The 144,179-nt window shown below is 36.6% G+C and overlaps 1 pseudogene; it reads left to right on the plus strand.

The window, feature by feature from the left end:
- Positions 1-103,188: 103,188 nt before the first annotated feature.
- LOC132283434 (small nucleolar RNA R71) lies at positions 103,189-103,287 on the plus strand (annotated as a pseudogene).
- The last annotated feature ends 40,892 nt before the right edge of the window (positions 103,288-144,179 follow it).

Below are 144,179 nucleotides of genomic sequence, written 5' to 3' on the forward strand. Positions count from 1 at the left end.
AGCTTCTACAAAAGCCTCCTCATCAAATATGGACTTATGAGAAACTGAGAGTTGCTCAAACTTCTCAGTGACCTCCTCCTGGTCAATAGCAAGCTCGGCCGGTGGTGGCACGAGTACAGGTGCTGGAGGTGGCTCCGGCTGAGAAGGAGCTGGCTCCTGAGTCCAGGGCCTCACCTGACAGTCATAAGTCCGCTTCGCCGTGGTCTTGAACCTAGTCATGGCCTACAAAAAGAAACACACTTGCAATTGTAATCAGTAAAAAGGAATGATATATAAGATGCAGAATCAAAACCACAAAAGATAGAAGTATGCTTGTCATATTAAGATAGACAACATAGAATAGAACACATGAACCTATCTATGCAAGTGGTAATGCAGCTAAGTATATACAGTGACTAAGCAAAAAGTGTGAAAAATACTAGGCATGACAAGTACAGAATACAACCAATGTGGGAAACACATGCATTGGGTATAAATATAAAAACATGAAACACAAGAGAGGGTACAAGAAAATCAATATGCAAAATAGTGAAGTTTGAACAATCATAGAAAAATGTGATCGATCCTTAGTTGGATCGATTATGACATGTATTGAATCGATCGTGCCCTTGATCGATCAAGGCCCTAGTGTGATCGATTGAACCTGCTAAGAAATGAAAAGTCACCCGTTCGTGACATGGAAGGTATGGGGCGAATCTTAATGGTCACTTCAAGGCTCGTGACCCCCTATACACCTCAACAATGCATATTTGGTCACTTAAGACGGCATGTGAACTCCGATTCAAATTCAGAAATAAAATATAAATATACGAATATATACACATATATACACATGCTTGCAAACCCAAAAATGGAAACAAAATCATCGTGGAACATTCGAATCAAAACATGGTAAGCTATATCCACATGAAAACAACATAAAAATGAAAAAGAAAACTGAAAAACATACCAAGGATGAAGAGAAGAGAACCGAGAGCAAGAAAAAGAGATGAGATCGAGGTCTGGAAGATTGGAGATTACCGAAAGCTCACCAGAGGTGGGGAAGATGGCCGGAACAGTGAGGAGGAGAGAGGGGGCTTGGAATGTTCGATGTGAACCATCTAAATGTCCCTTTGGGTCTATTTTTTTAAAAAAAACCCGTGTTCGACATGTACGATCGATCACGAGGTCCAATGGATCGATCTAAGTTCGATCGTTTATGAAGCGTCTCGAATCGATCGAACCCATAAAACAACAAAATATTTTTGAAAATTTAAAATTGAAAAATAATTTTGAATTTATGATTTTTTTTATTTTTTTTATTTTTTTGTATAAACAAAGTCAACAGAATGAAAACAAGGAACCTTGAACCTTCAGATCATGATCGATCGGATCCTCGATCGTTCCAATGTTCGAATGATACACAAAGAGTTACAAACCTGTAGAAAACTTTGCACGATGGACAAAGAGTTCGAAATATGCAGAGGTCCAAAATTTTTCTAAGTGTGGGAGTACGATCGTTCACAGGAACATTGGATCGATCAGAGGTTGCTGTGAACGATTGAACAAAAGGTTCGCACAATGGATAGAGAGATGAAAATATGCAGAAAATCCTAAACAATGGGACAAAGACCTGAAATTATGTAGAGAAGTGGATGTAGTGAGGTTCGATCGATCGATCGAATATGCTCTTGTGATCGATCAAACAAGCACTAAATGCCTAATTTGAAGATGAAAGTGCATGCGCGCATTCCCTATCAAAGCCTTAGACAACATGTATGATCACAGATTGTATCTAGACGATGCAAGAAATGAAAAAAATAAAAAGAAATGGGGGAGGAATAGGGTTGGAAAACCCTATGAAGCACTAGTGTTTAACATCTCTAGCAAGTCGTTGGGCTCTTTTAGCCCGGATCAAAGATCTTGGTAGGCATCCCCTCCTTGACGGGGTGAATAGAACTTTGAACCCCACCCAACAAACTATTCCCTAAGGAACTTGTTGGATTTGGTTCAAGTGAAATTAACATCCTTTGGTCAACAAAACTTTTGGGCTTCCATGCCCGTTCAACACTTTATTTGAAAACACTTTCCTTTAAAATCTTGTTGGAATGCAAACCATTTGATTGTTCAACACCAAGCAAAGACTCATTTTTTTTTTTTAAATTCATTTGTAAAATATTTTTCAATAACACATATATCCTTATGCTTGTCCATAAAATTTGGAGTTGGATAAAAAATGTTCAACTTCACTTTCATGTGACCAAATGAAATCCTCATTATCCTAGTCCTACAATTGATGTTGGCATTAGTGGTAGCCAAGAAAGGACGGCCAAGGATAACAGGAATTTGGCTTTTAGGATTTGGGACTGGTTCTATGTCAATGACAACAAAACCGACCGGGAAGAAGAACTTATCAATTTTAATCAAAACACCTTTAATGATACCCCAAGGCTTTTTAATTGATCGGTTGGCTAGTTGCAAAACTACCAACGTCAGTTTTCAATCACCTAAGCTCAATTGAACATAAACCGAGTAAGGGAGAAGATTTGCACTCGCTCTTAAATCAAGAAGAGTCTGATTGATAACATCATCACCAATAGTGCACGAAGTAGTCGGTGAACCGGGTCTTTAAATTTTGGGAGGGTGTTGTGTTGCAAAATGGAGCTTATTTGTTCAGTTAAAACAACTTTTCTCGGTGCTTGGCTTTTGTTCTTCCTCTTAAGGGTGCAAAGTTCTTTAAAAAATTTGGCATAAGCCGGAATTTGTCGAATTGCATCCAAGTGAGGAAGATTGATTTTTACTTACCTAAACACATCAATGATTTCATGTGCTTTGCTTTGTTGCTTTTCAAGAGAGGTGGATGCTTTTAAGGCATCCAGAAATGGAGCCTTAGACTCAAAATCTTTTTTGAAATCATTCTTTGAAACTTTTTTGAAATTTTTTCAACAATGTGGTCTTTCACAATCAATGAAGGAGAAATGGGATGTGAGCCAGGACGGGTGTCAACTTTGGGTTGCACCGGTTTACTCTCTTCATTGGATTTACCAACTTGATTATCAACAACTCTTCCACTTCTCAAAGTGGTCACCTCATTCACATGTTCAAGTGTATGACCTTCTAAGGAGGAATTGGTCTCCACTACAAATTGTTGCTTCTGTGGGGGATTCAAAGGCTTTTTCCTTTTTTCCCTTACATTCAATGTACTAGCTATTTGCCTGACTTGGGTTTCTAGCTTTGCAATCAATTGGGAATGAGAATGAAGCAATTGGGTATTTGCCTCCAAAGTACCCAAAGCGGATAAGACTTTTTCTTTAAATGCGGGACTTCTTGAATTTCCTTGAGAATATGAAGATTGATTTCGACAAATGGGAGTTTGAAAATTGGTTACCATGTGAAGCTCGGTAAGATGAACGATAACCTTGGGAACCTTGGCCTTGCATTGGGGGTGGAACATACTTGTTTTGGAAACCACTTTAGGGAGGGTTTGAGCCTTCCGCTTGGCTTTTCCAAGAGAAGTTTGGATGGTTCCTTCACCTGGGATTATAGTGAGTGCCATAGGGATTATTCCCTTGGTTAACAAAAGTGGATTCACTTGTTCATGGTGTTTACTTTGCACATGTCCATGGGGACAATTGGAAGTAGAATGTAAAACACTAAAATAAGTCATGCAAGATTCATTAGAATAATGATGAGCATGATTAAGGAAGATTTACTTAATGAGCCGAGTTTTGGTTGATCAAAAATTGATCAACCCTTTGAGATAGAGACTTAACTTCGGCGACTATATCATTGGAATTATCAACTTGATACAAGCCAACATTCTTCCTTCCATCTAGATTTCTACCATTTTTAGATGATAAAGATCGATGCATTGAGTTTGCACTCATGCTCTCATATAAGCGCCATACATCATCTTCATGCTTATCAAGATAAGAACCACCCATAGAAGTATCAACCATACCTTTATGATTATCTGAAAAACTCTCAAAGAAATATTGAACTAATTGCCATTTAGGTATGTCATGATGTGCACACTTCCTAAGCAAGCCATTTAACCGTTCCCATGCCTCATGAAACATTTCCCTATCCCCTAATGAGAATTCATGAATTGAAGTCCTCATTGCATTGGTCTTAGACACCGGATAGTACTTTCTCAAAAACTCTTGTTGCATCTCTGCCCAAGTAGTTATAGAAAAAGGCCTCAAATTGTTAAACCAGTATTTTGCTTTGTTCTTTATGGTGAAAAGGAAGAGTTTTAACCTCAAAACCTCTTCTGGCATGTTCGTGTATTTCACGGTGGAACACACTTCAAGAAACTCATCCAAATGCTTGTAAGGTTTTTTATTAGGTAGCCCATGATAATTAGGAAGCATTTGAATTGTTTGTGGTTTAATCTCATAATGGTGTGCTCTAAATAGAGAAAGTTGAATGCATGTTGGTACATTATACTCATTTGGCACATAATGATCTCTCAAAGTAAGGGGATGATTCACAACTGGTGGCTCTATATAAGCCCCATGATTTGTTTGGACAACGGGAGGTGGAGGTGGTGCAAAGAATGGCCTTGGCATTCCCATTAGAACTTGGCCTTATTGTTGTTATGGAATAAACGGTCTAGGCATGCTTAATGGTACTTGAATGTTATCATGTTGATGATGTACATTAGGGTCAAGAATGCCTTGTTGTTCGATGTGACCAATGTCTTCAACATGGTCCTCATTTTGGACATCCATTGATGAAATGGAGTCGTGTGAATTACCCATTCCCCTAGGATTACGAATAACCGATTCAAGATGAAAATTTAATGGGACAAGAGTAGGATTCAGTAACCTACGAGCATGCATGCACAATCAAAACAAGCAACAATACTCAACAACAAGCAAGTAGCAAACTCTTCTCCTTCGCAACAAGTCAATCAACAACAATCCTCCACATACATTGATCCCATACTCCCATGTTTTCAACAAATGTAAGAAATAAATTGCCTCCACGCGGGCCGACGATCTATCTAAATAAATAAAAAATTACCTCCATGCGGGCTGACAATTTAACTAAGTAAAGAGAGTTAGGAAGGCTCACAAAGGGTCTTTAAGCAACTTCAAATTATTTTTAACTTTATCCTTTGCTTTGCTTTGCAAAATTTTTATTTATTTATTTATGCCTTTTGTTTTGCTTTGCTTAGCTTGCTTGCTTCTTTGCTTTGAATTTCCTTTGCTTCATTTCCTTGGCTCTAAGTACCTAGTTAATTAAGAACAAACACAATAAGTAACCAAAATATAAAATAAAGACAAGATCAAAAGAGTACTAATTCCTAATTAATTACAAAATATGGCGTTGCTTAATTCCCGGCAACGGCACCAAAACTTGTTGTCGTCCTCCAAAGGGTGTGATAAAATATGGCCAAGTTTAAATTTATAGAATGCCACTACCACTACTAACTACTAATGTAGCAAGAGTGAGTAGGGATCGTTCTAAGGGAAAGGCAAGGTATTCTTGGAATCAATGTTGGATTAGTAGGTCGAATGATCAAAAGATGGGTTTGATTTGATTAATTAAACTCTTGGTTCAATTAAAATAATACAATTAAGAGACAATCTAGAAAGTAGAGAAAGTAATATGAGAGAAAGGTCTTGGGGCTTAGAGTTCACCACTAAGCTTCACTTCACCAAACACTAGCAAATGTAAATTAATGGGGAAATTCATGTTATATATTGTGTGTGTGTGTGTCACCAATTTAAAACTAAGCATGGATGACAAATAAGTATAGATTGTCTAATCAATCTAGTGAGTAGAACAACTATCAAATGAGACCATTAACCATTCAATTAAACCACCATTAGTGCACATACAAAAATCTAGAGAAATGTACTTCTTGCATTCACAAGTATGGAACATCAAACAACAATAATGGATTATCCAACTATCTAAGAAATTAAAGCAATTACACTACAACTAAGCTAATGACATGAAAATTAAGCTAATTAAACTAAGGATGTGGCACAATCCATCAAATAAATCACAAGAGTAATCAATTAAGCACCATGTCTTGACCATCACTAGATTAATAACATCAACACATATAGACATGCATTAATTTCATTAAATTTAGAGAAAAACACATAAACATTCATTCTAGCATACAAAGACATATGGATAGAATTAAATGATCAATTGAAAGTATTAATCCATATAAATCATGTAAAAACCACAAGATCTATATTTATTCATGGTCAAAACATCAATTACAACTAAAATCCCCAAAAATGTACAAAAGCTTGGTTTAGGAAGCAAGCCTAGGGGCTATCTCTAGCCCCAAGAGAAGGATTTAGCCACTCATTGTAGTGGCCATGGAACCCTCAAGGGTTAGATTGGAGGTTGGCATCATCATCATGATCCTTGCTTTCTTCCCAAAACCCTAGTTCTAGAGAGAAAACTATTTCTACAATTGGTAAAATATCTAATTATGTAACCTCTCTATAAAAGTTGGTTCAATTAATCTATTACAAGCCTCTTTAAGTAGGCAACAAGTTAGAAATATCACCTCTGATTGGTGGAAATTCGCAGCTACAAAAAGTAGGTAGAGTCTGGGTACTCTCGGGAATTAGATAGCTCACTGCCAGCAGTCATTTTGATTGATCGAATACTTACTTCGATTGATTGAAGCTAACATGTCATGAAAATATCTTCTGGGCCTTATCCGAATTGCTGAGCAGCTGGCACCGCCTTGATTTCGATCGATTGAAGCCTTTCTCGATCGATCGGGACTTCCTTCGATCGATCGATGATGGCCTGATGCAATTTTCTTGACTTTTTTCCAGATTTGCTCCTTAGCTCCAAAATTGAGCTAAACGGCTCTGCTTAGCCTGCTTGAACTTTATTGACCTGAAATAGGCAAAAACACAAATAAGTACTAAAACATGAAAGTAAGATAGATGAATGGACTAAAACACCTTAGCTTAGGTGCTAAAATGTGTCACATTTGAGCACTTATCAGGTTCCATGACCACATCCACCTCTTCCATGATTGGCTATTCTCCTTGGGGCTTGGATGAGTCACATGTTTGTAATCTAACCCTTCTCTTTAACTTTTGGGGATTTATTTCTCGTGATTAGTGTTATAACCTTGTGTATAAAATGAATCTTGGGTTCTCCTTTGATTTCTATTGATTAATTCTTCCTATTGATTCTCTACGTGATTACATGTTATCTTATGTGTGATTATTTTGGAATTGATCTCTACACTAGATACTATATGTTGGTTTCATGTCTATGTGTGATTAATTGAGGGGATTTGTGATGGCTATGCATGGTTTTCATTGGATGGGTTTGTCAATTAATTTGATAGATTATGCTTAGGCTTGATGGGTTGTGCTACACCCTAGTTTACTTGTTGTTAGGTAAACAATTCATACTTGAATTTGATAGTCCATGGCTTATTATTGCAAATTCCATGATTCTCTTAATTGATGTGTGCTACAATTGTTACTAATTTGATAGGTCATGTTTAAACATGTGGGTTATGCTACACTTAGTTTACTTGTTGGTTAGGTAGACAATTGATGATTGAATTTGATGGTTCAATCTTAATATTACAATTAGTAGTCTCATTTTGTTCACAAGAATGTCTTCCCTAGTTAGTTAAGCCTTGAAATTTTCTGGGAAATGGTTTAGAAAAGCCAAAAATTTGATTTTTCTGAAATGATCTTCAGTTGCGTTCCGCAATTTTAGACTGGCCTCTTAGACCTTCTCAGCTCTAATTTTCATTCCCGGAAATTTCCATCGCTTTCGAGCAAGTTCATAGGATCTTTGGCATGCAACTCATGTGCACAACCTCTCATTTTCAACGCATTGTTGGATCATGGTTCCCCAAAATTTTCCATGCTTTAGAGATAAAGTGCTAAGTTTCAAAAATTTTCCATCCATGCATTGGATTGGAATTCTCTTGCAAGGCTTCAAAAATTTTCCCTACATTAAAATTCATTGCATGCATTCTTTCATTGCATGCATTCATTGCATGCATTCTTTCATCTCCAAGCCACTGAATTTCCATGCATGGACTCCATTTTGAACAACTTCCATTTCCATGTTGCTCACATTCCATATTCCATTGCAACAAATTCAACTTCTATGGTGCTCACTGTCTTGCATGTTTTCCCTTTCACTCATTGCTTTAGTCCTCACAGCCGAGCTCACCCCCTAGCCTACTGAGCCAATTTCGTGCCCTCCAAATCCCATTCAGATTGCTCCAAATTACCACACCAATTTTGCATGCTCACTGCCCAAGTTTGGAGTGCTCTAGCTTCCATTTGGATTGCTCCAAACTTCTCCACCATCATTCTGAGGCTGCTGCTTGTATTTAGAGCACTCTAATTCCATTTTAGAGTGCTCTAAATGTGAACCAATCTCATCCCAAGCTACTGCCTTCATTTAGAGCACTCTAGCTCCCATTTGGAGTGCTCTAAATGTGAACCACCATCCCTCTCGGCCTCACACCATTCAACCACCACCAACTTCACAACCCAACCACCCTCAACCTCACCACCCCATGCAAACCCACCTTCACCTCCTCCACCTTTTTCCCCACTCTCCTCTAACCCAAGCACCATCATCAACCTCTCATCCACATCTTCCATTAACCACAAATAATGGGCCTTGTGTTCTCCATTGTTGGGTAAGTGTCTACCCTCTTTTTCTTTCAATTTTTGATCAATGGAGGATGGGATTGCTTGTGTGAAGGATTTGTGATTGTTTGGGAGTTGTGTATTGCAATTGCAGGGCCAAATTTTTGGATTTTCTCATCTCTAATCAACCTTTGGCCCTCTTCCTTTCTGTCTTGCACACCACGTGTTTGACGAATTGCCTAAGCCAACTTTATCTCTCTAAATGCACGGCTTTTGGCATTATTTTTTTTTCCATTTTACACTTATGACTCATGTGTGCCAATTTGTATTTTGTATGGATTTTTACCTTGCAATCACATTCAGGTTAGTATTTTTCTTTCTGTTTTGATTTTTCTTACGAGACCTATGCTTTCACCTGTGTACATTAGTTCTGTTTTGATAGGTCTTCATGCCAAAGTTTGGGGGACGCCGTTGCGCACTCACATGGCTGAACATCTACGTCGTCGTCACTCCACTTGGTATTATTGTTCTTTTACCCTCTTTGCGCTTATTTTGATTTACTTGTCTTCTCACATTGAGGACAATGTGACATTCAAGTTTGGGGGTGCATTTATGTATTTTTGGTTTTACATTTTTGCTAAGCAATGATAATGGAATTTGAAACCTGTTGGAGATGAAAGCATATGTTTAAAACTTTGTGTATAGAAGCAGCTGATATTTTTGAAAATAAAGAAAATTTGAGTTGAAATGATCATGTAGATTCAAATTAGTCTGTATAAATGTCTCAATTAAATTCTCGCTGGATTTGACACTCTTTTAAGCTTCACAATGCACAGATGCACATTGGAAACTTAACTGTGAGGCATGCAACTTGATTGACCTTGACCTTGCCCTAGTTAATCTGATTTGATGAACCTAATGGATGAATATCTTTGGCATGATTTAAGTTGTCTAAAAAAAAAAAAAAAAAAACTGAAAAGGAAAGAAAATAATGACCAGTTGACGTTCGTAGCCTTTCCAACTCGAGCTATTAAGCCCTAGGAGTGTCTCTACACTTAACACCCTAAAGCCATCTGGTTTGGGAGTTGTTGGCCTAACGCTTGCTACAAGGGTTGGTTAGAAAGCTTAAGGGACTTAAACATTGCACGGTCATTCAAAAAATAAACTGGTAATAAACATGGTTCGTTGGAGTTCGTAGCCTTTCCAACTTGAGCTATTAAGCCCTAGGAGTGTCTCTACACTTAACACCCTAAAGCCATCTGGTTTGGGAGTTGTTGGCCTAACGCTTGCTACATAGGTTGGTTAGAAAGCTTAAGGGACTTCAGCATTGCACAACCATTCTATGTTTCACTTATGAGTTACAATAAATTGTCAATAAGCAACAAAAGTTGTCTTGTAAATAAAATCATGCCTTAGGGACCTCATTTAAAGGGGAATTTAATGATTTGAAAACTTGTGCTTTGGAATTGGAAAAGAAAGTAAAAGCCGCATGTTGAGAATCTAATTCACTTTCACTGAAGCTAGAGTTGATTTCCATTCAAGAGATGATAATTGAGTTATTTATATAGACTTTGATGTTGATGCATGTATGTGGAAATGTATTTAGCCAATTTTTGTATCAATGCTTCATATATGCAAGGTAGTCTTCCCAATGACCCCATCTCCCGCTCTTTTTCTATTTCAAGTTATTTTTGAGCAATGTATATATCTTATTTTACCATGGATGATATTTTTGCAGTAGCAAGCCCATGGTTGTCTTTTCATTAAATTTTTCATTGTAGTTTTGCTAAGGGACTAGCAAAATGTAAGTTTGGGGGTGTGATAAGCGCCGAATATTATATATTCAAGCGCCCTAAATTGCATTAGTAAAGTCCGTTGTATGTTAATTTATGTAGATTATCTTCATTTCTATGTTTTTATGCATTTTCAGGTTCATTGGCCAAAATGGAACAAGAATAAGGCCTTGTGGAATCTTGAGCAACAAAAGGTGCCAATGCTGAATTCTGGCAGCAGTAGAACCTGGGCTTTGCTCGCCATTTTGATCTTCCAAACTCAAGAACTGGACTTTCCTCATAACATGAAAGATTTAGAGCTCTGAATCAGCTTTCCAAATCTTCAAACGGTTTGTCATTCGGAGCTCGGAGCAGAGAGTTATGGCCTTGTTACCAGAGGCGCGCAGAACTGCCTGGCAGCAATGAAATTCTGCCTTGATCTTCATTTTCGACCAACCATCCTTGAGAATTGGATCTCCACCAAAACATGAAATATTTAGAGCTCTGAATTAGCTTTCTAAATCTTCAAACAGTTCATCATTCGGAGTTCGGAGTGCAAAGTTATGGCTATTTAACCAAAGTAGGTCTGGGCGGAGCAAGTGAAGCATGGGCATTTTTACACTAAATTCGAGTGCTCGAGGCCTTGCTTAGAGTGCTCGAAATTTGGGCAGAATGCCCTTCGGAAATGGCTCATTTCAGCCCACTTGCACCTTGGTTTCTTCACTTTTCTTTCCTCTTTAATGAAGTGGTTGGAGATGTTGGTTGGTGACCTTTTGGTGGTAGATAAGGCAAGGAAGGCCACACATATCATTATCCCATATTCTACAAGATTAGAAGAGAGAGAAGAGAGCAAGGAGATAGAGTTCTTCAAGCTTGAAGAAGGGAGCACGAAAATGGAGGAGGTCTTCAAGCTTCTTCCTTCTTCCATTGCTCCTATGGGTAACTAAATCTTCTCTAGGGAGGTGATGAAGCCCCTCCCTTGTAAGCATGTTCTAGTGTAGATTTTACTTTTGGGATTTCAATGTATTATTGTTGGTGATTTTATGATCTAGAGCATCATATGTGTTGTAATGAATTCTAATGTCTATACATGATTATTTTGAGCTATTCATCTTGTCTTAGATGGTTTCTCTTCCTAATCATATTGCTTGCATTTCCATAGTGACAATGGAAGTTAGATCATAGAATGGTTTTAATGGCATGGAGTTTGAGAACTTTGATAAATCATTGCTTAGGATGCCCTTTGATGGTTTATACTTGATTCTTAACTTTGTGTGCTCTCATCATTTAATTAAGGGCTTGATAATCTTTGGCTTAGGGAGCATGTTGAAGACTACACCCTAGTTTAGGTAGTTCAAGCATGTGAATCTTTGATGGATTATTCTTGTTTTTGATTTAATGAACCTCTTGAGGATAGTATAGCAACCAAGGGTTGTTATGTGTCATGACCATCATTTATGTTGATTTTTCCAATTTAATCTCAATCTAGAATTTGTATAGGGTTGGAGCGGATTCATTTCCCTAGTTTTTCTCTACTTGTATTTCATTTCTTTTTAATTCTTGCAAGTTTCTAATTTATGCAATTTCAATATTCTTAGCTTAAGTGACAAACAACAAAACCTTTATAAACCCTTCATCATTCTAGAAAGATTCTAGACACTAAGGTTACCGTAAGACTAGCGCAGTCCCTGTGGTTCGACTTACCCGACCAATAGCCCTATTTTACAATGATTCGTGCTATTGCGAAGGTTGATGTATAGTTGATCAACCGATCATAAGACATGATAACAAGTAAACATAAATATATATTCAATTGATAATCATATACATCAATTTAATGTAAATACTTCTAATTAATGAAACTGAATATATACAATAAAAACCCCAAATTGAAACACAAATTAATACATGTTTACTTGGTCTAGGTTACATCAACTCCCTAGAAAGGAAGTTAGCCTCTCATGGATATGGCAGCAACCTCCAGGATTGAACAAGAGAAAAAAATCCCTATTCTCACCATTGTTGCAAAAATTAGCCAAGAACCCTAAGAAAATCCTCTCCCTCACAATATCTTTTCAAAAACCAAAAACTAACTGACTTGATACAAGCCTTTTCCCCTCCTTTATCCTTACATGAGTTTCCAAATAAAAGAATTTGTTTAAAATTTGAATTTCTACTCAAGATAGAATAAAATCGGACTTAATTAAAATGGGGGCTCGTAGGCTTGCGTCCGGATGCAAAGAATGGCGTCCAGATGCGAGGTCCTAATGGTTTGGCATCTGAACACCAATTCTTGCGTCCGGACGCGAGGCATTGAAAGTTGGCATCCGGACGCCAGTTCTTGGGTCTAGACGCAAGGCATGCTTCTTTGGCTTCTTCTTCTTTCTTCAGCTCTAGTTGCATCCATCACCTATTCAGGTCATTTATCCTTGAAAACCACTTGATATGTAGGCCCAATATGACTTGTGCTCCAAAAAAACCTTAAAACCTTATTCTTATTCCTTTTTAGCAATAAGACCTGCAAAGACACAAAAACATAAAAATGCAGTTAATCTATATACACAGTTAAAATAATGGACTTAACTAATGTAATTAAGGGCGCTTAAATATGCAATATTTGACGCTTATCAGACCCCCAAATTTACATTTTGCTAGTCCCTTAGCAAACAAAATAGAAACACAAATTTTTCCTCTTTCGTGCTAGTGACAATTGCATTTAGCATATGCAACAAGCCTTTTAAACCCCTAGGTATCCCTATAGGACAAGTGAAGTCTCGTGAGGGTTTACAGAAATGATACCCACAAACACTAAGCAACAAGGCTCATTCTAGTGTATATTGAAACATATGACTTTGGGGAAAGACTCTATCATAAAGACTACAACAAGTATACATACAATGACATCTCAAAACAATATTCAAGTCCCAGCCTTTATGCATCAACAAACTAGTCCACATACATGATCTTCAACATCTCATTTATAATAGAATTTCATCTCAAGTTCCTTAGAAGTGAACCGAAATTTCATTTTCTTTTAAAATGCACTTTTAAGCCTTTTATGACTCATTCAACATTTTCCCATCCTTAATCTATCTTTTGAAATCATAATCCAAGGCATGTATTTATTTGAACACATTTTATGTTTTTATTTATTTATTTATTTTATGTATGACCACGTGCAATGTCCAAGTTCCTTAAGCTCTCTAATCACCCCATGTAACAAGCGTTGAGCCAATGACTCCCAAACCAAATGGTCTTAGGGCGTTAAGTGTAAAGACACTCCTAAGGGCATAATAACTCAGAATGGCTAGGCAACGAACTCAAACTAATCATACATCTTACATTCTATCCTTGTCTTCCTTTTTAATCAGTTGACATGTTGAAAGAATGCAGTTTTATTCAATTTTTTTTTTATTTATTTATTTTTTTTTTTTTTTTTTTTTTTCAATGCCAAGGATTATTTCATTCATCCGACTTACTAATTCGGGGAAACAATTAAGTAAAACCACAAGGAAGGGAATGTAATTTTCGGTGTGCTTAATGTGCATTGTGAAGTCACTTAGAGATGAAAGACACCAAAATAAAACATTTAAATCATGCAATGGACCTTTTCCATTTAAACAATCATGCTAGCAACTTTCAATCATTCCTTGATATTCTATATAAGCATACAAGTTGTATTAATCACATAAATTCCCCCCAAACTTAGTTCCAATAACACAAAGAATCATTTGCCCAACCATACAATTTTTTTATTTTACTTTATTTTATTTTATTTTATTTTTATTTATGTTGAAACCAATTCAACTATAAATAAACAATTCAACCATACTCAACAATGAAAATATGCCTGTGAATAGCTAATTGTTGGTCCTAAGTTGCCTTAAGGAATGTTTGCCTATTAATGTCAAAAACATATTGCTTCAGCCTCAGCCTCGAATAGTACTGTAAGAGCACCTTGCAATGTTTCAGCTTCGAACAGTGAAGGTTTAGCAGCTACAAGTGTTCAGCCTCGGATAGTGAAGGTTCAGAGGTTCAGCCTCAGACAGTGAAGGTTCAGCAGCTACAAGTGTTCAGCTTCGGACAGTGAAGGTTCAGCAGCTGCAAGTGCTCAGCCTCGAATAGTGAAGGTTCAGCAGCTACAAGTGCTCAGCCTCGGATAGTGAAGGTTTAGCAGCTACAGGTGCTCAGCCCCGAACAGTGAAGGTTCAGCACTTCAGTCTCAGCTACAGCCTCGGCTCTGTCACAATGATGAGTTGAGTTAAATCTATTCTGAGGGTTGTATGGTCTTTTCCAACTATGCTCAAGATTGTGACACATCTCAGTGGTCCTAGAGAAGAATGGGACACGTCTCAGTGGTCCTAGAGGGCTGGTATATGCTTTTCTTGGAGGCTAAGTTTGGACAGAAATGGAATTAAGTGCTCAAACCTATAACCTACTGTAACTGGTAGATCAGTGACAAAATTAGCTGAGGTGGCAAGCCTGCATTGGTACATTGCTCTGAAAATATCTTAAATATACTCTCTCAATCATTGGCTAGAGGTGACAGGTGTATATCCGTGGTGTATGAGGCCGTGTGTAATTTAGTGTCTCTATATCTATGCTACTATAAGGCTCCTTAGGGTTTAAGCTTTTTGAATTTACATTGCATATTAAGCTGTTACTGAGAACCCTCGAGTATTCTATGTCAAGCAAGTTTTTCTCTACGATTTGATGATAATCCATGTAATACCCCTAGTTTTCAAAAGGATATAATTGGCATTTAAATTTTTTCTTTCTTGTGCATTTTTAGTTGTTTATGTGGCTTCATGTTATTTGTTTAATTGTAAATTGTTTAATTGTTTAAATTGATTTCTTTGTGTTAATTAAATTATATGCTTATGTAGATGTTCATTAATGGTTTCAATAAATTTATTTGTTTAATTGGCATTGTCTATTTAATTGAAATTATAAGATATGTGACTTGAATTAAATGGTTAATTTAATTGGTTCAATTAAAGTATTTAATTTATTAAGGATGGGATTGGATGGTATGGAGTAAATGGGTACGGTTAATACCCATGGATGTTGATAAGTGCTTAAATATTGCACATTTCAGCACCTAAGCTAGGGTATTTAAGTCCTTTCATCTATCTTACTTGAATATTTTAGTTCTATTTATGTTTTTGTCATTTTCAGGTCAATAAGGTTCAAACGGACTAATTTTGGTTCATTAAAGCCTTTTTGGAGTCAAGCAAAGACAATCAGAAAAAGTTTAGAAAATGGCAAAAAAGAGGCTGCAGCCCATTGTTCATATAGTGTGCTTATTCTTCAAAAGCGGTCAATTTTACCTTTTTTCGGGCCTTTGAGGATGTTCCCAACAATCAAGAAGCAAACCGATTAGCCCGAAGCCAAAATGGAGTTAAACAGGGCTTAAAAGAGATTTCTAGCACTGGGGGATCGATCCCCCCCTATTGGTAGAAAGGTGCAAAAAAATACCCCCTAGGGATCGATCCCCCAGCCCCTGGCAGAATTGCGGGATTTAGCTTTTACTTAGCTATGGGATTTTCTTGTGAGGGCTTATTTTGTGAACTATGGGCTTCCAATAATGTGGGTATTAAAGGAAAAACAAAGACCCATTGTAGGGAGAGTTTTTATGATTATTTTTTATTTAGTTTTTAGTTTTTCGGTAAGATATATCATTCTCTCTGGGGGAAAAGGAGAAAGGGAGGGTTTCAAGAAGTTTTACAGACTCTCTATCTACAATGGAAAGAAGAAGAAGAAGGAGTCAAAAGATGGAGATGGAGCTTGTTGACATCATGATCATCTCCTCCATGAGCTAGTTCTTCACTTAGGGCTTGGATGAGCCCTAAGTTCATGTAACCTAAACTTTTGTATTTCTTTTCTTGGGGAATTAATATGTTGTAATTAATTATATGGCTTTGTGATTTCTTTATATATACATGCTTGATTTGACAAATTAAGGATTGTATTGATGAATTCTTTCATTGAAATCTTCAGTTGATTATATGACTATGTATGATTAATTAGGGATTTTATTCTTCATTAGATGATTTAAACTTAATTCTTCCATTACTTCTATATGTAAATTACATGTCTATGTGTGATTACTTTAGAATTATATTCTACACTAGATACTCCTTGTAGTTGTGTTTAGTGATGGCCATAGCATGATACTTATTTGATACAATTGTCAATTAATTTGATGGATAAAGGCTTAATCTTGATGGGTTGTTCTACAAATTAGCTTACTTGTCATTAGTTAATTGTATTAAAGTAGCAATTTGTGCTTGATTATGTTAATCCATACTTCTAATTACAATTAGTATTATCTTCTTGATTGATGTGTGCTCTTATCGGATACATTTGTGAATGTGTATGGTAGGTTATGACGTAGTCTTGAATGGGTTCTACACTTTAGTTTAGTTGTCATTAAGTAGATAATTCGTTCTTGATGTTGATAATCTATGCTTACAATTGTGATTTGTGATGATAAAGTAGCCATATCTTTGATTACACTAATTATTTCCCCATTAATTGAAAGCAAATGGTTAATTGCATGGGCTTACTGGTGAATCCTAACCCTAAGACTCTCTTCATATCTCTTTAATCCCTTAGTTTAATTTAGTTTAATTTACTGCCATTGCAATTTATTTTATCACTTCACCAAACTCTTTTTCTCTCAACTCTCTCTTTCTCTCTCTCTCTCTCTTGTGCAATCTCATTAGCACTAAAATCAAGTTTAATCTCAACACGTGTTCAATCCCTTAGGAACGATCCCTTCTCACTTCATACTTGACAGTATAAGTGCTAAGCGACTTTTATATAAATTTAAAGTATGATGCCCATTTGATACGATTTCCAAAACCAAAGTGTTGTGCATTATTTTGTGCACACGCTCGGGTCGCATCATAATTTTGGCGCCGTTGCCAGGGATTGACGGTTTAGTTGGAATTGAATTAGGCATTAGGGCTAATTTGATTGTTTTCTTTAAATTACTATTTTCTTACTAATCACTCTTGTTCAATTAGGTACTTAAAAAAAAGAGGAGCAAACATTGGATCTTGGCACCATTGTGACATTGTTGCTAGGGACCTTCGTGAGCTTCTTTGAATTTCTTTTACTATAATTGTTCAATTCTCTACATGCTTGCAAGATAGCCCTTGTCGAGGATATCACATTTTTTTTTTTATATTCTTGTCCAAGCATAAGCCCAAAAGGCGGCTATTACTTTCTTGATAGAAAGCATCGGCCCGTGTGGAGGCAATTTAATTTTGTGCATTGATATAACATGAGAGTATGGGAACATCGTATGTACAGGTGGTGAATTGTTGTTGATTGTTGTTGTGGTTTGTTGTGAAGTTGTTGTGATCTAATCTTGAATCATCCATTTAGCGTTAGGAGGTAGTTCTAGGAGAATTATTCCCATTCTTGATTATCCCACACTTAATGAAAAACCAATTCTAAGATGTAGGGCATATGGATAATCTAGGTGAGTATCACCCTCTTAATAGGCATCCACCTCAAGGTGTGCATCCACCCTTGAGAATTCCCCATCCTAATGTGTTTCCATAACCCAATCAAATGCAACAACCTCCAATAATACCAATCCATCCTTAAGATCATGTAGTGTATCTCCCAAATCCTCAATTATCTCTTCGGGATCACTACACTCCAAATGAATACAATGCACAAACATACATCCGGTTGCCAAACTTTCGGGCAACCCATTATGAAATCAAGCCCGCAACCATCCAAATGTGCCCCATTTTCTATGGGGTGAGCAATGAAGAACCACATATACATGTGGATGAGTTTTTAAAAGTTTGTTCAACTGTGAAAATCATGGATCTTCTAGAAGAAGTCTTAAAAATGAAGTTTTTCCCTTTCACTCTTTGGGAAAAGGCTAACTATTGGTTCAATAACTTGAGGGCAAATTCAATCACATCTTGGGCTCAACTACAATATGAATTCCTAAAAAAATTTTACCCCGCAAGTAGAACCGATGCTATAAGAGCTTCTAACCGTGAATTCTCTCAAAGAGAGGGAGAACCTTTGCATGAAGCATGGGAGCGTTTGAACGATTTGCTACGGAAGTGTCCACATCATGACATTCCTAAGTGGAAATTAGTTCGCTGCTTCTATGAAAGCTTATCCGATACCCAAAAAAGTATGGTTGATGCTTCATGTGGAGGAGCCTATTTAGACAAAAATGAAGACGATGTGTGGCATCTTTTTTATCGCATGAGCGAAAATTCAATGCATCGTTCTTCATCGTCCTGATTTGGCCAAAATTTGAATGAAGGGGGGAAGAAAACCTCCAGTCTTTCTCAAGTGGAGAGTACCATGGAAATTGCCGCCGAAGTCAAAAATCTTACTCAAAGGTTTGATAAATTTCTTTCGAGGCAAAACCCGGCAATTCAATCATCTAACTCTTTCCATTCTCAAAGTGTGATGTGCATGACTTGCTCTAGTTATACTCACAATACTTTCAATTATCCCCTTAGACAAGTTTTTCCGAGTAAGTATTAAGAACAAGTCAATGCGGTTTTCATTCATCCGGGAAGTAATCCAAATTCTAACTCCTACAATTCCGGATGGTGTGATCCTCACTTATCTTGGAGAAATCAAGGAGGAGGTGTCATTCCTCCTCTGCATAAAAATTCTTAAGAAAAGTATGTACCTCCCCATCTCCGAATTGCAAAGTCTCAAGCATACCACTCTCCATCTTATCCTCCTCCAAATGTGAATCAACTCTCCAATTCTCAATCTTCAAATCATCAAGCTTATTCTCATCCACCTTAAGGGCCTCCTAGGAATCCCACTTTTGAGGACAAGGTTTTTAGAAGCTTTGGATGATCTTCGAAAGGAAAATCAAGTGTTTCATTTGCATTCTCAATCAATTGTAAAACTTGAAGCCCAAATTGGGCAAATGGTTCAAACAATGAAAGGGAAAGGGCCTATTCAACCCAAACTTAATCAAAAGGCATACTCCATTTCCACCTTAAGGAGTGGGAGAAAAATTGATAAAAAAGTTGAGAGACCTAGTGACGTTAGTGTTCCGGTGCAACTAAGTGTTAGCCCATTTACCATTCCCAATTCCATTCCTACTTCACTAGGGATAAGTGGTCGCATTAAGGAGCTAATTCCATCATCATCATCTTCCTTTCATGCAAAGAAGCCTGATAAGCCAAAAGCTCCATTTCCTCCAGCCTTAAACTCTACTCCATTTTTTAGGCAAGAAGGAAAAATCCATGACATGATGGAAGTTTTTAAACAAATTAAAATCAACCTTCCTCTTCTTGATGCTATTAGACAAATTCCACTATATGCCAAGTTCTTGAAGGACTTGTGCACTCAAAAGAGGAAGAACAAGAGACCAAGCCCAAAGAAAGTGCTTTTCACGGAGCAAGTGAGCTCTATCATTAAGCTTAACACCCCACCTAAGTTCAAAGACCCCGGCGCCAACCATCTCTTGTACCATAGGGAACCATGAGGTCAAAAAGGCTCTTCTTGACTTAAGGGCTAGTGTTAACGTTATTCCTTACTCCGTGTATCTTCAATTAGGTTTGGGAAACCTTAAGCCAACTTCGGTAATTATTCAACTCGCTGATAGGTCTACAAAATAACCAAGGGGAATTGTTTAGGACATCCTCATCAAAGTTGAAAAATTTTATTTCCCAGTTGATTTTGTTATGCTTGACACTGAGCTGGTTCCCAATCCTACCACTTACATTCCAATAATCTTAGGAAGACCATTCCTTGCCACTGCTAATGCGACAATCAATTGTAGGTTCGGCATTATGGACATATCTTTTGGCAATATAATGGTTAAGCTTAATGTGTTCAACACGAGCTAACATTCCATCAATGAAGGCGAGTGTTTCCTTGTGAATGTTGTGGATGAAATTGTTGAAAAAGCCATTCCTTCCGAAGATCCTCTTGAAGCATACCTCTCTTATTTCAATATAGATGCATTTGACATTGAAAGCTCCATATATGAAGTGAATTTTCTAATGGACTTCGTGGCCATCTTAGACTTCTCGCCATGGAAAAACTCAAAAGAACCTCTTCCTCCAATCGCAAGTACTTTTTCTTATCAAGAAGTGGAAGAAGTGGCAAGTACGCCAATGGGCAATCCAATTTATGAGGACATTCCTTGTAATATTGAGCATGAAGTCATTGAGGCAACCTTAGTGAATGAGGAGAAAGTGATCAATGTGGAAGTTGACAAAAAGGATGAAGAGATTGAGTTTCCTAATAATCCAACCGAGTCGTCGAAATACATTACCTTGCCAAGTGCAAGGCCACTCATTATGGACTTCATTTTCAAGACCGTGGATGAAAGGAAACAAATTGCATCTTCCATCATTTCTTTCCAAATCATTCTTTTGGGAGATGTATTCATTGTTGTCGGAGAAGATCCATTGGGAAAAATAGATAAACGGATCAATGAGGATGTCTTATATCCGGTTTTTAATTCTTTTGACTAGTGAGTCGCCCCAACGTCTTGCTAGAGACATTAAATACTAGTTTTTCCGTAGAGTTTTTTTTTTTTTTTTAAAAAATTTAAATTAAATAAAATTAATAAAATAATAAATAATTGTTTGTATTTTATTATTATTCTATTTTCTTCTTTTATTTTCTTTTCCTTTTGTACATTTTGCATTTTTAAATTCAAAAAGAAAATAAATAAATAAATAACAAAAAAATAATAATAATAAAATTTGTTAGTAATGTGTAATGTAAATTAGTGTTTGATTTTATTTCAATTTATTATTATTATTATTATTATATATTTCATTTTAGTGTATATATATTTCTTTGTAGTTTTGCTTTATTAAAATATATATATATATATATATATATATATATATATATATATATATTAACAAATAAATAAACAATCAAAAAAAAAAATTTTAATTGGTAGTGTAGGTTAGTATTTGATTTTATTTTAATTTTTTTATTATTATTTATATATATATATATATTTTATTTTAGTATATATTTTTCTTTCTAGTTTTGTGTAAAAATAAAAAAAAAATAAAAATAAAAACAATTGATCTCCCATTGTATATATTTAATTTAATTTTAGTATATATTTTTCTTTTTAGTTTAGTATATATATTTTTTTCTAGTTTAATATATTTCTCTTTGTGTTAAAAAAATAATAATAAGTAAATATCAATCCCATTGCTTGGCAAGAGCACTAAAAAAAAGGTCCCACGTGGATCAATCCCCCTCCCACGTGGATCAATCCCCTTCACTTTCTCACATTACAGAGTAAAGGAGGAGATCGAGCCCCTTAGCCTTGCCCTAATTTTTTTTTTTTTGCTTCCCTTCTCCCTTCGAATTTCTCCAGCGATTTCACTGTTCTCTTCTCATCTTCTGCGGCGCCATGGTTCACAGATTGAGACTCGGCCGCCGGTTTGAGACTGGTTCTTCGCTTCGCTTTGGGTTGTTCGCTTCGCTTCTCCAGCGATTCCCGCTGTTTCTCTCCGGCGAGTTCATGGGTCGCGGGTAATTTCTCTCACTTCTCTCCATCGCGGAATCTCACTCTTCCCTCATCACCAGCTCCGGCCGAATCCAATCCACCCCAACCTCAGGCCGCCGTTTCTGAAATTTCAGGCGCAACTTACAGTCACCGAGTTCTCTATTTCCGGCTAGCTCTTGGCCAAAAGGCCGAGCTATTCTTTCTCAGTCTCGGCTCTCTCTCATTTAGTGTCGCGGCTGGGTTCTTCTCTGATCGCGGCTGGGTCGTTCTCCGGCGTTTTAGGCTGGGTTCTTCGCCGGCGATTTTAGCCGGGTGGTTCTTCTCCGGCGGTCACGGCTGTTTCTTCTCCGGCGATTTTGGCTTCGCCGTTCTCCTTTGCTTGTATATATATATATGTATATATATATGTATATAAAAAAAATAATAATAAAAAAAGGGTAGAAGATAAAAATTAAATAATAATAAAAAAAAAACAAAACAAAAAAAAAATAATAAAATAAATAATAAAAAAATAACAAATTTAAATAACAAAAATATAATAATAATAATAATTAAATAAAAAATATATATATATAACAAAAAATAAATAAATAAAAAAATACATAAAAAAATTAAATAATAAATTAAAAAAATTAAATTAAATACTAATAAAAAAAATACATAACAAAATAATAATAATAATAATAATAAAAAACAAAAAAACAAAATTAAATACTAATAAAAAAATACATAACAAAAAAAAAAATAATAAATAATAATAAAAAAATTCCAGTAGCATTCCGTCTTGCTAGAGATGTTAAACTTAGCCCATTTATTTATTTATTTATTTTGTAGGTTGTATATACATGTTCTTTTTCTTCCGTTTAAAAAAATAAATAAAAAAAAAACAAAAAACATAAAAACATAAAAAAAAAATTTAAAAAAATCAACAAATTATGTGTTACCGGTATGCCCTTATGCTTGGATATGCATGTTTTAATCTTTTATAAAGGGTTTTATCTCATATCTCTTTGCATCGTGTTATATATTGTTTTGAACTGTATGCATTACTTATCCCATGTGATATTTGATGAGTTTGCTAGTATGGTTATACAAATAGGTTTTTGCATCCAAGTTTGGGGGAGACATCTTTCTTACTGGATCATTGCCGGACTTCATAGTCCTTGCCATTACGGTATACTCTTTCCATCATTTTTCATTATTCTCATTGCACATTGAGGACAATGTACACTTTAAGTTTGGGGGTAAGGTCATCATGATTCATTCTATTTTAAGTTGAGTTTTAAATGCATGATGAGATTTGAGATGTATTTGGCAATGATTTCGAATTTTTGAAGCATAGTACCTTTGAAAAACAAGTTGTTAGAATCTAATACTTCTTGTATACTCTAGGATGCCATTTAGGGGTAAATTTTTAATTTTTGATATCATGTTTGACCTTGTGGTACACATCATCAATTGGTTGAAAATACTTTGAGTGTTGATTCTAGAATTCTACACTTGTACTTGCGCACATTAGCATTCAATTTGTGGGGTAGATGCTTAGTTGATTATTGTCTTGGTTTATCCCAATTGAGCTAGTATGCTTTGAAAGCTTTCATTCTTGATAAAATGACCTTGCAAAGAAAAGAAATAAAAGCACTCACCAAAGGTGAGGAGAAAAAATAGAAAAAATAAAAATAAAAAACTGCATTATTTCAACATGTCAACTGATTAAAAAGGAAGACAAGGAAAGAATATAAGATGTATGAATAGTTTGAGTTCGTAGCCTAACCATTCTGAGTCATTACGCCCTTAGGAGTGTCTTTACACTTAACGCCCTAAGACCATCTGGTTTGGGAGTCGTTAGCTCAACGCTTGTTACATGGGGTGATTAGAGAGCTTAAGGAACATAAACATTGCACATAGTCATACATAAAATAAAAAATAAATCAATAAAAAAAGAATGTTTGATTAAATAATAAGGTTCATTCAATGTCTTGATATCTGGTACTATATCTATATGCTAATTTGAGGGTAAGGCTATGCCATTACTTTGATTTGTTAGGATATCAACACATTTTGATGCCGGTTCACTCAAAAAGGATGATAGAATTGTTTCAATTTGCATGATTAACTTGCTTGATGTGTGGATGACCATTTTTGCTTACATGATGTTGAAATGTTGAGAATAGCTTAGAAATGGCAGAAATTTGCATACTTGAAGTAGTCTACTTTCAACACTTGTTTGATATGTGTCATTGCTTCTCAAGTAAGAAAGAGCTGTTGATGTTTGTGGGTACCATTTCTGGAAACCCTCACGAGACTTCACTCATCCACTAGGGGTAACCTAGGGGTTTAAAAGGCTTGTTGCATATGTTAAATGTAACCGTGATCCTTACGAAAGTGGTGTTATCTTTATTTGCTTTATTAGTTCATAGTTGTATTTATGTTTATTTCATTTTCATACTGTAGTTTATTGTTAGGGACTAGCAATATCTAAGTTTGGGGGTGTGATAAGTGCTTAAATGTTGCACATTTCAGCACCTAAGTTAGGGTATTTAAGTCCTTGCATCTATCTTACTTGCATATTTTAGTTCTAATTTATATTTTTGTCATTTTCAGGTCAATAAGGTTCAAACGGACTAATTTCGGTTCATTAAAGCCTTTTTGGAGTCAAGCAAAGATAATAATAAAAAGTTTAGAAAATGGCAAAAAGAGGCTGTAGCCCATTGTTCATATAGTGTGCTTATCCTTCAAAAGCGGTCAATTCTACATTTTTTCGGGCCTTTGATGATGTTCCCAACAATGAAGAAGCAACCTGATTAGCCGGGGACCAAAATGGAGTTAAACAGGGCTTAAAAGAGATTTCTAGCACTGGGGGATCGATCCCCCACTATTGGCAGAAAGGTACAAAAAAATACCCCTTGGGGGATCGATCCCCCAGCCCCTGGCAACATTGCGGGATTTAGCTTTTACTTAGCTATGGAATTTTCTTGTGAGGGCTTATTTTGTGAACTATGGGCCTCCAATAATATGGGTATTAAAGGAAAAACAAAGACCCATTGTAGGGAGAGTTTTTATGATTATTTTTTATTTAGTTTTTAGTTTTTCTGTAAGATATATTGTTCTCTTTGGGGGAAAAGGAGAAAGGAAGGGTTTCAAGAAGTTTTACAGACTCTCTGTCTACAATGGAAAGAAGAAGAAGAAGGAGTCAAAAGATGGAGATGGAGCTTGTTGACACCATGATCATCTCCTCCATGAGCTAGTTCTTCATTTAGGGCTTGGATGAGCCCTAAGTTCATGTAACCTAAACTTTTGTATTTCTTTTCTTAGGGAATTAATATGTTGTAATTAATTGTATGGCCTTGTGATTTCTTTATATATACATGCTTGATTTGACAAATTAAGGACTGTATTGATGAATTCTTTCATTGAAATCTCCAGTTGATTATATGTCTATGTATGATTAATTAGGGATTTTATTCTTCATTGGATGATTTAAACTTAATTCTTCCATTAATTCTATATGTAAATTGCATGTCTATGTGTGATTACTTTAGAATTATATTCTACACAAGATACTCCTTGTAGTTGTGTTTAGTGATGGCCATAGCATGATACTTATTTGATACAATTGTCAATTAATTTGATGGATAAATGCTTAATCTTGATGGGTTATTCTACAAATTAGCTTACTTGTCATTAGTTAATTGTAGTAAAGTAGGCAATTTGTGCTTGATTATGTTATTCCATACTTCTAACTACAATTAGTATTATCTTCTTGATTGATGTGTGCTCTTATCGGATATATTTGTGAATGTGTATGGTGTGTTATGACGTAGTCTTGAATGGGTTCTACCCTTTAGTTTAGTTGTCATTAGGTAGACAATTCGTTCTTGATGTTGATAATCTATGCTTATAATTGTGATTTTTGATAATAAAGTAACCATATCTATGATTACACTAATGATTTCCCCATTAATTGAAAGCAAATGGTTAATTGCATGGGCTTACTGGTGAATCCTAACTCTAAGACTCTCTTCATATCTCTTTAATCCCTTAGTTTAATTTAGTTTAATTTATTGGCATTGCAATTTATTTAATCACTTCACCAAACTCTTTTTCTCTCAACTCTCTCTCTCTTGTGCAATCTCATTAGCACTAAAATCAAGTTTAATCTCAACACGTGTTCAATCTCTTAGGAACGATCCCTTTTCACTTCATACTTAAAGGTATAAGTGTTAAGTGGCTTTTATATAAATTTAAAGTATGATGCCTGTTTGATACCATTTCCAAAACCAAGGTGTTGTGCATTATTTTGTGCACACGCTCGGGTCGCATCAGATGTTTATACATGTATATATGGGTATATATGTATATGTGAATTAGTTTAATTATTAGTAATTATTAATAATTGAATTATATTTTTATTCATTATATAATGTCTAAGATAATTTTAGGGTTTCGTTTATTCTCACGGGTTAGCCGACTTAGTGTAGTTTTATTTTATTTTCTTTTCCGTCTCCTCTTAGGATTAAAATTAGGTTTTCCTTAAGCCTATATAAATATAACATTAGACGTCGGCTTAGGGTTTAGAAATCAACAAAACCTTATTCACAAACAGAGAGCAACTTGAGAGAAAAATAGAAAGAACCAGTTTGGATTTCGGCTGTGGATTAAAGGTCGAACCAAGGAGGAAGGAAGGGATTTCTTGTGGGATGAAACCAGAGCAATAAGAGGTTTGACGGTAGTCAGCAGTCATTGGAGAATTCAGAGACAACATTGAAAGGTTTCAAACCGAAACCTAAAGGCAAGTTTTATTCTTACTCTCTCCCCTTGACTTGTGTTCTGTGCATGCCTAGGTAGTCTCTAGGATTTAAACCAACATTAAAATTGATCTTTTAATCACGTTTGAAGTGAATGGAATTAAACTGAATTGAATTGAATTGAATTAAAAACTGTGTTACGGTTAATTTATGTTCTTGATTCAATCTCGTTTTTCTTAAATATAAACTTGTTTTAATTCATGTTGGTGATGCATAATAAAGTTATATAATCAATGGGACATATATTGAACCCTAGGAGTCGTAATAAAATAGTTACAAAGGGTTTTAACACCACCGGAGGTGAAGAAGAGGACCAGAAATAGGATGCAGCTCTCTGTGAGTGAGAGAGCCAGCTCCATGGAATTAGGGAGCTGGCTCCCTAAGCACAGAGCCAGCTCCCAAGGTTAGGGAGCCGGTTCCCTTGTGTAGGGAGCTTGCTCTCTCATTTTGAGAGCAAGCTCCCTTGCATAGTAACTTGCGGGATTTTTTTTTAAAGTATGGTTTTAGTATTTTTTTGAGTTCTTGGACTGCTCTGGATTGTTAATAAGGATTCTAAACTGTGTTTTATGATATATTAAAAATCAAATAGCATAATTAACATCTGTATGCTAGTGTATTTAACTGTATGGAAGTTTAAACAATTTTTGCTTGTTGTTAATGGATGTAAATGATTTAATCGTCTAGTCTTCTTTTAGCAGTTTAAATGACTATAATATGATTTTTAAATCTGTATTGGATGTATAATAGGGTTATATACTTATTAGATTTTATTATGCTTATTCTGGACTTTAATTGATGAACTATTAAATATTGTTCTATCAATTACATGGATGCTATTATAGACTTTAATTGATGAACAATTAAATACTGTTTTATCAATTACGGGGATGTTATTTTGGATTTTGGTTGATGAACCATTAAATTCTGTTTCTATCAACTATATGGATTATGTGAATTTTATTTGATATACTGTTTTAACTGTTGCATCATTTATGGATCATATGCATTATATGCATCGGTATGGGACGATGGCATATTAGGGATGGATTAGATCAAAACGCTAATTCCTACCTATTCATACATACGGAATGGATTGACTAAAATAGTTAAATCCTACATGGATTCATGTCTTGTCAACTACAATGGTTGAACGACATACTGGATGTTTGTTTTATGTTTCTGTATTAAGATAAAGTATATTCTAAATCCTAATTATATGTCGTGTCTTGGCGACGAACAGTTGATCGGCACAACATTGGTTTTGGATGGAATTTATATATATAATTATGGTACCGCGATATGAGCTTGAGTCTCAGAGTCGACGGTTAAGGAGCGTATATGCAGTGGATGCGTAGCTGGCTATGATAGGTTGAGGTATACCCTATTAGGCTTAGGTACTCATGCCCACTCAAGTGCGTTTTGCATGTTGCCTTCTATTTAGGTTGAGACCCCCTTTGTAGTCTAGTGAATGTCCCTTAGTGTGGATATATATACTGTAACACCCCCACATTTTCCACGCATAAGTTGATCAAGCTTATACACGAAAAACGAGGGATATCAAAAACATTTGGCAATATACAAGCATGGAATACAAAATGATGGAAATAAAAGAATTTAGACAGGAAAGAAACATTAAATAATACAACATCCATCCATCCTTTATTTAATACAGTACTTCATTACAACTTGGAAATCCTACGTCAGGGATCCCTAAATATAACCCTGAGAGTTCAACGTCAAAAGTAAATAAAAACTGAAACTGAAATACTACATAAAACTTCTACCCTGCACTGGATCGTAGGAGTAGATGAGTTCGGATGATGGTCCCACACTGCTAACCTCAGCCTTGAAACGGATACTGACCGTATCCTGAAATAACAACAATGGTGGGTCAACCCCACGAGCAAGTCCTCTCTACTATGACCCAAATCAGAGAATCAAATAAATTAATCATTATGAATCGGATGAGTGCTATATCTGTATACATCCTACGGGAACTATCCGATGTATAACATGACCTCAACCAGAATAGACGGTGATCACTTAGACTCACACTAGGTGGTTAAGTGTCGCCTTTCCCTACCCGGGAAATCAGCTGTTAACATGGTGCACGGTACTGACAACACAGACTATAACGAACTACACAGTGATAACACCTCGCAAAGTACTGATGAATATACTGAGCATATAAATTAGGCAACACATGCCAACAATATTAAGAAATATACCGAGTATGTCAATTAGGCAACACATGCCAATAATATTAAACCACATACCCCGACAGCCACACATCTGTCTATCGCAACGAATGCATAAGGTATAAATGAGTCTAAACTTATTAGTCAGCTCACATGGTTCTATATGGCAACACATCCATATAATATAAATGCGACATAATAAACAGTCCATTTATTCCCTGAAATGCACACAGCATAATAATCATGGTTTATATATCAATTAACAGTATAAACATCCTATAAGATATCATGGATAATTTATCTGACTAAAACCATGGCCTTATTTCATTTAACAGTAATGTTTGATACCATTAAATACGATAATAACACTATTTATATTTAACAATGTCGTTAAATAAATCACATTAGTATCCGTACTGCGAACGAGCCAATAAATGCTTAGAAAAGATTAATCGGCCATAAGAATAAGTAACGGGTATTAAAATAATAATTTCGTGGCCCGTTAAACCCGTAATTACCAACACAGTACCTAAAAATCCATGTTTAAGGTTCTGGAATTTACAAAACAGGCCCTAAGGGTATTCTGGTAATTTCCAGCAGCTGTAGGGACCCCACACGCGCCCTCACGCGCCTCCCAGAGCCTCCCCACGCGCAGCCAAGCTTTCCCCACTCTCCCACGCGCCTCCACGCGCGTCTGGCATCAGCCACGCGCTCCCACGCGCGCGCACGCGCTGCCACGCGCGCACTAAGGGTGCCTTGCTGACGTGTCACTTCCTGGTTGGTTGGCTGCATCCGGATTCCGTACTCGCGTCACACCGGATCATCTCACCCTATCTTCCCTCCATCCAACGCCCACAGATCCGGGTGTACCGCGGTATCATGGACCGCGATGCACCGGATCAATCAGACTCCACTAATGGCCAGGATGCGCGCGTACACCCTCCTATGGTGTGCCGCGTCGCACCGGATCACTCCGGTCGTCTCCCCCACTGCCGGCGACCGGAAAACTCGCCGGAAGGTCGCCGGAAATTGCAGAAAATGCCCGGAAAAATCTAGAAAATTCTAGAAAAATCCCTAAAGTCTTATTTAATTATTTTTAGCCATTATTAATTTCATAGGACATTAAATAAATATATACCATCCTATATAATTAAAATTCCATTAATTTAATAAAATAAAATTAATAATTTATTAACCTCCAAACCTTGGCTCTATGCATAAAAATAAGCTAAACAATTAATTTATTAATTCAAAGGGGAAAAGTAGATAATAACTTGCCTTTTTGGATTTAAAATAAATCCGCCGGTCTGCGCGTAGTCGGGTAAAATTGCCTACACCGGTCCAAGCTTCTTTCTCTTTCTCTTTTCCTTTCACTCTTATAAAATAGCTCTCTAGAATTTATACTTTGCTTCTAACTCCCTTTTATTTTTTTTCTAAGGCAAGCTAGTTAATTTATACACAAAATATATAATATAAATATTACAAATATCTAATTTATAATAACTTCTCACCCATTTCTCATATTCCTACCTATATGGCTTTAAGACAATGCTATCTTTAATCAAGATATTTGATCCACCATTCTACCATAGTAAATGAAATTCTATCCTAGTATTTAATTTTCCATCATTACATTGATTTATTATAACTATTATTATTATTATTACTAATATTATTATTAATAAACTTTTATTATTATTATTATTATATTCTTATTATTATTATTATTAAACTAATATAATAATTATTATTGTTATTACAAAATAATATATTATATTATCATAATACTTTATAACACAAATATAATACTCTAATTAACTAATATTGCTTAATTAAACATAATCAACAAATAAAAGTAATTAAAATAATACATGCACAATTAAATGAATAAATTTACTATTTTAACATACACAATTAATTTACATGCACAATTAAATGAATTTAATAAAATAATGTAGTATGCACAAATAAATAAAATTAATTAACCTAACACAAAATTAATTTAAATACATTCTTTAAAATTACGGGGTATTACATTCTCCCCCCCTAATAAAGGAATTTCGTCCCCGAAATTCACTACATACCTGTCTTAAAAAGTTCTGGATACTTGGCACGGATAATATCTTCCCGTTCCCAAGTAGACTCTGTAGCACTATGATGACTCCACTGTACACGTACTAATGGAATAGTCTTCGTGCGCAGTATCTGATTCCTACGATCGAGAATACAGTAAGGTTGTTCCAAATAGGTTGCATCGGGTTGCAACTCAATCTCACCCACATCAATGTGTTGGTATCGATCTTCATCCCGTAGAAATTTTCGCAGCATAGATACATGAAAAACATTATGTACCCTATGAAGATTATCTGGTAGAGCCAGACGATAAGCTACTGCCCCAATCCGATCTGTAATCATAAAAGGACCCACAAAACGAGGCGATAACTTACCCTTTGACCCAAACCGCATTACTCCCTTCATGGGAGAAACCTTAAGCAAAACCTGATCACCAACCTTAAACTCCAAAGCACGAGTTCGACGGTCAGCATAACTTTTCTGTCTGCTTTGAGCTGTACGCATCCGATCCCTAATGATAGCGATCTTTTCTGACGTGTCCTTAATAAATTCAGGACCCAAAAAGCTGTTCTCACCAACTCCAAGCCAACAGACAGGAGACCTACACGGTCTGCCGTACAAAGCCTCAAATGGTGCCATACCAATAGTTTTCTGATAACTATTGTTATAAGCAAACTCTGAAAGCGGCAAATATTCCTCCCAATTGCCCTTAAAATCAAGAACACATGCCCGCAACATGTCTTCTAAAATCTGATTAACTCGCTCAGTCTGTCCATCTGTTTGAGGATGATAAGCAGTGCTAAGATATAGTTCTGTACCCAAAGCCTGCTGAAAGCTCCTCCAAAATCCTGATACAAACTTCGGATCTCTATCTGATACGATGGACAATGGTACTCCATGAAGTTTCACCATTTCTGCAATATACAGCTTAGCATACTGTTCTGACGTAAAGTTTGACCGAACAGGCAGAAAGTGAGCGGACTTGGTCAATCTATCAACAATGACCCAAATAGAGTTGTGATTATGCTGTGAAGTAGGTAATCCCTCTATGAAGTCCATGGAAATACTCTCCCATTTCCACTCTGGTATGGGAAGTGGCTGTAACGATCCTGGCGGTCTCTGATGATCAATTTTAATCATCTGACAGGTGCTACATTTAGAGACAAAGATAGCTATATCTCTTTTCATGCCGGCCCACCAAAACTGGCGTTTCATGTCCTGATACATCTTGTCTCCCCCTGGATGTACAGAGAACTGAGAAGTGTGTGTCTCTCTCATCACAACATTTCTCAAATTATCAGCTGAAGGCACAATTAAACGTCCCTTGTACCTCAATCCTCCATCAGTCCCTATAGAATAAAAAGGAACATCTCCGGAGGCTAACTCCGAAACCCGATCAATACACTGTTGATCTGAGAGTTGCGCTTGAATGACCTGATGAATGATAGAAGGAGTTACTACCACACATGCCATAAAAGCGTCTGCTAACTCATCAACCGTCTTCAAAGCATCCCACTCTGTTGTAAACAAAGCTGAAAGGCTGACATAGGGTCGGCGGCTGAGTGCGTCTGCTACAACATTCGCTTTCCCTGGATGATACTGAATAGAGAAGTGATAGTCTTTCACGAATTCCAACCATCTGCGCTGTCTCATATTCAGTTCCCTCTGTGTGAACAAATACTGTAGACTCTTATGATCGCTAAACAATCGAAAAGTCTCCCCCAAAAGATAATGTCTCCAAATACGCAAGGCAAAAACCACTGCGGCGAGCTCTAGGTCGTGAGTCGGGTAATTAAGCTCATGAGGCTTAAGCTTCCTAGACCCATAAGAAACTGGTCGCTCTTCTTGCATCAACACACAACCCAAACCCTTCAGAGAAGCGTCGGTAAATACTAAATACTCGATTCCACTCTGAGGTGTGGCTAAGACAGGTGCAGAAGTTAACTTACTCTTCAATTCAGCAAAAGCAGTCTGACAAGAATCATCCCATACAAATGGTACATTCTTCTTAGTTAGATGAGTAAGTGGACCCGCAATTTTGGAAAATCCCTGGATGAACCGGCGATAATACCCCGCTAATCCCAGAAAACTGCGAATCTCTGTCGGTGAGGTAGGCTGTCCCCACTCCATAACGGCCGCAACCTTGGCTGGATCTACTGCTAACCCTTCTTCTGACACTACATGACCTAGAAATTTGACCTCTTTCTGCCAAAATTCACACTTCTCAAACTTCGCAAACAACTGATGTTCTCGAAGTGTCTGCAATACTGTGCGTAAATGTCTGGCATGGTCCTTCTCCGACTTGGAGTAAACCAGAATATCATCAATGAAAACAATGACAAACTGATCTAAGTATTCTCTGAATACTCTATTCATCAAGTCCATAAAGACAGCTGGAGCGTTCGTCAAACCGAAAGGCATAACACGAAACTCATAAGATCCGTACCTCGTGAGAAATGCTGTCTTTGGAACATCTTGTTCTCTGACTCGTAGCTGATGATAACCAGACCTCAAATCGATCTTTGAAAAGTAAGTAGCTCCCTTCAACTGATCAAACAGGTCATCAATTCTGGGCAACGGGTACTTGTTGCGAATAGTGACCTTGTTCAGTTCTCTGTAATCAATACAAAGACGAAGAGATCCATCCTTCTTCTTTACAAACAGTACTGGTGCTCCCCATGGTGAAGTACTCCTGCGAATAAATCCCTGGCTGAGCAACTGTTGAATTTGATCTTTCAACTCTCGCATCTCCACTGGTGCCATTCTGTACGGCGCCTTAGCAATAGGCGTAGTGCCTGGAGCTAAATCAATAACGAAGTCTATCTCTCGACTCGGTGGCAAGCCTGGAATTTCCTGGAATACATCCTGGAATTCCTGTACTACCGGAATGCTGTCAAGAGATACCGCAGTCGCTTCCTGTGAGTCCTCCTCAAGAACGAATAAATAAGTGCTAGGCCCTCTATCAGGTTGTGGTACAACAAGAAGATACATCTCCTGTCCTGGTATGGAAAATACAATAGACTTTTCGTAACAGTTAACCTGAGCATGGTACTGAGATAACCAGTCCATCCCAAGTATAACATCATACGAATGCATATCTAACACTAACAAATTTGCAAGAAATCGAAGCCGGCCCATATCTATAAGGATATCACCGCTATACTCTCGTAAAATTGCGCCAACTCCCAATGGTGTATAAATATTAAGAGGTTGGTCACATAACTGAGTCGTCATACCAGATAAGATAACAAAAGATCTAGACACAAAAGAATGTGATGCACCAGTGTCAAACAGTATACGAGCAGTTCTACCATGTATAGAAAACATACCCTCAATAGCCTGAGGAGCCTGCGTATTATGTGGCATGAAGTTATAAACTCTGCCATGGTGCAACTGCTGTGGAGGTTGTCCCGGAGGAAATGGTGGTGCTGGAAGTGCCGGAAAATTCTGAACTTGCCCACGTGGCATCGGTGGGGCCGGTAGAGGTAACGGCTGATTAGGTCTCGGCTGCCCATACTGTCCCTGCTTAGCTTTGGGACACATCTTGGCCGGATGCCCAATCTCTCTACAGTGATAACAACGTCCCGTAAAAGGACCTGCCTGCCTTCTCTGTTGATTTCCCGACCACTGTTCCTGTCCGGTCTGAGGTATCCCACCTTGTCTACCCTGATTAGGGACTCCATCCCTCTGCACATCTAGGTTTCCTTTGTTTTTCTTCCAAGGTTGATGTCCTTGAAATCTGCCCCGATCATTGGACCTGGTACCACTGCTGCTTCCTTTCTCCACTGTCTGGTAGTCTCGGTTAGTCCGCTTATCTCCCTTGGACTTCCGGTAATCACTCCTCATCTGGCAGTGCTGTAAGGCGGCATTAACCACCTGGATATAAGTAGTATATGCCGGACTACCTAAGATCACCACTTTAATCGGCCATATTAACCCCTTCACAAAGCGGTCTCTCTTCTTTTCTTCCGTATTGACCTCCTCTGGTGCAAATAATGACAAATTTATGAACTTCTGTTCATACTCAGCCACAGTCATATCTTCCTGTTGCAGATCCAGAAATTCGGTCTTCATCGCTGATCTTACTGACATAGGAAAATACTTGCCGTCAAAGCGAGTCTGAAATTCAGCATACGTCAATCTGGTCCTCTCATCGACAGTAGTAATAGACTCCCACCACTGCAATGCATTGCCTATCAGCATAAACGTAGCCAGCATCTGTTTCTGCACTTCGGTACAGATTACCATCCGAAGATGACGCTCGCTCTCCTGTTTCCACTGATATGCTAACAGGACATCTGTGGACCCCGCAAATGTCGGTGGATTTCCCCGGATGAACGAGTGACGAACTTTGTCCCATGACATTGGCTGTGCCACTGGTTCAGGAACAGGTACTATCGGAGGAGGTTGCTGGTTTCGTAGAGCAGATGCTACTCCTGCTGCCACCGCTCGTGCAATGATATCAGCAACTTGAGGAGAAAATTCCTGATTCTCATTTTGAGTTGGGGAAATACTGCGATGACGGTTCGCATTCCTTGTCCCACGCCGAGACATCCTTCTATTAAATTCAGAAAGAATCTAACGTCAGTACATTATCATGGACCGACTAAAAGAATACAAAGAACCCTAATACTTAGGCTCTAATTATCAGAATACACAACGCGGAAGTATAGTAATCACAGATCCCTAAGACACTCGAACCTGGAATGCTCTGATACCAACTGTAACACCCCCACATTTTCCACGCATAAGTTGATCAAGCTTATACACGAAAAACGAGGGATATCAAAAACATTTGGCAATATACAAGCATGGAATACAAAATGATGGAAATAAAAGAATTTAGACAGGAAAGAAACATTAAATAATACAACATCCATCCATCCTTTATTTAATACAGTACTTCATTACAACTTGGAAATCCTACGTCAGGGATCCCTAAATATAACCCTGAGAGTTCAACGTCAAAAGTAAATAAAAACTGAAACTGAAATACTACATAAAACTTCTACCCTGCACTGGATCGTAGGAGTAGATGAGTTCGGATGATGGTCCCACACTGCTAACCTCAGCCTTGAAACGGATACTGACCGTATCCTGAAATAACAACAATGGTGGGTCAACCCCACGAGCAAGTCCTCTCTACTATGACCCAAATCAGAGAATCAAATAAATTAATCATTATGAATCGGATGAGTGCTATATCTGTATACATCCTACGGGAACTATCCGATGTATAACATGACCTCAACCAGAATAGACGGTGATCACTTAGACTCACACTAGGTGGTTAAGTGTCGCCTTTCCCTACCCGGGAAATCAGCTGTTAACATGGTGCACGGTACTGACAACACAGACTATAACGAACTACACAGTGATAACACCTCGCAAAGTACTGATGAATATACTGAGCATATAAATTAGGCAACACATGCCAACAATATTAAGAAATATACCGAGTATGTCAATTAGGCAACACATGCCAATAATATTAAACCACATACCCCGACAGCCACACATCTGTCTATCGCAACGAATGCATAAGGTATAAATGAGTCTAAACTTATTAGTCAGCTCACATGGTTCTATATGGCAACACATCCATATAATATAAATGCGACATAATAAACAGTCCATTTATTCCCTGAAATGCACACAGCATAATAATCATGGTTTATATATCAATTAACAGTATAAACATCCTATAAGATATCATGGATAATTTATCTGACTAAAACCATGGCCTTATTTCATTTAACAGTAATGTTTGATACCATTAAATACGATAATAACACTATTTATATTTAACAATGTCGTTAAATAAATCACATTAGTATCCGTACTGCGAACGAGCCAATAAATGCTTAGAAAAGATTAATCGGCCATAAGAATAAGTAACGGGTATTAAAATAATAATTTCGTGGCCCGTTAAACCCGTAATTACCAACACAGTACCTAAAAATCCATGTTTAAGGTTCTGGAATTTACAAAACAGGCCCTAAGGGTATTCTGGTAATTTCCAGCAGCTGTAGGGACCCCACACGCGCCCTCACGCGCCTCCCAGAGCCTCCCCACGCGCAGCCAAGCTTTCCCCACTCTCCCACGCGCCTCCACGCGCGTCTGGCATCAGCCACGCGCTCCCACGCGCGCGCACGCGCTGCCACGCGCGCACTAAGGGTGCCTTGCTGACGTGTCACTTCCTGGTTGGTTGGCTGCATCCGGATTCCGTACTCGCGTCACACCGGATCATCTCACCCTATCTTCCCTCCATCCAACGCCCACAGATCCGGGTGTACCGCGGTATCATGGACCGCGATGCACCGGATCAATCAGACTCCACTAATGGCCAGGATGCGCGCGTACACCCTCCTATGGTGTGCCGCGTCGCACCGGATCACTCCGGTCGTCTCCCCCACTGCCGGCGACCGGAAAACTCGCCGGAAGGTCGCCGGAAATTGCAGAAAATGCCCGGAAAAATCTAGAAAATTCTAGAAAAATCCCTAAAGTCTTATTTAATTATTTTTAGCCATTATTAATTTCATAGGACATTAAATAAATATATACCATCCTATATAATTAAAATTCCATTAATTTAATAAAATAAAATTAATAATTTATTAACCTCCAAACCTTGGCTCTATGCATAAAAATAAGCTAAACAATTAATTTATTAATTCAAAGGGGAAAAGTAGATAATAACTTGCCTTTTTGGATTTAAAATAAATCCGCCGGTCTGCGCGTAGTCGGGTAAAATTGCCTACACCGGTCCAAGCTTCTTTCTCTTTCTCTTTTCCTTTCACTCTTATAAAATAGCTCTCTAGAATTTATACTTTGCTTCTAACTCCCTTTTATTTTTTTTCTAAGGCAAGCTAGTTAATTTATACACAAAATATATAATATAAATATTACAAATATCTAATTTATAATAACTTCTCACCCATTTCTCATATTCCTACCTATATGGCTTTAAGACAATGCTATCTTTAATCAAGATATTTGATCCACCATTCTACCATAGTAAATGAAATTCTATCCTAGTATTTAATTTTCCATCATTACATTGATTTATTATAACTATTATTATTATTATTACTAATATTATTATTAATAAACTTTTATTATTATTATTATTATATTCTTATTATTATTATTATTAAACTAATATAATAATTATTATTGTTATTACAAAATAATATATTATATTATCATAATACTTTATAACACAAATATAATACTCTAATTAACTAATATTGCTTAATTAAACATAATCAACAAATAAAAGTAATTAAAATAATACATGCACAATTAAATGAATAAATTTACTATTTTAACATACACAATTAATTTACATGCACAATTAAATGAATTTAATAAAATAATGTAGTATGCACAAATAAATAAAATTAATTAACCTAACACAAAATTAATTTAAATACATTCTTTAAAATTACGGGGTATTACATATATTTATAGTTATGGACTATATAGCTATTGCTGAGTTATCTAGGATGTATCTGCGTATTGGGCCTCTATTTGGACTGTAGTTAGAATAGAACTTGTTTGTGGGCCTGACCCACCATTATTTTTTAGGTTTTCGTCAAGAGTAGGGATTGTTCGTGCTGAGCTGGGATCGTCTACCTCACTCTTCTGGATTTGTTTTTATATTCAAGATTTCTTTATGTTTCAGTGTTCTGATGTAGTTACTTGTTCAGTTGGGATTTTTCTAGGGGTCCACATAGTATGGATTCCCGAGTTGTATATTTGGAGGATCACTTGTATCAGAGAAATTCATTAGTGGAAATTTATTTACGAAGTTTTATTTATCATTTAGTTTCTGATCAGCATTTTGGTTATTTTCATTTATCCTATTTGTATCTTGTGTTCAATTATTGCCATTTGTTTTTGATATCCTCGGGTATTCGGGCGTGGGCCTAGCCAACCCGCACCTGGAAATCCGGGGGTATCACAATCCATGCAAGAAAAACTTATTAAATAAACTCTAAGGCATGCTTTGTTTGCTGAGATGAGGCTGCTGTCAAATTTACTGATGCAAGGGCTGTATTGAAGAGTGACTTGGTGTTTCAAGCTTCTGTGGTCGATTTTGAAGATTAACACAGGTATAATTCATCTTCTCACACTTGTTCAGACTGTGTTTATGCTGAGATTATGCTGAAAAATGAATTCGGACAGTGTGGTCAGTAGTTAAGCTTGGTTCTTCTGATGAAATCTTGGATTCAAGTGCTATTTGATTATACTTAGCTATTTCATGATGATCTATGCTGTTAGCTAGTATATTTTGATGAATTGAGATTGTCAAAGTTGAGTTAGTAGAAAAAATTTGGTATGCTTTGCTTTTGAGATTTTTGGGCTGAATATATTCTGTGCCAAGGCTATTTTGTGCTGTGGATATTTTGTGCCGAGGCTATCTATGCAGGAGATTTTTGTACCAAAGTTGTTATATGCTGAACCAAGGATTTTGACTGAACTTGTGATATACTCATGTTGTGTTTGATTATACAAAGCTATGAACATGAGTACAGCAGTGAAAGAATACTGTATGAGGCGCTGGTGAATTGATTTCAAAAGGAATTTCCTATTGTACCCCTTGGACTGTGGATGCAGTGGATTGCAGGTTTGAGGTAGTAACTTGGAATTCTATGTTGCCCAGCTTATTTGAATTGTATTTAGTGTGTTGACACTTATTGTCTATGGAAATGAGGCTTCGTACCTCACCCCATTGTTAAGTGTGACATTTATTATATATGGTAGTAAGGCTTCATACCTCACCCCATTGTTGAGTGGTAGTGAGGCTTTACATCCTTACCCCATTCGTGGTTGAGCTGTGAGAGCTTATTGGGTCCAAGCGTGGTTGCTTTGGACAGGGGGAGTGCGTAGATGCACTGAAGTGTCTTAGTTTGTGTGTATTGGTTGTGAAAACTAGTGTCTATTCTAGTGCATGGGTGTGTGCAAAGAGTGAGACAACTGAGTGTATAGCAAGATACATATAACTAGTGGATTGATTATTGGCCGAGGCCAAGAACCAAGGTTTCTCCATATTTAAGAGGGTTTCCTTGTAAATCTTGTGTTATCTTTTCTTTGAATGCTTGTATAGTTGTGTGAGAAAATTTTTGAAAGCAAAGATTTAACCAATTCACCCCCCCTCTTGGTTCAACACTAAATGTCAACACCCCTAAACTTAAATGATACATTATCCTCAATGTATGAAAACAAGTATAGAAATTAAGCATGCAAAGAAGTGTAAAAGGAGAGAAACTACCTAGTGCGAGATAATAACTTCAGTGCAACCAGTCGTAGTGACAAAGCTAAACTTCTCTCCCCCAAACTTGGACCGTATAATCTGTTCAAAAAAACTGGGTACCAAGCATAAAAGCATAGACATATAGAAAGATATAAATATTAAGTAATATGTTATACTTTATTCAAAACCGGGAAAGAAAACCAAAATATGTGTACATCAAAAAGTGTACCCACAATTGTCATGCCAAACACAGCCCAAATCCTAACATTATTCAAAACACACAAAACAGGAATAAATAGCATGAACTATAAAAAGTAAAGATAAAATCAGTTCACCTTACAAACTAGATGGTGAAGTGTCAGCTCCTCCAAGAGTATGATCATTCAGTGATTGCACCAGTGCGAGCAAGAAGTTACTCTTTCTAATCTTTTAAATTGTAAACCTTCTTTGAAGTCGCCCGTTGCTTATTACATGGAATCACAAACCCTTGGTCCTTAATCATCTTTGTAATTAAATAGGGAAATGGGAAGGACCAACTCAAAGAGCTTTCTTTTCTGTGGACAATCAATTTGTTATAGACCTTTAAAATTTAATTCATAATCAAAGTTGGAACAGAAATCCAAAAGTCATTTTTCGCTAAAAAGAGAGAATCCAAGAGGACATTATTATTTGTTGTAGGTTTGACAATTAGAAGAACATTTGTAGCCAATAGAACCTCAATGAACCAAATCCTGGGTGGCATAAAAGACCTTTTAGGTACGATGCTATCTAAGCTTTTGAGATTGCTATGTGCTACTTCTTTCAAAACATCTGTTAGGTCATCCAATAAATCAAGAATATTCGACAGGGGACCATATAGAGGTTGACCGTCCACATCAATTGGGGAGTTGATTGGATATCCACATGCAACTGCAATATCATCTAATGTAAATGAAATCATGGTGCCATCAATTGTAGTTGAAAGCTTGGTTGGTTCCTGATGTTTGTATGAAAGATTTTTGTGGAACTGATGAACTAAGCGAAGATGAACCACATTATGACAGGGCTGAAATATGGATGCTAGTCCACATTTCCTGAGATTTTTGATTGCCCAGTCTGTGTCAGCATGCCTATGAAAGACATTCCTAACATCAAATGTAGTTTCAAATTGAATGTGCCATTTAAACCAATCCGGATCAGTAGTTTCCTCAGAAGACCCCTTGGATTTGTGAGTAATCTTAGAAGCAGAAGTAGAGGCCATTTGAGTGAAGGAATTTGGTTCTAGACTTTTGTCGAACATGAGGTGTGCAAGACTGAAAAATAAAGAACACTTGTGAAGATTAGATTATTTGAATCCAACAAGCATGAATCTAGAATTAAAGCACAACAATTCCTTACTTAAGAAATCAATTGCCCACAAGATCAAGTTCTCATCGCTATGAAATAATTAATAGTTGAGATATAGAAGAGAAAAGAACTTACCTCAATTTGGAGTTTGAAACTTTGCCCTCCTTGATTAAAAGATGATGATGGAAGAGGATGATTAAAGATGATGAATTGATGAAAAATAGAGATGGAGAGAGTGAAATATGATTTTGAGATGGTGTGGGAAAGTAGGGTTAGAAGTTAGGAGATGTAGGTTGTGAATAAGGAATGAAGGAATAAAGTTTATAAAATCCCGAGCTGGGCTCGGGTTAGTTTCATGGGCTTTCACGTCCGGATGCGAAATATGGCATCCTGATGCAGACTGTAGCGAGGCTCTTGATGAGTGATTTTTGCGCGCTGGGGGCTGATGGTGATGGAATGGTGTCTGAACGCCGGTTGAGGCGTCTGGATGCGAGTAGTAGTAGGAGTTGGCGTCTGGACGCCGATTGTGGCGTTCGGACACGAGTGCTTCCAGGTGTTGGCGTCCGAACACGCTATTTGGCATCCGGACAAGAGGTCTTCAGTAATTAGAGTCCGGAAGCAAGAAATAGCGTCTGGACGCAAGATCTTTCAGTTGCTTTAATGAATTGTTGATCAAAGATGCCCAAAAATGTTACCAAACCTTTATATGACTATAGAAACCCACTATGGCCACTTGAATGATTCTTAAAGAATGTGCAGTGGAAATTCTATTCAGCCATTTGGATAGAAATTTGGTTCATGGTAACAAGTATATAAGGAAGCTTAGAATGGAAAGAATTTACTTCCTTGAAGTGCTAAATTTAATGTCGATAGCTAGACGAAATCGAAATCTTTTTAGTCCTCATAAATTGGATCCGTCAAGATGATGGAATCCACATATCCGACTGGGACTAGGTTGTCAATGTAAGGCTTAAGCCGCTGGTGGTTCGGTATGCCGCACTACCATCAAGCTTAAAGAGTGTGATATTTAAGGCGAGGGTCAAGAGTTTTACCTTTATAGAAGCACTACTACCTTTCACTATAAATATACCTAGGGCGAGTAGGGATTGTCCTAAGGGATTGTGAGGGTCGGATAAGGTTGTGGAATCGCTATTAGGGCTAGTAGGTCGAGTGATCAAACAATTGGTTGGTTGGTTGATTAGAGAGTAACTAAATTGAATTAAGTAACAACAAAAGAATGCAACTAAGAGTAAGTAAGAGAGAGAAGAGTCTTGGGATTTAGAGATCACCACCAAGCAATGCATTTCTATACCATTGACAAATGACTAATGAGGGAAAGTGGTGTATTGCAATAGTGGTGTGTGTGTGTTTGGTTGATTCAACAAGTAAGGATGACTAGTTAAGCATGTATTGTCTAAACATCATGTGAAAGGCACAATATATCTAAGCAATGAAGCATATATTGTCTAAACAACATGTGAAAGGCATAATAGATTAAAACAAGTCATTAATCCTTTCATTAAGCTCACAATCCAAATACAACACAAGGTTAGAGACATATGCTACTTGCATTCAAAAGCTTGGATCATCAAACAACAAGCATGGATTGTCCTCCCATTTAACACTACACTACAACTACACTATATCTACACTACTAGCATGAAAATAAACTAAGGGAGAGGCACAATCCATCAAGGAATAAGTATGAACCATTAAGAAAATCATAAGAGCATTATTTTAAGCACTATGTTTTGACAATCTCTAAATCTATAGCATCAATACACATAGACATGCATCAATAACACAAAATCTAGAGACAAGCACATAAACATTTATTCTAGCATACATAGACATATGGATAGAATGAAATGATCAATTGGAAGTATTAAACCACATAAATCATTAAATAAACAAGATATATATATATAAAAGTGTCAAAACATTAATTACAACACTAATCCCCCAATAATACACAAGATTAAGATATAGAAAGCATACTTGGGGCTAACTCTAGCCCCAAGAGGATGTCTAGCCACTCTTGGTGATGTTGCTCCTACCCTCAAGGGCTAACTCCATGGAAGAAATCTGCTCCTTGTTGATGAAGAACTCCAATGGTGTCTCCAGCCTCCTCATTCTCTAAGCTTGCCTCCTTTGAGAATAATCCCTAGAATTGTATATTGTCTCCCCCTCAAAAAGTGCATCATATACCTTTTATAGGTAGGTTAAGTGACACACCAAATGAGCTAGGGTCGTGCAAGGAATATTCTCTAATGATTGGATAGAGGACGGATTGAACAAGCTGGCTTTTTAACTTTTTCGCACTGGAGGAAGTTCGATCGATCGAACCTTGGACTTGGATCGATTGAACTTGCTGAGATCCATCAAACTGAGGCTGGATTGATCCAACTGGTTGAGCTTTTTGGGAAAAAGACAAATCCGAGATATTTTGAGAGATATTCTTGGGAAAAGGACAAAAGTGGTTAGTGGATGGTACAGCTATGGATAAGATTAATCATTTGAATAAGGACAAAAGTGTTCGATCGATCGAAGGGTGGTGTTGGATTGATCGAACTTTGGATTTTTTGCTTTGGGTCAAGGTTTGGATCTATCTTGAAGTACTAAGATCGATCAGTGTTCGATCGATCGAACCTTGAAGTTGGATCGATCGAACTTTGTTGCTTCCCACCTTTGGCTTCATTTGCTTCTTTCTTTCTCCACTTTGCTCCTTTCATTGTTTAATCCCAGAATTGCTTCAATTAGGCTCTTATTTGGCTGAGTTAGCTTATTTTCGGGATAAGTGCCTGAAAATGGAAATATTACAAAATCAATCTAAAATGGTAAAGTAAGATAGATAAAGGTACTAGAATGCTTAAGCTTAAGGGGTTTAAATACGCACTTTTCAGCGCTCATCAGCCGCTGACCATTGACTTTAAAAAGATTCCCATTCTTCGGGTCTTGCAGCTTAACTGCACTATAAGAGAATACAGAAGTGATTAGAAAATGGCCTTCCCAGTGTGAACAAAGCTTCCCTGGGAAGAGTTACAATCGGGAGTTGAAAAGCCAAACTTTTTGACCTGAAACAAAAGACTTATTAATGATATGTCTATCATGGAATGCTTTAGTCTTTGCTTTATAAATTTTGGCATTTTCATAAGCCTCATTCCGGATTTCTTCTAGCTCATTGAGCTGCAATTTTCTATTAAAGCTAGCCTGATCAAGATTAAAATTAAACCGCTAGATAGCCCTTCTATTCCCCATACATCAAAGATTTTGACAATTAGAATTGAGTTCAATGGCATCATGTCTCTTTTAGACATGGCCCCAAGCTTTTGGCATTGCTCACAAGACTTACAAAAATTATAAGCATCTCTGAATAATGAAGGCCAATAAAATCCATTTTGAAGGACTTTTGATGAAGTCTTTTTAGCACTAAAGTGTCCTCCACATTCAAGAGTGTGGTAGAATTTTAAAATATTTTGGACATCATATTCAGGAATGCATCGCTGGATTATTTGATCCGGGTAATACTTGAACAGTTCCGGGTCTTCCCAAAAGAAAATATTGATTTGAGCGAAGAACCGGTCTTTCTCTTGCTTAGACCATTGGGATGGAATTTTTTTTCAACTGCAAGATAGTTGACAATGTTAGCAAATCAAGGAGGCAACACATGAGAAATCTGAAACAGTTGCTCATTCGGAAAGGAATCATGAACTGGAGAAAAATTAGAAGTGTTCTCAATAAGAAGCGGAGAGAGATGGTCTGCGACAACATTGCCAGTGCCTTTCTTGTACTTAATCTCAATGTTGAACTCTTGGAGTAAGAGTATCCAACGAATGAGTCAAGGTTTGGTCTATTTCTTTACAAGTAGATGCATTAACGCGGCATGATCCGTAAAGACAATGACCTTGGATCTAAGAAGATATGAACGAAATTTGTCCAAGGCATAGACAACTGCGAGCAACTCTTTCTCAGTTGTTATATAATTCAATTGAGCATCTGAGAGGGTCTCGCTAGCATTGTAAATAGTGGTGTGGTGCTGTCGTAACACCCCAAATTGCATATAAAGCGTAACCAAGTTTAAATTTATGAAATGGCACTACTACCTCTAACTACTAATATAGCTTGGGTGAGTAGGGATTTTCCTAAGGGATCAGATGCTTATTTAAAATGGAAACAAGGTTGGATTAGTAGGTCGAGTGATCAAAAGGTGGTTTGATTGGTTAATTAAACTATAATGTAAACAAATTCAATACAAAGCAACTAAAGTAAATAAAGGGTAGAGAATAAGAGAGAGAGATCTTAGGAATTAGAGGTCACCACTAAACATCACCTTTCAAGATATTCAATGTGTAATGAATGAGGGAAACTATATGTTGCAATACAAAGAGGTGTGATTGATTAAATCAACAAGCATAGATGACTAAGTCAACCTAGTGAATAGCACAATATATCAAACTAAGTCATTATTCCTTCCTTTAAGCTCATAATCAAAACACATTAACAAGCTAGAGAATTATACTATTTGCATTCATAAGCATAGAACATCAAACAATAAGCATGGATTGTCCTCACATCTAAGAAAGTAAAGCAACTGTACTACATCTAAGCTAAGGACATGAAAATTAAACTAAGGTAGAGGCACAATCCACCAAGAAATGAGTATGAACCATCAAACAAACAACAAGAGTATTCTATTAAAGCACCATGCTTTGACAATCTTTAGATTCATAGCATTAATACACATAGACATGCATCAATAACACAAAACCTAGAGAAGAACACAGGAACATCAATTATAGCATACATAGACATATGAGTAGAATAAAATGATCAATTGGAAGTATTAAACAACACAAATCATTGTAGAAACAAGATTTACATATAAATCAAATCTCAAGACAATATTACAACACAAATCCCCTCAAAATATAAAACATCAAGATCTAGAAGGCATGCTTAGGGTTAACTCTAGCCCCAAGAAGATATTTAGCCACTCATTGATGTAGTCATCCAACCTTCAAGGGCCATCTCCATGGTAGGAATGAACTTTTTCTTGATGGAAACCCTAGATGAATGGAAGAACTCCCAAATGGTGTATATCTCTTTAATCTCTGGCCTCCTCTCCAAGATTGTGTAAATGTCTAAGATTGTATATATGTAAATGGCTCAAAATCCTTATATAGGTAGCTCAAGTGTCACATCCAATGGTCAGGTCTTGTGCACTAGGGCCTTTTCAATGATTGCACCATAAGCTATCTTTTAATGAGCTGGACTCGGTTTTTTTTCAAGCTTGAGGAGGTTCGATCGATTGAATTCTAATGAGATTGATTGAACTATAGCCAGATCAATCAGAGTGTAGCCAGATCGATCAATCCTTGGTGGCACCTTTTTGGAATAAGACAAATCTGAGATATTTTTGGGATATTTTGGGAAAAAGACAAAAGTGGTAACTGGGGATAAGATCAAAGAAGTTCGGTCGATCTGAAGGAAAGTTGGATCGATCGAAGCTGGAAATTCTTGAAGATAAGGACAAGGGGTTTGATCCATCTTGGTGAGGCTGGATTGATCTCTATGAGATCGATCTGGGCTTGCTCTGATCGATCGAAACTTGCTGTTTTCCACCACTTTGCATCCACTTTGCCCTTTTCTTCTATTTAGCTTGAGATTGTTTCTTTTATGTTTTAATTTGGCTAAATTGACTTATTTTAGGGATAAGCACATGAAAAGGGCAATAACATGAAATTAGTCTAAAATGGGAAAATAAGATAGATAAAGGTTCTAGAATGCTCAAGCTTAAGGGGTTTAAATGCGCACTTTTTAGTGCTTATCACACCCCCAAACTTAAATATTGCTAGTCCCTAGCAATGAACTATAAAGTAAAGGAATAAAATAAACAACTATACAACTATGAACTAGAAAGCAATAAAAGGATAACACAACTTTCGTAGGAAACACGATTGCATTTAGCACATGCAACAAGCCTTTTAAACCCCTAGGTTACCCCTAGTGGGCGTGTAAAGTCTCGTGAGCGTTTCCAGAAATGATACCCATAAACATTAAGTTCATTCTCACAAAAGAGGCACCAATATTGCAAACAAGCATTGGAAGAAAACTACCTCAAGTATGCAATTTTTCAACCATTTTCAAGCAATCTTCCAAAATCTCAACATCAAGCAAGCAAATATAGTCCTCCACACATCAAGAAAATGATCATGCAATTCAAAACAACTCTATAATCCTTTTTGAGTGGACCAGCATCAAGTATGTTGCTATCTTAGCAAACTAAAAAAATGATCACATCCTTACCCTTAAACTTACCGATCATCAAGACAAAGAGTTGACCTTTTATTAAAGCTTTATTGATCTAGGTGCGCTTATTCTTTTCACTCGATTTTTCTTTTTTAATTTTTTTTTAATCCTAGAGGATCAAAGATGGAAGCATGGTGCAATGTGTTGATCTATTAAGCTTTTTAGTGATCTATGAGGTCGAGTGTTAGTTCAATGACTCCCAAACCAGACGGCTTTATGGCATTAGGTGTTGAAACACCCCTAAGGACTTATAAGCTCAAATCAACTAGGCTACAAATCAAAACAACCTCCATCTAATAATGTCCCACTTCTCACATTTTGGGAGAAGTCCTCACTTTTTTTATTACTTTTGTAACACCCTTCCTTTTTTTTTTTTTTTTTTTTTTTTTTTTTTTTTTTTTTTAGCATTCAATTATTAACCTATAGTTTGGGCCCTCCACCTTTCGGCATGAGAAATTCAGTACTTGATGAGGCTAGAATCCCGGCTACTTAATGAAAAGGGTTTGTTATCCACTTTTATCAAGAATGAAAGCTTTCAATGCACTACTAGCCCAATTGGGATATAACTAATTCAATAATCAGTAAAGCATGTACCCTATAAATGTATGCTAGTGTGAGCCTGTGCTAGTGTAGAATACTAGAGTGAATCTCAAAACAATCACAAAATCAGGATGATGTGGACCATAAGTGCAAGCATGATATCAATTTTTCAAACTATTTACTCTTAAATGGCATCCACAAGGCATACAAGGAGTATTGGACTCTCAAGTCAAGCAATTTTTAAATTTTAAGCAATATAGTCCTCAAAAGATCAAAATTATAGCTAGTCATAGACCAATCATAGAAAATCCCTCAAATACACAAGTCATACTCAAAATTTTGAATTGAAATTAAACATTGCAAATAACACCCATTACCCCCAAACTTAAATAGCTCAGTGTCCTCAACGTGCAAAGAGAACAAAAGGAAAGAGTATACCAGTGCAGCTAAGGCAAAGGGTGACCGGGACACAAGTATCCGAAGGGGGTGATATAACCCTCTTAAACTTGGGGTTGACTGTGATCCTGAAAAGATGGCACTGAGAGAAAGGTTCATCAGACAACAAAGGGGATAATAACAGTGCATAGTGGACATGTAAGTGTAAATGGGATGATAAATGAATGAAGGAGAGAGGAATAAGGATGGTCTTGAAAAATTTTGGGCAGCACTTTCTCACTAAAGTCACTGGGATGCACCTGATAATGGAGTCACAGATAAATATATCAATATAATATCTTGACATCCAAATATATCATGCATAAGATAAAGAAAATAAAAGCAGTGTAAGGTACAACACAGTGTCTGGGCCAACAGATTGGTCACAAAAATATAGTAACAGTATCAAAAGATCAGTCAAGTGTCACATATATATAAAATGATAAAAGAGAGATATGGAGATCAAGCAGATGAGGTCGGTCTGGCGGGCATGAACCCTGGATATCTCTAGAAATGCCCTGCAGCGCAGTTGGTATGTCTGAGCGGAGAGTAGTCACGTCTGCTCGGAAAGAGACAACCACATCCTCTATGGTCTGGATACGCTCTCCTAGACTGGGTGTAATACCCCGATAATTTTAAAAGATTTATTAATTAGGATTAATTATTTTATTTTATTTTTCAATGATTTATTTTATTTTATTGAGTGCTAGATTAATTATCTTATTTTAATTAAGTTATATTTCGTGATTATGTATGATGATTGATTGTTTGTATGGTTGATTATTGATTGAATTATTGGTGTGTTGATTTTATTGGTATTATATGACTTAGTTGTAAATTCTTGTTTGTTTATGTGCTTCATTTAATTAGTTATTTTAATTTCTGTATTTAATTAATTATCTTATTTATTTAAATTAATTGGATTGGGTTTAAGGAAAGTTGGACCAAAAGATGTGGTCTTGGGTTTGTATGAAACCTTATTGGATTACTTAATGAAGGCCGGTGGTTATTTAATTATTTAAATGATCACTTTTGTATTAATTATAAATATATATATATATATATATATATTTATAATTATATATAAATATAATTAATTCATAATTGTTATGGAAAGATATATGTATAGATATATATATTTATTGATATATATATGTATATATGATTTAATTAACTAATGGGTTAATTATGGAAGGAATATATATTTATATATATATATATGTAATATAATATATGTTTATAGATATAAATTATTTAAAGGTTATTATTTTAATTCATAATACTAGTTGGAATAGGATTTGGAATTTAAGGTGTATAAAAATACACATAAGGATTTAGGGTTAAAGGTTTTACACGTTAGAAAAATAAAACAGACAGAGAGAGAGGAAGAAGAAGGGCTGACAAGGAGGAGGTCGGATCTGAAAAGGAGGACGTCGGAATTGGAAGAGATAATTAAAGTTTAAAGCGTCGGTTTCGTTTCGAAACCTTCAGGCGAGTTTTCTCTAACTTTCCTCTTAGAACTCATAAGGATTTTACCTTGAGTATCAAGGCTTTAATTACATTTATTTGTTTAAAAATTATGGTTAGATCGGAATAATTAAAAAGTATAAACTATTATATTTGATTTTTAGATTATTGGATTTTAATTGATATATATAGGTGTTATGTATATTTTAAAATCAATCTATAGGTGGATTTGTGACCCAAGAGAGTTAATTATGGTTTCTTTATTTTCTAGAATTGTTCTGTAATTTTCTGGAATTTTTCTGATATTTTTAGGAATTTATTAGGATTTATTTTCCTATTATTTGTTAGGAAAATAATTATATATATATATATATATATACTAGGTAACTGGCGCATGTGGAGCGGCGGCACAATAAAGAATTGATCCAGTGCAGCGCGGTGTAGGATAATAGGGTGTATACGCCAATTAGGGCCATTTGATTAATTAAACTTATGTGAATTGATATGGTGCATCGCGGCGCATAAAAGTTTGGTGCGCAGGTGTATCTGGACCATAGAAGTGGTTTGGTCAACTATGGGATTATTTGGTGTATTGCAGACCATGAGAAGATGGTGCACTCGCTGATCTGGACCTTAGATCTATTATAGTTAATAGAAAATAATCTAGTGTGAGCGTGTTCATTTGCGCACTCATTTATGACCATTGTATGCGGCATAAAGGAAGTGATGGATTTAGTGTGGTGAGCTCACGGTAGCTGAAAGAGCTTAGCCAATACCAGCACACAAGGAGGCTTGAATCCAGCGCTTGCAAGTGCATAGTAAGCACGTGGGCGCGCGTGGGAAACTATGTTGGCCTAATTCGACACTAGAAATTAAAACGGTCATAACTTAGTCATTTTAAATCGAAATTGGGTCATTCTTGAGCTCAAATTCAAGGATTTTTCGTCTTCTTTCCAATGGTACCAATTTCATTATCAGATTCCCATCCTACTAGGAGATATTTATATTTTAGTGAGAAAGTGTCGGAAAACTATTTAAAGGAAACTATTTCTGACATATTTAGTTGCACTAATTTGTGTAAATATAATAAATTAATAATTTGTTATGGAAGGAAGTGTATATATATATATATATATATATATATATATATATATATATATATATATAAAATTATTTATATATGTGTATATATAGTTTAATTTGTCTATGAGTTGTATGGAAGGATGAATATATATATATATATATATATATATATATATATATATATATATATGTATGTATGTATGTATGTATGTATATTGATTTTAAATAATCAAGGATTATTAAAAAAGGTGTTAAACACATATATACATTAAATAACATATGTGTAGGTATATATATATATATATAAATCATTTAAGATGATTAATATTATCATTCTTATTTGGCATATCTTAATAGGCTGGTTGTTAAATTAATGATATGCGTATAATATGCATGTGATGGCTATGTATGATTTAGCGTATTGTTAATTTTAAAGTTAATTCATGGTTAAAGTGTGGGCATGGATGAATTGTCAAATGATTAAATATATTACCTAAATATTTGTATGAATAGAATACATATATGGAAAGCATGGATGAATTGCTAATTAAATGTATGAATAAATATACCTGTGGGGGCATGGTTGAATTGCCAATGTATAAATATACATACACGGAGGCATGGTTGAATTGCCAATGTATAAATAAATATACTTATGGAGGCATGGTTGAATTGCCAATATATAAATAAAAATATTTACAATGGCATGGTTGATTTGCCAAAGCATAATTACGTTGTTATGTGTTAGATGATTAAAATATCATCTATGGTTGTTGTATGTATGGATTGGATTAGGGTTAGATATTCTTAAATGAGAATAGTTTAGTACTTACTGGTTAGTGTATTATTTTACATTAATAAAATAATATTGGGGAAGACGTGGATGATTTGTCAAAACTTGGATTTTGGATATGTGATTTAAACAATTAAAATCATTATCGGGTTGGGATTAAATAGAGTATTTCTTTTATTATAATTTGTTGTTTAAATGATTAAACAACTGACTAGGATGGGATTAAGGTCAAAGTAGTTTTTATAAAATGAAATGGTAGATTGGTCTAGGTATGAATATTATTTTAATAATTATTTAATAGGTATGGAAATTTAATAAACCTATTAATGGATGTGATTAGTATAGTATATATAATTATATATAGACATGTATATCGTGCTTTATTAAAGTTAAAACTTTATTAGGTTTGGTTTTGATCAGAGATGATCTGCTTATTGGTTTTCAGAGGCCTGGTAGAGTGAACTTGCTCGTAGGGTTTAACCCACGATTTATTTTTCAGGTTATTAGAGGTTCCAGTCTCGAGGTTGAGGATCCGCAGCTGGGAGACTGTCATTCGTCTATTCATCTTGTGTACTTTTAAATAGTATTGGATTATTGGATAATGTTTTAAGGGGTCCTTGAGTTATGGGATTTCCGAATTGTAATTGTTGGAGAATCATTAAGTAATATTTATTTATTAGTTTTCTTCAGCGGTTTATTTATTCTTTATTATTCATCTTTGTATTCTGTGCTTGTTAAATACTTAAATTGTTTTGATATCCCTTGATTTTGTGCGCGGACTTGATCAATCCGTGTTCCAAAATTAGGGGGTATCACAGTTGGTATCAGAGCACTCCAGGTTCAAGTGTCCCTAGGGCTTCTGCGTTGTGTACTCTTTTACTTAGAGCTTAAGTTTAGGATTCATTGTATTCTATATTCGGTCCGTTAGTGTGTCCTAATGGTAAATCATTGAGTCTTATCAGAAAAATGGTAAGACATCGATTTAGAAGGTATTGGTAAATCGTTGAGTCTTCCCCTAATTTTGAAGTATGGGTTTTATGGATTTATGCACCAATAAAATAATATGGAGGTATTTTAGGGACGGATTAACAGAATAGTTAAGTCCTACCTATTTATTTATGAATGGTATGGTTTAATACACCGGTATGGGACGGTGGCATTTCAGGGACGGATTAACCAAAGAAGTTAAGTACTACCTATATATTTATAAGGGAACGGATTAACCATAGCATTAAGTCCTACTTATTCGTGTCAGGTCAACGGAATAGTTGGATGGTATGCCATTGAAATAATATGGTTGGATAGTTTACTTTTATGTGGATATAATGGATTATATATATATATATATATATATATACATACACACACACACATATGGGCCATGATATAAGCTTGAGTCTCAGGATCAGTGGTTAGGATGGAGGCGTATATTGCCGATTGAGATGGGTAGCTGGGTTTAAGGATGTGTGGGCTCTGGTAGAAGGAGGACTCGTAACCACCTTTGTGTGCGTTTTACATGAGATACCCACTATCCGGTTGAAACTGCTTTAGTCCAGTGAGAGTCTCTAGTGTGTACTTATATTTATCAATTATATAAATATGGAATTAGCTAATTACGTGATGTGTCCGCTAATAATGAATATGTGTGGATGGGTTAATTTCCACACGGATAAAAGGAATAATGAAATTTGAAATTAAATAATCAAAGTTTTTATTTCATGGATTTGTGAATTCCGAGGACGGAATTCCGTTTGTTAGGGGGGAAGAATGTAATACCCCGATAATTTTAAAAGATTTATTAATTAGGATTAATTATTTTATTTTATTTTTCAATGATTTATTTTATTTTATTGAGTGCTAGATTAATTATCTTATTTTAATTAAGTTATATTTCGTGATTATGTATGATGATTGATTGTTTGTGTGGTTGATTATTGATTGAATTATTGGTGTGTTGATTTTATTGGTATTATATGACTTAGTTGTAAATTCTTGTTTGTTTATGTGCTTCATGTAATTAGTTATTTTAATTTCTGTATTTAATTAATTATCTTATTTATTTAAATTAATTGGATTGGGTTTAAGGAAAGTTGGACCAAAAGATGTGGTCTTGGGTTTGTATGAAACCTTATTGGATTACTTAATGAAGGCCGGTGGTTATTTAATTATTTAAATGATCACTTTTGTATTAATTATAAATATATATATATATATATATATATTTATAATTATATATAAATATAATTAATTCATAATTGTTATGGAAAGATATATGTATAGATATATATATTTATTGATATATATATGTATATATGATTTAATTAACTAATGGGTTAATTATGGAAGGAATATATATTTATATATATATATATGTAATATAATATATGTTTATAGATATAAATTATTTAAAGGTTATTATTTTAATTCATAATACTAGTTGGAATAGGATTTGGAATTTAAGATGTATAAAAATACACATAAGGCTTTAGGGTTAAAGGTTTTACACGTTAGAAAAATAAAACAGACAGAGAGAGAGGAAGAAGAAGGGCTGACAAGGAGGAGGTCGGATTTGAAAAGGAGGACGTCGGAATTGGAAGAGATAATTAAAGTTTAAAGCGTCGGTTTCGTTTCGAAACCTTCAGGCGAGTTTTCTCTAACTTTCCTCTTAGAACTCATAAGGATTTTACCTTGAGTATCAAGGCTTTAATTAAATTTATTTGTTTAAAAATTATGGTTAGATCGGAATAATTAAAAAGTATAAACTATTATATTTGATTTTTAGATTATTGGATTTTAATTGATATATATAGGTGTTATGTATATTTTAAAATCAATCTATAGGTGGATTTGTGACCCAAGAGAGTTAATTATGGTTTCTTTATTTTCTAGAATTGTTCTGTAATTTTCTGGAATTTTTCTGATATTTTTAGGAATTTATTAGGACTTATTTTCCTATTATTTGTTAGGAAAATAATTATATATATATATATATATATATATATATATATATATACTAGGTAACTGGCGCATGTGGAGCGGCGGCACAATAAAGAATTGATCCAGTGCAGCGCGGTGTAGGATAATAGGGTGTATACGCCAATTAGGGCCATTTGATTAATTAAACTTATGTGAATTGATATGGTGCATCGCGGCGCATAAAAGTTTGGTGCGCAGGTGTATCTGGACCATAGAAGTGGTTTGGTCAACTATGGGATTATTTGGTGTATTGCAGACCATGAGAAGATGGTGCACTCGCTGATTTGGACCTTAGATCTATTATAGTTAATAGAAAATAATCTAGTGTGAGCGTGTTCATTTGCGCACTCATTTATGACCATTGGATGCGGCATAAAGGAAGTGATGGATTCAGTGTGGTGAGCTCACGGTAGCTGAAAGAGCTTAGCCAATACCAGCAAACAAGGAGGCTTGAATCCAGCGCTTGCAAGTGCATAGTAAGCACGTGGGCGCGCGTGGGAAACTATGTTGGCCTAATTCGACACTAGAAATTAAAACGGTCATAACTTAGTCATTTTAAATCGAAATTGGGTCATTCTTGAGCTCAAATTCAAGGATTTTTCGTCTTCTTTCCAATGGTACCAATTTCATTATCAGATTCCTATCCTACTAGGAGATATTTATATTTTAGTGAGAAAGTGTCGGAAAACTATTTAAAGGAAACTATTTCTGACATATTTAGTTGCACTAATTTGTGTAAATATAATAAATTAATAATTTGTTATGGAAGGAAGTGTATATATATATATATATATATATATATATATATATATAAAATTATTTATATATGTGTATATATAGTTTAATTTGTCTATGAGTTGTATGGAAGGATGAATATATATATATATATATATATATATATATATATATGTATGTATGTATGTATGTATGTATATTGATTTTAAATAATCAAGGATTATTAAAGAAGGTGTTAAACACATATATACATTAAATAACATATGTGTAGGTATATATATATATATAAATCATTTAAGATGATTAATATTATCATTCTTATTTGGCATATCTTAATAGGCTGGTTGTTAAATTAATGATATGCGTATAATATGCATGTGATGGCTATGTATGATTTAGCGTATTGTTAATTTTAAAGTTAATTCATGGTTAAAGTGTGGGCATGGATGAATTGTCAAATGATTAAATATATTACCTAAATATTTGTATGAATAGAATACATATATGGAAAGCATGGATGAATTGCTAATTAAATGTATGAATAAATATACCTGTGGGGGCATGGTTGAATTGCCAATGTATAAATATACATACACGGAGGCATGGTTGAATTGCCAATGTATAAATAAATATACTTATGGAGGCATGGTTGAATTGCCAATATATAAATAAAAATATTTACAATGGCATGGTTGATTTGCCAAAGCATAATTACGTTATTATGTGTTAGATGATTAAAATATCATCTATGGTTGTTGTATGTATGGATTGGATTAGGGTTAGATATTCTTAAATGAGAATAGTTTAGTACTTACTGGTTAGTGTATTATTTTACATTAATAAAATAATATTGGGGAAGACGTGGATGATTTGTCAAAACTTGGATTTTGGATATGTGATTTAAACAATTAAAATCATTATCGGGTTGGGATTAAATAGAGTATTTCTTTTATTATAATTTGTTGTTTAAATGATTAAACAACTGACTAGGATGGGATTAAGGTCAAAGGAGTTTTTATAAAATGAAATGGTAGATTGGTCTAGGTATGAATATTATTTTAATAATTATTTAATAGGTATGGAAATTTAATAAACCTATTAATGGATGTGATTAGTATAGTATATATAATTATATATAGACATGTATATCGTGCTTTATTAAAGTTAAAACTTTATTAGGTTTGGTTTTGATCAGAGATGATCTGCTTATTGGTTTTCAGAGGCCTGGTAGAGTGAACTTGCTCGTAGGGTTTAACCCACGATTTATTTTTCAGGTTATTAGAGGTTCCAGTCTCGAGGTTGAGGATCCGCAGCTGGGAGACTGTCATTCGTCTATTCATCTTGTGTACTTTTCAATAGTATTGGATTATTGGATAATGTTTTAAGGGGTCCTTGAGTTATGGGATTTCCGAATTGTAATTGTTGGAGAATCATTAAGTAATATTTATTTATTAGTTTTCTTCAGCGGTTTATTTATTCTTTATTATTCATCTTTGTATTTTGTGCTTGTTAAATACTTAAATTGTTTTGATATCCCTTGATTTTGTGCGCGGACTTGATCAATCCGTGTTCCAAAATTAGGGGGTATCACACTGGGTGTCTTAACTGCAGCGTCAGGGATAACTGGATTATGAAACTGAGGTATATCCTAACTATGCTCCTGAGAATGTAATGGCGACCCTACCGGAGAGTGATGTGGTAACTTTACTGGAGGCTCTTGCTTTAGGTCTATATCTATATGCTCATTCACAGCCACCAGTGGGTCTGCTGGATCATCTGTTGTTGCTACCGCTTGCTCTTCTGTAATGACCTGGATTTTTCGGATAATTTTTTTTTTTTCCGTTGTCTTTTCCCTTCTGAGTTTGGTTTCTTGTCGATTAGTGTCGTCTCGAGTGCTCTGGGGTGATTTCTGAGACTCTTTTTTTTGGATTGACAACTTCCTTTGAGGACCGAGTCATTTCCACAATTTTCGTTTTTTGACACTATTCACTTTTCGTCCTTTTCCCTATTCCGTCTTTTTTCCTAATTCGTCTTTTCCTCATTTGGCACTTTGTTTGTGTAACCATACTTCTTGTGTTCGGAGTTAGTTTCTGACTTCACGTATCTTCATTCCCAATGATTTCTATGAGATACGTATCTTTACTTTCGTGAGAAAGTACTCTGGTTGCTCCGGGTGTCCATAGGGGCATAAATGCAAAGTTCTTTGGAAACTTTTTCTTTTCGTGAGGTGTTTTTCATAAATATCTTTTGAAGATGTTTTATTTCAGGGGTATCTAAGAAAATATTTTTTTGGAAGATATTTTTATTCTGGGGTAGTTTCGTAGTTTTCACTTTTTGGAGGGGTCATTGTGCAATTAATGAAAGTTATTGCTTAATGCCTTGTTTTGAGCCTGGATCCTCGTACAGGATTCATTTTCACATTTCGTCGAGTCGTGAACTCTTAGAATTTCCTCCTGGACGATGTTTTCCAGTTTTAGGGTTTCTGGCCTTGGTTTGCGCCAAACTTGTTTTGGGCATAACTCTTTACTCGAGACTCAGTTTTCAACGCCGTTTCTTTTGTTGTTCATATTTTCTCATTTGACTTTTTTGTTCACAGAGTTTTGCCATTTGAGCGCGTCTGCGTGAATTCCACTTTCCAGACCCGGCGGGGCCCGTTTGGGGCACTTTTTGAGTTTTCTATAAATAGGAGGTCTTAGAAAGGAAAATCAGATTTTTCTCTCTCTCTCCTCTCTCATGGCCGGTCCAAGCTCCATTCATGGCTGCCATATTCTCTCTCCTCTTTTGGACTTCTTCCCTTCATTAAAAAGTGGTGATGCCTTTGTGTTTATTGTTCCCCTTGGCGAGGCCTTCGGTTCCAACCGATTGGAATCTCGTTTTGGCCATTTCTTGAGTTCGGGTTTGAAGTTAGGTTGTGTTTTTGATGGGGCTTCCTTGGGATTCATGTTCGTGGTGTTGTCCTCGACAAAACCTAGGAGTTTCGTCGGATTCGGAGCCGATTTATTTTGGTGGGGATTTGAGATTTCATCTCAAATGGAGGTAGGGAATGTTTTAGGCTTTTGTGTGTGTTGTATTGAGTGTTTAGCATGATTATACAACTTATATATGTGCCTTATATCAAATCTAGAAATTTAGTAATTTTTAATTCTTTGCATAAGATTTAAAATTCATGATGATATATAACTTTGTTTTGAATTGTGGCATGATAGAAAATCTTATTTTAATATGTTGGTTAACATATATTAAAATTGGATTAATTAAATAAGAATTGCTCTTTTTAATTAATATTTATCTTTTGTGAAAGATTTAAGTTCATGGCCATACCTTGCATGGAATTGAGTTGTATTATGCTTCTAAATTAAGTTTTGGCATGTGTGTTAACATACTTTAATTTGAGAGCATTTGGTTGAGTTTGGAAATCTAGAGACTTTAATTAAGGGTATTAATTAAAATCTATTTTGGTGGTTTCATGGGCCTAATTAAGCTTGTGTGTGAACATATGTATGACCATGATATGTCTATTAACATATATTAAATTGGGGCCAATTGGAAATGATTTGAAATCTAGAGAGTTTAATTATTTTGATGTAATTAAATTCTATCTTGTGTATCCATGGATCTAATCATGTTTTAGAAGTTGTTTCTATTTTAAGAGCATGGATTTAGATTTGTAAAGTATTCACTTGATTGTGTTATATGCATTGAAGGGCATTGTTATTAAATTTATATTCATGAGAGTATGTTTCTATATGAATATATTGTTGGCTTGTGATTTCATAGCATTATGGATATGAAATGCTTATTATGCACAATTGAGAGTTATATTGCTAACTTGTTATTATGTAATAGTAATATGTATAATTTATGAACTTATTTGGCTTATTTTGGAATCTCGGACCATTGTTGAGTTGAGATGGCTAGGGTTTGGCTCTAGTACGGGGATGTGAGTCCTCTAAGTAATTGAGATAGTGCGCACTTAGGGTGGTCTTCCCTGCCGGTTAGTGCCCGGAATAACCATTGAGGTCTCGGCAGAATTTCGAGCGTGATGTCCAAGTCTTCCACTGTTTGTTTTCGCATTCAATTCCAAGTTGACAATCATGCTTACCTTGTTAACTTGTGGTTTTGGCTATTGGCGATTTTGATGTTGTTAAGTACATTCATACTAAATTGATATATTTAGTTGATTTCACACTTTTAGATTTCTAGTTGATAACCTAGAGAATCTATGTCTTGATGTGTGGTATTAAATATTCTAATTATGCTAAATTGTTATATTTAGTTGATGTTACATTTTAGATTTCTAGTTGATAACCTAGAGAATCTATGTCTTGATGTGTGGTATTAGATATTCTAATTATGCTAAATTGTTATATTTACTTGATGTTGCATTTTAGATTTCTAGTTGATAACCTAGAGAATCTATGTCTTGATGTGTGGTATTAGATATTCTAATTATGCTAGATTGTTATATTTAGTTGATGTTGCATTTTAGACTTCAAGTTGATAACCTTGAGAATCTATATGTTGTTGTTTGTGTAAGCATGCTCCTATGTTGTTGCTTTGTGTAAGCATGAACCTATGTTGCTAAAATTGCATGAATGAGGTAATTGATGCTAGAAATGATCTTAGGTAGCTAGGATGCTCCTTGAGTCTCACCTTTGACATAGACGTTAGGTGGAATGAACTACAATGATTAAATCATGCAAACTTGTAAAACGTAGGTCGATGCATGCTCATTTCCTACGAGTAACTTTATGTTACTCACCCCTATGATACTGGGGCATATTTCAGGTACAAAAATCAAAGTTGAGGTCTTCATTATGCTTGGATGGTTTGTGGACTTGAAGACTTCCATTTTTGGTGAAGGTTGGCTTGGAATGCCAATTGTAGTCTTATGTGTCAACATGTGTACATTTGATTCCGTATATGTAATGTGTACATGAGTACACTTTTTACAATGTATTTGACATGTATGAGATGAGGCCGGAGGCCAATGACATGTAATTTGTATCCTATATTATTTTTGACTTCATGGAGTATTATGAAAGTATTGAAGAATATTGAGTTTTTGCTTCACCAAGTTTGCATTGGGTGTGGGAATTCCATTTTGATTCTTCCATTAGTATTCATTAATCATGTATAAAGTATAGCCAAGGGCTAAACTGCATTTTGAAACCATCTCATGATTTTAAATTCCAAGTTTTCGTTTCAAACTTCATTTTTGGCATTTTGGCAGTTGGGGGGTCATATTTTGCATCGGCCATATTTTTGGGCCATGGACCATTGTAGCACATCTTACTAGGTAAGTTATGTTTGCGTGCATAGTTGTTTCCGGGCAAAGCTTCTTCTTTGATGAAATGAGCCTCCTCCGGACTCATTTTACACTTTTGTTGCATTTTCTGACATAAGGGTATTTTGGGAATTTTCTTTGGGAAATAAATTCTGTTCTTCATATGGTTGATTAGAAAATATGATTTTAGGGTGGGTTTCTTTTTCGTGTTTTTCCATAAAATGTCATCTTCGCATCGGAAATCGCATCCGAAATTCAGCTCTCAGTTTTAAATTTAGCAGCTTTTTGGACCCTCTAGACCAGTTTTCTTGGGAGGGAATTTTGGTCATTTCACATTACGTATTTTTCAATTTTCTTTGTGAGTCATGTAAAAAAATCGATTTTGAGGTAGGTTTTTTCTTTGAGTTTTTCCAGAAAAGGTCATCTAGGCCCTCAAATTTCTATTTTTCGAAGAAAATCCCCTGCTGCCAGGTTTTTGGGTCGCACCCTTACTACCCCTTCACATCTAAACGGTTACGAGGGGTTTTGTAACCAGTTAGATGAGTGTGGGCAGTGTAATTCTCGTGATTTTTGGCTTCCTAACCGGTTAGATGATCTAGGGTTTGCATTTTTTGACCGTTTTGCCCCTTCTTCTTCCGTCAGCCATATCTTCTTCATCCGGACTCCGAATCAAGCGATTTTTGAGTCTAAGTTCATTTATTTTTCATTGTCTTTCCAATGGTGTACTCGGTGGTACCCACTTTTAAGCTGAAAATGATGATTTTGCCCCTAGGTTCATTCTTGTTCATTTTTGAAACGTTGCTTCCCCATTTGATTCCTTTAGGTTCCGTGACCTCGTTGAGGGTCATAATGGTGTCTTAGAGCCATGTTGTATCTTTAGAGACTGTTGTTTTTTTCCTTTGCTTCTGCATTTCAGATCCGTTATCGGATCATCTTTCGGTTCATCACTGACACACCGGGTTGAAAAACTTGGGCCGTCACATCCTCCATCTCTGCTAACTCTGCCTCCTCTGTTGCCAAGGTGGCCTCATCCTTTAGACTCTTAATAAGAGCATTGTAGCTCTTATTCCAATCCTTTTTGCCATAGCGGCAAGCCCCTGACTCAGTATGCTCTGCCGGGTGAAAAGGATAATGCTGGTCCCGGAGAATCTGGGTAATCAGATGTGCGAAAGGAAGGAATATGGCACGCCCGGGCTTACCCTTGCTGATAAAGCTCACATACAATCTCATCATAACACTCCAGTAGAGTGCAGGAATAGAAAACCAATGGCCTATATAAAAGGCATAGAAGGCTGCTAGAAAATTTAAATGCCGCTGGATCTTATGGCTCGCCATAAATACATTACGGTATAGTAACGAATCAAAGAACCATAAATCATCGGGCAAATAAGTCCTGGTAGCGAATGTCTCACAATCACAGCAAGGGCTAGTTAGAGTAACGGCCATGTTTGCGTTAGATGACCTCCTCAAAATAGGATAATCAAGGTCGGGAGGGCAGACGTGTGGGCATCGAGAAGATGTAGCCAATGTCTCGACTATGATACGGATGAGATGGCTATCAATAATAGTTCATAATGCCGATAGATTACTCAGGGCCTGCTGGAGGTTTTGGTAGAACAACCACGAGTAAACAAGGTAGGCTAAGGCTGCCTTGGTCAGAATTAACTAGGAGAAGAAAGCAGTGTCAAAGATAGACTCATGCGCCACTGTAAGGCGTGAATATCTCCTGATAGTCGATCTTGGACCTGGCTGGGCTGTGCTAGAGGCGGTAAAGGAGATGGTATATGCTCAGCCTCATCTGCCGATGGAGAAGATGAAGATGTAGAAATAGAAGAAGCAGAGCACTCAGATTAAGCTGGAGCTGGCTTTTCATGCTCCTCAGGCTCCTTCACTCGTTGTCGCACTAGGCGCTGATACTGCCAGTGCACAACAGTCTTGACTCGAGCCATGGTCTGCAAAAAGAAAGAAACACTTGCAATTGTAGTTAGTATAGAAAATAATATATGAGATATAGAATTGAAAGCATACAAATAGAAACATATTTGTCAGGTTAAGATAGACAACTCAGAATAAATCTATGCAAGTGATAATGCAGTCAGGTATAGATAGTGACTAAGTGAAACATGCTAAACAATATAAGTATGAAATGCATCAAACGTGAAAAACACATGCATTGGGCATAACTAAATTAGCATGAACACTATAGAAGGTGCAAGGGAATCAATATGCAAAACTGTGAAAGTTGATCGATTAAGAAAAAGATAAGATCGATCCAAGTTGGATTGATTAGGACATGATTGAGATCAATCATGCTTTAATTGATCTGAGCACTATTGAGATCGATCGAACTTGTGTAGAAACGCGAACAATCATAGATCTATGACGTGGGTAACACGGGTGGCACCCGAGCAAGCTCGTTGGCCCCTTTACACCTCAACAAGTCAAAAATAGTCACTTAAATTGGCACGTGACCCCCGAAATCAAAATTGGAACAAAATATATACAAATATATATATATATATATATATATATATATACATACATATATATACACATGCTCAACAACTCAAAAATGGAAACAAGTAAACATGTAAGCTGTAGATCTAACATGGCAACATGTAAAACATGTAAATTAACTCAAAAATCAAAAGAGAGAACCCAAAAACTTACCAAAATGAGAGGAAAGAACGGATCGAGAGAGAGATAAGATCGGGATCGAGTCTAGAAAGCTTGGGAGGTCACCGGAGATTCGCTGGAGGTTGGGAAGAAGATGGAACAGCGGTGGGAAAGAGGTAGGGTCTGAGATCGATGTTGAAATCGATCCAAATGACCCTTGGGTCATATTTTAAAAATGATCTTCGATGACTTCGATTGATCACTTGGAAATCAGATCGATCGAACTCAGATTGATCATAAAGGAACTCAGATCGATCATGAAGGAGCTCAGATCGGTCTAGCTCAGAAAAGAACAAAGTATATTTGAAAATTTTTGAATTTTCGAAAATTAAACAAAATATTTTTGGATTTTTTTTTTATTTTAAAAAAACAAAATTAAAAAAGAAGTCAATGTCAACAGGAGCACACAGATCAATCGAACATAGATCGATCAAGACTTGATCGATCCAACAGGTGAAAACCTGCAGACAAGTTCGATCGATACATAGAGAGGTGATTTTTCATGGGTATAAAAATTTTTCTACGTATGGAATGAAGATCGATCTAAGGGAAAACTAGATCGATCTTGGAATTTCAGATCAATCGAGAATGAAGTTCGCACGATACATAGAGAGCTGAAATATGTAGGAAATTTACGCATGATGGGACAGAGAGATGATTAGATGTAGAGATGATTGTTCAATCGATCTGACTTCTTATCAAATTGATTGAACAGACACTAAATGTCTAATTCAAAACTGAAAGTGCAAGCATTCCCAATCAAAGTCCTTAACAATGTGTGTGAACTCAGAACATATCTAGATGACGCAAGAAATGAAAGGTAAAATAGAAATGAGGGAGGAATAGGGTTGTAAACCCTACGAAGCACTAGTCTTTAACGTCTCTAGTAAGACGTTGGGCTTTTTTAGCCCGGATCAAAAATCTTATTGTGCATCCTTTCCTTGACGGGGTGAAAGGCACTTTGAATCCCACCCAACAAATTGTTCCCTAAGGAACTTGTTGGATTTGAATTAAAGGAGATTGACGGTCCTTTGTCCATGCAATTCTTGGGCTTTCATGCCCTTGGAACACTTGGTTTCAAAACAACATTCTTTGAAATCATTTTGGAAGGTGAACTTTTGGATATTCCATTTTCAAGCAAAGGCTCATGTTTTTCAAGTTCATTGTCAAGACATTTTTCCACAACACAAACCTCTTCATGTTTGTCCATTGAATTTGGGGTTGGATTAAAAATGTTTAACTTCACTTTCATGTGGCCAAATGAGATTTTCATTATCCCCATCCTACAATTAATGTTGGCATTTGTGGTTGCCAAGAAGGGACAGGAAAGGATAATAGGAATTTGGTTCTTGGGATTTGGGACTGGTTCCATGTTAATGACAATGAAATCAATTGAGAAGAAGAACTTATCAATCTTAATCAATACATCTTCAATAATACCCCGGGGCTTTTTGATAGATCGGTCGGTAAGTTGCAAAACTACCGACGTCGATTTTAACTCTCCTAAGCCTAATTAAACATATACCGAATATGGAAGAAGGTTAACACTTGCTGCTAAATCAAGAAGAGCCCGATTAATGACATGGTCACCAATAATCCACGAAGTGGTAGGTGAACCGGGATCCTTAAATTTTGGGAGAGTGTTGTGTTGCAAAATAGAGCTTACTTGCATGGTCAAAACCACTTTCTTTGGTGCTTGGCTCTTGTTCTTCCTCTTTAGGGTACAAAGATCTTTCAAGAACTTTACATAAGCCAGAATTTGTTTGATTGCATCCAAGAGCGAAAGATTGATCTTCACTTGCCTAAACACTTCAATGATTTCATTCACTTTGGTCTTTTATTTTTTAAGAGAAATGGATCTTTTCAAGGCATCCGGAAATGGAGCCTTTGACTCAAAAACCTTTTTAAAATCATTTTTCTCAACATCTTCAACACAAGAAATTTTTAAACCATTGTTCAAATCATTTTTCAACACTTTTTTGACAAGATGATCATGCTCATGCAATGAAGAAGGAATAAAATGTGAAACTGGACAGGTGTCAACTTTCGGTTGCACCAATTCACTCTCTTCATTTTGGACACCAACTTGATTATCAACAATTTTCCTACTTCTTAAGGTTGTCACCGTATTGACATGCTCAATTGTGTGACCTTCCAATAAGGAATTGGTTTCCGCAACAAATTGTTGCTTTGGTGGGGTATTTAGAGGCATCTTCCCTTTCTCTCTAGCATTCAAGGTATTAGCTATTTGCCTGACTTGGGTTTCTAGCTTCGCAATAGATTGGGAATGAGAGTGAAGCAATTGAGTGTTTGCTTCTAGAGTACCTAAAGTGGTTAACATTTTTTCCTTAAAAGCGGGACTCCTAGAATTTCCTTGAGAATAAGATGATTGATTAGGAAAATAAGAGTTAGAAAATTGATTTCCATGTTATTGAAAAGATGATTTATAACCTTGGAAACCTTCGCTTTGCATTGGGGGCGGAACTTACTTGTTTTGAAAACCACCTTGGGGAAGGTTTGAGCCTTCCCCTTGGCTTTTCTAAGAGAAGTTTGGATGGTTCCTCCCCTCGAGATTATAATGTGTGCCAAAGGGATTATTCCCTTAGTTGACAAATGCGGCATTCACTTATTCATGGTTCTCACTTTGCACATGTCTACGGGGACAATTGGAAGTAGAATGTAAGACACTAGAACAAGTCATGCAAGATTCATTGGATGAATGATGAGCATGATTAGGAGAGGAAGACACTTGATTTGCCAAATTTTGGTTGATCAAAAATTGATCAAACGTTTGAGATAAAGATTTCACCTCGGCGGCTATGTCATTGGAATTGTCAACTTGATATAAGCTGACATTCTTCCTTCCACCTAGATTTCTACCATTTTTAAAAGACAAAGATCTATGCATTGAATTCTCACTCATGCTATCATATAGACGCCATATATCATCATCATGCCTATCAAGATAAGAACCTCCCATGGAAGCATCAACCATACCCTTGAAATTATCCAACAAACTTTTGAAGAAAAATTGTACCAATTGCCATTTAGGAATGTCATGATGTGGACACTTCCAAAGCAAGTCATTGAGGCGCTCCCATGCCTCGTGAAATAATTCCCCTTCCCCTTGAGAAAATTCTCTAATTGAAGTTCTCATTGCATTGGTCTTCGAAACTGGATAGTATTTCTTCAAGAACTCTTGTTGCATTTCTGCCCAAGAAGTTATCGAAAAAGGCCTAAGATTGCTGAACCAATATTTTGCCTTGTCCTTAAGGGTAAAAGGAAAAAGTTTGAGTCTTAACACTTCTTCTAGCATGTTCGTGTATTTCACGATGGAACATACTTTAAGAAACTCATCCAAATGCTTGTAAGGTTCTTCACTAGAAAGTCCATGATAGTTGGGAAGCATTTGAATAGTTCATGGTTTAATCTTATAGTGATGTGCACTAAATGGGGGCAATTGAATGCATGTAGGTGCATTATATTCATTTGGCTCATAATGATAATGCAAAGCAAGAGGAGGATTCACAACCAGTGGTGCTACACGAACACCTTAATTTACTTGAGCAATAGGAGGTGGGGGCGGAACAAAAATTGGCTGAGGCATTCCTAATGGAACTTGGCCTTGTTATGGAATAAAAGGTCTTGGCATGCCTAACGGTACTTGAATGTTGTTATGATGCACATTATGGTGGAGGATACCTTGTTGGTCTATGTGACCAAGGTCCTCCACATAGTCGTTATTTTGCTCTTCCATTGGAAAAATGGAGTGATGAGAGCTACCCCTTCCCCTTGGGACAAGAATAGGATTTAATGACCTATGACCATGCATGCACAAACAAAACAAAAACAAGAAACAAGTAAGAATAAAGCACTTCGCCTCCGCAACAAATCAATAATCAACAATCCTCCACATACATTAATCCCAAACTCCCATGCTTTGAACAATATGCAAGAAAAATTAAATTGCCTCCACGTAGGCTCACGATCTATCTAAGAAAGTAAAGCATGCCTCCACGCGGGCCGACGATTTAACTAGAGATTGAGTTTAGAAAAGCTTATAAAGGGCCCTTAAGCAACTTCAATTTAGTTTTCAATTTCAAGTTTTGCTATGCTTTGCAAATTTTTTAGATTTTGAGCCTTTTTATGCTTAACTTAGCTCCTTACTTTTCAATTCTCCTTTGTTTCACTTCCTTTGCTCAACTCACCTAGCCAATCAAGAACAAACACAATAAGTAACTAAAATAAAATAAAGTAAAAATACGATCAAAAGAGTACTAATTCCTAATTGTTCCCAAAATACGGCGTTGCCAAATCCCCGGCAACGGCGCCAAAACTTGGTGTGGTGCTGTCGTAACACCCCAAATTGCATACAAAGTGTGGTTAAGTTTAAATTTATGAAATGCCACTACTACCTCTAACTACTAATATAGCAAGGGTGAGTAGGGATCGTCCCAAGGGATTGGATGCGTATTTGAAATAGAAATAAGGTTAGATTAGTAGGTTAAGTGATCAAAAGGTGGTTTGATTGGTTAATTAAACTACAAGGTAAACAAATTCAATACAAAGCAACTAAAGTGAATAAAGGGTAGAGAATAAAAGAGAGGGATCTTGGGATTTAGAGGTCACCACTAAACATCACCTTTCTAGATACTCAATGTGTAATGAATGAGGGGAAATATGTGTTGCAATACAAAGAGGTGTGATTGATTTAATCAACAAGCATGGATGACTAATTAAGTATACATTATCTAGACAACCTAGTGAATAGCACAATATATCAAACTAAGCCATTATTCCTTCCTTTAAGCTCACAATCAAAATGATGAGCACTGAAAAGTGCGCATTTAAACCCGTTAAGCTTAAGCATTCTAGTACTTTTATCAATCTTACTTTGCCGTTTTAAACTTATTACGTGTTATTTATATTTTCAGGCACTAATCCCAAAATTGAGCTAACTCAGCCAAATAAGAGCTTAATTGAAGCAATCCTGAGATAAACCAAAGGAGGGAGCAAAGTGGAGAAAGAAATCAGCAAAAAGGAATCAAGTTGTGCAGCTGAAAAGTTCAATCGATCCAACTTAGAGTTCGATCGATCGAACATCTTTGATCGATCACAGTACTTCTCGATAGATCCAACCTTGGCTTTTGCTGAAATTCCAAGTTTGATCGATCGAACATCACCTTCGATCGATCAAACCCTATTTTGTCCTATTCAAATGATTGATCTTATCCACAGCTGTACGCCTACCAACCACTTTTGTCTTTTTCCCCATAAATATCTTGAAAATATGCCAGCCTTGTCATTATCCGGAGGAGTCAGACCACTTCAATCGATCCAAGATGCAGTTCTATCGATCGAACCCATTTTAGTATTTGACCTACCTATATAAGGAATATGATACACTTTTTGGAGAGAGTCTCTTGTCACACATTGAAAATCATCTTGGAGGGGAAGAAGGGGGGAAGCTAGAGCACCATTGGAGGAGATCTTCACCAACAAGGAGTAGCCATGGAGTTAGCCCTTAAGGGTTGGATCATCACTACCATGAGTGGCTAGACATCCTCTTGGGGCTAGAGTTAGCCCCAAGCATGCTTTCTATACTCTAATCTTGTGTATTATTGAGCGATTAGTGTTGTATGATACATCTTGATATTCATGTATATATAAATCTTGATTATTTCATGGTTTGTATGGTTTAATGCTTCCAATTGACTATTCTATTCTATCCATATGTCTATGTATGCTAGAGTAGGATATTCATGTGCTTATCCCTAGATTTAGTGTTTTTGATGCATGTCTATGTGTATTGATGCTATAGATCTAGAGATTATCAAGATGATATGCTTAATGAATGCTATTTTGGTTCATTTGATGGTTTATGCCTATTCTTGATGGTTCGTGCCTCTCCCCTAGTCTAGATAGCTTTATTTTCATGCTAGTAGTATAGATTTAGTGTAGTTGTAGTGTAATGTTAGATGGCAGGACAATCTACTCTTGATGTTTGATGTTCCATGCTTGTGAGTGCAAATGACATATTTTTCTAATATTGTGTTGTATGTGGATTGTGAGCTTAATGAATGATTAATGACTAGTTATGATATGTTGTATCTTTCACATGTGTTTAGACAATTTATTCCTCTACCAATAGATATTTTGTACCTCTCACATGATGTTTAGATAATGCATGTTTAACTAAATCATCCTTATGGATTGCTTTGACTATGAGCTTAATGAAAGGTTCAATGACTTGAATTGTTATTTTGTTATCTTCACATGATGTTTAGATAATATATTCCTCTACCAATAGATGTATTGTGGCCTCACACATGTTGATTGAGACAATTTGCACTTGTTGAGTCACCCTTACCAATTGAATGTCTTTTACACACACAACATTGTTGCAACACATTCATTTCCCTCATTAATCACTTGATTATGGTTTGGAATAGTATTGTTTGGTGGTGATCTCTATACCCCAAGACCTTTCCTTCTTACTTACTCTTTATCTTATTGCATTGCTTTATTATAGTTTAGCTCATTTAGTATAATCAACCAACCAATCAATTGTGTGATCACTGGACCTACTAACCCTAATTACCATAGTTTCACAATTTGATACACCATCAAATCCCTTGGGACGATCCCTACTTGCCCTATCTATATTTTATATAGAGAAAGGTAGTAGTGGCTTTCTATAAATGTAAAACTTGGCCACCTCCTAAATTCACAACTCTTCAAGCTTGACTTGGTATCGCGACCCTTATAAAGAGGCACCCGGTCAGTTTTTGGCACCGTTACCGGGGCTTAACGGTTTTGTTGGAATTAAACTAGACAATAGTGTTCATTAGATTGCTTCTATTTTTATTTTATTTTCCATTGTATATTCTTTTCTCTTGATTCTCATTATTATTTGTTCAATTAGGTACTTGACTACAAGGAAGGCGAACTTTGGAACTTAAAGCAATCATTGGAGCTTAAAAGCTAAATTTGGAGTTGAAGTGCTAAAGGACCATTGTGAGCAATTCTTGGCACTCTTGTATTTTAATTGTTTCACTTCTTTGTATGCTTGTGATAGCCCTTGTTGAGGCTCATTTTTTTGCTAAATTTTTGTCCAATCATAGGCCCTTGTTGAGACCAAGTTTTTCTTGCATTTGGGTTTTAATTGTGAATGGAGGAATTGTTTGATCCAAGTTTAGGGGGGAATTACATCCCTTCACCTTATGCTCCTCCATCACATTTTAATCCTTATGAGGTTGAGTCCAATTCATTTCATGCATCATCTTACTATGGACTTGATCACTCATTTAATCCTTCTTGTGACTATTACCCTCCCCCATCATTTTATGATGAATCAATTCCACCACCTTCTAAGTACTCACCCGGATTTGAAGAAAAAGTGTTAGCTTTACTTGATGTGCATATTTCACACAATTCACTTATTAATTCTCATTCTCAAACTTTAGCCAACTTAGAAGCTCAAGTTGAGCAAATTACAAATACTCTTTCTCATCAAGAGGAGGAGGAAGAGGCAAATGAAAAAATGACAAGAACTTCAATGAATATAGATGAGGATGATGAGAGTGAGGAGAATGAAATAAGTGAGCTAATGCCTAGCACTCTATCTTGTATAGAGGAGGAAGTGGCAAGTGAGTTAGTGGCTAATCCAATAGAATATAACATGATTAATGAGGACTTTCTTTGTTTTGATTATGATTTTATCTCGGACATGGCTACTCTAGAGAGTGAGGAGATGTTGACCACACTTGAGGTAGGAGAGAAGGAGGAGGAACTTGTTGAAGAGGGCCTTCCTTCTATTTTGTCTAATGACTCTCTTGAGGAGTGTCTTTTGGAAATGTATAAAAATTGTGGTTTTGACTTTAAAAGCTCTAAAAATGAAATAAACTCTCTAATGGACTCCTTAGCTTACTTAGAAGGTGAGGAAATGGTAATTTTTGAGGAAGAGAAGAGGGATGAAGAGAGGGTGTTTCTTATTAATCCAAATGAGTCTTTAAAAGACAATGCCTCACCAATTATCAATATGGATGATCATTTGAATGTGTTCCAAGAACACAACAAAGGGGCAAGCCTAACCATGATTGATTTTGTTTTCAAGACCGTGGATGAAAGGAACAATATCATCTCTTTTATTTCTTTTCAAGTCATTCTTTTGGAGGATGATTTTATTGTCATAAGTGGGACATTAAATGAGAAAAGTGAAAAGAGGGTCAATAAGAATGTTTCATATCCAGTTTTTGATTCATTTGATTAGTGAGTTGACTTAACGTCTTGTTAGAGACGTTAAACACTAGTATTCGTAGAGTTTCATAACTCTATTCCTCCCTCATTTCTTTTTATTTTTCATTCTTGTGTACATTCTTCCATCTATTTTTCAAATTTCCATTCTTGTTACCATCATTGGGGCTTAGTATAGGATTTTCTGCACTTTCAGTTCAAAATTAGGCATTTGGTGCCAGTTCGATCAATCACAAGAGCACCTTCGATCGATCGAATTGTTCTTCAATCGATCCAACTATGGATTCGATCGATCGAAATACCTTTCGATCGATCCAACATGTGGTTCGATCGATCATGAGTCCCAACACTTAAAAAAATTTTGGACCTGCATCCAAATTCCAAAATGCATGCTCTCGGGATCTCCAAAATTTTACATGTTCGATCGATCGAATTTCATCTCGAATCGATCACAGCTATGTTTGATCGATCGAACTTCATCTTCGATCGATCACAGCTTTGCCCCTTTGACCCTTTGACTTTTTCCTATTTCTATTTTTATTTTATTTTATTTTATTTTTTATTTTCTTTTATTTTATTTAGTTACTTCTATCTTGGTATTAAAAATAAAAAATATATACATAAAAAAAAAATATATATATTTCTTTTCTTTTATTTTATTTCCTTTTATCTTATTTCCAAAAATCCAAAAATATTTTGTTTAACTTTAATTTTTAATTTCGAAAAAAAAAAAAAAATTTGCATTCTTTATTTCCTTACATTTTTACTTCTTGCATTTTTATTTTTATTTTTATTCACTTGTCTTTTTATTTTTGTTTGTGTACATATTTGTTTTGTCTAAAATAATAATAATAAAAAAAGATGATTTTTCAAAGAAGCATTCTGTCTTGCTAGAGACGTTAAACTTAGCACCCATTTTGCATATTTCTTATATTTTTCATTTTTCTTTGCGTGTTTTCACACACACACACACACACACACACACACATATATATATATATATATATATATATAAATGAAAAACAAAAAGTAAGAAAATTTTGTATATACTTGCATTGTACATATTCTTTCCATTTTTTTTGCATTGTACATTTTCCTTTTCATTTCTTGCATTGCACATATTATTTTTTTATTTCTTACATTGAACATATTCTTTCATTACATTTTGCCTTATTTAATTTTCTTTTTATATTTTGTTCATGCATTTTATTCTTTGTTTTTCTTGCATTTTGTATATACTTGCTTTCATTAAATGAAAAATATAAAAAGATTCATCATTGTGCCCTTATGTGTAGTCATGCATACTTTATGCTTTAGTTAGGGCTTGATCTTATATCTCTATTGCATCATGTGTTACATTGCCTTAGAATGCTTGATTTGATTATTCTTATCCCATTTGATATTTGATGTGAGTTTGCTAGCGTGGTTATTCAAGTAGGTTGTTAATTCCAAGTTTGGGGGAGACGTCTTTCGAATTGGATCATGACCGGGCTTCATGTCTACACCACCACGGTATACTCTTTCCACTTTTTTTTTTTTTTTTTTTCCATTGTTCTCATTACACATTGAGGACAATGTGCGGTTTAAGTTTGGGTGTAAGGTGTCTTGTTGCATTCTACTTAAGATTTGAGCTTTAAATGCATGATTGAGATTTGAGATTGATGTTAGCTATGATTTTGATCTTTTGAGGGCTATATTGCTTAAAATTTAAAAATTGCTTGACTTGAGAGTCCAATACTCCTTGTATGCCTTGAGGATGCTATTTAGGAGTAAATTTTTCAAAAGATTGATATCTTGCTTGCATTTGTGGTCCACATCATCCTGAATTTGTGATTGTTTTGAGATTCATTCTAGGATTCTACACTAGCACCGGCGCACGCTAGCATTCAATTGTGGGGTACATGCTTTGTTGATTATTGAATTGGTTATATCCCAATTGGGCTAGTAGTGCATTGAAAGCTTTCATTCTTGATAAAGGTGGATAACAACCCCTTTTCATTGAGTAGCCGGGATTCTTGCCTCATTAAGCAGTGAACTTCTCGCGCTGAAAGGTGGAGGGCCCAAACTCTAGGTTAATAATTGAAAAAAAAAAAAAAAAAGAAGTTGCAAAAAGCAATAAAAGTGAGGACTTCTCCCAAAAGGCAAGAAGTGGGAAATGATTAGATTGTTGTTGTCTTGATTTGTAGCCTAGTTGATTTGAGTTTGTAAGTCCGTTGGGGTGTCTTAACACCTAATGCCCTAAAACCATCTGGTTTGGGAGTCATTGATCTAAAGCTCACTACATGAATCTTCTAGAAAGCTTAAGAGATCAACACATTGCACAATATTTCCATCTTTGATCCTCAATAAAAAAAAAAAGAAAAAGAAAAAGAAAAAGAGTGAAAAGAATAAGTGCACCTAGAACAATAAAGCTTTAATAAAAGGTCCACTCTCTTATCTTGATGATCGGTACTAGATTTGTGTGCTAGTTTGAGGGTAAGGATGTGATTACTTCTCTAGTTGGCTAAGATAGCAACACACTTGATGCCGGACCTCTCACATGGATTCTAGACTTGTTTCGATTTTCATGATCATTTTCTTGATATGTGGAGGACCATGCTTGCTTGCTTGATATTGAAATTTTGGGAGATTGCTTAGAAACGGTTGAAAAATTGCATACTTGAGGTAGTTTTCTCCCAATGCTTGTTTGCATATTGGTGCCTCTTTTGAAAGAATGAGCTTAATGTTTGTGGGTACCATTTCTGGAAACCCTCACGAGACTTTACTCGTCCACTAGGGGTAACCTAGGGGTTTAAAAGGCTTGTTGCATATGCTAAATGCAATCGTGTTCCCTACGAAAATGGTGTTATCATTTTACTTGCTTTCCAGTTTATACTTGTATAGTTGTTTATTTCATTCCTTTACTTCTTAGTTCATTGCTAGGGACTAGCAATATTTAAGTTTGGGGGTGTGAGTGCGCATTTAAACCCGTTAAGCTTAAGCATTCTAGTACCTTTATCTATCTTACTTTGCCGTTTTAGACTTATTACGTGTTATTTATATTTTCAGGCACTAATCCCAAAATTGAGCTAACTTAGCCAAATAAGAGCTTAATTGAAGCAATCCTGAGATAAACCAAAGGAGGGAGCAAAGTGGAGAAAGAAAGGAGCAAAAAGGAATCAAGTTGTGCAGCTGAAAAGTTCGATCGATCCAACTTAGAGTTCGATCGATCCAACTTAGAGTTCGATCGATCGAACATCTATGATCAATCACAGTACTTCTCGATAGATCCAACCTTGGCCTTTGTTGATTAACAAGCTAGAGAATTATACTACTTGCATTCATAAGCATGGAACATCAAATAACAAGCATGGATTGTCCTCACATCTAAGAAAGTAAAGCAACTACACTATATCTAAGCTAAGGACATGAAAATTAAACTAAGTAAACTAAGGTAGAGGTACAATCCATCAAGAAATGAGTATGAACCATCAAACAAACCACAAGAGTATTCTATTAAAGCACCATGCCTTGACAATCTCTAGATTCATAACATCAATACATATAGACATGCATCAATAACACAAAACCTAGAGATAAACATATGAATATCTATTCTAGCATACATAGACATATGAGTAGAATAAAATGATCAATTCAAAGTATTAAACAATACAAATCATTGTAGAAATAAGATAGATATATAAATCATATGTCAAGACAAGATTACAACACAAATCCCCTCAAAATATAAAACACTAAGATCTAGAAGGCATGCTTAGGGCTAACTCTAGCCCCAAGAAGATGTTTAGCCACTGATTGATGTAGTCATCCAACCCTCGAGGGCCATCTTCATGGTAGGAATGATCTTCTTCTTGATGGAAACCCTAGATGAATGGTAGAACTCCCAAATGGTGTATATCTCTCTAATCTCTAGCCTCCTCTCCAAGATTGTGTAAATGTCTAAGATTGTATATGTGTAAAATGGCTCAAAATTCTTATATAGGTAGTTCGATGGATCGAATTCTAATGAGATCGATCGAACTATGGCCAGATCAATCAGAGTGTAGCCAGATTGATCAATCCTTGGCGGCGCCTTTTTGGAATAAGACAAATCTGAGATATTTTTGGGACATTTTGGGAAAAAGACAAAAGTGGTAGGTGGGGATAAAATCAAAGAAGTTCGATCGATTTGAAGGAAAGTTGGATCGATCGAAGATGAAAATTCTTGAGGATAAGGACAAGGGGTTTAATCCATCTTGGTGAGGCTAGATCGATCACTGTGAAATCGATCTGGGCTTGGTCTGATTGATCAAAACTTGCTGTGTTCCACCACTTTGCATCCACTTTGCTCCTTTCTTCTATTTAGCTTGAGATTGCTTCTTTTATGTTCTAATTTGGCTGAATTGACTTATTTTGGAGATAAACGCCTGAAAAGGGCAATAATAAGAAATTAGTCTAAAATGGGAAAATAAGATAGATAAAGTTCTAGAATACTCAAGCTTAAGGGGTTTAAATGTGCACTTTTCAGCACTCATCAAATGACATAAGGAGTTTTATCCACACGCTGGCCCAAAATAACACCTAATGTATAATCGGATGCATTGCACATGATCTCAAAGGGAAGAGACCAATTAGGTGGTTTCATAATTGAGGCGGAAGAGAGTAGTGAACGGAGCTTCTTAAAAGCTTCCAAACATGCTTTATCAAAGCTGAAAGTAGTATCCTTGGCAAGAAGATGGCACAAAGGCTAGGATATCTTACTGAAGTCTTCGATGAAGCGGCAATAAAAACCAACATGGCCAAGAAAAGATTAAAATTATCTCACCGAAGAGGGAGGAGGAAGGCTGTGCATTAATTTAACTTTTGCCTTATATACCTGAATCCCTCCTTTAGAGATAATGTGTCCTAAGACAATCCCTTCTTGTACCATGAAGTGACTCTTTTCCCAACTTAATATTAGATTTGTATCCTTACATCTTTGAAGCACAAGTGACAGATTATGGAGATAAAAGTTAAAAGAAGATCCAAAGATAGAAAAATCGTCTATGAATACTTCAAGAAATTTTTTGACCATATCAGAAAATATGGACATCATGCATCTCTGAAAAATGGCCAGTGCATTACATAACCCAAAGGGCATACGATGATAAGCGAAAGTTCTAAAAGGATAAGGGAAGGTGGTCTTCTCTTGATCTTGAGGATCTACAGCCACTTGGTTATAACCAGAATAACCATCAAGAAAATAATGGTAACTTTGGCTGTCTAACCTTTCTAGGATTTGATCAATGAATGGAAGTGGAAAATGATCTTTCCTAGTTGCAGAGTTGAGTTTCCGGTAATCTATGAACACACACTAACCAGTGGTGGAACGTTGTGGCACAAGTTCTCCAGCTGAATTTTCAACAACGGTGAGGCTAGACTTATTTGGAACAACTTGAGTGGGGCTTACCCACTTGCTATCCGAGATGGGGTAGATGATCCCTGCATCTAATAGCTTGATTACCTCTTTCATGACAACCTCTTTTATGTTAGGATTTAACCGACGCTGCACCTTTCGGGAATGTTTGGCGTCCTCCTCCAAAAGAATGCGATGCATGCAAATGGAGGGGTCAATTCCTTTTAAATCAGCCACCGACCAACCAATAGCTTCTTTGTGCTCTTATAGCATTGCTAAAAGGCTATTTTCTTGGTCTTTGGAAAGATCCGATGCAATAATGACCGGAAAATTTTTATTTACACCAAGAAATAAAACTTAATGCAAGAGGTTCCTTTGGCACTTTCCAAAAGGGAAAGTCCGAAATTCCATTGGCATCAAGCAAAGAGTTAACTTCATGAATGGATTGATCAATATCATAATTTTCAAAGTTTAAATAAGCCAAACAAGTTTTAAGAGGATCTTGACTTAAAATAAATGGGAGAGATTCTTCTACCATTTCATCGATGATATCAAGAGAGAAGCACTCATATTCCCCCTGAGGATGTTAAGAAGCACTAAAGATGTTGAGCTTCACCTTCATATTTCCAAAAGAAATATCCATCACCCCGGTTCGGCAATTAATGGAAGCATTAGCCGTAGCTAAGAAGGGTCGACCAAGGATCACAAGAATATGTTTTATTGGATTATGGATCAGTTCAGTATCTAGAACCACAAAGTCTTCTTAGAAGTAGAAGTTGTCCACCTTGATGAGTATATCCTCAATGATACCATGAGGTTGTTTTACGGATCTATCTGCAAGTTGTAAGACAACTGAAGTGGATTTGAGTTCTCTTAAGCCAAGTTGCAAGTATTCTGAGTAAGGAATTAGATTTACACTTGATCCTAAATCAAGGAGGGCCTTTTCTATCTCATTGTCTCCAATGACACACGAGATTGTCGGGGCACCTGGATCCTTAAACTCGGAGGTGTATTATGCTGAATGATATCACTTGCTTGCTTAGTTAACCTCACTTTTTTAGGAGTATTACTCTTATAAATGCGTTTTTAAGTACACAAATCTTTAAGAAATTATCATAAGGTGAAATTTGTTTAATGGCATCAAGGAGAGGAATTTTGATCTTTACTTACTTAAAGACTTCGAACATTTCCTAAATTTTATCGCCCTTTTTCCCAAAGTGTGTGGAATCTATGAGGTGTTGAGGAAAAGGAGCCTTGGGCAATTAAGATATCTCAACATTTGGGATTGGCGGATTTGGAATTTCTGGACTAACATTCAAATTTTTGGATGAAAAACTTGAATTCTTGGAAGCAAGAGTTTCAGTTTTTTCATTAACCTTATTGTCCATAATTCTTCCACTCTGAAGTGTGGTGATTGCTTGAACTTGCTCAAGATTTGATCCACTCAGACGAGTGATTTCATCAATCATATATTGCCCTTTTGGGTTCACCACAGGTTGAGCTGAAAGTTTTCCTGTGTCCCTCTTATGAAGTTGATTAACAGAATTAGCCAATTGTCCCAGTTGGGTTTCAATGTTGGCTATTGATTGAGAATAAGTACTAACTAATTGCACAGTTGATTCCATACCACTAATGATAGCCATTATTTGCTTATTGGAGTTTACTAGCTCATCCAATTGGGATTGTTAAGGAGGAACATGATTTTGATTAGAAGAACTCACATTATAGGAAGGAGGACGATAGCTTGAAGAAGCTTGGAATGGCCGGTTCATGGGCTGAGAATTAGACTGAGTTGATTGCCCATAACCTTGAAATGATGAATTTTGAGGGGCTTGTTGCCTCCATAAAAAATTGGATGATCTCTCCAACCCAGATTATATGTATTGCAATAAGGATTATTTCCAGGGCGAGAGAACATGGCATTGGCTTGTTCTGGCATACCTCTAGAAAATTGCTCCGGTGTAGGGTAATCTTCTGAATTATGAAAAGTGCTTATGCAATGTGCACATATAGCATTGGATGAAGAATTCTGAGAAGATAAGAGATGTGGTGCCACAAGCTAAAAAAATTTGTTGGCTATGGCATCCACTTAAGAGGATTCTTCCCTAAGAGTCTTTGGTTGGCACGGATTTGAGGGTTTCACCATATTAGAAGAAGAAGCTCTACGAGAACTATGATGTATAGAATTTTCGCCTATGTTCTCAAGTAGAGTCCATGCATCATCTAGATTTTTAGACATGAACATGCTCCCACATGAAGAATCAATTAATTGTCTATGTGGTTCTGTTAAACCATCATAGAAGGCTTGCACCAATTGCCACTTTGGAATTTGGTGGTGCAGACACTTCCTCAGAAAATCTTAAAGTCTTTCCCATGTCTCATAAAATTGTTCCTCATCAATTTGGGAAAAACTAAGAATAGATCGACGCATTTTGTTGGTCTTACTCACAGGATAGTATTTTTTAAGGAATTCTTGTTGCATTTGGACCCATGAAGTGATGGAATTTGCAACAAGAGAGTTCAACCAATACTTTGCTCTATCTTTCAAAGAGAATGGGAAGAGAAGCATATGAAGTGCATCTTAGGGGAAGTCCCTCATCTTGATGGTGGAGCAGATTTCCAAGAACTCATCAAGATGTTTGTAAAGGTCCTCATTATAGGAAATGAGTTAGTTCCTCATAAACATGGCTGTAGCTTTAAGGATTGAAGAAGAAGAAGATTTCTTCTGCTGCCCCATTGTTGCAAAACTTAGCATAAAACCTCGAAAAACTTTCCTCCTCCTACAATATATTTTTCTCAAGTATATAATAATAATTGATACCAGCCTTTTTCCCCCTCTTAAACTCAAAATAGGCTGCCTAACAACCCTAACCCGTTTAAATTAAAAAATTCTAGAAAAGAGGAATTAACTTTGACAAAATCAAAGTTGCGCTGTGTAGGCTGGCGTTCGGATGTGAAGGTTGGCGTCCGAATGCGAAGGCTGAGTGTATGGCGTCCGGACGCTATATCATGCATCCGGACGCGAAGGCTGAGTGTATGGCCCCAAATGCAACTTGTTTTGCATTTCTTCAGCTTGGACCATTGAGTCCTTCTTCAACCTAATGTGTTGCTGAGAGTTTTCATAGGTACATTGGAACCTCTTTTCTTGACTAGCCCTAGATGTTGACACCCGGAGTGCATTTGATCTTCAAAAGCTCTTAAAGTCTTCTTTTTATTTCTTTTTGGAGAGTACACCTGACAATAGACAAAAACACAAAAATAAAGATAATCTATATACAAATACCAAATAATGGACTTAACTAATGTAATTAAGGGCATTTAAATATACAATATTCGGTGCTTACAATAAAGGCCAAGCATTAGCTCTGGAATTGTTCTTGAAGATCATATTTTCCCAGTACTTATGGATGATCTCCTAGATGAGAGCAGGTATGGATATCCAGCAGCCCTAGCTCAAATAGTATAAAGCCTACAGAACCCCTCTTGCCTATGTGTGCCATGGCCTGAAGGAAAGGCATTGAGATGCAGCACAGAATCCAAGAACCAGTAGCGGGGATCAATATCAACTTGGTTTGCAAAAATATTTCCTTCATAGGTAGCCTGTGGAGAGCGTGTAGCAACCATGGTCATCTCAGTAGGATAAGCTAGAATGATCGAGTAAAGTGGCTCTTCGGAGTTAGAGACCACTGGTGAGAGATGGGGGCATCGACAGGCAACAACAATGGCAGGGATAGAAATATCAATGTCGTGACCATCTATGGTTGTATGCATCAGTTAGTGGTCATCTTCATCCATCCAAAGGTGCTGGTAAAATAGAGCAACCAACCAGGAATAAATTATAGTGTCCACTAGAGTCATAATAGCATCGATGCCCCTGCGGGTGAGCTCATAAAAAAACCACTGTGTTTGCTCTGACCCGGCAAATAACTCTCTGTCAAATTTGAACTTCGGCTCCAATTTCCTGCCAGAGAAAGAGAGAGTAGGCACCGCCCTAATAATAGGACCTTGTGCCTCCGTGACAGATGGCTCTAAAGATGCGGATGCAGATGCAGTAGCCTCAGACGATGAAGATGACTCCACCGCTGGACATGGAGGAGGTTGTATAGCTCTGGCTACTTCCTTTCGGTTAAGAGTCTATCTGCAAAAGCAACAAGTATAAATTAGTGCACAGGTATAAAATGAGGTAAGCATCTGATAAGAAAACACAAATCATGCCTAAATCAAGTAGAAACAGAAAATATAGGATCATGCTTGACAACGGCTGTTCCTATGTGCCAAAATTGATATAATATGTGATAGTGCGGCCAAGTTTGAATTTATAAAAGCCACAACCACTACTAACTACTAACGTAGTATGAAGGGAAATTTTTTGACCATTCATAACACACCACATACCAGTAGCTGCATAACCCATTATTAACCAGATTCTCTAATCAGCCCAGCATGAGTTAAAAGCCCAACAAGAAAGGTCCACAAACATATCAAGTCGGCCCAATTAACGAAGGAAGCTCCACTTAACATAAAATGGATCTAGGGTTAGCCCGATCACGAATAGCCCAAAGCTCCATAACACTCGCTATAAAAGAAAAGGATGCACGATCGGAAAGCATAAAACACCTACATCTAGAAAACTGCCAGTATTGGCTCCATGTAATTCTCTGACCAAAGCTTATAAATAGAGTATGAATAAGAATGGAAAGGCATCGAATTCCCATCATTGTTTCCATCTTGAAAATCGTCTATTGTTTCTTTTGTATTTCATATATTTCCTCATAATTTATTTCTTCAAGTGTTCAGGTGTGAGAAATTGCACTTACACTTTGGCGTGTCTGTGGGAATTCCGAAATGGTGATAGGATCAGACACCGCACAAGCACAGCAATAGGAAATTATATAGAAAATGCGTGAAGAGATGCAAATGCAATTTGACGTCCTTTGACAAGCAAACGAAGCCAGTATTGAACAGATCAATGCACTAAGACTGGCTCATGAAGCCAATATAGCGTACATTAATGCTCTACACCGAGAAAATGAATGGCTTCGAGGCAATGTTCAGCAGAATGATCCACCAATTGACCCACAACCCAAGCGTTAGAACAAAGACCCTCCCCTGGTGCCATGGCTCAATAACCCTCATTTCCAGTAGAGGGTTCCACGGCAGCAGTTTGACAAACCACTAAATGATGCTAGGGAAATAGCAAGTCAATCCCGCATCCCAGGGAACTCCACTATGGGAGGGCCTCGAACCACCAAGGTCCCACCCTTAGATGATGCCGATTCGGGTAGAAAGGAGGCATGGGTCCCGATTGCTGATCAACTATCATTGAGGAATGATTTCATCACTAGGTTTTGGAAAGAAATGGACGAGAAAATCAAAGGGCTGATGGCCCAAACACCCAAAGACATGGCGAGAGAATTCATTGCATCAATAGTGAAGACTCCCTTTATAGATGAGATAGAACGGGTTACAAGACCCAAGAAGTTTATAATGCCAAAGTTCATCAAGTTTAATGGAACTAGAGACCCTCTCTAGCACCTAAATCATTACACTCAGGAAATGACGCTAGAGGCACACAATGATCCATTCATATGCAAGATATTCCTATCCAGTCTGACAGGGGTAGCCCTGGAATGGTTCAAAAATCGCCCATACAAGTCAATCTCAACCTTTGAAACACTATGCATCGGGTTTCTTGCCCAGTACTACGGGAATAAGAAACAGAAAAAGACCATTGCCAGTCTCTTCATGATTTAGCAGATGAAGGGAGAAGGCTTGCAAACATTTCTCACTTAGTTCAACATGGAGTCCTCTAGTATTCCGGATTGCAATCAGGTTACGGCTATAGAAGCAACCACGATAGCTATGGTGCAAGGTTCGCATTTTCATTCTTCTCTGGTGAAGAAAACTCGACTAACATGTCATAATTGAATTCAAGAGCATAAAACTACATTAGCCTCAAAGAAAACGAAATAACCAGACAAGAAAGAGCAACTATGGTCACTATAGAGAGTAGACCGAAGAAGTGACTGAGCACCTCAAGGACCCAACGAGAACCCCCAAGCATTGAGGGAAAAACCCCTAAGAAAAAATCTCGAATGGCAGAAAAGGTCACACCTCTTAAAGTGACAATGGCCAGATTATACCAAGAGACCAAAGGTAGAAACATTTTTCAGATCCCTTCACTGATCAGACAACCAATGAAGCAGAGAGACCAAAGTAAGCTCTGCACTTTCCATAGTGATTTTGGCCACTTAACCAATGATTGTAGAAGTCTGAGAAGGCAAGTGGAGTCACTAGTGGCCAAAGGAAAATTGACAGACTAACTAATTAACCCGGGGCAGCAAAGGCAACCTGAGCAAACCTGGCTAACCCCTAGCGCTGTGATGGATAACCACCCCGTTTGAGTAATTAATACGATTCATGGTCGCCTAGAAAGGGATGAACAGCTAAAGAATTCTTACAGAATTTAACTTAAGCAAGCCCATAAGTTACGAAGGATTGTTAAAATCAACGCTGTTGGGTGTAAACTGAATGTTACACAAGTTTTCTTCCATGAAAGAGATCTCAAGAGGATGCAACATCTACATAAAGACCCACTAGTAATCAGTCTGTTAGTGGCCAATTGCCTGGTCAGACATGTACTGATTGATCATAGCAGCAGCGCCAACATCATAACGAAATAGACTTTCGATTAACTGAAGTTGGCCACAGATCAGATTCACCCCACCGGAAACCCCTTGGTAGGGTTCAATGGAAGAAGAGTGGAGCCCCTAGGCGTAATCACACTATCAGTCACTGCGGCCAAAAGATCTCTGAAAGAGAACTTTGTGATTGTGGATATCCATCCAACCTATAACTTGTTAATGGGCCAAGGGTGGATCCACCGTATGGAATGAGTCCCTTCAAATCTACATTAAGTAATGAGATGCGTTAGCCCAAATGGTCAATAAGTCATCGATATTTGGGGGGATCAAGTGGTAGCAAAGGAGTGCTACCACATAACAATTTGTCCAACTGATAAAGTCAAGTAATTGCTGAAATAACAATTACTAGGCTCTTCCTCTCCCAAAGAGAGTAAGAAGCCAGAAGAGGAACGTCTAACCGAAGAACCCCTAAAGGCCGTGCAAATAGTCACAGGGGATGAACACAAGCTAACCTATTTATGGATGCTCCAATTAGCCTAGGAAAAGGAAGAGCTGACAAAAATTTTAAGGCCGAATACCGATATATTCGCTTGGAATCACTAGGACATGCCAAGAATTGACCCACGGACAGCATGTCGCAGCCTAAACGTGGACTCGAGCCACCACCCAGTGAAACAAAAGCAGAGAAGATTTGCCAGTGAAAGGAACAAAATCATTACTAAAGAGATCAACCAACTTTTGGAAGCAGGATTCATCAAAGAAGTCCAGTACCCTCAATGGTTGTCGAATGTAGTTGTTATCTAGAAAAAGAATGGCAAATAGAGAGTACGCATCAACTTCACCAACTTGAATAAGGCTTGCCCGAAAGATAGCTTCCCACTTCACAAAATCGATCAGATGGTGTGGTGGTGGGATTCGTCGCCGTCCTACCACAAGCTTAAAGAGTGTGCATTAAGGCGAGGGCCAAGTTTTACATTTATAGAAGCCACTATTACCTTTCACTATAAATATAGCTAGGGCGAGTAGGGATCGTACCAAGGGATTGTGAGGGTCGAACAAGGTTATGGAATCGCTATTAGGGCTAGTAGGTCGAGTGATCAAACAATTGGTTGGTTGGTTGATTAGACTAGAGAGCAACTAAATTAAACTAAGTGATAACAAAAGAATGCAACTAAGAGCAAATAAGAGAGAGAAGAGTCTCGGGGTTTAGAGATCACCACCGAGCAATGCATTTCCATACCATTGATAAGTGACTAATGAGGGCAAATGGTGTGTTGCAATATTGGTGTGTGTGTGTGTTTGGTTGATTCAACAAGCAAGGATGACTAGTTAAGCATGTATTGTCTAAACATCATGTGAAAGGCACAATATATCTAAGCAATGAAGCATATATTGTCTAAACAACATGTGAAAGGCATAATAGATCAAAACAAGTCATTAATCCCTTCATTAAGCTCACAATCCAAATACATCACAAGGTTAGAGACATATGCTACTTGCATTCAAAAGCTTGGATCATCAAACAACAAGCATGGATTGTCCTCCCATTTAACACTACACTACAACTACACTACATCTACACTACTAGCATGAAAATAAACTAGGGGAGAGGCACAATCCATCAAGGAATAAGTATGAACCATCAAGAAAATCACAAGAGCATTCCATTAAGCACTATGTTTTGATAATCTTTAAATCTATAGCATCAATACATATAGACATGCATCAATAACACAAAATCTAGAGATAAGCACATAAACATCTATTCTAACATACATAGACATATGGATATAATGAAACGATCAATTGAAAGCATTTAACCACATAAATCATTGAACAATCAAGATCTATATATAAAAAGTGTCAAAACATTAATTACAACACTAATCCCTCAATAATACACAAGATTAGGATATAGAAAGCATGCTTGGGGCTAACTCTAGCCCCAAGAGGATGTCTAGCCACTCATGGTGATGTTTCTCCAACCCTCAAGGGCTAACTCCATGGTAGAGATTTGCTCCTTGGATGATGAAGAGTCTCCAATGGTGTCTCTAGCCTCCTCCTCCTCTAAGCTTGCTCTCCAAGAGATGATATGATATGATATTGGCCCTCCCTTGTAAAAAGCAATCCTTATCCTTACATAGGTAGGTCAAATGACACCCAAAATGAGCTGGGGTCATGCACACAATATTCCTTAATGATTGGATAAATGACAACTTTCAATGAGCTGGAAATTTAACTTTTTCGCACTGGAGGAAGTTTGATCGATCGAACCTTGGACTTGGATTGATCGAACATTGCTGAGATCCATCGAACTTAGGCTGGATCGATCTTCATTGGTGGCGCTTTTTGGATGAAGACAAATATGAGATATTTTGAAGATATTTTTGGGAAAAGGACAAAAGTGTTTGGTAGGGTGGTACAACTAGATAAGATCAATCATTTGGATAAGGACAAAACAGTTAGATCGATCGAAGAATGATGTTGGATCGATCAAACTTTTGAGATCTCTAAAAATGTCATCATGGCTCTGATCCATCTTGAAGTGCTGAGATAGATTATGTTGGATCGATCGAACTTTGATCTGAGATCGATTGAAGATGTTGATTTCCATCTTTTTCTTCCTTTTGCTTCCACTTGGCTCCTTTCTTTGATTCATTCTAGAATTGCTTCAATTAAGCTCTTATTTGGCTGAGTTAGCTTATTTTCGGGATAAGTGCCTGAAAATGGAAATAATACGAAATCAATCTAAAACGGTAAAGTAAGATAGATAAAGGTACTAGAATGCCTAAGCTTAAGGGGTTTAAATACGCATTTTTTAACGCTCATCACACCCCCAAACTTTAATATTGCTAGTCCCTAACAATGAACTAGAAAGTAAAGGAATGAAATGAAAACTATACAACTATGAACTAGAAAACAATAAATGGATAACGCCACTTTCATAGGGAACACGATTGCACTTAGCACATGCAACAAGCCTTTTAAACCCCTAGGTTACCCCTAGTGGACGAGTGCAGTCTCATGAGGGTTTCCAGAAATGGTACCCACAAACATTAAGCTCATTCTTTCAAAAGAGGTACCAATATTGCAAACAAGCATTGGGAGAAAACTACCTCAATTATGCAATTTTTTAAACATTTCCAAGCAATCTCCCAAAATCTCAACATCAAGCAAGCAAGTATGGTCCTCCACACATCAAGAAAATGATCATGCAAATCAAAACAACTCTAGAATCCTTTTGAGTGGACCGGCATCAAATATGTTGCTATCTTAGTCAACTAAAGAACTAATCACATCCTTACCCTCAAACTAGCACACAAATCTAGTACCGATCATCAAGACAAAAAGTGGACCTTTTATTAAAGCTTTATTGTTCTAGGTGCGCTTATTCTTTTCACTCGATTTTTTTTTTTTTTTTTTTTAAATTTTTTTTTCAGAGGATCAAAGATGGAAGCATGGTGCAATGTGTTGATCTATTAAGCTTTCTAGTGATTCATGAGGTCGAGCGTTAGGTCAATGACTCCCAAACTAGACGGCTTTAGGGTATTAGGCATTCAAATACCCCTATGGACTTACAAGCTCAAATCAACTGGGTTACAAATCAAGACAGCCTCCATCTAATCATTTCCCACTTATCACCTTTTGGGAGAAGTCCTCACTTTTTTATTTCTTTTTTTTATTTCTTTTTTTTTTTCTTTTTAAACAAGTTGAATTATTAATCTAGAGTTTGGGCTCTCCACCTTTCGGCGCGAGAAGTTCAGTGCTTGATGAGGCTAGAATCCCGGCTACTTAGTGAAAAGGGGTTGTTATCTACCTTTATCAAGAATAAAAGCTTTCAATGCACTACTAGCTCAATTGGGATATAACCAATTCAATAATCAACAAAGCATGTACCCCACAAATGAATGCTAGTGTGCGCCGGTGCTAGTGTAGAATCCTAGATTGAATCTCTAAATAATTACAAAATCAAGATGATGTGGACCACAAGTGCAAGCAAGATATCAATCTTTCAAAAAATTTACTCGTAAATGGCTTCTATAAGGCAAACAAGGAGTATTGGACTCTCAAGTCAAGCAATTTTTAAATTTTAAGCAATATAGTCCTCAAAAGATCAAAATCATCGCTAGATATGGACCAATCATAGAAAAATCCCTCAATTGCATAAGTCATGCTTAAAATCTTGAAATTTAAAGCTAACACTGCAAAGCACCAATCCCCCCAAACTTAAATGGCACAATGTCCTCAATGTGCAAGAGAACAAAGGAAAGAGTATACCAGTACAACTAAGGCATAGAATGATTGGGACTGAAGTATCCGAAGTGGGTGGCATGGCCCCCCCAAACTTGGGATGAACTGTAGTCCTAAAAATTGGCACTTGGATAAACTCATCAGATAACAAAATGGGATAATTAGTGCACAGTGGACATGCAAGTGCAAATGGGATAAACAGATAAAGAGATGAGAGAGGTATAAGGGTGGTCTTGAAAATCGTGTAGCATTCTCTCACTAAAGTCATTGTGATGCACCTGATGGAGTCAAACATACAGATATGAGAATATAATATATGACATCCATAATAAAAGCATGCATAAATAGAAAATAAAGTACTAGAACATCAAAAGATCTAAACCGACAGACCGGCTGTAAAAATAATAGTACTATATAGTGATAAAAGTAAAGTATCAATAGTAGAGAAGGATCATGAAAAGATAGAAGAACTGGAATCTCAGGAAGATGAGGCAGGACGGGCAGGTCGGGCTCCGCAGATATCTCTAGATAGATCTCAGAACATAGTCGCGACATCCGTACGGAAGGTAACAAAATCAGCTCTGTAGGCTGTAAGATCAGCTCGTATAGTAGCAACAGCATCCTCAAGAGTCTGGAGGCGTACCCCAAAGCCGAGGGTCTGATCTGGAGCCTCAGGTATAGAAGAGTCAGAAGAATGAAAATCCTGAGTCTGTTCCTACTCGTGAATGGGCGACCCAGCTGAGAGTACTGCTCTGTGTCATCTGCAGGTTGCTCTAAATCAATATCTATATACTCGGCAGCTGGACCGACTGGTACATCATCCATTGCGGGATCTGCCTCAGCTGCTGCCTCTGCCTCAGCTACTGCCTTTGTCTCCTCTGCAGCCACTACTGCGTGGTCCTACAGTCTAGTAATGATGGCATTATAGCTCTTGTCCCAGTCCTTCTTCAAGAAGTGACAGGAACCTCTCTCTGGGTGCTCTCGAGGATGAATAGGGTAGCGCTGGTCGATCAGAATCTGGGTGATGAGGTGGCCGAATGGGAGAGACTTAGCCCATCCAGGCTTCTGCTTACTGATATACTCGTCAAATAGCTTCCTCATCATGCTCTGGATGAGCGCGGGAATAGATACCCGGTGGCCTGTGTAGAATGCGTAGAGAGCTGTCAGATAGTCTCCTCTCACTGGATCTTGTGCCCGGTGATATATATATTCCGAAAAAGAACAGAATCAAAGAACCATAGGTTATCTGGAAGGAATGTGCGGGTGGTGAAAGTCTCGCCATCAGCATGGTGACCTGTAAGAAATACCACCATGTTGGCATAAGAAGGACTGTATAGCCTCGGATACAACTCCTGTAGTTCTGGAGGGCATCTGTGTGGACAATGGCAAGAGCGGGCTAGCGAGTCCACAGTGATAGTGATCTGATGGCCATCTATGGTAGTGACCAGCTCTACTGTGGTACGCGGGGATGGTCGGAGGTTTTGGAAGAACAACCGTACCAGCTGTGGCTAGACTGGCTCTGTAACTAGGGCAAGAATAGCTACAAGGCCCCTCTGAATGATGTTGTGGTAGGCTGATCGAGTCAGCACCGATCTGGAGAAAAAGGCTATGTCGAACATCGACTCATGGTTTACTGCCATATACGCATATCTAGGCGTGGGCCTATCACGCTCCTGAGCTGGCTGGCGTGGTGGAAATGGTACTGGTGAATGCTCAGCTCTAGCATGTGGTAGAGATTGTGATGGTGTAAATGCAGGCTGAGCTGCAGAGGTGGATGGAATATGAGCATCCTTAGCCTTATGAGCAGGTGACTGAGGTGAAGTAGGTTGTATTGGCTCCTTTTGTGCATAAGAGGGCTTTGCTGGCTCCTCTATCTATGGTCTGATATGCCTCTGAGGCCCGTGTTACCTCTTGGCAACAGTCTTGCGCTTAGTCATAGCCTGAAAAATAATTTAAAAACTTGCAAGGGGAGTTAGTTGATCGGTTGGTTAATTAAACATCAACCTTCACAATAGCACGAATCATTGTAAAATAGGGCTATTGGTCGGGTAAGTCGAACCACTGGGACTGCGCTAATCTATGGCAACCTAAGTGTCTAGAGTCATTTTAGAGTGATAAGGGGTGTTCATAAAGGGTTTGTTTTGTTTGTCACTAAACTAGGAATTCAAATGTGCATAAAACAATAGTGACTTGCAAGAATTAGATGAGATAGAACAATAGAGAAGAGACTAGGGAAGAGACTCCACAACCATCAATAAGCATGCTAGGATATGATTTACTTAGGGGAATAACATATATGTATAACCATGGGATGCAACAACACAAATTATTACATTCCCTTCAAGAAATTTATGAAATCAATAGGTAAGAATAACCTATCAAAGCATTGCATATTTTGGTTACCTAAACTAGGTTGTAACCTTAGACATACTCACTAAGCATAGAGTTATCAAGCCCTTAATCACATAGTAGAAGCACATGACATAGAATCCAAGAATAATCTATTAAAGGAAGATCCTAAGCAATAGATTATCAAATCTCCTAAATATCATGCCATTAACAACACTTCCATAAACTCCATTCCATTGTCACTATGAAAATGTAGCAATATAATCATAGGAGAAAAACCATCTAAGACAAGATATTTAACTCAAGATGATTATGTATAGATATTGAAATTCATTACATCAAATGAAGAGCTCTAGTTCATGGAAGGATTACATACATATATTAACCCCCAAATATAAATCAAAACAAAGCAAAGCTTACAAAATGGAGCTTCATCACCTCCCTAGAGGAGGTTTAGTTACCCATGGTGGCCCTAGATGAAGGACGAAGCAAGGCTTTCCCCTCTATTTTCGAGCTTTCTCCTTGAAGCTTCAAGAACTCCTCCTCTTTGCTCTCTTCTCTCTCCTCTATCTTTTCAAAATGAAGCTTTTTAATCCTGTGTCGCCTCCCTCCTCTTCTCTTGTATAGATAAGGCTCTAAAAACCCCCACCAACCAACATCTCCAACCAACCATTAAAGAGGAAAATTAGAATTGAGGAACCCAAGATGCAAGTGGCTGAAAATGGGCCATTTCCGGATGCAATTCTGCCCCAATTTTGAGCACTTGCAATAAGGGCTCGAGCACTCGAAATTGTGGGTATCATAACTTTGCGCTCCAAACTCTGAATGATGAACCGTTTGAATATTTGGAAAGATAATTCGGAGCTCTAAAAACTTTATGTTTTGGAATAGATCCAATTCTCAAGTCTAGTTGGCTGAAATTGAAGAACAAGGAAGAACTTCATTGCTGCCAGGCAGTTCTGAGCACCTATGATAAGAAGATCATAACTCTCTGCTCCAAACTCCGAATGATGAACCACTTGAAGATTTGGAAAGCTGATTCAGAGTTCTAAATATGTCATGTTATGATGGAAGTCCAGTTCTCAAGTTTTCAAGGTCAAAATGGCGAGCAAAGTTCTGGATCTACTGCTGCCAGAAATTCAGCCTTGTGCCTTTTGATGGCCAAAACTCCACAAAGCATCCTTCTTGCTTCTTTTTGGCCAATGGACCTGAAAATATACAAAAACATGCAAATGAAAGTAATCTACATAATATAAGCAAATAATGGACTTAAATAATGCAATTAAGGGCGCTTGAATATGCAATATTCGGTGCTTATCACACCCCCAAACTTACATTTTGCTAGTCCCTTAGCAAAACTAGAATGAAAATACTTAATGAAATGCCAACAAATCTCCTCTTTCGTGAGAGCGACGGTTGCATTTAGCATATGCAACAAGCCTTTTAAACCCCTAGGCATCCCTAGAGGACAAGTGAAGTCTCGTGAGGGTTTAACAGAAATGATACCCACAACCATCAACATGGTGCGTGAAGATGCACGAAGCTCATTTGAAAACTTAGAATATAGAGAACACTGGAGATGGAATCATTATGAAGACTACCTTGTGTATATGAAGCATTGATAGAACAAAATAGTTATTCAAGTTTCAACTTTTATGCATTAGCATCATAGTCTATATAAATACTTCAATTGTCATATCTATAATAGAAATCATCTCAAGCTTCAGTGAAAGTGGATTGGATTCTCAACATGCGGCTTTTACTTTCTTTTCCAATTCCAAGGCACAAGTTTTCAAATCATTGAATTCCCTTTTAAATGAAGTCCCTAAGGCATGAATTTATTACAGAACAAAGCTGACAATTTATTGTAACTCAGAAGTGAAACATAGAATGGTTGTACAATGCTGAAATCCTTTAAGCTTTCTAACTAACCTATGTAGCAAGCGTTAGGCCAACTGCTCCCAAACAAGATGGCTTTAGGGTGTTAAGTGAAGAGACACTCCAAAGGGCTTAATAGCTCAAGTTAGAAAGGCTACGAACTCCAGCGAACCATGCTTATTACAATTTTTTTGAATGACCGTGCAATGTTTAAGTCCTTTAAGCTTTCTAATCAACCCCTGTAGCAAGCGTTAGGCCAACAACTCCCAAACCAGACGGCTTTAGGGTGCTAAGTGTAGAGACACTCCTAGGGCTTAATAGCTCGAGTTGGAAAGGCTACGAACGTCAACTTGTCATTATTTTCTTTCTTTCTCAGTTTTTTCTTTTTTTTTTTTTTTTTTTTTTTTTTTTTTTTTTTTTTAATAGATACATGCCAAAGGTATCCATCTATCAGGTTCATCAAATCAGATTAACTAGGCCAAGGTCAAGGTCAATCAAGTTGCATGCCTCACAGTTAAGTTTACAATGTGCATCTGTGCATTGTGAAGCATAGAAGAGAATGATACTTGAAGATAATCTAATTGAAACATTTATACAAACCTTTTTGAATCCATAAGTTCATTTCAGATTTTTCTCAATTCAAAACTATCATTTACCTCTATAGACAAAGTATTCAACACATGCTTTAATCTCCAACAAATTCTAAAATTCCAAAATCATTGCTTTCATTTTTTTTTTTTTTTTTTTTTTTAAATTTTCAGTTTTATACAAATCTATTTGAACAAAATAGCAAATGCAAATACTCTACAATATACAATACTGTACACTATACCCCCAAACTTGAATGTCACATTATCCTCAATGTGAGAAGACAAGTAAATGAAAATAAGAACAGAGAGGGTTAAAGAACAATAATACCAAGTGGAGTGACGAAGGCGAAGATGGTCAGCTATGTGAGTGCGCAACTGCGTCCCCCAAACTTGGACAAGAAAACCTATCGAAACACAACTACTATACACAAGTGAAAGCATAGGTATCATAAGAAAAATCAAAACATAAATAAGAATACAAATATGAATGTTAAAGAAAGACAAAAATCTATACAATTTTTTTTTTTTTTTTTTTAGTATAGTTAGTATTAAGTGTAAATATATATATATATATATATATATATATGTAGTAATATTATTATTATTATTATTATTATTATTATATATATATTCTTTTTTTTATTGTTTTTTGAAGCATGCATGAGGGTGGTTTGCTGCCGAGGGGGTTAGAGGAAGAGGGTGGTTGAGGGGTGGTGAGGTGAGGTGGTTTGCTGCATGGTGGGTTATGGGTGTAGCGCTGAGAGGGAGATGGTTGATGGAGGAGAAGGTGATGCATGGTTTGCATGGCATGAGGGTGAGAGAGAGAGAAGGTTTAAGGTTGAGGGGTGGTGGTTTGGTGGAGGGATGCCGAGAGAGAAATGAGGTTGGGTTGGTGAGGAGGTTGATTTGCAGGGGCATGCATGGAAGTTGAGGTGTGATTGTGTGGTTGAGTTTGCATGGTGTTGATGGGGTTGCATGAAAGTTGATTATGGGTTGTGTATGGAAGAGAGAGAAGCCGAGAGTTGGGGTTGCATGGGGTGGGTTGGGTGGTTTGTTGTTGAGGTTGCCGAGAGAGAGGGTTGCTTGGTTTGTGGGTGATGGACGAGAGTTGGGAAGGTTGGTTTGAGAGGTATGGTGAGAAGGTTGGAGGTTGGTTGGTGCATGGTTATGCATATGGATAGGGAGTTGGCTGCGAGAATGGGAGTTGAGAAGATGGGTTGAGGAAGTGGATGAGAGAGAGAAAGGTTGGAGGTGAAGCAAAATTCTAGCACTCCAAAGTGGGTCTTCGAGTGCTCGAAGATCCGGCAGAGGGCAAGATGGTTGGTGCAAGGAAGTTGGAGCACTTAAAATGGCCTTTTCGAGTGCTCGACATTTTGGCAGAGAGTGAGGGTTGGTTGGTGCATGGAATTCGAGCACTCAAACCATAATTTAGAGTGCTCGAAATGAGAGCAGTAGGTTCGGCATTGTGGGTGGAAGAATTTGGAGCACTCAAATTGGAAGCTAGAGTGCTCTAAATGAAGGCAGTGAGCTTGGGATTGATAGTTCACATTTAGAGCACTCCAAATGGGAGCTAGAGTGCTCTAAATGAAGGCAGTAGGCTCATGGAATCTTGGTTAAAGCCTTGGAGCACTCGGCAGTGAGCATTGAGGTTGAGAGATGAATTTTTGCATGCATTGTAACATTATGTGCTTCATTCTTATGCATTGTGAATGTGAATATGATCAACTGAGAGCTGAAGAGTTGATAAAACCTTGCAATATGCATCCAAATCAATGCATGGATAGAATAGTTTCACCTTGCATGCATGGATAGAAAGTGAAACTTGGCATGGAAAATTATGAAACTTGGCACATTATTCTAATGCAATGCATGGATGGACTTGTGGGAAATTTTTTTTCAAAAACTTTGCAATTGCAGGGATGGAAAAATTGCCAAGCTCTAAGCTTCAATGCAATGCATGGAAAATTTTGAAAATTTTTCAGACTGAGCAATTTTTCTCCAATGCTTGGATGAATTTAGGAGAAAAGAAAAAAAAAATTGAAATTGCACATCATCTCAAATGCATGGAAATTTTTTTAAAACTTAGCAACTCCATTTTAATTCAATGCATGGAAAAATTTAAACTTTGCACTTCATCTCAAATGCATGGATGAAATTTGGGAAAATTTTGAGACCTTGCAACTACTCTATACTGCATGAATGAATTTAAGAAACTTTTCAAACTTTCGCAACATCACACAAATGCATGGATGATTTTGAGGAACCATGATCCAACAATGCATTGAAGATGAGAGGCTATGCATGTGAGTGCCATGTCGAAAGTCTGAGAAAATTGTCTGATAGAGCCGGAAACTTGCGGGAATGAAAACAGGAGTTGAGAAGGTCTAATAAGCCGGTCTAAAATTGCGAAACACAACTGAAGACTATTTCAGAAAAATCAAATTTTTGGCTTATCGAAACCATTTCCTAGAAAATTTCAAGGCACGAGCAATTTAAGAAGGTAGAGAAGCTTGGAACATCGAAAGAATTTATTCCCTTGCTTTGCTAAATTTAATGTCGATAGCTAGACGAAGTTAGAGCAGGTACTAATCCTCAAAAATCTCGATAGCTAGACACACCAAGATCAGGTTAGTCCTCCTTACCCTATACCATGTCTCTCAAGAGATTCAAGCTTCCCCAAATAGGATAATTCTTTTAAAATCGAAGGAGGAAGAGCTTGAAGACAAAAGTGGAAAAGAGGTAGCGGAAAGACCTCAACCCACTCTTCATCCTCAATGAAGAACTTTGGATTATGGGGCTTATTTGGATTATGGGAAGATGGATTAGGTGAAGGTGCACTAAGCAACAACTTATGAAGGGTCATATTGAGCACGGGAATGCTCAACAAGTTATCCTTCAGACTTTCAACATCTTCCTCACATTTATTCGGCGGTTCGGGCTCAATAGCTTGAGATAACTCAGGAGAAGGAATGAGAGGAAGTGCAAGCTCCCAAGAGAGGGATACATTTGATGTTGCCCAAGGAAGAGAGAGAATAGGTGGAGGAATATCAAACAAAGAATTTACCTCCAAAATAGAATTGTCAACATCAAAATCCTCATAATTGAAATGAGCTAAGCAAGCTTTTAGAGGATCCTCCATTAAAGGAGGTGCATCAAGCAAAGGATTATGTAGGGGCTGTTTTGGAGTAGGGTAGACAATCTCTACACCATTATTTCCCTTATTTTGAACCACAAATTCTTCCATTTTATGAGTGGCAACAATTTGATCTTCAACCACCATTTCATCATTTTCATATGTGATGACTACTTGATCATTCTCATGATGAAAGTTACTAGGAGTAATCTCATCATTCATAGAATTTTCTTTTGGATTGGCCACAAGTTCAATGGAAAATTCTTCGTCATTTTCATGATTTAGAGCATCAACCATTTGTTGAATTTGGGCTATTTGGTCATCTAAATCAACTCTAAATTGGGAATGAGAATGAGTGGTGGATTGCATGCTAACAATGTCATCCAACATTTGCTTGTTGGACTCCATCATTTGCGTGTGCATAGACTCCATCATTTGTTTGTTAGCAACAAGTAACTCATCCAATGGAGACAGTGGAAAAGGAGAAGAGGGCGGGAAATAATGATCATTGGGTTGAAAATTGGCTTGAAAATGTTGCTCATGAGGTTGTGGGTCTGAATTTTCCATGTCATGCCACAAGAAGTTTTGGTGATCTCCCCTACCCGAGTCATAACCTTTGAGATATGGATCATTACCCGGTTCAAAGAAATTTTTATTTGGTTGCTCTAGATAAAAGTCCGAGAATTGTCTCGTTAGAAGACATTCTCTTGTATGATGTGTATGACTAGAGCAAAATGCACAAAACTCATGTGATGTGTAGAATTGAGTTGGAAGATAGTTATCCTCCATCTAGGAGTAATTCAACAACACACAAAGCAATCAACACAACACTTCATCACCATAACCTCCACATATGATATTCCCTTTCTCCTCAATTATCAAGACAAAAATTAAATTGGCCATGACAATGACCGATGCTTGGAATTGAAAATACACAATAAAGATTAGCCTCGACAAGGGCTTGCAATTTATCTACTTCTAAGCTTAACACATGCACGATATTCACAATTAGAAACTAGAAGGTCAAAAGACTTACCCGGGGTCCTCTAGACTTACAATTTGCTAGCATTCCCACGGCGAGCTTCGAGTTCCTAGAATCTCATTTACAACTTAAAGATGATTAAAACACACAAGGAATATTCACAAAACACGATATTCACAATCAAACTAAAATTTAACCCTAGAACTTTGGTCACTAAACCGTTTGCAGTCCCCGGCAACGGCGCCAAAAATTGATCGGTTGGTTAATTAAACATCAACCGTCGCAATAGCACGAATCATTGTAAAATAGGGCTATTGGTCGGGTAAGTCAAACCACTGGGACTGTGCTAATCTATGGCAACCTAAGTGTCTAGAGTCATTTTAGAGTGATAAGGGGTGTTCATAGAGGGTTTGTTTTGTTTGTCACTAAACTAGGAATTCAAATGTGCATAAAACAATAGTGACTTGCAAGAATTAGATGAGATAGAACAATAGAGAAGAGACTAGGGAAGAGACTCCACAACCATCAATAAGCATGCTAGGATATGATTTACTTAGGGGAATAACATATATGTATAACCATGGGATGCAACAACACAAATTATTACATTCCCTTCAAGAAATTTATGAAATCAATAGGTAAGAATAACCTATCAAAGCATTACATGTTTTGGTTACCTAAACTAGGTTGTAACCTTAGACATACTCACTAAGCATAGAGTTATCAAGCCCTTAATCACATAGTAGAAGCACATGACATAGAATGCAAGAATAATTTATTATAGGAAGATCCTAAGCAATAGATTATCAAATCTCCTAAATATCATGCCATTAACAACACTTCCATAAACTCCATTCCATTGCCACTATGAAAATGTAGCAATATAATCATAGGAGAAAAACCATCTAAGACAAGATATTTAACTCAAGATGATTATGTATAGATATTGAAATTCATTACATCAAATGAAGAGCTCTAGTTCATGGAAGGATTACATACATATATTAACCCCCAAATATAAATCAAAACAAAGCAAAGCTTACAAAATGGAGCTTCATCACCTCCCTAGAGGAGGTTTAGTTACCCATGGTGGCCCTAGATGAAGGAAGAAGCAAGGCTTTCCCCTCCATTTTCGAGCTTCCTCCTTGAAGCTTCAAGAACTCCTCCTCTTTGCTCTCTTCTGTCTCCTTTATCTTCTCAAAATGAAGCTTTTTAATCTTGTGTCGCCTCCCTCCTCTTCTCTTGTATAGATAAGGCTCTAAAAACCCCCACCAACCAACATCTCCAGCCAACCATTAAAGAGGAAAATTAGAATTGAGGAACCCAAGATGCAAGTGGCTGAAAATGGGCCATTTCCGGATGCAATTCTGCCCCAATTTCGAGCACTCGCAATAAGGGCTCGGCACTCGAAATTAGAGCAGAATGCTCCATTCTTGCCTTGCTCCGCCCGGACCTACTTTGGTAAAATGGCCATAACTTTTCACTCCAAACTCTGAATGATGAACCGTTTGAAGATTTAGAAAGCTAATTCAGAGATCTAGAGATCCAATTCTCAAGTATGGTTGGTTGAAATTGAAGAACAAGGCAGAACTTCATTGCTGCCAGGCAGTTCTGAGCACCTATGATAAGAAGATCATAACTCTCTGCTCCGAACTCTGAATGACAAACCACTTGAAGATTTGGAAAGTTGATTCAGAGTTCTAAATATGTCATGTTATGATGGAAGTCCAGTTCTCAAGTTTTTAAGGTCAAAATGGCGAGCAAAGTTCCGGATCTACTGCTGCCAGAAATTCAGCCTTGTGCCTTTTGATAGCCAAAACTCCACAAAGCATCCTTCTTGCTTCTTTTTGGCCAATGGACCTGAAAATATACAAAAACATGCAAATAAAAGTAATTTACATAATATAAGCAAACAATGGACTTAAATAATGCAATTAAGGGCGCTTGAATATGCAATATTCGGCGCTTATCATTAGTACCAGAATTAAGAATTGAAAGCACAAAATAGAAACATGCATGTTAAATAAGATAGACAAATCATATAGATGACATGAATCTATGCAAGTGATAGGATATGAAACATGCTAAACAATGTAAGTATGAAATGCATCCAATGTAGAATGTCATAGGCATTGGGCATATATGAGATAGCATGAACATAATGTATGATGAATGAAGTGTGTGTATGAGATCTGTGAAGTTCGATCGATCATAAAAAGGTTTGAGATCGATCTCAAAACTTTGATCAATTTGAGGTATGAGTTCGATCGATCTCTCAAGATCGATCTGAGATTGAAGTTCGATCGATCGAACTGTGCGAAGGTGAAAACTGAAAAGTCACAGATCTGTGATGTCGATGGCACGGGGCCTTCACGACATGGTCGTGGGCCCATCAACACAACAAACATCAATTACCATCACCCAAACAAGGCCCATACTCCCATGATCAATTCAAAAATAAAAAATATAAAAACATATATACACATATATATACATATATATACAAACATGCTTCAAGCTCATCAATGGTGGATTTCATCATCATTCATCCCAGATCTAGCATGTAGGCAACATATATTATCAAATTAAAGCTTGAAATGACAAAATGTGGTTCGGATCTCACCTCTAGTCGCGAGGGAAGAGGAGATGAAGATGGTAATGCAAATCCGAGAGGAAAGAGAGAAAATCAAAGGTTGGAACTCTCCGGAAATGGAAAGGGTGATTGGGGTTCACGGCGACAATGAGGGAAACAAGGGTTAGGGTAAGGATTTGTTGGATTGATCTTTGCAATCGATCTCACAACTCTCGGTTTTATTTTTAAAAACATTTCCCTATTAGTTCGATTGATCGAACTGAGATTTCAGATCGATCGAACTTTGATGAACTCTCCTCAAAGTTTTTTTTTTTTTTTCATTGAACAATCATAATTAAAAACTAAATAAACTAAAATATTTTTGTATTTTTGAAAACTTTTTGAAAAATAAAATAAAATGAAATGAAAATAAAGTAAAATAAAATAAAAATGAAAATATTTTTGGATTTTTGAAATTTGAAAAGTCAAAATAATGAAATGAAGAACTGAGATCGATCAGAACAAGAGTTCGATCGATCAGACAGAGGGCAAAAATATGCAGGTTTATGGCTTAGAAAATTGGCTAAGTGTTGGAACTTGAAGATCGATCGAACTTTGAAGTTGGATCGATCGAAGAAGTTCAGATCGATCTTGGAATGTTTTCGATCGATGAGACAGAGAGCTGAATATGCAGGTTGATGCAGGCTTAAAATTTTTCTAAGTGTTGGATCATGAGATCGATCAAACTTTAAAGTTGGATCGATCTAAGGTCTTCTAATCGATCTGAGAATTAGTTCGAACGATGGGACAGAGAGGTGATTTGGATGCAGGCGGATGTAGGTAGAAAATTTTTCTAAGTGTTGGATGCAGGTGGAAGTTCGATCAATCGAACTCTCATTTGAGATCGATCGAACTTATGCAAAATGCTCAATCATAACACAAAAATTTATGCAATCCTAATCACAGTTCCTATCAATGCATATGAACCAAAAATAAGTATATAGACTTCGCAAGAAATGAAATTTAAGATAGAAATGAGGGAGGAATAAGGTTTTGACACCCTACGAAATGTCGTTGCTAGTCTTTAACGTCTCTAGCAAGACGTTGGGCTCTTTTAGCCCGGATCAAAGATCTTATAATGCATCCCCTCCTTGTTGGGGTGATAGATGCTTTGAACTCCACCCAACAAATGGTTCTTTGAAGAACTTGTTGGATTAAGCTCAAAAGAAACTTTTGATCCTTTTCTATGCAATCACAAACTTTGGGCTTCCATGCCTTTTCAAAGCAAGAATTTGAAACAAGTATTTTAAAATGCAAGGTTGAAGATGATCCTTTAGAAGTTTTGGTCTTACACAAAAGCTCACTTCCTTGACATTGAAGATCATGACATTTATCGACAACATTAACCTCTCCTTCATATTTGTCAAATGAATTGAGTGTGGGATTGAAGATATTCAACTTTACCTTCATGTGGTCAAATGAGATCTTCATTATCCCCATCCTACAATTGATGTTGGCATTAGTGGTTGCCAAGAAAGGACGGCCAAGGATAACGAGAATTTGGCTTTTAGGATTGGGGACAGGTTCCTTGTTTATGACAATGAAATCAACCGGAAAGAAGAATTTATCAATTTTAATCAAAACATCCTCAATGACACCCCTAGGCTTTTTGATAGATCGGTCGGCAAGTTTCAAAACTTCCAACGTCAGTTTTAGTTCACCTAGGCCCAATTTGACATAAACCGAGTATGGAAGAAGGTTAACACTTGCTCCTAAGTCAAGAAGTGCCCGATTAATGATATGATCACCAATGATGCATGAAGCAGTAGGTGAACCAGGGTCCTTAAACTTTGGCAAAGTGTTATGTTGCAAAATTGAGCTTACTTGCTCGGTCAAAACCACTTTTCTTGGCACTTGGCTCTTGTTTTTCCGCTTTTGGGTGCACAAGTCTTTCAATAATTTGGCATAAGACGGAATTTGCTTGATTGCATCCAAAAGTGGAAGATTAACTTTTACTTGCCTAAACATTTCCATAATTTCATTGGTTTTTGCCTTTTGCTTGTCTTTTGAAATGGATCCTTTTAAGGCATCCAGAAATGGAACTTTTGGTTCAAACACTTTTTTAGAATTTCCTTTTGAACTCTCTTCAACATAAGAAGTTATCAAATCACTTTGTTTCAAATCATTTTTCAACAAAACTTTTTCAACATCATTTTTCAAAACTTCTTTTTCAAACACATTTTTCAAGACTTTCTCATTCACAAGATCATGTATATGCAATGAAGGAGGAATGCGATGTGAAATGGGATGAGTGACAACTTGAGGTTGCACCGGTTCACTCTCATTATTGGACATTTCAACTTGATTGTCCACAATCCCACCACTCCGCAAGGTTGTCACCGCATTAGTATGTTCAATGGTGTGGCCTTCTGATGAGGAACGGGTTTCCGCAACACATTGTTGCTTAGGTGGGGCGTTAATAGGCATCTTTCCCTTCTCTCTTGCATTGAGAGTGCTTGTTATTTGCCCTACTTGGGTTTCTAGCTTCGCAATACATTGAGAGTGAGAATGAAGCAATTGTGTGTTAGCCTCTAAAGTGCCCAAAGCATTCAAAACTTTTTCTTCAAAGGTGGGACTTCTAGTATTTCCTTGGGAAAAAGATTGGTTGGGAAAATGAGAATTAGCAAATTGATTCCCTTGTGATTAATAAGGTCTATAACCTTCGGATCCTTGGTTTTGAAGTGGAGGTGGAATTTACTTCCCTTGAAAACCGCCTTGGGAAGGGTTTGAGCCCTCTCCTTAGTTTTTCCAAGAGAAATTCGGATGATTCCTCCAACTTGGATTATAATGAGTACCATAAGGACTGTTCCCTTGGTTTATAAAAGCTACATTGACTTGTTCATTAGGTTCATTTTGCACTTGTCCGTGAGGACAATGAGAAGTAGAATGAAGAACAATAGAACAAGTCATACATGTTTCATTTGATGCACGATGAGAATGGTTAGGGAAGGAAGATACTTGGTTCGCCGAGTTTTGGTTAATCAAAAATTGATCAAACCTTTGAGATAAAGACTTCATTTTGGCAGCTATTTCATTTGAATGGTTAACTTGATGTAAGCCAACACTCTTTCTACGTTGTGAATTTCTACCATTCTTGGATGATAATGTTTTATGCAAAGAATTTTCACTTATGCTCTCAGAAAGACGCCACACGTCATCCTCATGCCTATCAATGTATGAGCCACCCATGGAAGCATCAACCATGCCTTTGTAATTGTCCGATAAGCTCTCAAAGAAATATTGAACTAATTGCCATTTGGGCATGTCATGATGTGGACACTTCCTAAGCAATTCATTGAAGCATTCCCATGCCTCATGAAACGTTTCTCCATCCCCATGTGAAAATTCTCGGATTGAAGTTCTCATAGCATTGGTTTTTGAAACCGGATAGTACTTCTTAAAGAACTCTTGTTGCATTTCTGCCCAAGAAGTGATTGAATAAGGCCTAAGATTGTTAAACCAATACTTTGCCTTATCTTTTAAGGTGAATGGAAAAATTTTGAGTCTTAAGACCTCTTTCGGCATGTCTGTATATTTTACGGTGGAACATACTTCAAGAAACTCATCCAAATGCTTGTAAGGTTCTTCACATGGAAGTCCATGATAGTTAGGAAGCATTTGAATGGTTTGTGGCTTAATTTCATAATGATGTGCTCTAAATGGAGGCAATTGGATGCATGTAGGTGCATTATACTCATTAGGCACATAATGGTCTCTTAAAGCAAGAGGTGGATTAGCTACTTGAGGTGCAACATGAACACCTTGGTTTTGAATTCCTTGATTGATGATGGGAGGTTGTGGAGCATACATTGGCCTTGGCATTCCATATGGAGCTTGGCTTTGTTGTTGTGGTGGTTCGTGAATGTATGGCCTAGGCATGCCTAATGGTACTTGTATGTTCTCATTGTGCACATTAAGATGACCAAGGTCTTAATGTGATCATCATTATAGTCATCCATTGATAGATTGGTTCTATTTGAACTTCCTCTTTCCCTAGGATTTCTAACGATGGATTCAAGATGTAAATCTAAAGGGACAAGAGTGGGTCTCAATGAACGACGACCATGCATGTGTTAGGATATGTGTGCCCTAGCATAGCAAATTCTAATTTTGGATTGTAAAAGTCGTGGTTTCTTATCTGGATATTATTATTAAAGCATTATACAATTGGTGAATGGAATGTATTATTTTTCAATTCATTATGGAATTGATTGTGTCCACTTGATTACAAAATATATTTATATATGTATGTAATGGTAATTAATACTATGTTATAAATTAGTAATCATAAATGGTTTAAAGTCGGTAATTATGGATGGACATTTAATTAGTTAAGACTTGAACCGAGTCCACGATAGATTGAGATATATTGCGAGAGCTGTCGTATGCAATTGCTCTCTATCACAGCCATGGCTTTTGACTCTCAAGCGTGAGAGAAGTATAGACTCTTTTATTAATTAATAATTACTTTGATTTATTCTGCGGATACCTCGGGATCCTTAGATCGACACTTTGGGTAGTTATGTAATTAATAGTTAGAGATCTATATTCTCAATATTTGCATCAGTGCTATTTGTATTTATTTTGTTTTGATTATGGTTGATCACAAATTAAATTCGAAGGTCTTCGTATGTTTTAAAAAAATGTTTTCTATATATATTTATTTAGTAAATTATTATTTTTTGTCAAATAAATATTTTATTGTGATCGAGTCGGAAATAATCAAAGGTAACAAAATAATTATATTAATTATGTTATCGGATTGATGGCTTTAATTATCTGATAAATAATTAAGCATAGAGGGGTCAAAGTGCAACATTGACTTAGAGGTTATTTACTATTTAATTGGAGTGCAATTAATTTCTTTTAGTGGAGTAGAAATTAATTTATGAATTAATTGAATTGGGTCTATGGTTTAATGGACCGGACCAATTATTAATTTATAGGAGCCAAGAAAATAGTAAGCCCAAAAGGATTCTCACCAATAGCCCAAGTTGATATTGGAGTCCTGTTAGAATTGAAAAAGTTGAATTAGAGATGGAGAATGATTTATTGTTTCCTTATTCTTATTTTTATTTTTGCCTATATATACATGAGTTCATGTATATTTTAGGTGTGACTTTTAAAACAAGAAAAAGGAATACACTTTCTCTCTCTAGATTTTAGGGTTTTGTTTTCTCTTCTAAAGGAGGCTACCACAAGCCTAGATTCCAAGGTCATTCATTAAGGCATATTGGTGATTCCTAAAGGGAATATTATAATCAAGAAGAAGGAGAAAGGATATTGCTAAAGGGATCTACAATAAGTGAGAACATTCACTTTAGAGGAAAGATTAAAAGGTTTACTTAGACCTTTGATGTAAGTATTCAATCTGTTTATTGAATTATACATCATCTTTTACTTGTCTTTGCATAAAACTTGTCTCTATGTGATGAATCAAGATCCATGATTGCAAATCCCTTAAAAGTTTTGAAAACTTGCACGTTTCCCAACAGCATGCACAATGCAAAACACAACAAGCACAAAGAATGACAAACACTATGCCTTCACAACAATGCAATTAGACTTCTTCCACAAACACTTAATTTATACTCCTATGCTTTAACAACAATGATGCAAAGAACATATAAGAATGCCTCCACGCGGGCTCACGATTTGTCTAAGGGATTGAGTAAAGAAAGTCTCACAAAGGTCCTTTAGCACTTCAACTCCAAATTTAAAGCTTAGCTTAGCAAATTTTTTAAATTTTTAGCTTTTTACTTTCTTTGCTTTGCTTGAATGCTCCTTTGCTTACTTCCTCTCCAACAATGCACTAGTCAAGTAAGAACAACACAATAAATAACCAAAAAGAAAAATAAAAATAAATTAAAGACACGATCAAAAGACTACTAATCCTAATTGATTCCACAATTCCGATATTGCCAAATCAAATCAATCCCCGGCAACGGCGCCAAAAAACTATAGTGGTGGGATTAGTCGCCGTCCTACCACAAGCTTAAAGAGTGTGCATTAAAGCGAGGGCCAAGTTTTACATTTATAGAAGCCACTACTACCTTTCACTATAAATATAGCTAGGGCGAGTAGGGATCGTCCCAAGGGATTGTGAGGGTCGAACAAGGTTATGGAATCGCTATTAGGGCTAGTAGGTCGAGTGATCAAACAATTGGTTGGTTGGTTGATTAGACTAGAGAGCAACTAAATTAAACTAAGTGATAACAAAAGAATGCAACTAAGAGCAAATAAGAGAGAGAATAGTCTTGGGGTTTAGAGATCACCACCAAGCAATGCATTTCCATACCATTGAAATGTGACTAATGAAGGCAAATGGTGTGTTACAATATTGGTGTGTGTGTGTGTGTTTGGTTGATTCAACAAGCAAGGATGACTGGTTAAGCATGTATTATCTAAACATCATGTGAAAGGCACAATATATCTAAGCAATGAAGCATATATTGTCTAAATAACATGTGAAAGGCACAATAGATCAAAACAAGTCATTAATCCTTTCATTAAGCTCATAATCCAAATACAACACAAGGTTAGAGACATTTGCTACTTGCATTCAAAAGTTTGGATCATCAAACAACAAGCATGGATTATCCTCCCATTTAACACTACACTACAACTACACTACATCTACACTACTAGCATGAAAATAAATTAGGGGAGAGGCACAATCCATAAAGGAATAAGTATGAACCATCAAGAAAATCATAAGAGCATTCCATTAAGCACTATGTTTTGACAATCTCTAAATTTATAGCATCAATACACATAGACACGCATAAGCACATGAACATCTATGCTAACATACATAGACATATGGATATAATGAAATGATCAATTGAAAGCATTTAACTACATAAATCATTGAACAATTAAGATCTATATATATCAAAGTGTCAAAACATTAATTACAACACTAATCCCTTAATAATACATAAGATTAAGATATAGAAAGCATGCTTTGGGCTAACTCTAGCCCCAAGAGGATGTCTAGCCACTTATGGTGATGTTTCTCCAATCCTTATCCTTATATAGGTAGGTCAAATGACACCCAAAATAAGCTGGGGTCGTGCACACAATATTTCCTAATGATTGGATAAAGGACAACTTTCAATGAGCTGGAAATTTAACTTTTTCGCACTGGAGTAAGTTCGATCGATCGAACCTTGGACTTGGATCGATCAAACATTACTGAGATCCATTGAACTTAGGCTAGATCGATCTTCATTGGTGGCGCTTTTTTGGATAAAGACAAATCTGAGATATTTTGAAGATATTTTTGGGAAAAGGATAAAAGTGGTTGGTAGGGTGGTACAACTAGATAAGATCAATCATTTGGATAAGGACAAAGTAGTTCGATTGATCGAAGAATGATGTTGGATCGATCAAACTTTTGAGATCTCTGAAAATGTTATCATGGCTCTGATCCATCTTGAAGTGTTGAGATCGATCATGTTGGATCGATTGAACTTTGATCTATTGAACTTTGATCTGAGATCAATCGAAGATGTTGATTTCCACCTTTTTCTTCCTTTTGCTTCCACTTGGATCCTTTCTTTGATTCATCTTAGAATTGCTTCAATTAAGCTCTTATTTGGCTGAGTTAGCTTATTTTCGGGATAAGTGCCTGAAAATGGAAATAATACGAAATCAATCTAAAATGGTAAAGTAAAATAGATAAAGGTACTAGAATGCCTAAGCTTAAGGGATTTAAATATACACTTTTCAGCGCTCATCATGGTGGATGCTACGACCGAGTATGAGAAACTAACTTTCCTTGATACTTATTTAGGTTACAACCAGATCCCGATGGACCTTTCGGATAAAGAGGATACTTCTTTCATTACCGAACGTGGGACCTACTGTTACAAAGTAATGCCTTTCGAATTGAAGAACGCATGGGCAACTTATCAACGGCTAATTAATAAAGTTTTCGAAAAGTAGATCACCCGAACAGTTAAGGCTTACATAGACGACATGGTTGTAACAAGTAAGGACAAGAAAGATCATCTGCAACATCTGCAAGACATATTACACTCTCAGGGAGAATAAAATGATGTTAAATCCAGCAAAGTGTTCATTCGGGGTGTCCTCAGGCCAGTTCCTCGGTCATTTGGTGAACAAGAGAGGGATAGAAGCAAGCCCCACACAGTTGACAAAACTGCTACAGAACAAAGAACCCCGAACCATGAACGAAGTCCAAATCCTTACTAAGAGAATAGCGGCTCTCAGCCGTTTCATATTTAGGTTATTAGATAAATGCAAGCCCTTCTTCGATGCAACCAAGGCAAGAAAAGGAGACATTTGAGGGGCAGAGCAATAAGAAACACTTATAAAACTCAAGGAGTACATGACGAGCCCTCCAATTTTATTTAGCCCAGAACCCGAAGAACCATTATATCTCTATCTAGCAGTATCTCGATTGGCGACCAGTTCGGCTCTAGTAAGAGAAGTAAGAAAGAAGCAACACCCGGTTTTATATTCTAGCAAGACCATGACTGATGCAGAGAGTAGGTACTCGATGGTGGAAGAAGTCATCCTCGCTCTGGTCCAGGCAAAAAGGAAGCTTCGGCATTACTTTGAGGCTCATCGGATAATAGTCCCCACAACATATCTAATCAGAGCAATTCACAGTAAGCCAAATATTTCAGGTCGGATTACCAAATGGGCAATTGAATTAAGCTCCTTTGAGATTCGGTATGAACCACGCACCACAAAGAAGGGGCAAGTGGTTGCAGATTTTCTCTTAGATACTGATCCAGGAGAAGAACAACAAATCGTAGAAAACCCTGAAGATGCAAGAAATATCCTATCTAACTTTGGACAGAATAATTATACACTTAAAAAATATCTCAACCCCCTTTCCCTCATTTTCTCAGTCTATTTATAGATCTCTACAATCATTTTAGAAGCTTCCTAACTAACTATTTACGTTTGGCTGATCCTTTTGGCTCATCTTGGATATAGGCCCATTTCCTTCACTCTGAAACTGGGCTTTCAGATTGATCCACCGATCATGGGCCTGATTAATGATAATTTGGTTGAACCAAATGTTCTTTCCAGACCCTGTTTCTCGTAATCTAGATCGTGCCCGGCCCAGGCCATTTTTGGTATCCTCATCTGCCCCCATAATCTCACCATAATTAATTAGGGTGGAATTATCGAAGGAACTTAATCATGATAAGTCGGCTCGAGGCGGTGATGTGGGGAAGCGAACAGTTGGTTCCATAACCCATGTTTTATGATTTACCACATCATCATTGCCATGATTCTTTGGATATTGAGCCACTTTCTCTTTAAAACCTCAAACCCTCATCTTTTTTCTTCACTCTGGCTTTCTCTTCTTTACCTTTGATTATAGTCTCTTTCAACGACATCCATCAATAACCTGTTTTCTCCGGTAAGGTTTCCTTATCTTCTCCGATGAGTTTTCCTTGTCTTCTCCGGTGAGCTTTCCTTCATGATTTTTATTTTTTTGCTCTGCTGTGGTGCGCCTTGCAGATCTCTTTTCAAGGGTTAGTTCTATTCCCTTGCTATTTTCCTTAGAAGAAAGAAAGCTTAAAATTGAGAAATTCCCTATCTTTTTAATGGCTCCTAATTTGGATGCTCTTCGTTCGAGGAACAACATTCCTAACAATTTTTCCCTTCGAGTCTACCCCACAGACCTGGATGAGAGATCCGGGGAGGGTCTTCTCCCTGGTGAGATCCTCTTTTTGGTTCTTTATTTAAATGTAATTAGATTTTCCTTATACCAGTTCTTCTATTATGTCTTTAGCCAATTAGGGCTTTCCCCTCTTCAAGTTAACCCCAATTTTCTTAGGGTAATATCAGTTCTGTTACTCCTAAATCGTGATAGGAACCTTGATCTAGACATCATAGATCTTCTTCTTTGCTATAGAGTCACCAAAATCCGAACCAATGAAATATATTTTCACTTTTTTCCCATTGAGAAACGATCCATATGTACGAACAAACTCTCATCTAAAAAGGGTTAGAGGAAAAATATAATTAGGGTCAGTGGAGATTGGTGAACCCCATTCACTCGGACTTTCCCTATCCCAACAACTTTTAGAAATTGCTCTGTCCCTTTATATAAGAAATATAAGAAACATCTGACTGACTGCCCTTGTAAAATCTACCTTCCTCGTTTCTGTACTTTTCTTTGTAATTCTCTTCACATCCATCATGATGAATTGGTTTATAGCGTTTGCAGGGCCAGACTTAACCTTCTAGAGGAGAACGTTCTGAACGACATCCCCTTTGCCACTGACCTGTTCACCCCAGATAACCTCTCTGGCATATCTAATCTTGGTACCACCATGAAGCATATCTAGATTCCTTCTTTTAGCAGGAGGAGGCCCCTTCTGCAGCCACTCCTGCGACTACACCAATCACCTCTGTGGCTGCTCCAACTGTCCTGGTTATGGCCGTTGGGTGGCCTACCACTGAACCCTCTGCATCCACCTCGGCTGAAGTTCAACCCATCTTGCCGAACGATGAACCCTCTGAAACCCTGAATGAAACTTCTCCACTTGCTGCTCAGAATGCCGAGGGTTCTTCTCAAAACACTAAGGGAACTTCCCTCACCCGAACTAATGTTTCAGAAAAGAGCTTGGGCAAAAAGACCCTAACCTGAGGGTGGCTCTGATCAAAGTGAGCTTCCCCTAGCCCGAAGGGCTCGGTCTTTTAGGGTCACTAATACCTTTCCTTCTCCTTAGGTAACCATTTTAGAGGGTGAATCAGCCAGAACCTTCGTCTCTTCACCAGCAGTGATTCCATGGCGTCCCTTGCTCAAACAAGAGGACGGGTCAGTGGTTGCCCCTACAAATTCTTTGTTCAAAGATCCAGTCACCTCCTTCGCTTTTCTACAAGGGCATTTGAACCCCTAAGGATACAGAGGTTCAGAACAAAATGACCTTCAACGAGATGTACCAATGCTTTCCAGTAGCTGCTATTGAGGTAGTTCTTCCTTTTTTTTCTGTGCCAACTTTCCTTTGTTTTTCCTATTCTGATTATTTGATACTTGTAATTACTAGAACGTTTGTGTCTTTGTGTAGACTCTATTTGGGATGTTCACCTTCCAGAAGAGTCTAGAATATACAAATAAGAAAATCAAAGCTCTCTCTATCGGTCTTAATAGATCTATCCAAGTAGAGAGGGCACTAAAGCTAAAAACTCAGAGCTGCTAGTTAAGCTGAATGACTCAAAAAAGGAGATGGGTACTTTGAAGGCTGAGAGGGATGCTCTGAAGGCTAAGCGAGATTCTCTTCATGACGAGATGGACGTCTTGAAGATAGAGAAAATGTCATGTAGACCAAGAGAGACGCTCTGAAAGTTAAGAAGGGGGACCTTCAGCGCACTCTGGTTGCTGAACGGTTGACCCATTCAATTTCAGAAGAAATTTTTTTGAATGAACGCTCTACTCTACTTAATGTCAAAGGTAGAGTTGATATTGGTATGAAGGTTCTTCACGCCTGCTTTTCTTGGATCGGGCCTCTTAGATATGCCAAGGGATACAGAGACGGTTTTATTGACTATTCTCCTCCCGAAGGCGAATCAAGTTTCTGTACAGGTCCAAATGAACTAGAAGCCTCTCTGGACATCAACCCGCCGAATGTTTACAAGGATCCACTCCCTGCTCCTACCAAAAATATATTCATTGAGTGCATTGAGATTGCAGGTTTAGGGGTCATCCCACCTGTTCTCCGTCTGAACGTTTCTCCCCTCACCACCATTTTTGCTTCCATGGTTGTTGCCACTGACAGAACTCTGCCAACTGAGAAGTTCATCCATCTTGACTCTCCCTCCAAAGGCGAGGAAGTAATCAATGATAGGGAAGGAGATAGTGATCCGGTCGGCGGTGACGGGGCAGCCAATGGTGGTGGAATGGGCAACGGATCAGGCTCAAGAGATGATATGACATAACAGAGTTCTGCTGGTTTTTACACTTATTTCTTTTCATTTCAGTATCACTCATTGTGTATCAAGAACTTTCTATGATGATGAATGAGAAGATAATCTTATTTTGCAAAGCATCCATACTTCAATATGTGCTTAAATGAACTACCAATTTAATTTTTTTAATTAATTTTTCATTTTGTTCAAGTGTTTGGCATTCGCTTCATAGTGCCATTTGCCACTTACTTGGCTAAGTGCTTGGCGCTAGGCTAGAATGCCACTTGCCACTTGACTTTCTTTTTTGTGCAAGTGTTTGGCGTTCGGCTCATAGTGCCATTTGCCACTTACTTGGCTACCTGCTTAGCGCTCGGCTAGAATGCCACTTGCCACTTGACTTTATTTTTTGTGCAAGTGTTTAGCTTTCGGCTCATAGTGCCATTTGCCACTTACTTGGCTAAGTGTTTAGTGTTCTTTGCTCAATCAAATTTGAAGCAGAATGAGCTCTTTTTATAAATCTTGAAGAATCTGTACATTTGTAAAGATTTAATTCTAAATGAATATTATTCATAATGGAATTCAATCTCTATTAGTAGTACCTTTTTAGAGACATAGTGTTCTATGGTTTATTGACCAATCTTTCAGCCATGGTCTATAAACTGTATGCCCCCTTTCCTATTGCTTCTGCCACTCTGTATGGACCTTACCGTGGTGACGTCATCTTTTTGACAATTCCCACCTTCTTTTTCAGAACTAAATCACAAGGTGCAAAGTCTCTATGCTTTACCTTTTTATTGTGGCTATTCACAAGCATTTGCTGATAAGACGCGAGTCTTATTACTGCTATATCTATTTTCTTTTCCAGCAAATCAAGGTTAAAATTCAATATACTATCATTCTGCTCTTGATTCCATGCCGAACTTCGAACAGTTGGGACTAAATGTTTGACCGGTATTACCGCCTCGGTGCCGTACACCATAGCGATTGGGCTTTTTCCAGTCGGTCGTCTAGGGGTTGTTCTATAAGCCCATAAGACGTTCGTAACCTCGTCTAACCATTTCCCCTTTTTTATCTTCAAGCTTCTTCTTAATATAAACAAAGATTGTTCTGTTCGTGATTTCAGCTTGACCGTTCGCTTGCGGATGACTAACTGCTGCCAACTTTTAATTGATTCCATACTCTTCTAGCAAGTTCCTCACTTGGTTACTATTTAGATTAGTCCTATTGTCCATAACGATCGATCTTGGCACGCTAAAACGATAAATGATATTACTCTAGATGAAGCGTCTTACTTGGGTCTGTGTCACACTAGGATATGGCTCTGCCTCCACCTATTTGGTAAAATAATCTGTTGCAAGCAGAACGTATTTGTTTTGTGATCTAGCGGTAGGCAGAGGGCCAACCACATCCATCCCTCATAGCATGAAAGGCCATGGTTTAGCCATTACGTGCAAGTCTTCAGGTGGTTGGTGGATCAGTGGTCCGAACCTTTGGCACTTATCGCATCTTCTAGAAAAAATTTCTGTATCTCATGACATGTTCGGCCAAAAATATCCTTGCATCATCGCTTTTTGCGCCAGAGATCTCCTTCTTGAGTAATTGCCACACACACCCTCGTGGATAGTTCGCAAGATCTGCCTAGCTTCTGTGGGGGTAACACATTTCAAGTATGGACCCGAGAAAGAATTTCTATACAACTTGTTATGTACAATGGCATACTTTGCAGCATTTAGTCTGATTTTCCTTACCTCATCTCTTCGTTCAGGCAACACCCCATCTCGTATGAAAGTTGTGATTAGTTCGATCCAGCTTGGCTCATATGGTATGACATTTACTTACAAATGATTTGAGCTAGATGGTTCCTCAATGATAAATGGCTGGCACAACAGATCAACTGGAATCACCCTTGCCAGTGTTTCTCCAAAACTTGACGCACTGTAAGCTAATCGATTGGTATCCTCGTTACGTTCTCTTAGCAATTAGATGAACTCGATTTGATCAAAGCTCTTTGCTTCATGCATAACGATGGAACGGTATGCTTCCATCGTCTCTTCCTTGGTTCCGTATTCCCCAGTCACCTGCAGATGAGTGCTTAAATGTGACGCATTTTAGCACCTAAGCGAGGGTATTTTAGTCCATTCATCTATCTTTATTTTCCCGTTTTAGTACTTATTTGTGTTTTTGTCTATTTCAGGTCAGTAAGGTTCAAACAGGCTAAAAATGCTTTATTACAGCCTTTTTGTAGTCAAACAAAAGTTCTTAGAAGATTCCAGGAAAATCCAGAAAAATGTCAAAATGCTGAATTTTTGGATCGATCGAAGATTTCTTCGATCGATCAAAAATGCGCTGGCAGTGAGTTGTTTTACTCCCGCGCTCCAAAACTCTACTTACTACATAGTTGCGGGATTAGATATTTTGAGGGCTTATTTCCTGATTTGTTTACTACTTCAATGACCTTTTATAAAGAGGGAATTGAACCATTTTGTAATATATCTTTAGTGTTCAATTTTCTTTTGATTGTAATTTTATTTTCTCTCTTTAGAAAAGTTAGAGATTAGGGTTAGAAGGAAAGAGAAGAGTGGAGGCACCAAGAATACATCTCTAGATCTATACACACTCTCTCTCTAGAATTCAACAAAGAAGAGAGGAAGAAGATGGAGCCATATTTGGGGATTGCCCTTGAGGGTTTCAAGATCACATCCCCCTCCTTCATGATTGGCTAGGCTTCTTCTTGGGGTTTGGATGAACCCCAAGTATGTAATCTAAGCCTCTATCTCTTTCATACTTTTTGGGGAATTTATCTTATGATTAGTGTTATAACCTTGTGAATAAAATGAATCTTGGTATATTTCTATGATTTCTATGGTTTAATTCTTCCTATTAATTCTCTAGTTTATTTACATGTCTATGTGTGATTAAATTGGGAATTATGTCTTATATGATTTATATGGTTTAATTCTTCCTATTGATTCTCTTTGTGATTACATGTTATCTTATGTTTGATTATTTGAGAATTGATCTCTACACTAGTTTCTCTATGTTGGTTGCATGTCGATATGTGATTAATTAAGGATCTAGTGATTGCTATGCATGGTCTTCATTGAATGGGTTTGTTAACTAATTTGATGGATTATTCTTATGCTTGATGGGTTGTTCTACAATTTAATTCATGCTTGTAGGTAAGTAAACAATCTTTACTTGATTTGATATTCCATGGCTTATTATTGCAAATTCCATTATTCTCTAGATTGATGTGTGCTACAATTGTGACTAGTTTGATGGGTCATGCTTAGAATTGATGGGTTATTCTACATATAGTTTAATTGTCGATTAGGTAGGTAATTCATTATTTAATTTTAATTTCTTATGCATTTTTAGTTGATTATGTGGCTATGTGCTTATGTGACGATATTTTTATTTGATAAGCTGTTTATTTGAAATAGGTGGTTTTGTTGTGTGGAATTTCTTGTAACTTATTTGTTAGTTTAAATGATTAATTTTTTAATTTTAATTTCATTTTTATTTTAAAGGAGTTAGGCTTGGACAGTAGTAATGGACTAACCATTTAGGGTCTCGTGGACTACTTGGAAATGAGGTTTAAATGGGTACAGATATTACCCATGGATAGAGGTACATATATATATATGGGTATATATGTGTTGGCCTAAAGATTTTTATCTAAAGGTCAATCTTATGTTTTGATGATTACAAATCATTAATGATATTTAAGTACTAATATTTTCATTGAGTGATATATAGTTGATCAATATTCAATCCTCAATGTTGAGCTAGAAGATCCATTCCAAATACTCAAGCTATGGATTCAAGGAAGCCTCAAAGTGCAAGAAATCAAAGAAAAACTCGGACTTCAAAGATCACACAAAGCATTTCAAAGAAACAAAACAAGTCTTCATCAAGCCTAAACGATCATGGTCAAAGAATGACGAAAATGGTAGATAGGGTGGTGAGAGCTTAAGATTTAATGTCAAAGTTTATTTGAATATATTTTGAAGCTCAATTTTAGGATCATGTATACTCATTCTAAATTCAGTTTTAAACTGCCTAAAATTTTCTCATAAACCTTATATATGCAAGCTACATTTAATAGGAAGTGCATAGGTCTTAATTAAATTTATTTTTAGTCATGCACATTTTTGGAGCCGCCTCTACTCAAAAAAATGAGCCTGCTCCTTTCACTCCAGTAGCATTTCTTGGCTCGTAGAACAATCTTTTAGAAATGAGCCTGCTCAATCTTTTTTTTGAGCCGCCTCCATTTTAGAAAATGAGCCTGCTCAATCTTTTTTTTGAGCCGCCTCCATTTGAAATTGAGCTGCCTCCACTTCTTGCTAGGAGCTGGCTCCTTTAAGGGATTTGAACTACAACGGCAATTTTTCTGAATTTAATTCTTCCAACTACTTCTAACAGCTATATTGAGGTGCGAATAAATATTTATATAGAGGTGTTGTCTGAAAAAAAGAAAAACACACCACTTGAAAGAATATTTTTAAGCAAAGCATTCAAGAGCATTCAATATATATAAATTCCTTCTCTAAGCTTTCATTGAGTACTGCATTCTCTCATTCTAGATCTTGAGCTTCATTAATATTCTTATCTACTCTAGTTGTGAGCTTACACTTATACATTTATATTGAGAGAGAGATTCAATCTTGTATTTCAAATTACAAACTTTGCTACGATCTTGTAAGGGTTAGTGTGACCCAAAATGAAGTCTAGGAGAAGGGTGTTCTCCTAGCAAGGAAGAGAAACAAGTCTTGCTTCAAATTGAAGGTTTGCTCTCCACCATTAAGGAGAAGCTTTAGTGAAATTAGGAAGTCTCAAAGGAGGACCTTAAGCCGAGGAGTAGGAGTTTCCGAACCTCGCTAAATTGTCGGGTCACTGTTTGCAATCTCTTATCTCTATCTCTCTTACTTATGCAATATACTGCTTGAATATTTCAATTGATTTGTGCTTAACAGTTTATTAGATTTAACAATTTTAAATTGCAAAAATTGGCCCTTGACTCTATTCACCCCCCTCTAGAGTCAATTAGTGACTAACAATTGGTATCAGAGCCTAATCTCTAGAAAAAGATTAATCATCTTAGAGAACGATCATGGCCAATACAAATTTTCATCAAGAAGGTCAATCTAACAATAGACCCCTTTGGTTTGATGGAAGTGACTATAACTATTGAAAAATCAAAATGAGAGCATTCCTAAGAGGTATTGATATAGATGTTTGGAAAGCCACAGAACAAGGGGACCATGTTCCAACCAAAATAGTAAATAATGAAAATGTTCCAACCCCCGATATTGAATGGACCCTCAATGACCGTAGGCTTGTACAATGTAATGTCAAGGCTATCACTAATCTTTATTGTGCCTTAAGCAAAGACGAATTCAATAGAATTTCTGATTGTGAAACGGCCAAAGAAATTTGGGATAAACTTGAAGTTACCTATGTAGGTACCAGTCCTGTTAAGGAATCTAAAATGAATATGCTTGTCCATAAATATGAACTTTTCACCATGAACAACAAAGAAACCATTAGTGAAATGTACTCTCGTTTTACTAACATTGTGAATCCTTTGAAGGCTCTTGGAAGATCATATACATCGTCCGACAATGTGAGAAAACTTCTTAGGTCTTTGCCAAAAAATTGGGAAGCCAAGAAGACCGCCATCCAAGAGGCTAAAGATCTCAATACACTTCCCATAGATGAACTCATTGGTTCCTTAATGGCCTATAAGCTAGAGATGAATGATAGAGATGAAGACAAAGAAGCTCAAAAGAAAGATATAGCTCTTCAAGCTTCTACCAAAGAAGTCGCAATTGATAAAGCTCCTAATGATGGAGAAGAAGAAGAAATTGCTCTCATTACCAAGACCGTGAGAAGAGTTTTTTAAATGAAGAAGTACCAAAAGAGTAACAACTTCAAAAGAAATGGTTTATCAAGTGAGTAAGGAAAAAGAGAAACACCTACATGTTTTCATTGTGGAAAACCGGGGCATTTCAAATCCGATTGCTATGCCTACAAGAATGAAAAGGAAAGGAAAAAGAAAGGCAAAGCCATGCGAGCTACATGGGAGGATGATGATTCAAATAGATCTGAAAGTGACAATGATCTTAATGAATTGGTCAATCTTTGTCTCATGGCTGATGAAGATGAGGTAAATTCTAATCATAACTCATTTGATTTAGAAACTTCTTATAATGAATTGGTTGATGCACATAACTATTTACTAGATGCTTTTAAAGAATTACATGATGAATTAGGCAAAATGGTTCAAAAGTGTGCTAGCCTTAGAAGAGAAAAGCTTATCATCTCTCAAAACCTTGAAAAATCTCAACTTGAAAATGAAAATTTGAAAAAGGAAAAAGAATTAGCTAAAGAAGCGGCCTCAATTGAGTTAATTTCTAAAAATGAATCATTAAAAGTCATTATTGAGGATCAAGTTGAAACCTTAGCCAAATTCACAAAAGGTAGAGAAAAATTAGGCCTCATTCTTGGAAAGCAAAGAAATGGTTATGCTAAAGATGGGCTTGGATATGATCCTCACAACAAAGATTCCTGTTTATTGAAAAAGAGAAAACCTTTGAACAATTATTTTGTTGAAATTTCCTTTTCAAGTCCAAAATGTAATTATTGTAAAAAGCTAGGACATAAGATCAATCATTGTCCTATTAGGCCATGTATGACAAAAGAAATATGGGTTATTAAAGGGACATATATGGCCCTTCCTAACTCCCATGGACCCAAGAAAGTGTGGGTACCAAAAGAAGATTACTCAAATTCTTTTTGTAGGTTTACTTGAAGTCTCCATACTCATCCAAGGACAAATGGTTCCTTGATAGCAGATGCTCAAGACATATGACGGGAGATCAATCAAAATTTCGCTCCATCAAACCTTATAAAGGAGGAAGTGTTACATTCAGCGACAATTCAAAAGGCAAGGTCATTGGCATTGGAACTATTGGTATCTCCTCTTCCTTATCTGTTGATGACGTTTTACTTGTTAAAGGCTTAAAACACAACTTGTTTAGTATTAGCCAACTATGTGACAAAGGATATGATGTTTTATTTAAATCGGATAAATGCATTGTCAAAAAGGATAATAATGAAGTTTTTCATGCTCTAAGAAATGGTAATGTGTATACTTTGCTTTTGTGTGAATTACATGACCAAGATGTCAAATGTCTTGTATCCTCAAATGAAAATAGTTGGTTGTGGCATAGAAGGTTAGGTCATGCTAGTATGGACTTGATTTCAAAACTATCTAGAAATGAATTAGTCAAAAGCCTCCCAAAGACTAATTTTTCTAAAGATAAAACTTGTAGTGCATGCCAAATTGGCAAGCAAATCAAGTCATCATTTAAAAGGAAAAAGGACATAACAACTTCAAGACCTCTTGAATTAATTCATATGGATTTATTCGGTCCGGAGAGAACTGCTAGTCTTGGTGGAAAACTCTATGCATTTGTCATTGTTGATGATTACTCTAGATTCACTTGGGTATTTTTTCTTACTCACAAAAATGAGGCTCATACAATCTTTGCTAAATTTTGTAAGAGAATCGAGAACGAAAAAGAGTGTAAGATTAAGACCATTAGAAGTGATAGAGGAAAAGAGTTTGATAACCAAGATGTAGAAAGATTTTGTGATGAAAATGGATACAATCATAATCTTTTGGCTCCTAGAACTCCTCAATAAAATGGAGTTGTTGAAAGAAAAAATAGATCTCTTCAAGAAATGGCTAGGACTATGTAAAATGAACATAAATCTCCTAGAACTCTTTGGGCCGAAGCCGTTAGTACCTCATGCTACATTATAAATAGAGTCATCATTAGAAAACTCCTTAATAAGACTCCTTATGAGCTTTGGAACAAAAGGAAGCCAAATATTAGATACTTTAAAGTTTTTGGGTGTAAATGCTTTGTGTTGAATGACAAAGATAATCTAGGAAAATTTGAACCTAAATCGGATGAAGGTATTTTCCTAGGATATTCATCTCGTAGTAAAGCATTTAGAGTGTTTAACAAACGAACACTAGTGGTTGTGGAATCTATACATGTTGTATTTGATGAATCACCATTACCCCCTCTTAGATGCTCATTGGATGATAATGAAGATGTGATTGAGATTCAAAAGAACGTTGAAAATCTTGATTTAAATGGTCCATCTCTTGAAAATCGCTCCAAAGATGTTCCAAAAGATAGTCTCTCATGTAGACACTCTTCCTAAGGCTCGGAAGCAAGTGCCTAATCATCCAATAAATCAAATTATTGGCGATCCTTCTAAAGGAGTAAGCACTAGATCTCAAATAAGTAATGTTTGCAACTATGTGGCTTTTGTTTCCCAACTAGAACCAAAGAATATTCTTGAAGCCGAAAATGATGAATCTTGGCTCTTGGCTATGCAAGAAGAACTTAACCAATTTGAAAGAAATGAAGTTTGGCAATTGGTTCCAAGACCTAAAGATAAAACTATCATTGGCACAAAGTGGGTGTTTAGAAATAAAAAGGATGAATCAGGAACAATTGTGAGAAATAAGGTAAGGCTTGTTGCTCAAGGTTATAACCAAGAAGAAGGAATTGATTATGAGGAAACCTTTGCTCCCGTAGCTCGACTTGAAGCTATAAGAATGCTCCTTGCCTTTGCATCTCATAAAAACTTTAAGTTGTATCAAATGGATGTAAAAAGTGTTTTCTTAAATAGCTTCATTGAAGAAGAAGTGTATATTGAACAACCACCTGGCTTTGAAAGTTATAATTGTCCAAATCATGTTTTTAAATTGACAAAAGCATTGTATGGCTTGAAACAAGCTCCAAGAGCTTGGTATGAAAGACTAAGTGGTTTTTTACTTGCTAATGGGTTCATTAGAGGAAAAATTGACACTACTCTTTTCACTAAAACCATTGCTTGCAACTTGTTGGTCATTCAAATTTATGTTGATGATATTATCTTCGGATCAACCAATAGTGTGCTATGTGAAAAGTTTGCCTCTAGCATGCAAAATGAATTTGAAATGAGCATGATGGGTGAACTTACCTTCTTCTTAGGGTTGCAAATCAAACAAAAACTTAATGGAATTTTTGTTTGCCAATCCAAGTATATTAAAGATTTGCTAAAGATATATGGCTTGGAGGAAGTCAAACATGCCAATACTCCAATGAGCTCATCCTTGAAACTTGACAAAGATGAAAAGGGCATTAATGTGGATATTAAAAAAAATATAGAGGTATGATTGGTAGTCTCTTTTATTTAACTGCAAGTAGACCGGATATCATGTTTAGTGTATACTTATGTGCTCGTTTTCAATCTTGTCCTAAAGAATCTCATCTATGTGCCGTTAAACGCATCTTTCATTATTTAAGCTGTACTTCATTCTTAGGGCTTTGGTATCCTAGGCATACATCATTTGATCTTGTTGGTTACTCCGACACTGATTTTGGAGGATGCAAAGTTGATAGAAAAAGTACTAGCGGAACTTGTCACTTCATTGGTCAATCATTAGTATCTTGGTCTTGCAAGAAACAAAATTCTGTTGCTCTATCAATGGCAGAAGCTGAGTATATTGCAGCCGGTAGTTGTTGCGCCCAAACGCTTTATATTAAGCAACAACTTGAGGATTTTGGATTCTATTTTGATAACATTCCTATTATGTGTTATAATACTAGTGTAATATGCATTTCTAAAAATCCTATTCAGCATTCAAGGACAAAGCATATAGAAATTAGGTACCATTTTCTTAGGGATCATGTTTCTAAGGGCGACATTGAACTCACATTTATTAATACAGAAAAACAATTGGCTGATATTTTTACAAAACCACTCCAAGAAGATAGATTTTGTCTGCTTAGAAGGGAAATTGGAATGATCACAGAACAAAATGCCATACAATGAAGTTGCAACATCAGAGCCGGCTCTATCAAAATAAAAGCCGACTCTGTAGAGAATTAGAACAGGCTCCACTTATACAAGAGCCGGCTCCCTAAACCTGCATCCAAAATTCTCATTGTCTATGCTCTCGGGATCTCCTGCTGTAGACTCTAGAGCCAGCTCAACAAAAAAAAAGGTAGCCGGCTCCATGAAAGTTTCATAAAATGTGAGAGAGCAGACTTCAATTAATGTTAAGCCGCATCCGAACATTGCAAGTGTGATTCATTTTTTTTAATCACTATTTCTCACACCACTTGCTGCCGAACACCCATGTTTCAAGCAACATTAATTCTCACAAGCTTTGTTTTAATATTTTTTAACTCATGTGTTTATCACATTGCTAATTGGATTAAAATTCAATTGTACACAAGCATTATAATGATTCACTCTCTGTTATCAATATGTTCTGTGCTCTCAAAGAAATTGCTTCACATAGTCACTCATTGAGGGGAAAAGAGCCAGCTCTAAAATTTTTTTGAGCCGCCTCCAACAATTTTTGAGCCGCCTCTAATAATTTTTTGAGCCGCCTCTAGTGTCTTTTGAGCCGCCTCCAAATAAAATTTTAAGCCGGCTCCATTCTTCATTCCCTTTATATTTCGGCAGTCTAATTTTTGGAGCATATCACCCAACATTCCAGAGAGCATAACTGTCTTAGGGCTTCTTCTTGCTTTCGGCGATTTCCTCCATATGTTGGATTTCTTCACTGGTATGTTAAATTCATGAAACTCACTCTTCAATTTATATTTTCTAGCTCTTATTTTTGTTTCTTTTGCTCCTTATTCATGGGTATCTCTCCTAAATTCACCATTTTCTTCTCTTCATCACAAATATTAATTTCACCCTCTTTGGTAAGATTTCACTCATCTTTCTCTTAAATTCATGTCTCCTTGATGTTCATTGTCACTATTACTCAAGCATGAATATCTATTTCCATCTTTGTAAATCTTATCTATGTCAAACCCTTATAACCCTAGACATGTCAAGTATTAATTTGAACATAGGTTTTGGGTGTGCTTTGTGAATCCATGCTTAAAATTGTAAGTTCTATTGTGATTCCTTTCAAATTCCATATTGGGTCTGCATTTCAAGGCTAATCTTTATCAAATCCAAATACATTGTCCTTGCTGTTCAACTATTATCTTTTGGGGGTTTTAAGTATGATTTCTCTTTCCACTCAAAATTTTGGCTAAATGTGCAAATTAAATCAGTTTTTATTAGCACAATTTCTCGGGCTTCTATATTTTCTAACCATTGAATCTCTATCTTGAGTGTCTTTTGAGCATTCAAATTTTATTCTATGGCTTCCTCTTCCCATAGAAAGAATCCTCCTCATGGCCAAAATAGGCGTACTCAACATACCCATGATCATGAATCCGGCCCTAGTGAATCAAATCCTCCTCCAAGACCCATTCAAATCTCTACAACAATGTTGTATGGAACTCCTACATACAAGAAGTCATATGAGAAAAATTTTCTTCTTAGGAAGGTGGCCAAAGGAAAAGTTCTGTCACACACAATTTGTGATGACCTCAACCTCAACACCTATAAACTCTTTGATGCTACTGGCCTTGGTGCATTTGTTGGGATGAACAACAAGTATTATCCTAGACTTGTGTAATTATTCTACACTCACCTTGAGAAAATGCCCGATGTAGAGAAATTTCAGTGCTATGTGGCTGGAGTAGTATTCCATCTTGATGTTAGCAGCATTGCCAGAATTCTTCATCTTATGGACGGAATTCAATTCTACTCGCACAATCAATGGTACAATGGAGAAGCTTTTGACAAACTAACAGCAATTTGTCAAATGAGCTATGATTCCCGCACTACCAATACTAAAGAAGTCAAATCCAAACAATTAACCATGGAAGCTCGCTTGATCCACAAAATCATTACTTGCTCCATTCTTCCAAAACCGGTAGTCACTCAAAAGTCTCTCACATGGAAATCTTTTTGATTTGGTGTGTCTTGAATGGAGAAGTGTTTGATTTGGCATACATCATTTTTCATCACATGTTGGCTTGCAAGAATAAGGAAAAGAGTCCCCTCTACTATGCCATGGTTCTCACTCACATTTTCATGGATAAACATGTTCCACTTGGCAAAGGTGATTCAGTCAAACAAGGACCAAGAGATATACTCGATGCTTTCAATCTTGACCAAATGGGGCTCAAAAGGGACTCAAATGGTGAATGGTTTTATCCTAGGCAACGAAGGTTTGAAGAGGCTAGAGCTAGAGGAGAAGAGATTGAGGATGTTGATGATGGGGATGAAGAAGAACATGAAAGTGATGACAGTTCTGAAGATGAGGAAGTTCCCGCTCCAAAGCGCACCAATCGTGATCTTTTGTTGGAAATTCTCCAAGGCACTCGTCAAAACCAAGCCACTCTTGACAAACAACAAACTCAACTTGACGAAATACAAATGACACTCACTCATCTTAATGAGGATTTTGAAGAATTTCGAAACACATATGGACCTTCTTCTCCTTAGAACAGTTTTTGTGTGCACTTATTAGCTTTATTTGCTTTAGAGAAGCATTTTTTTTTACCTGTGTTTTATAAAATATGCTTTTGTCTATCATATAGTAGTCGTGTTCATAGTCTCCTTCTGTATTGACTTTTGTTATCTATAAAATGACATATTTGCTCATCATTTGCCCTTTAATTCATTTTTCTCTGATATTTCCTGAAATGGCAAGTTATTTTTTCATCTCCCACCTTTTTGAGATGACAAAGGGGGAGAAAGATGTGTTCTTATGCTGATGTGCTATGCGTCTTTTCTATTGCTTTTTAATATTTTGATTGATGCACATTGATAGGGGGAGACTTATACACTTTAATGTCTAAAATATTTGTTGTTGATATAAACTCAATGTATGCTTATCGATAGGGGGAGCATTCTTTTAAATGCAACTCCACCTTGACAATAAACACATCAATGTTTTGTCATCATCAAAAAGGGGGAGATTGTTGGCCTAAAGATTTTTATCTAAAGGTCAATCTTATGTTTTGATGATTACAAACCATTAATGATGTTTAAGTACTAATATTTTCATTGAGTGATATATAGTTGATCAATATTCAATCCTCAATGTTGAGCTAGAAGATCCATTCCAAATACTCAAGCTATGGATTCAAGGAAGCCTCAAAGTGCAAGAAATCAAAGAAAAACTCGGACTTCAAAGATCACACAAAGCATTTCAAAGAAACAAAACAAGTTTTCATCAAGCCTAAACGATCATGGTCAAAGAATGAAGAAAAGGGTAGATAGGGTGGTGAAAGCTTAAGATTTAATGTCAAAGTTTATTTGAATATATTTTGAAGCTCAATTTTAGGATCATGCATACTCATTCTAAATTCAGTTTTAAACTGCCTAAAATTTTCTCATAAACCTTATATATGCAAGCTACATATAATAGGAAGTGCATAGGTCTTAATTAAATTTATTTTTAGTCATGCACATTTTTGGAGCCGCCTCCACTCAAAAAAATGAGCCTGCTCCTTTCACTCCTGTAGCATTTCTTGGCTCGTAGAACAATCTTTCAGAAATGAGCCTGCTCAATCTTTTTTTTTGAGCCACCTCCATTTTAGAAAATAAGCCTGCTCAATCTTTTTTTTGAGCCGCCTCCATTTGAAATTGAGCCACCTCCACTTCTTGCTAGGAGCCGGCTCCTTTAAGGGTTTTGAACTCCAACGGCAATTTTTCTACATTTAATTCTTCCAACTACTTCTAACAGCTATATTGAGGTGTGAATAAATATTTATATAGAGGTGTTGTCTGAAAAAAATAAAAACACACCACTTAAAAGAATATTTTTAAGCAGAGCATTCAAGAGCATTCAATATATATAAATTCCTTCTCTGACCTTTCATTGAGTACTGCATTCTCTCATTCTAGATCTTGAGCTTCATTAATATTCTTATCTACTCTAGTTGTGAGCTTACACTTATACATTTATATTGAGAGAGAGATTCAATCTTGTATTTCAAATTACAAACTTTGCTACGATCTTGTAAGGGTTGGTATGACCCAAAACAAAGTTTAGGAGAAGGGTGTTCTCCTAGCAAGGAAGAGAAGCAAGTCTTGCTTCAAATTGAAGGTTTGCTCTCCACCATTAAGGAGAAGCTTTAGTGAAATTGGGAAGTCTCAAGGGAGGACCTTGAGCCGAGGAGTAGGAGTTTCCGAACCTCGCTAAATTGTCGGGTCACTGTTTGCAATCTCTTATCTCTATCTCTCTTACTTATGCAATATACTGCTTGAATATTTCAATTGATTTGTGCTTAACAGTTTATTAGATCTAACATTTTTAAATTGCAAAAATTGGCCCTTGACTCTATTCACCCCCCTCTAGAGTCAATTAGTGACTAACAATATGTATTTAAGTTTTTATTAATTATTAATTATAATTAATAGTGTCAATTATATTGATTTTCAGTATATGATATATATTATATAATTTTAATGGTATATATATACATATATATGATATCATGGTGGATCAGGGTGCCGACATATATTAGATGTATTAATTCTATATTTTATTTTATTTTATTTTTCTTTCCGTCTGACTTAGGGTGTAAGTAGGATTAAAATTAGGTTTTGTATAAGCCTATCTATTTAAGTTTTGTCTACCAAGGGTTTAGAAAACCCTATTCATGTATCTGTTAGAGAGACAAGGAGAGTGAGATAAACAGAGAGAGACCCGGGCTAGGGTTTTGGCCAAAGTCCAAGACCAGACCAAGGAGGAAAAAGGGGAGGCTGTGTGTAGGCTAGAACAGGACAGCAGAGAGCTTCGACGGCAACTAGAGTCGCCGGAAAATCTAGGAAGATGATGTGGAGATTTTAATCCGAAATCTCAAAGGCAAGTTTTATTCTAACGCTTTCCTCTAAACTTGTGTTCTGTACATGCCTAGGTAGTTTCCAGGAATTAATTGTATATTAAAAATGATCTAATATGCATGCTTGAATGGAATGGATTTGAATTAAATTAAATTGAATTGAATTAAAATTATTTTGATGCTTGCCATGTATTTTTGATTAAATCTTGATTTTTCTTGCATAAGCTTATTTCGATTCATGTAAATGATGCCTAATTATTTTATATAATTAATTGGAACTATTTGGGACTTAGAATAGAGGGATAGAAACCTTAAAAAGGGCAATCAGAAAGTCAGAAAATAGCCGGCGTCGGAGAAGACAGAGGCTTGGAAGAGTGGAGGCGGCTCCGCTCTTCAATGGAGGAGGCTCCATTGAAGTGGAGCTAGATCCACACTAAATAGAGGTGGCTTCTTTGTAATGGAGCTGGCTCTACATTTTAATGGAGCCAACTCCCTTGTTGATTTTTATTTTTTATTTTAATTTTCAACGAGTTTTTAGTTACTGTTGTTGGATTTTTGATGTTCAAGGTGTAATTAGGACTAGAGTGGGGGATTTAAATAATGTCTAAGGTCATACTAAGAGTCCAGAGGACATTATAATGCGTAATAAACCACATAGAATTAGTGGCTTGAACAATATGAACTTTTAATTAAAATTGCATATTGTGCTTAGATGTGGATGATTAAATTTTGCTACCTGTATATTAGCAATTTGTTGATGTATGATATAGTTTTATCATGTATTTGGGATGTTAAATAAGCATGTTAATTTATATAATCCTACTATGCTTATTATGGATTAATTGACGTCTACATCTATTGTCAGTAGTATCAATTATTGGTTTCTGTGAAGTGGTATAAAATAAGCATGTCAATTTACATATATTGATTATGTTTATTATGGATTAATTGGTATTTACATTTATTCTCTATATTATCAACTACTGGGTGTATGGATTGTATGCACCGGTATGGGACAGTGGCATACTAGGGACGAATGAGTTTCAAAATACTAAATCCTACCTATTCTGGAATAAGAGAATAGATTATAAAATAAAATCCTACTTATATTTAAGTCAGATTAGATGAACAAAGTTGAATGACTAACTAGATTACTTGTTAATTAAGTTAGATCAGCTGAACAAAGTTGAATAACTAACTGGATTACTTGTTATTTAAGTCAAATCAGCTAAACAAGCTAAATGACTAACTGGATTACTTGTAACTTATAGCTTAAGTCAAATCAGCTGAATAAGTTGAACGACTGACTAAATTTCTTGTGGATGGTTAGGATAGGACTTTTATATATATGATTATGGTACCATGATATGAGCTTTAGTCTCAGGATCGATGGTTACGGAGCATATATGCATTGGGATGCATAGCTGGCTATGATGGTTAAGGTATACCCTGTTAGGTCTAGGTACTCATGCCCACTTCAATTGCGTTTTGCATGTTGCCTTCTATTCAGGTTGAGACCCCCTTTGTAGTCCAGTGAGAATCCTTTAGTGTGGATATATATATATATATATATATATATATATATATATATATATATATATAGTTATGGACTATATAGCTATTGTTGGGATTGTCTATGATGTATTTGCGTATCGAGTCTCTGTTTGGGTTGTAGTAGAATAGAACTTGTTCGTGGGTTTAACCCACCATTATTTTTTCAAGTATCGAATGGTGCCAGTTTTAGAGCTTGTTCATGCTGAGTAGAGACAGTCACTCACTCTTCTGACAACATAGGACTGTTAGCTATGTTTTAGTTTTAGTTTTTCATTTTAGATCAGTTTGTTCAATTAGAATTTTCTAGGGGTCCACATAGTATGGATACCTGAGTTATATTATTGTTTGAGGATTACTTATATCAGAAGAATTTTTTTTTATCAATGAAAGTTATTGGTTTATCGTTTTAGTTTCTTTTCAGCATTTTTTTTTATTCTTGTTAATCATATTTATATTCTGCGTCCGATTATTGCCATTTGTTTTTTATATCCTCGGGCGTTCTGGCGTGGGACTAGCTAACCCGCATGTGGAAATCTGGGGGTATCACAGTTAGTATCAGAGCACTCCAGGTTCTAGTGTCCTTAGGAGTGTCTTCGTTATATGAATTCCGCATTATGTCTCTTAAAACTTAGAGTCATGTTAGGTTTCGTTGTACTCTTTTTACAGTTCGTTAGAAGGAGCTGATGTCAATTATATTCTGTATCACAGAATGGTTGACATTGGGAGGAGGATTGGGTCCAAGGCGAAAGCGATAAAGATCGAAAGAAGTAAAGGAGTACGTTATCAATTTCTTTGCCAGAAGGCAGAATTAGGAATCGAAGGTTTAGTTTCGGTTGGCGCTACTTTTAAAAGTATAAGCCAAGGAAGGATTTAAGTGTATCTATTAGGTTACCGCATGTCGGGGCCAACAAAACTTCAGTTGATCTCAAAAAGGAGACAAGCGAGGAGTAGGAGTCTGAAGAGGATCCTAATAGAGAAGATTGCAACGTATCCAAGAAAAAAAAAAAAAAAAAAAAAAAAAAAAGGGTACTAAATCTTGAAGATGAATGATTGCACGAGGATGATCTTATTTGCTAGTATAGTGAATAAAATTAGTAGAATTTGGGGTTGATGAATCTACAAATACTTAAGCTTTCTTATCATCTCTAAGAGAGATATGCAAGAAGTACTCTTCTGGAGTTTGGGGATTTGATGGAATTCTTATCAGAATGAAACGTGTGATTTTATTTCACGTTCCGGAGAGTATGGGGATTAGGTTGTGACGTTCTAAGTTGCTTTATAAAGCCATAATAGACGGTTTGCATTCCGCATATAGCCTTTGGTATTTGCTTAGGCAAATGAATGCTACTTTTAAGCTATGTTTAAGGATATGTTTTGAGGTTGGATGATTACATGCGAAACTATAAAAAGGAACTTTTGTGAAATAATTTTGCAAGTTGAGTTCAAAGGAGGATTTCTATTCTAGAAAGGATGATGTCTTAAGCAGAATTATATTTTGTTTTATTGTATGTATCATATGTGTTTTAGTTTTCGTTAATTATTTAGGATTGGGACTATGGATTAGTTGGGGACACAAGTATGTGATCAGCCAACTATTGTTTTTAATAACATGGAGTAATAACGCTATTTACGCTAGATTTGTGAGCATATGGTCATAGGATTTGGTAGAAATACATAATTCTAGCCAATCTATTGGACCTAGACATGCGTAATTATAGTATGTTTTCAAGATATGATAATTAAACCAGTAGTACAAGTCAAATAACCTAGTACAATTAGTTTGATATACTTTAACGCCATGATGATTTATCGGAGGTACTGACTTTGCTGAACATCTTCTTAGGAATTCCAGAAGTTGTCACCAAGTCTGAAGGAGGATTTCATACTGGTTTAGGTACTTATTGGAATGACACCGACTGAGGATAGTGGACTGACTAAATATTCATCAATCTATTCTTAACCTTGACACTATTCATGAGGGTGTCATTAGGGGAGTTGCCTGGGTTGCATATCGAGGAGGAAGCAAAGTCTCTTCATTTGCACAAATAATATGGAACATTTGTTTTTTAGGTCACAGTTCGCAACAAATAGTTGTTGCTAGGAAGTTGCTGACTATTTAGAGGATGGAAAGATTCCATATTCTTTTGAAGTTAGACAGGAAGTCTGATAGACACTTACTTGTGTTAAATAAGCAGGGTGTGTCAAAGATAGGAAAGTGAGACCGAACACCTATATAAGGAAGAGGTGCATGGTGTGTAGCTAGTTGATTTTTGATGAATAGAGTTACCGGTTGATGTTCATTATTGGTAAGTTTATCACAGATCAGCGATACACGGATTCAGTCGCAGAATTAGCTTTTGATGATGCTCCAATTTAAACAATAGGTGCAGATGAAAGCTGGTGGTATCAGACTAATGGTCCTTTCTATAGACAAATTGGAGGGAGAATGTAAGGACTAAGTTTCACAACTCTTAGTTTTTGTTCATCCTGGTGGAAACAAGATGCTTCATGTTATGAAGCAGATGTTTGGAGGACAGGTCGAAGGAGGGACATAACCAGACCCTTTGCAGCCATTTCCTATTTTGAAGTGGAAATGATAGAGTATTTTTCACGAATTTAGTTAAAAAATTGCTGACTTTACACAAGGGTCTGGATTCTGGTTAGGCATTGGTTGACTGATAAATTAAATCAGCTTCTTTTTGTCTATTTTGAACTGGTAAGACATCAGTTCATGCAAATAGAATGAATCACAAGACGGCTTAGATGGCTAAAAGTGGTGAATCACACTTTGCATTAAGTTCCGTCTGGTGGAAATAAATATGGAAGTGGATGCTCTTAACAACTGATATGATAATTAAACCTTCGGGTAGTAGGAATTATCGACATTGAATTGGAATTTTGATTCCATATAGGTTAAAGAATGGTGAGTGGAGTAGATTCTTTTATAGACAATATTCGAGTAGTGTTCACTTTGGCACTTTAATATCAGTTCTACATCGCACTGATAGTAGTGTTGTAGCATGTGGATATCCATTATACTAGATGAACAGTGCTATTTAGCAGGAGCTTTATGAGGATTTTGGAGCAGCAGTTTTGCTTCATATCTTTAGACGGAGGATTTGATCGAGATCGTAAAAAAAAAAAAAATTTGATCATGGAGGATATGCTTGGGATATATATCCTAGGTTTTCATGTATAATTGGAAGTGGGTTATTCGCTTTTTAGATTTTTGTCTGTCCTATGGTTGGCACAAGGACATTGGTATGACAACGTTTGAGCTTTTTTTTATAGTATATCGTGCAGACCTTTTACCTTTTGGCTTGAAATGGAAATGAGGGTTGTACAATAAGACCTTAACTTCATTTAAGGATACGTCGGAGAGCAATACTCTCCTTTGTAATGGATTACACGCAATTTGGCGGCTGCAGTAGGATTTTATAAATAGTTGAACTCGTCCACTAGCATTTTCTATTAGGAAACCGTTGATTAGGATGTCTTCCGTATAGGAAGCAATGTGCGTTTTAGAGGAAGGTCAGTTTTTACGTATTAAATTGACTTTTCACGAATTGTGGTTTTCAATTAAAGCAGTAGCCTATAGATTAGCATTACTAAAACATTAGGATTGGATGCATCAAAGTTTTGCAAATCTATGCTTTGGACCTTGGAAGAATATGGATATGTAACCTTATAAAAAAAAAAAAAAAAAAAAATTGGGTAAGGATGAGTTGTTGTTAATTAAAACCTACGTGTAGTATAATTTTTGTGTTTCTTAAAGATAGGACCCATAATTTTTCTATGAGGATTTGGAATTGACGTGGAGCCCATCTACAAAAGCAGAGTCCACAACGGAACAAAAATGAATTTAAAAGAACAAAATTCAGAGTTTTGTGAATTCCGAGGACGGAATTCCTTTTGTTAGGAGGGAAGACTGTAATACCCCTAGTTTTCAAAAAAATATAATTGGAATTTAATTTTAATTTCTTGTGATTTTTAATTGATTATGTGGTTATGTGCTTATATGGGCGATATGTTTATTTGATAAGCTGTTTATTTGAAATAGGTGGTTTAATTGTGTGGAATTTCTTGTAACTTATTTGTTAGTTTAAATAATTAATTATTTAATTTTAATTTCATTTTTATTTTAAAGGAGTTGGGCTTGGACAGTAGTAATGGACCAACTATTTGGGGCCTCGTGGACTACTTGAAAAGGAGGTTTAAATTGGTACAGATATTACCTATGGATAGTGCTTGTGACGACCCTGGATTTTTCAACCTAGTATGTCCTGTGATGACCCGAATTGAATCCAGAATACGGAAGCAAAAGACGAAACAATGGTCTCAAGAGACACAACACGTCCCTAAGACACCAATGCAACCCTCAATGAGGTCATGAAACCCAAAGAAAACAAATGCAGAAGCAACACTTCAAAAAAGGGACAAGAATGAACCTAGGGGCAAAATAGTCATTTCCAACACGAAGGTGGGTGCTACCGAGCATACCATTGGAAAGACAATGAAAAATTAATCAAGATGGACTCAAGAATCGTATGATTCGGAGTCCAAACGAAGGAGAAAAGGCAAGACGAAGAACAACGAGCTTTTAAGGCTAAAAAGATAAACTGGTAATTATCCATAAATATCTAGGTGCAACCGAGCACACCGTTGGATAGAAGATGAAAAACTAGTCAAGTTCAAAAAAAAGTTCACTTAATTTGGAATCCGGACGAAGAAGATATGGTTAACGGAAGAAGAAAGGGCAAAACGGTCAAAAGGTGCCAACCCAAGAACATCTAACCGGTTAGGAGACCTTCCTAACCGGTTAGGAGGCAAAAATTCATGACCACAACACTGCCCCAAGTCATCTAACCGGTTACAAAGAGGTTACCGTTCGCACACTTGAACTAAAACTCAGCAAAAAACCTTGCAACAGGGTTTTTTTGGGAAAAAATGAATTTTTGAGGCCCTAGATGACATTTCCTGGAAAAACACAAAGAAGAAACCCCCCTCAAAATTGAGTTTTCTACATGACTTCTTAAAGAAATAAAAAAAAAAAAAACTCACTGTAAAATGGCCAAAATGCCCCTCCATGAAATCTAGTTATGAAGGTCCAAAAGCTGCTATGGTGAAAAACAGAAAGCTGAACTTTGCGATGGATTTCCGGCACCAAGATGATATTTTCTGGAAAAACGTGAAAAAGAAACCCCCCCCCCCCCCCTAAAGTAAAATTTTCTAAGCGACCATACTAAAAGAAGAAAATAAAACTGTCGTGAAAAGTCTAGAATGCCTCTAGATCAGATTATGCAATAAAAACGCAAAATGAGTCCATAGGAGGTTCAAATCACCAAGGATGGGGTTTTTCTTGAAAACGATCATGCATGCAAATGTAAATTATCTATTTGGATGTGCTAGAATGGTACATGACTTAAAAATATAGCCGATGGAAAGTCCGACCCCCCAACGGCCAAAAAGGCTAAAATGAACTTGAAATGGAAAACATGAAATCCAAAAATATAAAATGGAGTCAAATGACCATTTGGCCCTTTGCCACACTTCATACATGACTAATGAGAGCCCATAAAAGAATAAAAATAGAATTCCCACACCCGATGCAAACATGGCGAAGCAATAACATGCGATTTTTCAAGGTTTTCACACTATTTCATGAAGTTTAAAAGTTACATAGAATACAAGATGCATGTCATTGGCCTCCGGCCTCATCTCATATATGTTAGATACATTGCAAAGAGTGTACTTATGTACACATTATATACATGGAATGAAATATACATATTTTGACATAAAAGGCTATAAGTGGCATTTCAAGCCAACCTTTACAAGAATTAAGACCTTTAAATCTACAATCATCCAAGCAATGATGAACATCACGTACCAAGTCTTCGTACCTGAAATAGCCCCCCAATAACTTTGGGGTGAGTAAATAAGTTTACTCGTAAAGAATGAGCATGCATCGACTCGATTTCTTTAGAGATTTTTACATTGACTTGAAATGATTCAAAAGGGTCGTGCCACCTAACGTCTATGTCAAAGGTTAGACTCAAGGAGCATCATATGCTACTTATGTGATTGCAATGAGATACATGATATGCAAGCATACCAGTTACAATAGTACTAAACGAAGATGAAAGCATGCGAGTTAAGTATACAAAACATAGGTATACTAACGAGATTGGAAACACACAAGGCAAGTATACAAGACACGAGTATACTAAATGGAATCTAGATACAAGAAGCAAGAGCACAGTTTCAAGTATACCGAATGAAGTCTAAATGCACGAAGTGAGCATAATGTCTATGCAATTAAACAAGGTAGGAAATACTCCGTATACACGATAAGGTTCTTAGATCTTTGAGAGATAATACGTGAAATCTAAGGGTTTAAAGATTTTGCATGTTGATATAAATCATTACATGTGGACCATGCCACCTAGAATCTAAATCAAGTTACATGTATAGGATCATTTATAAGTCACAATAGCATAAAGTAACATGGAACGAGATAACTAAGAAAATTAACAAGATTGAAGCAATTCAATTAACATGACAAGGACAAGGCGTGAAATCAAGGATAATTCATAATATTTATGTAATTAAACAAGAATGGAACATTCCTCACAACACGACAAGTTTAAGACAATAATCAAGAACAAGGCAAAATGTCTATGCAAGTAAACAAGATTGGAACATTCTAATTAACACGATAGGAATAATACACGAAACCAAGAACAAGGCATAATATCTATGCAAATAAACAAGGATGGAACATTCCATATAACACGAAAAGGTCTTAAATCTTCAAGGAACATAACACTTGAAATTTAAGGAGTGAAATCACGGATGAAGCATAAAATCTATGCAATGAAACAAGATTGGAGCATTTCACATGACATGACAAGTTTAAATCTTCAAGGAATAGCAACTAGAAATTTAAAGAGTGAAATTAACTAATGTGGAAACTCGGATATCGCCCGGATTAAAACCGTACTCTTAGGATCACTTTAGGGCTACTAACCCATGGGTACCTTCCCCTAGTGCGCACTATAGTATAGGGAGCTCTCTATCTCCCGTACTAGAACCAAGTCCTAGCCATGTCAATTCTTGATTGATATCCCAAGTTCCAAAATCAATAAGTTGTGTAATTCAAGATAGTATCAAGATACAAGAAATGCATTAATCACGTTTCATGCACAACCAAGATTTTGGAACACACAAGTCATGCCCTAAGTTTCAACTATAATGGCATGTGAAATGTCAAGAAATCATAGAGTACATCTATATAGACCACAAACTAGGATTTAAAACACAAGGAATCCATTGATACGAATATACCACAAGTATAAGGCTAATGATTCGATTATTTGTTAACAACTCTTGAACAATTAAATCATTCCAATGTAAGGATGCAAGTTCATTAACTACATTAATGAAGCTAAGTTGCAACAAGTCAAGATACATGCTAAAAAGTTAAAAGCCCCATGAAATACAAGTCCAAAATATTAGAACACTAAATAGAAATTAATTAACCTAATCAATTAATTTATCTATATATTCTCAAAATAACATATATGAATGTCCATTTCATGGTGATTGCAAATATCACATCAATTTCATAAATTAAGCAAGATATCATCATGTATAATTTAATTAATTTTAAATTAATTAAATCTCTAGATTTCAAAGGTTGTTCAAATGATCCCAAATTAATATATATCAAGGATTAAGTCATGGCCATGCCATATATCAAGTCAAAAATGAAAAACAAGTAAGGTACAATTAAGTAGAATTTAAATCGAATTTAAATCAATTTCTAGAACTTGAACAAAAGTAAGCATACAAGTTGTATAAGCATCAATAACATGTAAGATAACAAGAATATAAACTATAACACCCCCTACCTCAATTTGAGATGAAAATCTCAAATCCCCACCTAAATGAAACCGCTCCGAATTCGACGAAACTTCAGGGTTTTGTCGGGGACAACACGGTGAACAAGAATCCCAAGGAAGCCCCACGAAAAACACAACTTGACTTCAAACCCAAACTCAAGAAATGGTCAGAAACGGGTTCTAATAAGGGGTAAAAATGCGCGTCGTGAAGACAAGCATTAAACACGAAGGCACTACGATGTTTTAACAAGAGGAATGAGCTCAAAAGAACAGAGAAAAGGTGGCAGCCCCATAGTCTTCCATGGCTGCTGGCCAAAGAGAGGAAGAAGAAGAGAAAAAGTGATTTTTTCACTTTATGACTTTCTATTTATAGGAAAACCCTAAAAGTGCCCCGAAAAGGCCCCACCGAGTTTGGAAAAGTGGAATTTGAGAAGACGCACTCAAACGGCACAAATTTGTTAACAAAAAAGATTCAAAATAAGAAAATATGAATAACAGAAGAAACGGCGTCAAAAACTGAGTCCCGAGCAGAGAGATATGCCCCGAACAAGTTCGGCGGTAACCGGGTCTAGAAACCCTAAAACTGGAGAAAAATGACCAGAAGGAATTTCTAAGACCACGTGACTTGAAAAAAATGTGAAAATGAATCCCATACGAGGATTCAGGCTCAAAACGAGGTATTTTGCAATAATTTTCGTTAATTGCACAATGGCCCTTCCAAAAAGTGAAAATTGCACTAATGACCCAGAATGAAAATATCTTCCAAAAATATTTTCTTAAAAACCCCTAAAATAAAATATCTTCAAAAGATATTTATGAAAAACAGCCCAAAAAAAGAAAAAGATTCTAAAGAACTGTGCATTCATGCCCCTATACTTTATTGCAAAAGTAAAGATACGTATTTCGTGGAAATCACTTAGAATGAAGGCACGTGAAGTCAAAAACCAACTCCGAGCATGAAAAGTGAGGTTGTGCCAAAAAGTGACAAATGGGGAAAAGATAGAATAAGGAAAAAGATGAAAAGTGAATAGTATCCGAAAAATGAAAATGTGGAAATGACTCGGTCCTTAAAGGAAGTTGTCAATCCAAACGAAAGAGTCTCAAAAACCATTTCCGAGTACTCGAGATGATACTAAGTGATGAGAAACAGAACTTGGAAAAGAAAATTAAACGGAAAAAAATTATCCGTAAAATTTCAAGAAAAAGGAAAGGGAGGAAAATGACCGGGTCATTACAGTGGTACATATATATATGGGTATATATGTATTTAAGTTTTTATTAATTATTAATTATAATTAATAATGACATTAATAGTGATTTTTAGTATATGAAATATATTATATAATTATAATTGTTATATATATATATATATATATATATATATATATATATATATATATGATATCACGGTGGATTAGGGTGACGACATATATTAGATGTATTTATTTTTTATTTTATTTTATTTTATTTTTCTTTCCGCCTGACTTAGGGTGTAAGTATGATTAAAATTAGGTTTTGTATAAGCCTATATATATTTATGTTTTGTCTGCCAAGGGTTTAGAAAACCCTATTCATGTATCTGTTAAAGAGGCAAGGAGAGAGATAAACAGAAAGAGAACGGGGCTAGGGTTTTGGCCAAAGTCCAAGACCAGACCAAGAAGGAAGAAGGGGAGGCTATGTGTAGGCTAGAACAGGACAGCAGAGAGCTTTGATGGCAACTAGAGTCGCCGAAAAATCTAGGAAGATGATGTGGAGATTTTAATCCGAAATCTCAAAGGCAGGTTGTAGTCTAACTCTTTCCCCTAGACTTATGTCCTGTAGATGCCTAGTTAGTCTTCAGGAATTAATTGTATATTAAAAATAATCTAATATGCATGCTTGAATGGAATGGATTTGAATTAAATTGAACTGAACTGAATAAAAGCTATTTTGATGCTTGGCATGCATTTTTTATTAAATCTTAATTTTTCTTACATAAGCTTGTTTTGATTCATGTAAATGATGCCTAATTATTTAATATTATTTAATTGGGACTGTCTGGGACTTAGAATAGAGGGATAGAAATCTTAAAAAGGGTAATCAGAAAGTCAAAAAATAGCCAGCGTCGGAGAAGATGGAGGCTGGGAAGAGTGGAGGCGGCTCCACCCTTCAATGGTGGTGATGAGCACTGAAAAGTACATATTTAAACCCCTTAAGCTTAGGCATTCTAGTACTTTTATCTATCTTACTTTACCGTTTTAGATTGATTTCGTATTATTTCCATTTTTAGGCACTTATCTCGAAAATAAGCTAACTCAGCCAAATAAGAGCAGAAATGAAGCAATTCTGGGATGAATCAAAGAAAGGAGCCAAGTGGAAGCAAAAGGAAGAAAAAGGTAAAAATCAACATCTTCGATCGATCTCAGATCACACTTCGATCGATCCAATATGATCGATCTCAGCACTTCAAGATGGATCAGAGCCATGATGACATTTTCGAGATCTCAAAAGTTCGATCGATCTAACATCATTCTTCGATCGATCGAACTGCCCTATCCTTATCCAAATGATTGATCTTATCTAGTTGTACCACCCTACCAACCACTTTTGTCCTTTTCCCAAAAATATCTTCAAAATATCTCAGATTTGTCTTTATCCAAAAAGCGCCACCATTAAAGATCGATCTAGCCTAAGTTCGATAAATCTCAGCCATGTTCGATCGATTCAAGTCCAAGGTTCGATCGATCGAACTTCCTCCAGTTCGAAAAAGTTAAATTTCCAGCTCATTAAAAGTTGTCCTTTATCCAATCATTGGGGAATATTTTGTGCATGACCCCAGCTCATTTTGTGTGTTATTTTGACCTACCTATATAAGGATAATGATTACTTTTTACAAGGGAGAACCTAATATCATATCATATCATCTCATACCTTGTAAGAACTCTTAGAGAGCAAGCTTAGAGGAGGAGGAGGCTAGAGACACCATTGGAGACTCTTCATCAACCAAGGAGCAAATCTCTACCATGGAGTTAGCCCTTGAGGGTTGGAGAAGCACTACCATGAGTGGCTAGATATCCTCTTGGGGCTAGAGTTAGCCCCAAGCATGCTTTCTACATCTTGATTTTGTGTATTATTGAGGGATTAGTGTTGTAATACATGTAATGGCACTTATATATATATAGATCTTATTTATTCAATGATTTATGTGGTTCAATGCTTCTAATTGATCATTTCATTCTATCCATATGTTTATGTATACTAGAATAGATATTCATGTGTTTGTCCCTATTTCTTGTGTTATTGATGCATGTCTATGTGTATTGATGCCATAGATCTAGAGATTGTCAAAACATTGTGCTTAATGGAATGCTCTTGAAATTTTTTAGATGGTTCATGCTCATTTCTTGATGGATGATGCCTCTCCCTTAGCTTAATTAGTTTAATTTCATGTCATTCGCTTAATTGTAGTGTAATGGTAGCATAGTTGTTAGATGGGAGGATAATCCATGCTTGTTGTTTGATGTTCCATACTTTTGAATGCAAGTAGCATATGTCTCTAACCTTGTGGTGTATTTGGCTTGTGAGCTTAATGAAAGGATTAATGACTTGCTAGATATATTGTGCTTTTCACATGCTATTTAGACAATATATACTTAATTGCTAGATATATTGTGTTTTTCATATGTTGATTAGACAATGTATGCTTAATTGGTCACCCTTGCTAGTTGAATTAACTAAACACACACATACATCAATGTTGCAACACACATTTCCCTCATTAGTCACTTGTTAAGGGTGTAGAAAAGCATTGTTTGGTGGTGAACTCTAAACCCCAAGATCTCTCTCTCTCTTACTTACTCCTTATTGCATTCAATTACTTAGTTTAATTTGCTCTCTAGTTTAATCAACCTACCAACCATTTGTTTGATCACTCGACCTACTAACCCTAATTGTGATTCCATAAGCTAGAACGACTCCAATCCCTGGGGACGATCCTTACTCGCCCTAACTATATTTTTAGTGATGGTAGTAGTGGCTTCTATAAATGTAAAACTTGGCCCTCGCCTTAATGCACACTTTCTAAGCTTGTGGTAGGAGGACGACATAGCCGCCACCAATTTTTGGCGCCGTTGCCGGGGATTAAGCAACGTCGTATTTGTGGAATCAATTAGGAATTAGTACTCTTTTGATCATGTCTTTACTTTTTTTTTAGTTTTTTTTTGTTACTTATTGTGTTTGTTCATCTTTGATAAGGAGTATTGAGCTAGGAGGCAAGCAAAGGAGCTAAGCAAGCTTGGAAAAATGCCAAAAATTTTAAAAAAATTGCTAAGCTAAGCTTTAAATTTGGAGTTGAAGTGCTATAGGACCTTTGTAAGCTTTTTCTTACTCAATCCCTTAGTTAAATGGTCGGCCCGCGTGGAAGCTTGTTTTTAAATTCTTAGATAAATCATGAGCCCGCGTGGAGGCATTCTTATTTGTTCTTTGCATCATTGTTGTTAAAGCATAGGAGTATGGGTTAAGTGTTTGTGGAGGAAGATTCATTGAATTGTTGTGAAGTTGAAGTGTTTGTTCATTCATTGTGTTTATGTGTTTTTACATTATGCATGCATGGTCGTAGATCACTAAGACCAACACTTGTCCTTCTTGATTTGCATCTTAAATCCGTACTTAGAAATCTTAGGGGAAGAGGAAGTTCTAGTTCTACCCAATCCATTACATCAACGGAAGGCCATAATGAAGAGCATGTAGAGGACCTTGGTCACATAGACCAACAAGGTATCCTTCACCCAAATGTGCATCATGAGAACATGCAAGCACCATTAGACATGCCTAGGCCATTCATTCACAAACCACAACAACAAGAAGGCCAAGTTCCATTTGGAATGCGAAAGCCAATGTATGCTCCACAACCTCCCATCATTCAAGGAAATCAAAATCAAGGTACCCATATTACATGTCAAATTGCTGATCCTCCACTTGCTTTAAGAGATCACTATGTGCCTAATGAATACAATGCATCCACATACACTCAATTGCCACCATTTAGAGCACATCACTATGAAATTAGGCCACAAACCATTCAAATGCTTCCTAACTATCATGGACTTCTAAATGAAGAACCTTACAAGAATTTGGATGAGTTTCTAGAAGTATGTTCCACCGCAAAATATACGGACATGCCGGAAGAGGTCTTAAGACTTAAACTTGTTCCATTCACCTTAAAAGATAAGGCAAAGTATTGGTTTAACAATCTTAAGCCTTTTTCAATCACTTCTTATGCAGAAATGCAACAAGAGTTCTTGAAGAAGTACTATCCGGTTTCTAAGACCAATGCCATGAGACCTCAATTCGAGAATTTTCACATGGGGATGGAGAAACGTTTCATGAGGAATGGGAACGCTTCAATGAACTGCTTAGGAAGTGTCCACATCATAACATACCCAATTGGCAATTATTTCAGTAATTCTTTGAGAGCTTATTGGACAATTACAAAGGCATGGTTGATGCTTCCATGGGTGGCTCATACATTGATAGGCATGAGGATGACGTGTGGCGTCTTTATGAGAGCATGAGTGAAAATTCTTTGCATAGAACATTATCATCCAAGAATGGTAGAAATTCACAAGGTAGGAAGAGTGTTGGCTTACATCAAGCCAACCATTCAAATGAAATAGCCGTCGAAATGAAGTTTTTATCTCAAAGGTTTGATCAATTTTTGATTAACTAAAACTCGGCGAACCAAGTATCTTCCTTCCCTAAACATTCTCATCGTGCATCAAATGAAACATGTATGACTTGTTCTAGTGTTCTTCATTCTACTTCTCATTGTCCTCACGGACAAATGCAAAATGAACCTAATGAACAAGTCAATGTAACTTTCGTAAACCAAGGGAATAATCCTTATGGTACTCATTATAATCCAAGTTGGAGAAATCATCCGAATTTCTCTTGGAAAAACCAAGGAGAGGGCTTAAACCCTTCCCAAGGTGGTTCTCAAGGGAAGTACATTCCACCTCCACTTCAAAACCAAGGATCCCAAGGTTATAGACCTTATCAATAACAAGGGAATCAATTTGCTAATTCTCATTTTCCCAACCAATCTTATTCCCAAGGAAATGCTAGAAGTCCTGCCTTTGAAGAAAAAGTTTCGAATGCTTTGGTCACTTTGGAGGCAAACACACAATTGCTTCATCCCACTTTCAGTCCATTGCGAAGCTAGAAACCCAAGCAGGGCAAATAGCAAGAACTCTTAATGCTAGAGAAAAGGGAAAGATGCTTATGAATGCCCCACCTAAGCAACAATGTGTTGTGGAAACCCATTCCTCATCAGAAGGCCACACCATTGAACATGTTAATGCGGTGACTACCTTGCGGAGTGGTAGAGATGTGGACAATCAAGTTGAAAAGTACAATGAAGAGAGTGAACCGATGCAACCTCAAGTTGTCACCCATCCCGTTTCACATCCCATTCCTCCTTCATTGCATATACATGATCCTGTGAATGAGAAAACTTTAAAATGTGATTTGAAGAATGATTTTGAAAATGATTTGAAGAAAGATTTGCCGAAAAATGAATTTAAAAAGGTTTTGTTGAAAAATGATTTGAAACAAAGTGATTTAAAAAATTCTTGTGTTGAGGAGACTTCAAAGAAAAATTTTGAAAAGAGTTTTGAGCCAAAAGTTCCATTTCCGAATGCCTTAAACGAATCCATTTTGAAAGACAAGCAAAAGGCAAAAACCAATGAAATCATGGGAATGTTTAGGCAAGTAAAAGTCAATCTTCCACTTTTTGATACAATCAAGCAAATTTCAGCTTATGCCAAATTCTTGAAAGACTTGTGCACCCAAAAGCGGAAGAACAAGAGCCAAGCACCAAGAAAAGTGGTTTTGACCGAGCAAGTAAGCTCAATTTTGCAACATAACACTTTACCAAAGTTTAAGACCCCGGTTCACCTACTACTCATGCATTATTAGTGATCATATCATTAATCGGGTGCTTCTTGACTTAGGAGCAAATGTTAACCTTCTTCCATACTCGGTTTATGTCAAATTGGGCCTAGGTGAATTGAAACCGACGTCGGTAGTTTTACAACTTGCCGACCGATCCATTAAGAAGCCTAGGGGTATAATTGAGGATGTATTGATTAAGATTGACAAATTCTTCTTCCCCGTTGATTTCGTTGTCATTGACACGGAACCGGTCCCCAATCCTAAAAGCCAAATTCCCGTTATCCTTGGCCGTCCTTTTTTAGCAACCGCTAATGCCAACATCAATTGTAGGACGGGGATAACGAAGATTTCATTTGGCTACATGAAGATGAAGTTGAATATCTCCAATCCAACACCCAATTCATTTGACAAATATGAAGGAGAGGTTAATGTTATAGACAAATGTCTTGATCTTCAATGTCAAGGAAGTGAGCTTTTGTCTAAGACCAAAACTTCAAAAGGATCATCTTCAACCTTGCATTCTCAAAGTGTTGTTTCAAATTCTTGCCTTGAAAGGGCATGGAAGCCCAAGGGTTGTGATTGCATTGACAAGGGATCAAAAGTTTCTTTTGAGCTTAATCCAACAAGTTCTTCAAAGAACTATTTGTTGGGTGGAGTTCAAAGCATCTATCACCCCAACAAAGAGGGGATGCATTACAGGATCTTTGATCCGGGCTAAAAGAGCCCAATGTCTTGCTAGAGATGTTAAAGACTAGCAAAAACATTTCGTAGGGTGTCAAAACCCTATTCCTCCCTCATTTCTATCTTAAATTTCATTTCTTGCGAAGTCTAGATATTGGCTTTGGGTTCATATGCATTGCTAGGAACTATGATAAGGATTGCATGAGCTTTTATGTTGGAATTGAGCATTTTGCATAAGCTCGATCGATCTCAAATGAGAGTTTGATCGATCGAACTTCCATCTGCATCCAACACTTAGAAAAAATTTCGACCAGCATCCACCTGCATCCAAATCACCTCTTTGTCCCATCGTTTGAACTAATTCTCTGATCGATCAGAAGACCTTAGATCGATCCAACTTCAAAGTTCGATCGATCTCGTGATTCAACACTTAGAAAATTTTGACCTTGTATCAACCTGCATATTTCAGCTCTCTATCTCATCGATCGAAAATATTTCAAGAT

The sequence above is a fragment of the Cornus florida genome, unplaced genomic scaffold (genome assembly GCF_030987335.1).
Source record: "Cornus florida cultivar Cherokee Brave unplaced genomic scaffold, ASM3098733v1 CherokeeBrave_3.0.0_Hap2_Chr01, whole genome shotgun sequence".
Lineage (NCBI taxonomy): Eukaryota > Viridiplantae > Streptophyta > Magnoliopsida > Cornales > Cornaceae > Cornus > Cornus florida.